The sequence below is a fragment of the Haemorhous mexicanus genome, chromosome 3, assembly GCF_027477595.1.
Source record: "Haemorhous mexicanus isolate bHaeMex1 chromosome 3, bHaeMex1.pri, whole genome shotgun sequence".
Lineage (NCBI taxonomy): Eukaryota > Metazoa > Chordata > Aves > Passeriformes > Fringillidae > Haemorhous > Haemorhous mexicanus.
In genome coordinates, this window is record NC_082343.1 from 55346380 (window position 1) to 55490558 (window position 144179).

General features: G+C 41.0%; 5 protein-coding genes and 1 long non-coding RNA gene across 10 annotated transcripts in view; 3 read left to right on the plus strand and 3 right to left on the minus strand.

Annotated features, from left to right (window-relative positions):
* LOC132325708 (uncharacterized) overlaps positions 1-583 on the plus strand; it is a 5439-nt gene extending 4856 nt beyond the window's left edge. The window contains exons 4-5 of the mRNA XM_059843291.1: positions 1-88; positions 531-583. The exon at positions 1-88 is cut by the window's left edge and continues 30 nt beyond it. Of these exons, the coding sequence (XP_059699274.1) occupies positions 1-88; positions 531-583 (141 nt within the window). The remainder of the gene's footprint in view (positions 89-530) is intronic.
* Positions 584-6940: 6357 nt separating this feature from the next.
* LOC132325057 (uncharacterized) lies at positions 6941-8882 on the minus strand. Its single transcript, XR_009485825.1, has 2 exons — positions 7923-8882; positions 6941-7591 (listed from the first exon to the last, which is right to left on the minus strand). It is a non-coding gene; the product is annotated as an uncharacterized LOC132325057 (long non-coding RNA).
* A 16861-nt stretch (positions 8883-25743) lies between these two features.
* Positions 25744-62675, plus strand: EZR (ezrin). Of its 2 annotated transcripts, XM_059841891.1 has the most exons (13): positions 25744-25904; positions 43310-43393; positions 47988-48083; positions 48865-49139; positions 49919-50002; positions 50639-50785; positions 54149-54245; positions 57237-57400; positions 58319-58449; positions 59133-59293; positions 59567-59659; positions 60572-60823; positions 61158-62675. In XM_059841891.1, exons 1-13 carry the CDS (start codon positions 25893-25895, stop codon positions 61320-61322), a joined length of 1761 nt encoding a protein of 586 aa, XP_059697874.1. In that variant the 5' UTR covers positions 25744-25892; the 3' UTR covers positions 61323-62675. The 2 variants fall into 2 exon arrangements, with proteins under 2 accessions (XP_059697874.1, XP_059697875.1); XM_059841892.1 differs by lacking the exons at positions 25744-25904; positions 47988-48083; positions 48865-49139 and having other exon boundaries at positions 43335-43393.
* A 900-nt stretch (positions 62676-63575) lies between these two features.
* Positions 63576-96382, minus strand: SYTL3 (synaptotagmin like 3). Its single transcript, XM_059841890.1, has 16 exons — positions 96060-96382; positions 92242-92775; positions 90564-90779; positions 87300-87364; positions 84660-84711; positions 83185-83257; positions 82244-82316; positions 78771-78895; positions 75161-75304; positions 72256-72434; positions 70010-70112; positions 67755-67922; positions 67441-67537; positions 66068-66176; positions 65053-65258; positions 63576-63843 (listed from the first exon to the last, which is right to left on the minus strand). The coding sequence occupies exons 2-16, from the start codon at positions 92349-92351 to the stop codon at positions 63713-63715; spliced, it is 1851 nt and encodes a 616-aa protein (XP_059697873.1). The 5' UTR covers positions 92352-92775; positions 96060-96382; the 3' UTR covers positions 63576-63712.
* Positions 96383-98691: 2309 nt separating this feature from the next.
* DYNLT1 (dynein light chain Tctex-type 1) lies at positions 98692-103811 on the plus strand. The gene is made up of 5 exons (XM_059841897.1): positions 98692-98800; positions 101480-101521; positions 102679-102802; positions 103024-103101; positions 103398-103811. The coding sequence occupies exons 1-5, from the start codon at positions 98774-98776 to the stop codon at positions 103466-103468; spliced, it is 342 nt and encodes a 113-aa protein (XP_059697880.1). The 5' UTR covers positions 98692-98773; the 3' UTR covers positions 103469-103811.
* A 2878-nt stretch (positions 103812-106689) lies between these two features.
* TMEM181 (transmembrane protein 181) lies at positions 106690-140530 on the minus strand. 4 transcript variants are annotated; one of them, XM_059841893.1, is made up of 18 exons: positions 140385-140530; positions 128682-128785; positions 124729-124784; positions 123394-123484; positions 122733-122851; positions 121548-121667; positions 119533-119613; positions 118464-118563; positions 117594-117724; positions 116918-117009; positions 115804-115861; positions 115058-115160; positions 114910-114961; positions 114237-114319; positions 113107-113196; positions 111442-111508; positions 111228-111254; positions 106690-110547 (listed from the first exon to the last, which is right to left on the minus strand). In XM_059841893.1, exons 1-18 carry the CDS (start codon positions 140513-140515, stop codon positions 110469-110471), a joined length of 1584 nt encoding a protein of 527 aa, XP_059697876.1. In that variant the 5' UTR covers positions 140516-140530; the 3' UTR covers positions 106690-110468. The 4 variants fall into 4 exon arrangements, with proteins under 4 accessions (XP_059697876.1, XP_059697878.1, XP_059697877.1 ...); XM_059841895.1 differs by lacking the exon at positions 140385-140530 and adding an exon at positions 133471-133564; XM_059841894.1 differs by lacking the exon at positions 111228-111254.
* Positions 140531-144179: the final 3649 nt, after the last annotated feature.

Genomic DNA, 144179 nt, shown 5'->3' on the forward strand with positions numbered 1-144179 from the left:
AACTGCTTGGAAATATTTGAGGGGGACATTGCCTTCCCTGCCTGTGCCTTGGCTGAGGAGTCACCAGAGCACACAGACACCTCCACAGGTATGAGAAGGGACTGGAGATGTCACCAACTGGGGCTGCTGGGCCACATTATTGAATTTGATATCTGAATATATCTGTGGAAACACACAGCGTTGCTGACAGTTCAATATGTTAATGAAGTGTTTTTCTACAGGAATGCCTTCCAGAAGTTCAAAATTACAACACTCACAAACCAGACTTAAATCCCAATGTTAAACATCTGATTCAAGAACTTTTTTTTACAGATGTGCTGAGATTTCAAGAACCTTTCCAGCAGGCTTGAAAGAGAGGATCATTCTCCCAACCTAACAGATCTAGAGGTCTTTACTTTGTCACTGCTTCTCAGGAGGAACAGTCTATGAAAAGATAGACACATTTTCAGTATAGCTGATATCCTATCTTTGTCCTTTTTTGCACTTGCCTTATCAAAGTTAACTGCTTCAAGAACTGTTTGTTCTTCAAGGTGAGATGAAACTTGAAAGTTTCAATGGCTGGCTTCAGAAATCTGTGGTGTGAAGTGTCCTCTCAAGAACCATTTTCAGAAGAGCAGAACACATTACAGAGAATGTGACATTACAACATGCACAGATGTCTCATCTATGATTTTAGTTGTGTTTTGAGTTTTGGGTTTTGTTTCATTTCACTGTTCATTTATTGGATAATGCTTACCTTACTGAATTGTCAAGTTTAAAAATCACAGCAAAGTCCTGCAGTTTTTCTTTTTAGAGCTGGATTCAGGAGAGCAGCAAGTGAGGTGCACACAGGGAGTGAGAAGGTACTTTTCTGGAGAGACAACCCTCTCCATTTTTCACCCAAGAAGAAAGAGGAGTACATGTGGCCATGCAAATAGGAAAAGGAGAGGTGCAGCTCCCCAGCCACTGTCAAAACAAGTCTCCTGTATGAACAAAGCTTCTGATGCAAAACTGGGCCAAAATCAGAAAGGAACTTCCCCTCACAGAAGGTATTGAAACAAAAAGTCTTCAATTTACACCAAGAGATTAAGTGCAAAATTAAGGAAGATGTGTCTCCATGTGCACTGGTTCTGCTGCTTTCAGCTCAGAACCACATCACTGAGAAATGCTGTCCTCAACAAAAGGTGTCCAGCCCAAGAAGGGACTGGGAACACAGAAATATGGTCTAGGCAAGTGCTTAGCTTCTCCCTGGCAGTCCCCTTAGGGGCTGTGGGAGGCTGTGTGGTGTCTCAGGCCAGCCCACTCACCACTTAACCCGCAGCAGCACTCATGATTCTCCCTGCCTTAGCTGACACGGATCCCCCACCCACAGCTGCTGAATTGCTGCCATGTTCATTGATTCAGAAGGGCTGTGAGATCTGGAACACTTACACGGCTCTATGTAGCTATCAGTAACAAAGAACAGGTATTTATCAACTGCTTTTCAGGCACACTAAATATTTTGGTGGCTTCCTTGGTTCCAGTGTTTCCCACCATCAAAAGATCCCATGCTATATACAGATCTGCTTCGTGTTTGCTCCTGGCATGGAGCATGGTCACCATGTGGTTTTGTCAGAAAGAAATACGCTTTGGGAAATACATCTTTGTCAAAAATATTTCGTTTGGGATGAGCCATTCAAACTCCTACACAACCTTTAAAAAGTTTTGAAATTACTTTACTGTCTGTCGCCACCAGATGTCACTGATAACACTAAGCAAAGCACCTTTACCTGTGATTAGAGCCTTCCCTCAAAGGCAGGCTTGCACTCCCACATATTTATTGCCCACAGTCTGCACCATGGCCGTGGGTGGTTGACATTGCAGACATTACTTTAGCATTTGTCATGCAGAGGTTATTCAGTGTAAAGCTCTTTCTGGCATCCATCCTGCTTATCACACACTTTGGGTTGTATAATATTTCTCTCCAGATCTCTCAAGGCTTAGGGAGAGATGTTCCCTAAATCTACAGCTGTGGCAGTGACCAGGAGACCAGTGTCAGGCTTACTGATGCAACCTGGCAAGGTACCAAAAACAAGCTTTCCATAGTTTAAGGTAAAAATCAAAAACCTGAAAACTGAAACGGTAATAAAATTCTACTGTTGGGCTTGGACCAAAATGTTTCAAATGGGCAACAGAGGATTAGGATAATCTTTAGAGAGACAATCTCTAAAGCTATCATCACATCTGCCTCTTCAGCCCTGGCAGAGTCTCACACAGGCACCCCAGCAGGCAATGGAGCAAAGGCTACTGTTCCTAAAGGTCTTCAGAGTGTTGTCTGCCACATGTGCTGACCTAACAGGGTAGATCCCAGTCTGAGAGTGGAGTATCAGGAATGACACCATTCAAGGACTTGATCCACGCCCATACCCTCAAAAGGGTCCACTGGACCTCACTGGACCTCCTAGATATGTGACCTCAAAGGCAGGCCCTGCATTCTACCCATCCTGGGCTAGAACTATTCAGTGATAATCAGGGCAGCTCTTGCTTAGATGGAAAAGCTCCCATGGAATGTGTCACCCTCTCTGTGGGTGGCTAAAAATCAGAAGTAACCACCAAATGAGATGTAACCACCAACAAATCCACTTGGCAGTTTGAGGATCAACAGGTTTGAGTGGAATGTGTTAAACTGAGTGTCTATAGTCAGATGGTGTGAGGTCAAAACAGGCTTGCATGTTCTAAAGGTGAAATGTTCCTCTGTAAACTCTGGGGTTTATGTCACAGTAATTCAACATACTGTGCTCTATGTTTCATTTATCATTAATTCCTAAAAGTATCCAAATAGATGTCACCTCTCTGAAACTAGAACCTTCCATGCTCACCCCACCTGCTTGCTAGTATTTGAGAACAATTGCTCTGTTTCTTCTGGTGACACACAAGATGGGAGTCAAAGGCTGGCAGTGAAAATTTGGTTTAGATGTTGAAGTCAGTGGGACCAGGGCTTTACGATGGTTTTGTTTTCATGAGAATGGAGACTCTTATCATGACTTCACATAAATCAGTCTTATTATGGCTTATTTTATCTGGTTTAAAATAAATTAAAAGGACATTAAGGTGTGGCATGTGAGAACTAGCTTCCTTAGTGGAATATTAAATATCAGTTTTAGGGATTATTCATTACTGGATGTCCTCTCGTACCTTTACAAGAGACTTAGCATCACTAGGAGGATTGCTGTGGATATTTGCAAAAAGATTCAAGCCACTTTTAATATTTATTTTAGGAATTATCCAAGGGACAATTGTCAACTAGAAGATTTTAATTTCTGCCATTTCTACCTTGTGTTTTATTGTCTGGAAAATTTAATTAAGGGTGATGAGTTGTAGTATTTAGATTATCTGTGATGTTATTTTTATTCTTAAATTGTTGTAAGAAAAATTAATTATTTATACCAATTGCAATAATTCAGTAATATTGGTTCATGAAAGGTCAAGAGCACTGAAGAGAAATTCCAAAGTTTCTACTACACTGCTAATCTTCACATAACATTAAAAATGTTGTTCAAAGAATCCCTATCCTCACCTACCTGAAGTGATATGAACAACTCACAAGTAGAGAAAAGAAAGCAAAGTTTGGTTATATCTAGAAAGACAGGCTCCTTACTTCATATCACTTTCCTTTTTTTTAAGTAGAATTTTTGGATTTTTATGTTGTGGAAATTGTCAAGAGATTACAAGGTCAGCCTCAGGTGTTTCAGCTAATGTTGCTTGGGATTTCACCCCCCACCTGCTGTAGTATGGGTGGAGGGCACATGTGGAAAGTTTTGTGAAAATTTACATGTAGATATTTTTCCTCTAGCATCATTCACATGACTGCCATTTTTACATCATTAGAATTTACAAATACATCCAAGCCTGTAAATAATACCCACACTTCAAAATCTGTACTTAAGAAAAAGTGGCATGAAAATATTACTACACTGTAAAAACTACCTTGCAATAAATTTGCAGAATATATTAGAATAGGAGAGCCAATTCTCTTAACCCTAAAATATGGTGCAATCTGTGTTCTTTTGTCAACAGCTAATGGTTGTGTTTGATAAAAAACCTCATAAATCTGTTTCCATACCCCCTAAATGAAATATTTACTTAATGATAACAGCAGCATGGGCACCAGGAATGCTTATTTGATGAAAAGTATTTCTTCACATGGATAAGGTGTACCCAAGTTTAAAAGAAAAATATTATAATGGCCATTCCCAAGACACCTTTTGCAAGTGACTCTTGGTGAAAGGACACGACTGCGCTCTGCAGTCAGCCTGGCAGTCACATTCCTTCGGCTGAGTGGGAATTATTTAAGTTTGCTCTAACTTAAAGATAGCAGTGGCAACAGAATTTACTTAGGAGCCAGACAGGCTCCTATGCCAATAAAATTGCACTGCACTGACCCAGAGAGGGCATCTTGCTAGTAGACAGATCAGTGGTTGGGCAGGTTCTGCTGCATTTCCTTCCACTTGCCCCAAAACATTTGCACAGAGCAGCGTTAGACTCGTGCAGCAGGGACAAGCTGACAAACGGGCAGGGAGCTGGGGGGCACTGAAGGGTACAAGAGTTGTGCCTGACAGGTGACAGCTGGCCCCGGGCTCTCTGCTGGGCAGCACAGGCAAGTGAATGTCCTGAGGCTGGAGAAGTGAGGTTTCTCCAGAGTGACCAACCTTGCAAGCTGCCTGCCAAAACCCTCATATGGCCAAAGGTTAAGGAAGAAGAGAAAGCTCCAGCATGGATTTACCTGATCCCCAGGGGCCCATGCTCTCCATGGGGCTGGGGAGCCACCTCTGCCAACATTCTTCTTCTTACAACACAGTGCTTGTGCCTGAGGTCTCCTGGCAGATTTGACACACCAAATGAAGAGGAAAAATATAATTTACTAAAATGTAAAAATTAAAAATTACGAATCCAAATTCATGTATTTTCATGTATATAACTGCCCAAATGATAGGCACTCTCTCGTTCTGGTTAGTAGAAACACAGACTGAATGAAAATGTTATATATGTGCCTGTAAATCAGCACTGTCTGGAGACATACCAGTGAATAAAGATAAGCCTTTCTCCGGGAAAATTAAAGAAAAAAAAAAATCTTTTTCTTTCCTTATGCCTGTGTGGTACTACCTCTGTACCTTTAGGCAATTTGACTTCCTCTTCCAAAGAGTCTCAGCTACTGCCTCACTTCAAGAAAACACTGCTGCCCTCCAAATGCTATTGAGACACAAGATCTCCTGCCATCTCAGTCACAGGTGACTTGCAGTCCCTACAGAAGTGCTGATGAACTGCTCTGAGGGAACACACCTACACCCCATGCCTCGGCAGAAGGAGCTGCCCAGCCTTGCAGACAGTACAGGGCTGTATCAGTGTCTGTGGGAATGGACTGGATGAACTGAAGGAAAACTAAAAGGGAATCTAAGTCAGGAGCTGAAACTCACAGGAATCAGGAGAGCTCTTCCCATCAACCACAGGGATGCAGTGCCAATGCCCCTGACCTCTCCATTCTTCCTGTGTGACTTCAGACTTGGGAATTTGGACACCTACTAGCAGTCTGAGGTTCATTAAGAAGTTACTGGGAAGTACAGACGGTTGCTATGGAAGTGCAGACAATGTGGTATAAATGTATGTTGAGTGTGGGGCGGGTGGAATAATTGTTCTGAAGCCCTTTTTTTGGGCTGAAGCCCAATACCTGTTGCTGGTTCTGTGGAACTGAGCTCCTTATTCCATCCCTTACAGGCCCGTGTCCTCCAACTAAAGAATAAATTTAGCTTTACTGTCTTTATTTACAGTATATGCTAACTCACTTCTGGAGAAAAGCGCTATACAAAGCCCAAGGTAGTTTCATGTTTAAGCAGCTTTTGAGGAACACCTCATCCTCATGAAACAGCTGTCTCTGAGGGGCTGCTAAAGCCACAATCTGCATGGTTATCAGCAACAGAGATGGCAGTCATGTAAAAGAAACATGACTTCTCAGCAGGATGGGCTTGCATGGTCACTCTCTGTGAGCAGCTGCCGTCTCCCATTCCATATGCCGCCCCTTGCTGATCCACCATCAATCAGCAGAGCAATGAGAACACAGGTGAGACAAACAGGAAGAACAACAGCTCTACCGCTTGGCTTTTGCCCACATCCATCCTGAGCTGGATCCTTGTACATGTGGAAGTTGTGCCTCCAACCCAAGAGCCATACACTGCTATAAAATCCAATCCATATGGCAAGGATACTCCTCAGCAGAAACGGGACCTCTATTCATTTCTCCTTAGGGAAACAGCCTTCCCTCAGATAATTCCTCCCTGCCTTATGACAGACACACTGGATTTCCACTATGTTTACAAAAGCACATGAGAGTCTATAGAGGTTCTCCAGCCTTGACAGGAAAGGAATCTTTTTCAGGAGGCCCATGCCTGAATATTGTTCAATACCATGGGATGATCATGCTCCTTTTCTCCATGTGGTCTGAGGGCACTTCCACTCCTGGGCACTAAAATTTGTCTTGTTTTTGGGAAAAAAACCCTGCAAGCATTCATATGCCCAAACTGACTCCTCAACAGCAAGTGTAGGCAGCAATCCACCTCCTTCCAGCAGCGAGGCTGGAAGAGGAGCTCCCCGTGGGCCCTGAGCCAGGCTTGGACAGCTCAGGGCAGAGGTGGGGGGCTGGCATCATACAGCCCCCCACACCACTGGCACCTCATCCTTGCTCTCACCCTTCAGTGTCAGCAGGCTCTCAAAGCCTGCTCCCGTGCCCTAGGTAATAAATACAAGCCCTTGCAGATGTGGAGTGTGGAATTTGTAACTGTTTAGGCAGGCATTGCTGGTATTTTAATCACTTTCTCAAATGGCCCATCTGTCTCATTCTGCCAGCACACAAGGACTGGAGCTCCACAGTTTCTTACTTCAAGTGTTTAAACAAGCAGCAAGCCTTTTGGCTTGTGGCCACCTTCAGAAATACAGATTATTATTATTTATTTATATCAAATAATTAACTAGGAAATACAGGCACGGAGCAGTGCTCAGCTTGATAATGTGGTGTTATACAAACACACAGCGAAGCAACCTTCCATCCCTCAATCGAAGTAACCGGCAGGAAACAACAAGAGAGGTACAGAACATAAAGAAAGAGCATTTTTGTGTCACAAAGATTTATTGCAAGAATTGCTGTCTATGACTTACTAAAGATTGTGGAAAAAACCCCCATGTTGAATGAAACGACAGTTAAATGTAGGGATGACTGTGCTGGGTCAGAACAGCAGCGTTTCAAGTCCAGTCCAGGACTATCTCCAGAGCAGCCAACAGGAATTGCCTAATGACAGCATGAGCACAGGGGAGGCTGCTCTCCAAAATGCTTCTGCAGGATGAGGATTTGCACCTCAAAGAGTTCCTGGATCAGAGGTGTTTGTGCTGAACATCCCTGCGCAGATTTTCCTTCCGTGATCATGCTCAATTGCTCTTTAAGCTGCTTCCTGACTCCTGTAGCAGTAACTTCCAAGATGTTTTGTGTGAAGAGGTACCTTCTTCTGAACCTGCCACCTCATAATTTCATGTGATGATCACTCTTCTTCCCCAGCTGTTATGCTAAGCATTTCAGTAAATACCTCTCCTTGAATCCAGGGACAAGAAGAAAAAGAGAACTTCTAGTTAGAGAATTCAGCTGTATGAAATCATATGTATATATATATGTGTGTGTGTATGTGTGTGTGTGCATAAAAATTATGTAAGATACTCTACCCCAACAGAAAATGCATATTCTTTATTATTTTACCAAGGTCTCACAAAAAAAAAGGCAAAAAAACCACAAAAAAACTACCCAAAAACAAACAAGCAAAAAACCACAAAACCAAACAAACACACAACAAAAATTAAAAAAAAAAAAAAAAAACCAAAACAAAAAAAAAAAACAAATCTGAACCCAGTGATCCTACAGCAGATACCTTATCTGAGAGTAGCAAAGGACTATGTCCAAGCAGTAGGGTGAGAGCAGGTGCAATTGCACAGTGCAGACCGAGAACACGTGTTGGGAGCATGTCCACAAAACCAGCACAGCTCAAGCAAGTAGGGACACATCTTTGAAGGGGTCCGCTGAACTTACAGCCCTTGCAGTCTTAAGTATAGTCAGGAACTTGGTATATTTTTAACATTTTCCTTATCATGTGTTTTTTAAAAAGGCACACATCTTCAACTAGGAGACTGCTTGCTTTCATTCTGAGTCATTTCAGTTTTCACAGTTCTGCTCTCCTTACCTCCTGGTGATGCATCCCCATATTTCCCAGCTGGAAAGGGGATAAAAAGAAAACCCCACCTTAGGTTTTTCCATGGGTGGGTTTGGGTTTATGCATTCATGGTGCGTGTTTGTATCAGCTGGGGAGCCCGAGCTGTGAGCTGCCGGCAGAGCAGGCCTGTGTCCTCCCCGCAGCATCCTGCCCAGAAGGGGCCTGGCGCTGTGCTATCTCTGCAGCCTTCTCCCGTGGCACCAGGGCTCAGACTAATGCAGGAGAGATGGAACAGCACGGGCCAAGGCGATAAGCTTTATCAGCCCGCTTCCTTCACTGGGAACAGGCAGTCTCAGGTCTCAAACAGATGCTGTTTTAAAAGCACACACAGGTCACGGCTGCCAGGACAGGTTTGGGGTTTTCAGGATGGCGTGGCATCGGCTCCCCTCGGTTTCTGCAGAGGCAGGTGAAGCGCACGCTTTGAAGGGAGGAAGGAACCAAGACCTGCAGGAAGAGTCAGCGAGTCCTTGAGGGAGGACAAAGTGACTAAGCCAGGCACCAAGGGCCCCGAGGGCGTCACACCCTGCCCCGGGGCTTCTCCCGCGGGCCGGGACCGCGCCCAGCCGGCCGCTCGGGGCGTGGGTGAGCCGCGACCAGGGGAGGGCCGGGCGGTGGCGGCGGGGCCGGGGCGGCGGCCCCCGCGCTCGGGCAGCGCCACACCTGGGCCGGGCGGCCGGGAGGGCGCCGCCATTTATAGCGCGCTATTTCGGGCGCGCGGGGCCATTGGGCGCCGCCGCGTGACGGCACCGCCGCGCCCGGGGCAAAGTCCCGCCGCTCCCGCCGACGGGGGGGGCACGGGCGGCGCCCCGCGGGCTCTGCGCGCATGCCCGGGCAGCGGCAGCGGGAGCGGGAGCGGGAGCGGGCCCGGGGCTGCTCCGAGCAGCCCCGAGCGGTCCCCTGCCGCCTCCTGCCCCGCTGGAGCCGGGAACACGAGGCCCGTCCCTGGCCGAGCCCCTCTGCCGCCTCCGGGCGCTGGCGCTGCCCGCTCGGGATGGCGCGGCTGGGGGAGCTCCCGGCCGCTGCTGCTGGGGAGGGGAGCAGCGCCCGAGGGTGGGATTGGCAGGGTGCCAGAGGCGCACTTCAGGCTGTGCATCCCTAGCCGGACCTGCAGAGCGGGAGAACGTCGGCAGTCGCATGTCCATGTGTCGGGCAGCGCAGCGCTGAAAGGCTGGCAGGGGCAGCTGGGCTCAGGTGTGAGAGTGATGGGAGCTGGGTGCGAGGGAGCAGTGACACCAGGCACAGCTGTCTTTTGTGTTGGTCCAACTGTGAAAGTGTGCTATGGCACCTGGGTACCCCTGACACCAGCAAAAGGAACGGGTAGGGAGCGGCCAGGCTGCGTCCATCTCTAGGTGTACAGGCTACCTTCACAGAATCAACTAAGCTGGAAAGGACCTCTGAGGTCATTGAGCACAGCCTATGACCGAACACCACCTTGTCAACTAGACCATGGCACTAAGTGCCACATCCAGTCTTTCCTTGAAACGCCTCCAGGGATGGTGACTCCACCAACCTCCCTGGGCAGACTATTCCAGTGTCTAATCACCCCTTCTGTGAAGAAATTCCTGCTAATGTTCGTCCTAAACCTCCTCTGGCACAGTTTAAGACTATGTCCTCTTGTCCTGTCACTAGGGTCTGGGAGAAGAGACCAACCCTCATCTAGCTACAACCTCCTTCCAGGGAATCACAGGCTTCCTCTGAGCCTCATCTTCTCCTGGCTAAACAACCCCACCTCCCTCAGCCATTCCTCATAGGACTTTTGATGCAGACCCTTCACCAGCTTCATTGCCCTTTTCTGGACCTTAAAATACCTTAATTCAGTTTTGCTGATTTGGAGCTCTAGGTAGGAGCATCCTCACATCCCCAGTCCTCCATGACAGGATGACACAGAGTCTAATGACTCAGGTCACTGCAGAATTTTTTTTTTTTTTTTTTTTTTTTTTTTTTTTTTTTTTTTTACTTATAGCATGAGTGCTTTGTAAACATTTAACAAATGGGCTGAATGTTACCAGGACTCAGTGCCATTCAAAAATAGCCTCCAGAACACCTCACCCATAAAAGCCATGTGTGACTTTCATGCTCCATTTATATAGACAGTGTGTGATGATATCTTGTATATACGATTTTTGGCAGCTGCAGTCCCTCAGGTCTCCAGGCCTGGTGGATACATCAGTGAACACGTGAGAGGAGGGTCAGAAAACTCCATGGGGAAAGGTGAAAGAGCAGACTGCCATTTCATGTGGTTGAAGAGCTGCACAGTAAGTAGTGTCAAGATCCAACTGCCCAGTATTGCTACACGAATGCGGAAGTTTCTCCAGTCCACCAAACTGTTCAGCTAAGACAGCGCTTCAGGGAAGGTGCAATTATTGGCTTGGCAAATGTAGTATGGGATGGAACAAGCTGTGCAAATTACCTTCCTTAAGTCTTACAGGACCGAAGTCTTCATCATCCCTGAAGTTCTTGGATGTGACTCTCAGGAGAATATAGAAATCAAATCCCCAGTTTTCTACAGCCAGTAGAAAAAAATGCTCCTAGCATCTTCTCAGAGCAATACAGGTTGGAAAAGCAGCAACATATTGGCATAGCCCTGAAATAGTCATTTGTGTAAGCCCTTCATCGCCCACGGGATTTTGTCTGCGCAGGCAAGATGTGTGTTAATCTGGAGCCTGAGCCAAAAGTCTCCTGGGCAGTTTCTGCCAGACCATAGGTCTATCACATGCTGAGCACACAGACCGAGAATGACATTTTACATTCCTTGTCTGCTAGCAGCTATAGTAAATAATCAATTAGTTGCACTTTGAACAATTTGGTTCACACCTTTTCCTGACTTAGACTACATTTCTGGCAAGTAGAGGGCAATACATAAACTTTGCAGAAACCGTTTCTGTTTGTCCATGTCCTGTTGAAGGGTTTCAGAACCCATTTATGTTATGGCTTTAAAGTTATTTCCAGGTGTACTGAATTGTTTAAACTAAAGATTATGCTACTGTTTGCCTGGCAGTGCTTTGTAATGCCTAAAGAACAATCTTGGCTATGTCTTTTGTCCATATATTTAGAAGTGTATCATTCTTGTACAGGCACAAATTATGTGTGTTTGTTCTACATATGAAGCACTGTTGAAAGAAAGAGAAATGCATTCCTCCCAATAGCTGCTGTTCATTAATTCATTAAAAGAAAATCTACTTCTAAAAAGCTGTTCATTCAGGAATTAACATGTAGTATTCTAGAAGTGTTCCCAAGCTGCCACTTCAGGACCACTATCGAGCCATATACAACAGCGTACTATGAAATTACACATTTCACAAAGTTGGGCACTTCACTACTGTTACTATATCTAGAAATTGAAATTGGGGAATTTCTTCATGCTCACATTCAGAGCTTGATTACAAGTCCATTGTAGTCTATGAGAGTCTTTCCAGGAATTTCACAGTGCTTGAGGACCTGCCCTCAGCACATAAAAGTCCATGGAATCTTTTATAGAGCCCACTGCTAAGTTGTCTTTACTGGGGAAAAAGCTTAGAGGGAGCAGAAAGTTAAGTTTGCAGGTTTAGTAGAGATCTACTTCATATCTGGTTATCTCTGCCCTTGTCCATGTCGTCAGTTGTTTTATCCAAACAAAAATAAAACTAGATTCCAGTTTTATAATAGTCTTTTAATGACACTTTACAATGATTGGAAGGTCAAAGTTCACAGGCATCACAATTTCAGTATTGTTCCTCAAAGAGCCATTTTGGAAAGATTCACACTTCCCAAATGCTTCAATTTGACAAAGTTTAAGAAGAAATTCAAGATTGTATTATCAACGTATAAATCCCTCTGCCAACTAAGATCTAACAAAAGCTTATGTTTGGATGCAAAGATTTTATTGCCTTTGAGCTAACAGTATCAATTGCCTGATAAGCAGAGCATTTCTGCTAATATTTGGAGAATAAACCTTGACTGCAGGGCTTATTTCCTATCACTGAAGCAAAGAGAAGGATTCTTGAAGCTCCCATTAACTTAACTGGGAATTAAATCAGAACCTGTGCCAAAAGTAAAATGCGAGTAGTTCTGCAACATTAAAATAGTGAAGCTGCATTGTTGGTGGAGATGTTGATTTGTGTGAGTTTTATCACTTAAATGTAGTAATTGTAGGTTACTGTGACAAGCAGTTTTGCCACCACCACAAATCAAAGGTATCATCAGGGAATGTCAATGAGGTTTTGTGCTCACTGTGGGGGGAAAAGGCTGAGTAGTGCTTAATGATTAGATGGATCCAGTTTCTGCCTTGCCAGTGCCTTGGTCAGCAGTGTAGTGCACAGCACACAGTTTTCTGAGACTCCAAAATGACAAAGAATGAACTGTAACAAATAAGGTACAGCATGTGATGGAGGGAAGTTTGGAAATGATGTTATAGTCATGAAAGGAGCTAATTTTATATTACAGTTGTTAACACAATGTCATGATCAATTGCACAAAGTCAGATTCTACCTGCCTCATTAATAAAAAATTTATAAAGCACAGGGAAGGGCAGACTGAGGAGTAGTATGTGCCTTTGCATTCAGAAGGCTCTTTTAAAAGACTAATGTAAAGGGGTGTTTCAATAAAATTAATTTGCCATATGCAAAAGATTTCTTACCAGGCTGATCAAATTCTTGTCAGCCTAATGAGAGGCCAAAAATATGTTTGCAAAGCCTGTCTTGTTGCAAATCTTGCTGCACACAGAAAAATAATTGCAACTTTTTTGGTGAAAACGTGAGCTCCAGCATTCGGGGAAACAGTGCACCATTTTGCAGAATGGAACACGAGGTCATTTTGGGTGCATGCTCATTAAGGAAAGGAATTGCATTGGAATGTAGGAGGGTTGAGAGTAAGAATTCAAAGCTCCTATGTCTGCAAGAAAACAGGGCAGTATGTATGCCACGGTGACTTCTGATGTACAGACACCATACTGAAATTCTAAAAATGTTAAGGATGTAAATTAGCTGTACTGAAGATCACAGTCACTGTAAGTTGTCCATCAGCTCTCCCTGAACTCATTAGTCAGCTATTATCCTTGAGCATGTACAGGAATGCCTGCTGGGCCTGGGCTTTACTCAGGCTCCAGTTCTGCAAGACTTTTAAAGGACATGCACAGGGTCAAACAAGTCATTTCACTGAATCCTGGAGAATGCCAGCAAGGCTGAAGTCAGTAGCCTCACAGTGAGGCACAAGATGCCTTGCCACTGGGTCCCAGAGACAGCTGAGATATGCACGTTAAGGCATGGAATGCTGCAAATCCGAGGAGGATCCTGTAGATCCTCCGTGTGAGTCAGTTCCATTCGCTGTTCAGCACTGAAGCTGCACTGTGAGAAACAGCATTACATCTGTCAAGAAAGAAACAATTGGATAATGACGTTTGAAACCTGAACTGTGATTTGAGGGATCAAGAACTGAGCAATCTAGATCGCCTTCTCATACAGAGGTAGTTGTAACAGAACAATACTGGGCTTGTATTATTTATTTATTAATACTTGTAACTTTGAAGAGTATTTTAAGGCATTTGTAAGAAACCACCCTGATGATGGGAAGTAATGATTTTTTTTTTTGGACTTCCTTCCTCACCTCGCCTGTTCAAGTACCCATCCTGGACCTGACCCTGACTGAATGAAATCCATGAGTGTTTGGGATAAAACCAGGGTCTCTCTAATGCTGTATTCAAGCTGCACCGAGCAAAAGTGCTGTGGAACTAAGACAAACGTTGAATTTTAAAGAGCTGGGGTAATTTTCACTTCCGCAGTCTTTTTAATTAGTAACATTGATTTATTTTTACACTGTTGCAGGCTGGTAGCAGTGTAGTCTGGGGCAGGACTGACAGTGCTTGATTTTCTCTAAAGCGTTGTGTTTGCTCACCCGAATGTGCCACTACTCCCACAGAAATGCAGTACTCTGCATCTCAAGTGTTTACACAACACTGTTGTAAAGCAGACAGTAAATTACTTCCTTTATGGATAGAACTCTGGGTACATTCTGCTCACTGCTGTATTAACTGAATATTAATGGGAAAAAAAGACATGAAGAATAGTTAAACCAACTTGTTATACTTTTAGGAAAATTTGAAGTTTACTGACTGCTGTAGCACACCTTTTTGCATCCTACATGTACTGCCCTGCACACATACTCTAGTGAAGGCCCTGGCACAACCTACAGCAGCTTGTTTCCAGCCCAGAGCACCTGGAGTCAGCCTGAGAATCTATTATTTTAAAGACTTTCTCTTCTGTCCCTGTCTGGGACAAAAAACAGGCATAGACATTTCGTTTGAGTTGAAGACAAACAACTGTACTGACCAGGGCCATTTCAATTTTCCCTGATTACCTCAGATTTTTATAATTGCTGAACAACTAATTTGTTCCGTTCATGTCATGTCAAGTTTTCTAAGAGACATAGAACTCACCTCTTCCACCTCTACATGTTTAAATAAGATTGCATAAGAAATCAGGTAATAACACCATGGCTAAAAGTAGCCGAATCAGACTGGTAACAGATGACTGGCACAGACATGGAGTCTTAATCTGGTGTTTGATAAAGCCCATAAACAGCTGGATTGCTGTGATCCTGTGATTGGGTTGACAGAATCAGCCTGATTCTGTCCTCACACAAGCAAAATAATTTCTGACTTTGTCCCTGTGCACTTCATGCAGGTCTTTGGATTATACTTAAACCATGAACACAGTTCAATGTTATCATTTCACATTAACAAGGGTTGGCTGAGAGGCTAATCTAAAGTAACCAATTAAGAATTACCGTGGAAGCCTATCAAAGTGAAGTCATGGAATTTTCTCCACCAAACCTCCTGGTTACAGGCCTAGTCCCACTGGCTTGACTGAAGGGCTCTGGCAGGACTGCAATCTTGAGTCCTGTGGGAAGGGGCTCACTTACAGGCATCACTAGCTTGCATTGCAACAACCTCCAGCTTTCAATCTCTTCTCCATGAGCAGGGTTTCACTGCAGCGGAGTTTACCATAAAAGGGTTACACAGAATTAATTACTGTGTCTAAAATTATTCAATTATCTTTTTCCTAATATTTTTCCTGATATTCTGCGATAGCTTACAGGATGTAAGTTTGAATCCATCAGGGTACTGGATGCATTTCTTCTCAATTATTTCTTTGGTAAGCAAGTTACCAAAAGAACAAGAAAATAACTTAAATCCACATTTAAATCTTGCATGTACTTCTCAGTGGATGTTTTACTGCTTGGATTTTTTTAAGGATAGTCATTACAAAATAAATATTTTAACCCCGTGCAGTTTCTGCAGTCATTTTCCCATGCAATAGCAATTTAAACAAAATTGTTTTGACTAAAGTTAAAAAACTCAATCTCAGAAATTTACAGCCACAATAAGAATCAGTGGTTAGAGATTTTAGAGGCAGCAGAGATTATTTTGATTACCTGCCTTGTCTAACATGAAACTCCGGTTGTCAGGAATTCCAGTAACTTTTGTTTAGGACTTTTTGTTTGAGTTAGATTGTCCTGCTGAAATTTAACACCTGCAAAAGCAAACAAACCTTTTTTTTAGTTCTTATTTAAGCCATTATTTACTCACCATTGATGTGTGGTGGCATTTGAAACACAATACTTAATTGCTACTTGAAGCACAGAAAAAGACATCATTTCAAACACTACACATTGGAAACCTTGGGGAAAATGGTGGCCACAACCATACTTGAAACAACACCACTATTTCGAATGTCCTTAGCACTGCAGTAACTATTTTGCACACTGCATTTTAAGGCAATTTGTGTAAAGAGGGGTTGGTTTTTTTGCTTTGACATTCCTTTTTTTTTTTTTAACTAAGGGTGCAGACTGAACTCTGAGACAAGAAAGAACATTGTGCAATACTCTGTGCTGTTATCTAAAGAATATTGTTTCTTATCTCTCTGGATTTGTACAGCACAGCATGGCTAAACTTTAGTGATGAGTGAGCAGTTATTTCAGGCGACAGGGGTGGAGGGCATTGGGAGGAATGCAGGGAAGGAGTACATTTAGATATCTGGAAAGATAATACATTAGAAGATTATTCCTTGCTATTAGATTTCTTGCTTGTGGGATCAGGAGAGTTCCCATAACTTCAAACACAAAGGGAAAAAATTGTGTGTTGTTAGAGGTGATTGCACTTGGAGAGAAATAAAGTGTGTGAAGTGCTTTCGTTAGTCCTGTGACTACATTAGTCCAGGTGACTTTCTGGGAGCACCTTAGGTGCAGTTCTCCAGGAGGTCCCTGAACCCTCCCAGGTACATCTTCTCTACGGAGAGTCTCCACCTGTGAGACCAGTGTCTTGCTTTGCCAGTGTGTCCAGCTGTTACTCCACCCTGTGAATCAGCTGTACATGCACACCCTGTTTTGCTGTCATCTCTAAGGCCCTTTTGGTGTTTTCCTGCCTCACCATGTCAAACAGGTAAAGGGAAACCAGGCCAGTGGCCAGAACTCTCGGCTTTCCCATTCTGTGCTGCTGTCCTGCCTGGCAGAGCAGCCGTGCAGGACAGGGCAGGGAAAACACTGAACCACTGCCATGTAGACATGGAGACAGCTGAGCCCTTCTTGCAGGCTTTCACAAACAGGGCTCAAAGACCACATTCCCTATGGGTGGCAGGCAAGAAGCCACTTGCATCCCTCGATCCAGAGCGCTCGGACACTCTGAAGCGAGTCTGTCCTGGGCACTTCAACATGCTGGGTCAGAAAGAGGCCTTGATACCTGGCACGGCCCTTACTGTGACAGCAGCCCCAGTGCTCTCAGCGATGGCCCTACATCGGAACGCTGCCAAAGGAGGCCACAGCTTGATGCTGTACTTCCCCCTCCCTCTACATCTGCCAGGCAGGCAGAACACAGCCACGGAGAACGACAAAGGACAGCCCACTTTCTCACAGGAAAATGTCGCACGTAACAGCGTAGCGTGCCTCAGGGACAATATGGCTCATCCAGGACTACAAGGTGTTCCCAGCTTGTGTGCTCCTGGTCTCACTCGGGAACAAACTGGGCCTGGCTTTGGAGATGATCCAAGGTACGACTATGAAGATTTCTAATGGATATATGTTTGTACTAAATTGCCCAAAGCATAGTCCATAAGGCCAAAAAGCAAGGTCTGTAAGGCCAAATAGCATGGGTAGGAAAACCAGCCAGCCTTCTTGGATACAGAAACTCTACTTCATTTCTGATTGCTGCAACAACGTTTTTACCGTTCCAAGATAATTAAACACACTGAACAATTAGCTCATGAAGCACCAGCTCTGGAGTCGCCTAATCCTCACGCTCAACTGATACCAGGTGGAGGGACACAACACCCTACTTCTGGAGTCCAGCAGCACCTCACCCTTCTCCTCCCACACTGGAAGCACTTGAAGGTAGAAACAGCTCCAAAAGGCTCCAAAGGTGCTGCTGGTGAATGCTGAGACATCACAAAAATTAAACCATAGCATAGAAAGTGTTCATAAGGTTACATATGACAGATTTTCCCCTCTCATCTTGACATTTCTCTTTTATTAATAGAGACCAAAGAATTCATCATGCCACCCGTACAAGATAACCAGCTTATTAAATAAATGAACTGCTGAGCTGTGTTCTTCCTAGGAACAAATCAAGTCTGTTTGACATCCTGGTTACATCCCAGGCAGCATGTCAGCTTTATTTTGAAGGCTTGAGTGCTACTCAGTAAATACCCAGGACCTGCTGTAAACAGGTGCAGTTTACCAGCAGTTATCTGCTGTAAACAGGTGAAATTCACCCAGTATTTTAAAGGAGGCACGCTGATATTTTCCAGAGTGTTTTGGTGAGTTGCTAGCCAACATGCTACAAGACTTGTTGTTTATCTTTTGTGTCATGCGTCAGAGGTAATTACTTCACAGGGTAGGTGTGTCACTGGGAAGCACTGAAAACTCCCTTTGTTTCAGGTTACCTGCATGCCTCAGTGTGGCAGGTGAGCAGTAATCAACCTGATCCCCTTCTCCTCCAGCAAGGCCTCACAGAAGTTATTTGGTTTGGTAGCCTCTTTGTTTCTGAGTTACTGCCTTTAAGGCAGCTGGGGCTGATTAGATAAGGTGACTGTGTATCTGCAGTCTTGACATAAAATGGATTTAGTTTGCCCTCACTGTTTAGCAGGGTGGTTGAAAACCAATTAAGGATATATGTAGCCATTTGTGAATTGTATATGAGCTGTTTGCTATGAAACACAAATATTTTTTTCTCACGAATGAATATTTAATTGAGGTACAGTTCCAGGTAAGCCCTTGCAAACTATCAGAGTCAAAATTCAGGTCTGGTGAAAGTAGGCAGTGTTCTACTTTGTTTAGAAATGTCACCCTGCTTGTACCTCCCTTGTACTTGGTCTTACGTCTTCATCAGTGCCCACCTGTTTTCAGCATTATTGTTATCACAGAGCAAACAGAGGATTTCCCAAGAGACAGGTGGATACTTGTACTTCAGACTCCAGCTTGGTGTCTTACTCATGATACACTGAGGTCAAAACTACTCTCCTTTATCTGTGTGAAGAATCTCCATTAGTATATTCTCTCCTTACTCAGTGCTGAGAGCTCCCTGTGCAGCCTGCACTGCTGTTGGGAAGCTGCGGTCCGAGGAGAGGACAAACAACTTCATCTCCTAATGGCACTTGGAAATGTTCATGTCTGCAGCAGACACAAGTGATGCGGAGCGGGAGAGATCATGTATGGACCAGTGATAAACTGCATCCCCAATATTACATATTTTCTGTTTCTCTCACTGTTAGATGCAGTCTTTCACCAGTCTTACACTACAAAAGGTTCACTAGTCTTATACCACAAAATAAACCTGATCTCTAATGTTCAAAGGGAGACAGCTCAGTTGCATAGAGCACCTAAATCAGACTAGGCAAAATATGAGAAGATATCTCATCTAGAGAGCTAGTCCTGAATGGCAAAATAGGCTAGAGTGATATTTGGGACTTCTGAACTTTACCTAGTAACCTCTGCATAAAAATTTTTTTCTGTTTCAATTAGAGAAAAATATGAGAAAATGGTCTGGCACCAAATTGCACCGTAATGCCCAGCTTATATTACTGACTTAACCAAGGCAAGATCCATGCCAGATGTTTTCTTTTTGCTGAGTATTTAACTGTGAATTGCCTTATAGATAATGCAGCTTCTGAAATTGAATGAGAAATACAAGTACCAGTCAATGCAAACAACTTTCAAAGCTTACACTGAAAGAGCACTTGGCTCTGGAGAGAACTGAACAGGAGGTAGAATCACTGCCATTCAGTCTTGAGACTGGGGTTTAAGGCCTTTCTAATGTTACACACTGGATTTGAGAATCACTAGGTGAAACTCAAGAGCTTAGTTTATGCTGAAAGTCAAACAATGTGACTTTAAAACTGATCTTAAAAGGTATGAGTCAGTATCATATCGCAGGAAAAGAAAAGGTACCCTGTCTATAAATTGTACATTGAACTTTGCACTCTTAGCCCTGAAATTCTGAGTTTGGGCACTCTTAGTTAATTTGAAATAGGTTATTACTTGTGGTTTTGAACTCTTACATCGTCATTCCCACAGTCAGAGCAATACAAATGTCAGCAATATATGTAATTATAAAACAACTTGTAGTAAAAATAACAACTGTACATAGACTATGAACTATTCTTCCTTCTATCAACCAATGGGCATTTGTTTTGCCTCCACCTTCCTTACCACTCTCACCTGCTCTAAACACGGATCTGTGCTCTGTCTATGAAGGACATGAACCAAGTTAGTTAATGTTATTTGACATGCAGTTTTTGTCAGCACCATATCTCTACTTTTATGTTAAAAAGCAAAACCAACCAAACGAAAAAAATGTGACAAAACCAACCACCAGGGAAAAAAAAAAAAAACACTAAAAGAGTTGGTCTCACAGAAAGTGCTTGGATGTGCAGGGGGTATTTGCAGTATATGGCACTCAGCTCTGCTTTTAATCGGATTTCAAATAGAAAGCACAAAGGAAGATATCAAGGTGAAATAGAGATTACTTAACCAGGGGAACTCCCTTCCTCTTTCCTTTCTTATCATAAGCATTAAGATCATAATTTCATTTTAAGACGTAAAAGCTGTGTTGGCCCTAGTTTCCATTTGCTTTGAGCCTTGGACAAACATGGCTGGATTTACACATGTGGTGTAATCTCTGCAAATTCAGTATGTCATGAACTTCATTCGTCATTTCACACATTTTTAAACAATGGTTTGTGACATGATTGTTCTCATTCAATAGATTCAGAAAACTCTCAGTGCTTTTTTCTATTTGTTTATTTGTTGGTAAATCAGTAATTCATTGTGGATTTCAGTTACAAAGATGATTACTATAGACTTTCCTTCCCTGGTCACTTTCATGTTTAAACCTGCCTTTACTTTGAGTAATATTTTATCTGTATTTTGCCTACCACTAAGTCTTGCCTTCCTCGTCCATTGTTAATAATTTCTCAGTCTCAGTGTACACAAAATGTAAATGCCAAATTATATTTTTTTCAGTTGAAAAGAAGATTTTATTGTGTACTTTGCATCACTACCTGTGAAAGTTTCCTGTGGAAGAAGAATGTGTTACTAGAGAGGTTACTAAGACTACTCTCATGGGAACTGAAAGCAAACTGTTTGGGACTTCTTAAAACTTATTGAGAAGAAACATAATCTCCCTTTAAGCTTTTCTCCCCTTTTATGAGGGGTAATAACCAACCAGATAAAAGCCTGAAGTCTTGTCTGATTATTTTTCCTTCTTACATTTTAAAATAATCCTTCATAAATTTCATCATATATACTTTTCTCCTTGTAGGGCTCCATGATAGTCAATCAAAGAGTCAAATAATCCCAAGGACTACTTGGGGGTGCTGCTGGAAGAAAAATTGATGATTAGGATCATCAATTAGGAAGGCAAAAATAAGGGTCTCCCTACATGTAACCTCTGGATCATTGAATGAGGTTTATTTCCAGGCCTGAATGCTCCTAACTTCTCGTTAGTGCAAGAAAAAAAAAAAAAAACAGCCTATGCTTACTGAAAAAAAAATAGCAAAACAACCAACAATTGAACCTGGCAACAGCAGCTTTTCATGTAGGAACAACAAGCAACTGAACTTGGCAGCAGCTTCTCGTAGGAACAAGCAAAAATGAGCCACAAGCCTTGCACTCTTTTACACCATTTATCCCCTATAAGAAACCCAGAGAATGTCTCAAGAGGCTTTGCCAATAGATGCTGGTCCACTGTGACCTCATTCTGTCAGGTTTTCAGTAAGCTCAGTGTGGGTAGTGGGGAAGTAGCTCTCAGTGCAGAACTACAACTCACCATGTCCTTGGTCACTCTTCCTGAAGTCTGACGTTTCAGGCATTATAATGCCAAAATTTCAGAATGTGCAATGGGTAATAAGCTGCTTATTCAGTTATGCACAATGAAAAAGAAACCATTGTCAGTAATCCCATGTGGTTCTTTTTTCTTTTACAGCTCTTCCAGTTCACAAAGAAAATCAAAGACTCTTGACTGTCCTACATGACAGCAAATCTCCTTAAATCTATATATGTCTCAGAATGTGGCATCCTTTCCATTAACTACTCTGATGAACGTCCTTTCTTCTAGCTGCTATACTAAATGCATAGTCTATGAGTTGTCAAGAGGACAGAGTTAGCTACTATAGGTTTTTGTTAGTAAAGAATCTGCAAACAAACCAGCAAAGAATCTGCAAAACTCTTCCGGCTATGCCTTGCCTAACCTGGATGAAGCTTTATATTCAGAGAAACAGGGAGTTTAGGTCTGTCTGTTCTTGAGACTATTGATTCTGCATGAGCAACAAAGAAGGATGGATTTAGGGCATAAGATTCCATGTTTCCCAGTTCCAGGATGATTTGACTTAGGAAGTTTTATGTTGACTAAAAATTGGCTTGCATGAAACCTGTTAAGCAAATGCCACATTAGAGCGATAGGGACTTGCTTGAGAAACCCAGGCAAGTACTTGGAATTCATAAATGATCCACATCAAGTTTAAATGTTATTACAGCTTAAAGTATAACAGGAAAATCAAATTGGTCTTCTCTCTAAAACAGGGAAGGCAGACTTGATGAGGATGACACAGTCTGGTTAGGGGTCAATAAGTCACAGGAACTGTTACAGGGAAGAAGACAGAAACTGGGTTCTGCTACTGACCTGCTGAGCAATCGGGATTCTTTCGTCACCTCCTCTGCCTTATTAATTCCTGTAAATGGTTGGTAATGCTATCCTCTTAATAAAGCAGGTTAAGAGTAAGTGGTGGATCAGAGCAGATCTTAATCCTGTGACTTAAAGGCTTCATTTTGATTTGGGTCTTATGCTTAATTGTGAGGTCTGACCGAAGATGATGTGGTTAGGGTGGCCGTAAAAGCTCTCTCTTGCTTAGCTAATGCTTAAATCTAGAAGTAACCAAGTTCCATAGAGTTTTAAGGTGGAATTTTCCCCAGATTGCATATTTGTATCTGTTTTTTTCTATATTTGTACTTCTGCCCCACGATGTCTCAATGTGGGTTGATTGTTTTGTGCCCATTTCATGCCTTCTCCAGTATTCCATCATACACACTCCAAAGGGGATCCAGTCTCTAAGCATTCTTAGACAATGCTTATCAGTATTATACACGATGTCCATACTCTCAAAATCAATATACTGATTTTCAGGGCACTCACAGGAAATCCAGAGAACTGTGGGCTTTTCCCCCCACTCTGGAGTAGAGGGAAACTGGTATGTGTCTGGAAAGGATGAGAAGGCTTCTGTATAAAAGGGAAGAAGGGGCTTGCATTATATACGTTCCCATACTTCTAGGGGAGGAGGTGGGGAGAGAAATAAAAAGGAAGGAGCTGAGTGACCCAGCTGCAGAAGAGTTTCGTACTGTCACAAAGACACCTACCTAGCCAAGTCTTCAATAAGGTATGGAGCTCTGCAGGCAAGAGGGTTTGAAAACACACCTAGCACGAGGCAAAAGCCCGGGAAGGAAGCAAAGGCTGTCTAAAAAACACTCCAAGCTGGCAATTGTTCTGGTTCCTTATACTGAAGACAATTCTTCCTGTGCAAGCTCAGTATGTTCACAGTGGCTGGTTTTGGGTGGAGCGGTATTGGGCAAGCTGGTAGTTATGGATGCCATTGAGGTATCTACCTTTCCCCATGTATTGCAGGTGACTGTGGGAGAATGGCACAAGTTTATGTGCTGTGGCAAACAGGAACCTAGAGATTGTACGTTGCCACACTTAATTATTAGTCACCTAAATTCCTTTTGCCCCTAGGTTTGTGTGTTTAGGAAGCAATGATAAGTGTTAGGAAAAAACAAACCAAAACAACAAAAACCCAACAAAAACAGGGGTTTAAGCTTGGATATGTAACTAACATATGGAAACAAATACTTACCTGAATAAATATGATGTATTAAATGACACATCTCTCTGACATGGAGTTTCTTCAACATGAAACCCCAGGGTGATGGTCTCTGAACTCATGTTGAGCTATGGACAGGAAAGGATTTTGGGAATGAAAATCACCCAGAATGGAAATGAGTTTCCCATTAAATCCATGCAATGCTTTGTTTCAAGGGGATGCAGACACACACACACACTTGTTTTGACTTTTCTGTTTCCAGTCACAGCCAAAATCTGGATTTTAAAACTATGGCATGAAAATATCTCATCTCTATCCTTTTCCCCCCAAAAATAGTCGTGTCCCCCCCCCAAAATATCTAAGAACGTCACTTAGGGTTCTGAGTGAGAGCTGCAGAAGCTGGGTTCTTACAGCACTTCCTACTTGGAACAGTTATTCCTTGTGCTTGGCAACCTACCCAAAACACTGTGATAATTTGGTCTGGTTCATTTCCAGTGTCATCCTGCTGAATAAAGCATGAATCCCACCATAAACTTATTGCTTAACAGAAGAGCGTAGAAAGTGTCTTCATAAATCATACATTTGTTAAATTAACCCATTCCAACTGAGTGTCAGCTTATTTTGTTAAATTAACCTGACCCAAGTAAATCTCAGTGGAATTGTTTCAACTGAAAAAGGAGGCCATATCTGTTTCCCAAGGACGTTTGATCCCATGGCCCTTTTCTTGGAAGCTGTTCAGCTTAGACTATTTCTTCTCACCTGCTGTTGCAAGCTGCCACCCCCATGGCTCTGTTTTGATGCTAAAGCCGCCTCTAATCTCCAAGGATCATGCAACAGGAAAGGAATATTACCATAAATTCTCTCAGTCTCCATCAGGGTTCCCCCTCCCCTTTCTTTCACAGACCTGACACAGTAATGATTCTTTTATTTTAATGTGGCACAACCAAGTGCTGCTTGGTGGACTCTGTGGGGGAAGACACCATTTGGAACTCTGCCAAAGCAAGACTTGTATTGTTTGGGCTACCCTTTTTGTCACCATCCCTTGATATTTCCCAGGCTCTCTCCTGCCCTATATATTTTCCATGTAGTGGGTGTTATTCTCCTTGTTCTGAGCCTCCCTGTTCCCATCCTATGTCCTATGCCAAATAGAGAGACAGTGGTTGAAGCGGGGTGTTGCAGACGGCAGCTTGGGGACAGGCTGCACAATTTCCTCAATCTCACAGCTCAACTACGTGCCATTGCTGGCACAGTGGAAGAGCTGTGTCCTACAGGCCGGTCGTTGCCTATGACTATGTAAATCAATGTGCTCTTGTGACCAGCCAAGCAAGGAGATGCAGTGGGAGGCCAGCAGCTCCTGGCAGACACTATCCGCAGAAGTGCATTACACTCATGGGTGAGGAGGGAGAAGGAAGAAGGGGCAGAGACACAAACTTTGTTATCTGTGCATGTTTACTAATTGTTACGTTACTTGCATGAACTTTTTTGGGCTTTACGAAAAGTCAGAACCATCTGAAGTATACTCTATAGTTTCTGAGCTTAGATGGATTATCAAAGTATTCTCTTTTGCTGACATTGCTGAAAATATGCTTTACTACACAAAGCAAGCCTGTGTTTTGTTAAGTAATCATATTTTCTGACCTCACACTTCAAGAAACAGCAACTATTACAGGCCATCCCTAAGGCATCACCTCTGTGCCGGACGCACGCTTTACCCGTGCCATCCACCGGCTTGGGAAGCGCCGACCCCGGCGCGGCCCCGGCAGGTGCATGGCGGTGCAGGGCAGGGCAGGGCAGGGCTGCGGGGCCGGGGGTCTCCCGCGGGGCCGGGGCCGTGCGCGGAGGGGCCGCACAGGCCCCGCAGGGCCCGGCCGTGCCCGGGGGTCGGGGCGGCGCCGCCCCCGCGCGCCCGCACCTGTCTCCCTCCCGCCCGCCCCTCACGGCGAGGGGCTCGGGGGCTGCCGGAGGCTGCGGGCCGCGGTGCCCCCTGCGCGCCGGGGACGTCGAAGCGAAGCCGGCGGGGGTGCCCCGCGGTTGGGCGAGGCCGGTGCCGCGCTCGGCAGGCGCCGGGGGGAGCGGCGGGCAATGGCCGGCGGCGGTGAGTCACCGCCGGGCCCCACCTGCCGTACTTAACCCGCCGCCGGGCGGCCGGCGCCGCACTCGCGGGCTGCGCTGCCGCCGTGGCCGGGAGCGGCTCCTTCCTCCTCCACCTCCTCCGCACGGGGCGCTCGGCAGAGGCGAGGCAGGCGCTGCATGAACGTTTGTGTCGGGAGCAGCAGAAGCACCAGCAGCCCTCAAAATGCCGAAGCCGGTGAGCGGGGCGCGGTGGGAGGGAGGCGCTCCGCGGGGCCGCACCGGGGCCCGCCCGCCCGGCGCTGGGCGTCGGGGGCTCGCCCGAGCCCGGGCGCTCGGCGGGGCGGTCACCTCCGGGTGTCGCGGCGCGGGCTTTTGCCGGGCTGGAAGGGCTGAGTCCCGGTCCCTGCTCCCCGCGACTGGACGGGGCGTTTTGACTCCAGCGCCCGGGGAAGTTCTGCGCGGCGCCGGGAGGGAGCGGCGGGCACCCCGCTCGGGAGCCACATCAGCGGCTGCTTGGAGCGGGAGGGATCGCTAGGGCGGCTGCCGGCGGGCGCAGGGCCGCGGGCAGGACGGAGGCGCCTCGGGTAGGCTAGAGGATCTCCTGGCCGTCCCGCCGCCGGGAAGGGGAGCACGGAGCCCCGGATCTCCGTGCTCCAGAGATCAGGCGGTGCACTGCTCCGTCTTGCAGCGCTTCCGTGCTAGACATGCACAGAGCTCCCGAGTAACTCTCGAAAGAAGAGCTTTCATCATGCTCCCGCTTAACGAGAAATGATTCAACTGCGCCGGCTGCCATTTAGTATGCTTGTGGCCTATGCATTTATCTACAGGAAGCATGTATGCATCTGTAAACATAGGAAAAAATACTTGTTCCCTCCTTGTTTTACGATCTAAAAACGAGGGACTCTTAATAAAAGTTCTCCATACTGGTCTTTACCAGTCATTATCGAAGACCTGTTTCCTTTTTTGGTTGAATTTTTTTTTTTTTTCAGTTGAACGGTCTTTTTTATCCCTCCTTTCTCTTGACACCACCACCTCCTCACCGCCTCCTCCTCCGACCTTCTAGTGGGTCTGTTTGTTTTATTTTAAAGTCTGCTGCTACTGTGCCGGTTAGAGACGGTAATTCCCTTGGGGAGCCAACTGCCTAATGCGGAGCTTTGAGCAGTCGTTGGAGCAGACGCACTTTTGAACTTTGAAGAGCATAATCAGAACAGATTGTTGTTACTATCTATTTTCAATAGAGGCGATATTTCTTAAATTGCAATGCAGTGAGGGACTTATGTGAGTATTAGCTCACTTAAATGAAATGTGAAATAAGAGCAAACAAGCTTATCTTGGTGGTAATAAGTAATTGATGTTTTATCACCATAACGTTAAAGTTAGTTGAACTTTTTTTTTTTAAAGCATTTAGGTTAACTTACATAACAGTTTCTATAAACCTACCAAAAAAAAATAAAAAAAAAGCCAACCCAACAAAAGACAAAAACACTCCAAAACCAAACTGTTCTCAGTCCTAAGAACTGATAAATCTTCAGTCTCTCTAGTTGTATTTCATCAGTAGGAGGTGATATATTGTTGCATATAATAACATCTAACTGAGAGGGCCCTTCTGTAACTGGGGAAGCAAATATATAATTTATAAAGTATGGATATAAAAGGTTGTGTGTGAATAATCTCTTTCTGCCTTGTTAGCTGTTTGCTAATTACAGAGTGCTTTCTTGAAATATCCTGGTTAGAATAATCTCAAATCCTGGTTTAGGACTAAGTTGCACTGGAGCCATGGATAGGTGTACAAAAACTCTTTAATCTCTTAAAAAAATACAGCTGTGTTTATCCTTTTTCTTGGCAGTGCTAGGTTTGTATTCCCTCAGAGATGGTGATTTTTCTTTGTTTCTTAGCTGAGTAGCCAGTGAATAACAAAGGTGGATGGGGAAGGACAGTAGTACTGTAAAGACTTCTGAGATGTGATCTACTGGCTGGGATTTATGGACAAGACTCTGTGTCAATACTTTGTAAATATAAGCTTTTTTTCTTATTTAATCTGCTGTTCAGTGGGGCTAACTGCCACCTTATTGTAAATGGAAGAGAGGAATTTTGCAGAGGCTATTTTAGTAAAACACACTGTTCACTCTGTCTGCTTTAGACTGAGACTGGATTTGGATGCTTCCCAACTCAGCTCATTATTCTTAATACAGCTAAATAGGATTCGTGTCAGTTTGCATGGAGAGAGGATGTAAAGCTGTCACTCCAGAGGCAGAACTGTGCTCAGGACGAATGTGACAACAGCCTTTGGCATGTGTGAGGAATGATAGCACGACCTCTTGGGATCACAGGGAAGCAGTATGTTTCTGCTGGGTATTTAGCATGGATGCTAAATATTTATTACCTGTGCTTGTTTGCATGTGTCTTGTCTACATGGCATAAGTAAATACGGTATTGCTTGGCAGACTTCATGCTGCTGTGTGAAGTCTCACACACTGGTCATCAGTTATTTACAAGTAAATAACTGATGACCAGTGTGTGACAGAAAGCAAAATTTTGGCAACACCTTCCCCTTTGGCCACTCCACCTACAACCCAATTAGCTAAACCTTTATATGAAACTGTTGTTTTAACAAAAATTATAAATGTGCCCACAAAACTTACGGATCATGTTTGTAATTTATTATTTCACAGTAAACAATTAACAGTAGGACATTAACAGCAGGACATTAGTAATTAACAGTAGGACATTAGTAATTTTGTATCTTCATTGAGTACCAAAGTGAAGTGCTAAAAAGCTGCCTTCCCGAGTCTGTGGTAACATTTGGTCACAATTAGTTGTATCTGAGGCATATTTACCATGCTCAAAATAAATGTTAGTAAAAGTCCAGAAAATAATACTGAAATAAGTATATTTGTTAATATAGATACGTGTTAATATGTAATTTAACACAGCCATTCTGCCATGTGTAACAGTTACAAAGTAATGAGATCTCTCCAAGGTAAGCTATAAATATATAACCTATACCCAGTTCATGAGGTTTATGGCTGGGAATTCATCAACAGTTCAGATGCATGATTTCTATCCAGTCTGTACAGAGGTTCATTAGGCTTTACAGGTACTGAATTTTTTTGCAAGGGAATGCAAAAGGTGTCATTTTGTCCAAATCTTGCTGTGTTATCTGGAAATGAGTGAAATGGTAAATAAACATACTTACTCAGCCTTGCTTCATTTCATTACTGGAGTGTCTGTGTGCTCTGTGCATTTTCCCTGGATTCATGGTTCTAGTTTATTTCTGATGGTCTTTTCGGTGGATTATATCCTCTTGCAAAACAAACCAATCTAATAAATTGTGGCTAGAACAGCATGGCTGCGGGCTAATGAACAGTGCTTACCGAAGGAGAAGGAAATGTGATCTTGGGTCTATAGAGTTGTTAATTTGATCTGATCTACCAGCATTCGTGGTTACTTTATTGAGGGTGGATTTTTTTTTTTGTTTGGTTGGTTTGGGTTTGGGGTTTTTTGTTTCCTCTTGGGGGGAAAAAAACAAAATGTAAAGCTTCACAAGAAAATAACTTAGTTTTGCAGCATCGCATTTGGTTGATGTGGTGTCACACAAGAACTTCTAATACTTGTCTGAATGTGTCTAAAACTGTGTAAAGAGAGTACAGCAGTAAATGCAGTCTAGCAGATTTTGGTCCTAGAGAGAAAATAGAAGTGAATAATATCCAGAGGCACCTTTTTTAATGCCTTTATTAAGGGCCTGTGGTCAGAAAGCTGAGCGTAGTAATGAAATCTGTTCATGTCATGCTGCTTGGGGGGAAGTATTATTGATGCAGAGGGCGAACATATAAAGGGGATTGAAGGACTGGGGTTATAAGCTCCCTTTGCATATAGTTAAACTTGGAGGGGTGGGGAAAGAAGGTCCCTCACTAAATAGGTTAGAAGGAGATGGATTAATCAGTGGTAGTATAACTGTCCTGTTGTGCATGTCATCTGCAATGCATGGGGCTTCTCTAACAGAAGGCATTAATAGAAGGTTCTAGTGAGAGCTTTCCTTTATTGTAGGTACTTACCTGTGCCCAGGACAGACAAATTCAAAGCAAAACCTAGAGAGTGGGTTTGGGATGACCACAGACAAAATTCCGCCTTAAGAGGGTGCTTGGCTATTTCAGCCTGGTAGAATTCAAGGAGTTATCTCTTCCTTTACCTGTGTAGTAAAATGTAAGGAATTTAAATGACAAAGAGGAGAAAGAATTGCTTTAAGCACAAATTGTGGTTTGAAAGACTTTTAACTTTTAGAACAATAAAGCATGTATGGGGGGTGGGGGAGGGGGTTGTGAGTGGGTAGGATTTTTTTTCCCTTCCTTGTTGATCTTATTAGAAGACTGTTCCAAGACCTACCATCCTTAAGATAAAATTTGACAGTACAAATTTAATGCTGCTGCCTGTAGGAGTGGGGAGCTGGGACTGATGTCTCAAAAGGGTTTTCCCAGCCCTGTGTTGTTAATAATGGGCTGGTGTGTGCTAGGCATTAAGTGGTTAGACAAGTCCTCCATACCTGTTTGATGTTGAATATACATGCATGCTGTCTTCAAGTTGTTTTTTCAGAATACAAGTCTTCTGCCAAACCTTTATCTGTCCGTGAGCAGACTATGGCATTAAAATTTAACAAGTTTTCGATAAGCTGGCCAAAAAAAAAAAAGCAATTGCAGTGACAGGAATTAATTTCTAAATATAAACAATTAATATTATTAATTGTTCCAAGATCTTCTCAATTTATTCTTGACTATGCGTCTTCTAACTACATAGAGTGGTTTTATCTCAGAGCTCTTTACAGCAGATTCCTGTAAGTGGACTGAAATAAAAATACTTTTTCATATCTTTAAGTGTTCACAATCAATTAAAATACTCTTAGCTTATGGAAGGCTATAGATTTAGTCAAGAATAAAATATTACCCTTGTAAGCACCAATTGCACTCCATCAGGTGATACAGTGTATGGTATATTTGACACCAGGAGATGTATACTCACTCTGGGGCAAAATGGAAACCCAAGGAAGCTTCCATTTGCCAAATGCCATAACGCCCTTACATTTGCCAAATGCGTCACTCACTGCTGCAAAAGAAAGGTGGAGGATTCTATGAGTACTAAATTTAAGGAGGTGAATAAAGTTATAGGAGAATGAGTTCACAGTTTGCCAAAACCCTTATTTACTGTGTGAGCTGAGTAAGCATTTCCGAGGGCAGGTTTTTGTGGGATGTTAGCTGCTACAGAGAAACCAAGGGTGTTAACTGTTATGTTAGTCACTAATTAAAGAATTTCTTAACCTTCTTAAAGGTCAAAAGGAGGGAGATAAGCCTTCCTGTTCTGTTCTCTTCCTCCACCCACATGAACATCTTCCTTTGTCCATGAAAAAAAAGCTGTGATATGTCAGGACTTTTTGAGAATAAGACTTCTTGATGACCACTGAAGATTCCCACATCGGTGTCATTCTTGTTTGGCACCCTGTGCCCAGAGAGCCTTACATGCACTGTAAATCCCATAATCACTCGATTGACCTTGGTGGAAGGCAGCGCTGCAGGATCACTGAACCACGCTGCACACTGTTAAGTAATGTGCTTTAGCTGTGTTGTGTGCTTGCTTTGAAGCCTGGTTTCTGCAACAGATAACATTTACCCTGTGAGCTGAGAAGTACGGAAAACAGCAGTGTATGCACCTAGGAGAGCGGAAAACTGTTCCTGTATGAGGCTGGAAACAAGGCATAGCTCAGTGTAACATCTAACCATGCTGCCTTCATATTGCACGTCTGTTCAGATCCAGATTTTATTTCTCTTTCTAGTTCCTACTTCATAGTGGGGAAATTCACTTGCCTTCTCTGCATCTGCTCTCATCTTTCAGGTGCTCAGCTGAGGCTGATGGACACCTCATAGTAACAGCTGTCCATTAAGGAAAAATCCTGACTCTAAGAATTAACATGCAGGACTCTGCTTTCTAATTGAGTAAATAATAAAAACTCTTGCTGTTAACCATGGACTTGTATTTGGCTGCCTACTGCATAGGCTCAGTGGAAGAGGTACTAACTCGCCTACACATGGCCTGTAGACTTTTGCTTTCTTTGAGAGGGGAGTGTGTGATTGCCCTGTTTGGTTTGTGTGCATTTACTTCTCCCTCTCACTTTCACAAGCAAGTGCTGTAGCTATTGTGTAAAACTGAGGTGTTACTATCACCATCTCTTCTTTTCTTGTTTTTGCTTGAAGAAGTCCATGCTTGCTGTAGTTGTTCTAACCTCAGTGTGAAATGAGTGTGAGAGAACTCTCTGGGGATGAGTGGATGGATGTCCTGTTGCTGAATCTTGAGCAGGCTTACAAAACTCTAGAATGGCTCAGTTCTGCCAAGAGACCACTGCTGCGTAGATGCAGAGAGCAGGTCTGTGAGCTGTCTGCTACCTGAAGAAGCAGAGACTAAAAAAATCTCACTTTTGAACCCAGGCACCTCAATTTAGCCTGTGTAGCCCAGTAGATGACTTCAAGCCTGTACTGTAAGTTCTGGTCTTCAGAGTTATTTGTGGGAGCTAAAGTTGTTCTTCAACACCTAGCTGAGTACACTTAGGTGGCTTAACTTTTTGTTTCTGTAGAGATAAGTGATTGTACAGAGTTCCTGCTGCACAAACTGTGGTGTGTGGTGGGGTGATTTGCATAATTGATACTCAGTGATCTCAGTGTGGGGGCGGATAGATCTTCCTCCATAACAACTGTCACAGCTGTGCAGACAAACTCTTGAAAGGTACTTTATCTGCTGTCACTGTGCTCAAAGTACACTTTGGGGACCACTGGAGCATATTTGTTTGCCATCACACATCAATAGTGAGGGGAGTGGAAAGAGTTTCATCTCAGAAGCCCTTAAGCTGTTTTACAGGTTACGAAGGGGTACTTTGCCAGTTCTTGCAATCACTTTTCCTTTATGATTTGTAACTGCTCAAGAGCAATACCTTTGTGCTTAGGTGACATTCCAGGACTTGCCATGACCTACCTTTATCTGGGAGCAAATAGTACCTGTTGCATGCTGTTTGAAGTACCTGCTTGAGAAGTGGAAGCATTGTAGTGTATTGCTCATAGATCAGATTATCAAGCTGTCAGAGGTGATCACATCACAGAACCCCACTAAGAAATTTCACAAATGCCATGAAGTGTGTTCCACTGAAGTCTGTGAGTAAAATGAAGGAGGCTGATATGGAACAGGTAAAACAGAAGGGTGGAATATCAAATAAAAATCTCTCTGACAAAAGGATTTGTATCTAGAATGCAGAATGAACAAACATCATTACTGGGCCTTGTGTGACTTGTTGCACTGCTATTTCTCCCTAAGTAAATGGAGTTCATTTTCCTTCTGCACTTTGATGTCTATATGAACATGGCTGGCCTTGTAGGTCAGGCAGATGCCCTTGTAGCCTAATAATACACCTCTGATGTTGGCCAAAAGCTGATGCCTGAGGAAGAGTATTTCAAAGATACGCACTGTTGCTTTCCTCTGAGGTATTGGAGGTTGAAAAGTCCTATATAATGAGTTACTAAATGGATTTCTGTGAACTTGTCCAGTCTTGCTTCAAAACCCTGTGAACTCCAGCATCCATAGTGTACTTTAACAAAGGCTGTCCTAGATAACCTTCACATTGTTTGGAAAGTTATCTACAAACCTCCTTGCTACAGTGCTACATGAACTTGTCTAGTTCATGTTCCTTGTCTAGTTTGTTCATGTAGCTCAAGAGTTTATATGCTCTTATGTCTTTGCCTCAGTTAATTTTCTTCCAAACAGAGAAGTCCTAGCTAGCTTAGTTGATCCTTGCGTGCTAATTATTTGAGCATCCTTGATCTTCTTCCAGTTCATATCTGATGAAAATACGGCTTTGCATCCTGTAACGTCTCTATCTGGGAAGAGTACAGTTACTGAGAACATTTCTCCAGTAGTTGTTTCTTGGATGCCTTAAACTCTCAGGTCACAGTCCTGTGAGATAGTAAGTCACAGGTAATCCTTGTGTTCTCTCAGCCCACCCTGTTCCATTGTAATGGGCTGCTCTTCCACCCCAGAGGAACAACCACCACAGGGTCTACTGAAAGTGTTGAGAGCTGTGTACTGTCAGGCTGTGTTGCTGCTGTCAGACTTCTGATTCTGTAATGGCACTGGGTTTTCCATGCACATTGCCCTCTAGAGAATAGATCTCTGCATAAGAATTGGAATAAAAGGCACCAATATTGGTGCTCAGGTTCAGGGGAAGCTCTAAGGCTATTGTGGCTTTTATTTAGATTATTCACAGCTTCAGATCCTGCCCTTGTTGTTGTGAGTTTGTACTGAGGAGTTTACCTTTTGTAGAAATCGTTGTGTGTTTGTTGCTTCCAAGTGAAAAAGCCAAGCAGAGGCATAAAATTATGTTTGTGTTCCAGATCAAGACTGTAAGATACTAATTTATTTTTTTCTTTTCTCTCAAGGGGATTGCAGAAGGATGATATTGCTTTATGTAGTGTAAATACTGGAGATGTTAAATTATTTAGAAGATTCTGAAATTATGATGAAACTTGATAAACTATTATTGCACTTGTCTTATGTTTTTGATAAAAGACAGCAGAAGATCTGATCCATTCTGGATTCTGAGCAACTTCTTTTGATAAAGCTTATTTGAGGATTGTTTGTGGGACTTGCTGTAAACTTCATGTGTAAAGCCTTAGTCTCACAACTTCATTATGTTTAATTAGATGCAACAGCTGTCATGATAAAACAGTCTGTGTATGCAGGAGTTTGATCCAGTGGCCTCTAGCTTTCCTCTGTATTTATTCTTTATGTACAAAGGAGCCATTGTTGCTGCACTCTGTGTTCCTAAATCCATCCTAGCATCCATTGAGGGCAAGTGACACATCCAGGCAGTGGTGCTATGTTGAGCCTGTTGTCACTGGCTGTGTGTTTCTCCTGTAAAGAGCAGACTGCTGCTTGTACACAGATATTCTAAAAATGCTAATGGAGTATTATACAGCATCAGAGAGACTTTAAAGTGAACATTAATGTATTTCAATGAAACACCATAAACCCTCCTGCTTCTTCATAATATTGTGTTCAAAGTAAATCATTCTTACATCCCTCACATAGAGTGAGGGCAAGTGTTTTGCATGAAAAACACCTGGGCTCCTTGACTGTACAGGGCTTTGTTCAAGGGCAGTATCCTGAGGCCTTTCAGACTTACTCTGCATTGCTTTATGTCTTGCCAGAACATAGAGCTGTGCCTAGATAATTTCACATTAAAAAAAAAAAAAAATTTAAAGTTTTAGATAGGCCTCTCTCTCTGTTTTTGAACTTGTTCCTGGCTTGAGACAGAATGATGCTGTTTGCTTGTCAGGAAAGAGCTGGGGGGGGGATCTTCAGTGACCGGAGAAGGATTCTTAATTTTTTTTTTTTTTTTCTGGGAAGAATGTTTGCTTGGTTTCACTGTTTCACTGAGCAGTTATTGTTAACTGTACCGAGCTGACCAGAGGTGGAGAATGCTGGAAGTCTGTCTGGGGCCTAGGCATTTGGGAGCCTGGGCTATCAACTATGTACTGTCACTTGCACTTGCCACACCTGCCTGAAATCTTCATGATCTTTTGGCATGCAAAGTGTCACTGCTTGACCTAAGATAAAGAACTGAATTGCAGCCATGGCTGCTTCTTGATTTTTCACACAGATGCCTACTATGCAGTTATTACATGCTGACAGAAGAGATAGCAGGCCTTCATTAAGGGAACTGAGATAGGCATGTAATTTAGTTCGGCAACTTCTGCACATCTAAACATAAAAAAGTTTGAATTTGCATTCTAGGATTATGTTCATGTATAATTATAAGGACAGTTTCATGCTATATTACAAAGAAGAGTTAAGTGGCATGGCTGCAATATTGAACTCCGTGTATTTGCTGTCTTGTGACCTGTTTGTGTGTGTAGGCAGGGAGGGGGAAGGTCATTCTGAAAATTCTACCCACTTTGTTAAAACTGGAATTTCTGGATGACTCCCCACATCTGGGTATCGAAGGTTTTCCTGCTCACGTGAACCCCCCTCCCTCCACTTCATCCAGAAGTCTAGCTTTCAGATTTCACTCCAAAATTTTTCTTGGCCTTCCCTCAAAGTACTTTATTTCTCTTCCGAAAAACTGCCTCAAAAGAAGTTGTGTTTTTCACCGTACATGAGAGCAAATACCTGGGCTCCTATTGCCTTGACTAAACTTAAAAAATTTCAGTTAAGTATAACTGATATAGCTATTGCTCCTTAAATACTGAGGACTAGTACCCCCAAAAATATGATTCTGCAAGCTGTTGCATTAAAGCTGACTGGTAGTTAAGGCTAACAGTAGTACCGGGCAGTTTTAGACTACTAGATTATAGATTATTATATACAACTCAATTTAACCTCGGTGGTATTTCTCCCTCTCCTGGGAAGGTAAGCAAGGTTTTGAGGAACAAAGACCAGCCTACTCGGCTCTAATTTTACCTGTTGCGAATGCAGCAATACCTAACTGCTTCATAGACTCTGAGGAATTCCATTGGAACGTGACTTAATGTTCCCATTTATTTGCAATGAGGAAGCAATGTTTAACACAATGAGATCTGAAATGGAACACGTCCTTCAGTTCACAGAGGGGTATTTTGATTTAGCATGGTATGCTGGGAAACTGGGTCGGTCAAATGGGTGCAACCAGCTTGCCTTGTCAGCCAAGGGGATGCCAGTGAGGCCGTCTCCAATTCACATTTTGTGAGCCGCTGAGACTCTTTTCTTCCTTGTCAGCAAACTGCTGCCCGGTGTGCAAGGGAAGGCTCATGGCTGCTGTGCTGTGCTGCCGCTGCCCTCTCTGAAATGCTCTGTGTTAGGCGGGCAGTGCATGAAATGTTCTGCCATGGGAGTGGGGGAGAAGCATGTGAAAGGCTTTCTTCATTGCTGGGCTGTGCAGTTCTTTCCCATTCTCGTAGGAATCAGATTCTCCTTCCCCCAGAAGAGAAATGGTGGGTCTGTCATTTGCCTTCTCATTTCAGATTCTTGGACATCCTTTAAATCATAAAAATGTAGCACTGGGAAGGACTTGGACCTGTGTTTTTCTGAAGGGTGTGTGGAAGTGGCTATATAATATCATAATATCTTACCACTCCAGCAATTATTGTTGCTTGTCATGTTACCCAGCCTGCAATTAGAGGGCTTTTTGCTGGTTTCCTCCATGTGGGTTTAGAAGTTTTTATAGTCTTCTATATAAAACATGTCATGTTTCAGACAACTCCCATTTGGAAAGGGGTCACTGACGTGTTTCAAAATAAAATCTAGTTCAAAACAAACAGAAAACCCCCACAAACAAATAAAAAGCCCCAAACATACACAGATTTTAAAAACCCCAACTGGCAACCAACCCAGAAACACTTGACCTGTACATCAGTGTAGACTTTCCTTGATTAACCTGCCCCCTTGCAAAAGAAGCATTCAGATTTGGGTGACAGCATTCCATCTAGCAAGTCATTGAGGCAGGCAGAACAGAATAGTCACCTGCTGTAATGCTTCCGGTGACAAATATGCTCAAGAATGTAATTTTCCCCTCTGTAATAGCATCACACCAGGAAATACGGTGTTTTTCTGAGGATTATAATAAACCACATCCTCGTCTACAGTTCTGCTGTAGCCCATTGTTTGCAAGCCTGTAATTTGTTCATCTTTGCCTCTTATCCATTCTCACCTCTCCAAGTGTAACACTTGTAGCTATTTTTCAGACCTATCAACATCCTTGAATTCTAGCACTGTCCTCCCAAAAGTTTTATTTGTTCTTGACTAGGTGCTGTTCATGATCTTGTAAGTGCACTCCATCTTCCAGGGATTGTGAGAAAACTTTGTTTTCTTATTCCCTCAATCGCACCACACTCACATCCCATTTTCAAGACCTTGACTTGACAGGAAAAGGTCAGAGTATGTGTCCTTGCTGTAGTTCCAGCAAGACAAAGGTGCTGAGCCCAGCTGAGGGGGAAGCTGTGTTTTGGCAATCCTGCAGCAGTGAATGGACTTGATAATTTGCTTGATATTCATGACATTTGTCTCCTACTCTGAAAGAAGCTATGGAAAATGTAGGTACACAGCTTGTCATTTGGTTGTAATTTCACATGGCTCAGATTTGTTGTACACCTAGTCTGTGTTGTATGGCACCACATCAAATATGTTATTAGATTTTATTTGATCCATCAGGCAGGTTATTCTGTTGGAGAAGAAACAGAATTGTCTCCAGGTGTTGTGTTCTTGATACGCTGGTGTTCATAAAGTACATTCTTAAGAAGTATACCATAAATTAAACTAATATTTCTGCAGTTGCTTCTGTGTTATGTGTGCTACTTACCTTCTCAGAGTTGTCTTCCCTGCACAGTCTCTGAACCATTACCTGTTGATTTAAGTAACTTGTGGAGGACAGAGGAATGCAGATACTGAAGTGTTAGCAGATTAGCTCTGAGCTCTGAAGCTGCTAGGATTTTTTTCCCTCCTCAAAGTTGAAAATTTTCCCATAAGAGTTTCCAGGAGCTGGGACAACGGTTACTCCATCAGTTAGGACAATATCTTTCTTTGTTTCTGGACCTGGAACCAGTGAACACTGCTGAATGGAATGTAGAAGAATAGAGAGCAGTTTCATTGCTCTTCTGATGCTGCTGCATGAAGTTGTTTTTCCTATTACCAGATACTTAATCACTCCACGCGTCTGTGAACAGCTCTGGTTGCTAAGGTCAAAATGAGATTACTTTGTCCTTGCAGATGCATTGCAGCCCAGGCCAAGAAGCTTGCCTGTTGCTTATTCCATTAGTAGTTGCTGCTTGCCTGGTGAAAGAGTAGACCTGCAGAAGTGAGGATTAATGCTACTACTTTCTCAATACTATTATTAATGCCACTGCATCCTCCTTGTTAATACTTCTGTATTCCTTCAGCACAAGCAAGTCCATATCCATACGGTCAGTGTGTGTGCAAAAAGGCTTAATAGCTCTGCACGCTGTTTTTCATAGAATGTGCTGTGCTGGGCAGTACAGCAGTTCAAAATGTGGCTGATTTGCTTAAAGGTACCAGTGACTCCTGGGATTTCCAGACGTCCAGTGAGTGAAGAAACAAGACATGTCTGTCTAGATTTCTCCACTGCCAATTGCCACCACTTGGAAAGATACTGCACTTGGAAACCTGCTCTTTAGGAGACTCAGGTCTTTCTTCCTCCTTGGAAAGGGGAAGGAAACATTCCTGAGCATTGTCTAAGGCATTTAGACTGCCTAATGACAATGATAAGTGACACAGTTAAGTACCGGTTTGTCCTGTGTTAATGGGTAAAAGTTGGTATTTAGTGCCCTTTATCATATGTATTTACTAAAATTAAATTGTATGGTCTTATTTAAATGACTTGCACAACTTCGTGGTTTCACTAAACTATTTTATTATGCAAGTGAACTATTCGATTACATGTATCAGGGTGCAAAATATCCACAATAGCATAGTGTATCTGAGAGCTGTGGGCTTTTTATCCTGTTCTCCCTGCCCTTTCCCCTTTAGTGTGGGATGTTTTTCAGTGGAGCTGCAATATCTGCAGAGGGATGGTTAACTTCAAAGATACAGTGTTGCCTGCAATCAGACACTGGTTCTGCGCCGAGGTGCTGAAGAATCCAATGTTAGAAAAACTACAGCTGTGTGTTCAGTGTCCAACGCTAAAAACTGTGAGAGGATGAGGTTGAAGAAGCAATGTCTTCTTGGGCTCCTATCAAGGTCTTGGTTCTTCCACAGACATGGTGCCACTCAGCTGCTTGGCAGTGTGTTGCCTTCTTAAGAGAGTGTTCTCTGAATGTTTTTCAAATGGCACTTTAATTTTTCTAGTTATTCTACTGATATGCATGGACTCTGAAAGGTTGCACCTGCCCCACAGATTGATCTACTGACTTAGCATTAGAAAAGATGCTGTTTTATTGGCAACAAAAGAAACAAATGCATGACTTAAGGGCATTGCTAAAGCACAGAAGATTCCATTCTAACTACCATTGCTTTCCATCGTGTTACAATCCTTTAAACTGTACTCTGAAGTTCTCTCTTGCTCTGGCCTTCATCTTCTGTTCTCTTGTTGGAGCTGGTAAGGTAGCTAACGTGTTACAGTCCAGTATGAAGTCATGGAACTGGTGTTCAGTCTTTCAGTGTACTAAATTCTTCAGCTTCATGGAGAGTTTTTCCTTTTAATGTAAATGGCATTGCCTTTTCAACAGCGTGCTTTTTCCCTTCTGGATCAAATTTGTTAGAAATTTTATGCATCCTAAGACAGGGGAAGAAGAAAAACTTTTGTTCTGTAATGCTTTTGTATGCACAAGCAAACCTTAAAGGCCCTATTTATCATTTTGGGTGTGTTAGCCTCAGACATAAAAGTAGAATTATTGATTAGTTAAGGTTGGAAAGGACCTTGAATATAATCTATTTCCAGCCCTAGAATAATAAAGTGTTATGACATTGGCCTATCATGAAAGAAGTTACATCTTACTGTCCAGGATTTTTAGTGTGTTTTGTGCATAAAAGCACATATTTTTTAATATAGCCCTTATTTCATGTATAACAGCCATGTGCTGTTCTCTCCACACCCTTATGCTCTTAAATGAAAACAGCTTTTCATTTTTTGGTTATGGCTTCAATGTTGTCCTGGATTGCTGCCAGGATTTGGTAGAATCTTGTAAAGGACATGCCTTGCCTAGACAGGGTGAGCAGAACTTCACTTGTGAAAGTTGTCCTAACTGTGTCTTCCTCTTTTTGTTGCTCATGGAAATTAGTTTGAGTTCTTGGTTGTTTTCCTCCCCAATGATACCTGAATTGGTTAGCACATCAGGTGTTGATTTAATCATCTTGGCGCCGTGCAGAGTTCCATCTGGTCTGAGCTGAGTGCCAAACTGATCGACTCTCAGTGTGGCAGACATCGAGGTTTCTTCAGGCTGTCTAAACCAGAGTTTCATGTGGGTTAAGCTCTGTTTGCTGCTTTACTAAGAGCTTCTCTGTGGCTAAAACTTGTATGGAGTGGTTGTAGGACACCCATTTAGAAACACTGTTAAAATCATTATGCTCCTGAAGTCAAGGCTAAGGTTTGGAGATGAGAACTGAGAGGGCTTAATAGGGCAGGAAGGAGACTCAGGCAGTCATCAACTCATTGAAGGGACAGAAGGTCTCTTCTTGCTCTGTCATGTGGCTGGCAGTTTGTCTGAGGGCACCAGGGAAATTCCTCTTTGTCCTGATGGTTATGCAGCCATTAAAGAACACAGAAATTAACCTTTACTGCAGGCCACAAGTGTCCTTGGAAGCTTTTTGGATAACCAAGTAGTCATGTTCCTGCATGCTTCTAACTTTAAATGATTGAAGTGGAAAAGCAGATGACTACTGCTTTTTTGGTCTTAATACTAAAATAATTCATGAAATATGTAGCAGCTAAATGCACTAAATAGCTCACTCTCTAGCTGATCCTACAGTCTTTGAGGATTGTAGTAAAACAAGACTAGGGGGTTTAACTTTCTTTACTAGCAGATAACTACTAAGGAGAGATGGAGGAAAATACGTACTGGTATGAGCTGGAATTTTGTACTCAGCCAGCATTCTGCAGGTTTTCTGGTAAGGAGTAAGAAGCACCTCCTTTTAAGTTCTTTAGCTTGTAAAGTGATACTTATTTTACACTTCTATGGTGTTTCAGGCAGAAGTACAAATAACTTGCTCAGCACAAAACTAAGACGATGAGCATATGTTTTCTTGAAGTGGGTAGAAAGGGATTAGAATATGATTAGGGATTTATTGTTGAGAGGGATTAAGCAACAGGTGTTTTTTAAGGTCACATCTTTGAATTGCAGACTTGCTGTTCCAGAGAATTTGATATCTGAACTTCCCCTCCCCTCCTACACTGGAGACATTTCTTGGGAAACCTTTGGTTCTTTGCTTGGGAAACCTTTGATTCTTAAGATGCGGGAAGAAAACCTTAAGCATAATCCCGTGTTCTGTTATGATCTCAAATGCTACTGTTAGGTTTTCCAAGAACTCCTTTTACCTTCTTGCTTGTTCTTCCATCTTGCATTTAAAGAAATTTTTTAAAGTCCTAATTTAAAGGACAGTGCTTTAAAAATACAGCTTGAAAGTGGTGTCACTGAGTCATCTTCTCTGGTTCAGTTCTGGGGTCCTGTGACTTGGAAAGTGCCTTCAGTCGTCTTTCTTTGGGAAGATACTCTATCATGTGGGAGCCGAAGAAAAGAAACAACTCTATAAAGATACTTGATGCCTTCAGAGAATCATTTAGTTTGGAAAATATCTCTAACATCAAGTTCAGCCACTAACCTAACATTGCCAGGTCCACTATTAAACTGAGGAAGGCTGGTTCAACATTCAGTGACTCACTGAAAAAGGAGTGCAAAGCTTTGTAATATATTTTACTAAAACTAGCTGAAGCAACTTGTTGTATTTACGATTCTGTGTTAATTGTAACGTTGTTACACCTGACATTTATCCTGGAGTTTAAGCATACATAATTAAGTTGCTAGGAACTGCTGAAGGCCAGAGCTTTGTAGTGAGTGATTCTATTCCTCTCCTACCTCTTTTACCTCTCATTTCTTCAGATGTGGGCCAGGCTCTGCTGGCCTCTTAGCCTTGGCTTTCTGTAATGTGGCATTTACAAATTGTTGGGAAATTGTCATGAAATCTCATCTGCCTGTACCTTACATATTGTCTGGCCTTGTAGCATAACTAAACTACACAATCATACATGTTTGGGATTTTTAGATTTGTTTTGGGACTGTTGGGTTTTTTGAGAAGTAGTATAATATTACAAGCTGTATTCAGAACAGTTGGAGATAATAATTTCCCGATTTGCCATTTTACTGGTCCTTATGTCATTCCCTCCAAGATTAGTTGCTGCTTTTGCATCCTGATTAACTGCTAATAGACTTTTTCTAGTCATTAAACGCTCTTGCCTTCTGCATTTAGTAGTAACCTCTCTCTTGCAGTCTAGTGCCATTGCAGTAAATCTAGTTATGTTGTTTCTTCACTGACAGCAAGAGCTTATTGAACTCCTGCCCTGTAGAATCATTCAGTACCTGTTACTGCTGTTTTTATGTGCTGAATAGATTTTTATGAGGGAAAGAATGAACATTTATCAGGTTAATGCTGATTGCTTTATAAGAATAATCTGCAGCCTTTTGCCTTTAAAACCTCAGATTAATTCCAGCTCTAATATAAATGGAAGTTAAATTATAAGTCTTAAATTTAATTTAGTCATTAGGGCCTTTCGTAATCCAAGGGATGGCCAGCAGGCAGCTATAATATGTACCCACAGTAGCTCTTAGTCTAAGAGTGTTTAGGCCTGGAAAGGGTCAGGTCTAAAATACCCTCCTGTTCAACCAGAAGATCTGTCCAATCCTGTGTTGAGTAAGAAAACCTGTGGAACAATTTGGTTAAAACAGCAGAATGAGTGCTCCAATTAAGTTTGCTGGTGTGATAACACGATTCTAATTGAGGCTTAAGTGTGTTTATTATAGAGGTTACAGGAGTGCGTCAAAGCGTGGAGACTCTTGTACACAAAGGACTGTGTTAACACCTAGAAGTAACTTTCAGTGCATCTTAAACAATGCTTTTTGTTTTTTTCCTTAGATCAACGTTCGAGTTGTTACTATGGATGCAGAGCTGGAGTTTGCCATCCAGCCAAACACTACAGGCAAACAGCTGTTTGACCAGGTCAGTGAAGGGTTTGTGTGGGCTCTTGTTGTTTAATTTTGGCGTATGTTTTGGACTATAGTGTTTTCTAAAGACTGGATTCCAAGTCTGTCTTTCTTCTCTCTACCTCCTAATCAAATGGCCCCAGTCTGAACTAAGATCTCTAAATTCCATCACAGTAAAAAAAAAAAGCAAAAACTCCTGCAGGTATGTTATGTTCCAGTGAAACCTGTCTTCCTAGCATGTTGGATGATGAACTGTCACAAGGGATCTAAAATATTTAGACAGCATAGCTAACATGTAAAAATTGCTTTGAAATACTGCTTAGCTCTTACATAGTTCTTAACTTCTAAGGTTGAAATATTGCTCTTGTGCATAAAACTGTTCCGAATCAGGTCTTCAGGTGGCTGATGAGGGCGTTGGCATGGCTGCATTCATTCAAATGCTGGGTTTGAGTTAGCACAGGTGTTTGAGTTTGTCAAAATACTGGAAAATCAGGAGAGTGTGTGATCTCTGTGCAGCATTTGTAGACAGCATGCCTTGTAAGAAGCCCCTGTGCAGCAGGATGGAGCAGAGATTAGTGCAGCCTGCCTTCAGGGATTCCCAGGGAAGTGGAGAGCTTGAGTGGCCAAGACTGTCCTCCTGTACTATTATTCTTCCTGTTACTGCTTTAACAATATTCAGGTCTATTTGGAGATGGTCCTGCAAAGATCAGATAAAGACAACTAAAACAAACTGAGTGCTATTTGTGAAACTTTGTTATTATTGACTTAAGTAGCTTGCTGTTATAAAACTGAAGCAAGGCCTAGATTTTAGCAGAAAAAAATTTACTTACTGCTCTGCAACTCAAAGGAAAAAAAAAAAGAAAATAATTGCTTCTAGCCATTTCTGCTGTAGACCTGAAAAATATGAATTGGTCTATGCAGACTTCAGTCACTCGTTTTAACATGTTCACAAACTGTTATTTGTACTTCTTCACTTGTACCCACTAACCTTGACTGCTAAGGGTTGTTGTACTTCTATTCAAGTAGGCAGTATTGGCTGAACAATGCCCATTCCTTCTGGGGTATTGTTGGTACAATTCTTGTTTCAGTGAGTTAACTAGAACTTGCTAGGCCTTATGGCAATTGTGCATTGAGAAGTACTTAAAAAGAAAGCCCAGAAAAAATCCCCCAAACAAACAACCCACAAATCAGTTAAAAAATAAACAAAACTCCAAACCCCCAGCAAACAAACAGGGAAAAACTTTTAGTGAATTCTTAAAAGGAATGAAAGAAGGAAATCATAATCATATACTAATAATCACTGCAGAACTTCACAGTACAAAACTGAGTAGTCTAGCTTGTGTTTAGCGTTAAATCTAACTTTAATTCCTTTTGATTACTACTGATGTGGGATAAACATTAAGTATTCATTGAACACACAGGCCAAGGGTTCAATCCCCATATGGTTCATTCATTTTAGAGTTGAGCTTGATGATCCTTGTTGGTCTCTTCCCTCAGAATATTCTATGATTCTGTAACTGGAGATTTGCTGAAGTGCATTTGAAACCTGCATTTTTATGGAAACAGTACCTGCTGCTTGATCTTCCAGAGGAGAGTCACCAAGTTGATTAGGGAGATGGATCACCTCTCCTATGAGGAAAGGCTGAGAATTGGGATTATTTAGCCTGGAGAAGATAAGGCTTTGGGGTGACCTAACTGCAGCCTTCCAGTACCTGAAAGGAACCCCAAAAAAAAGTTGGAGAGAGACTATTTACAAGGGCATGTAGTGACAGGGCAGGGGGGAGTGGATTCAAACTGAAAGAAGCATCTTTAGGTTAGATATAAGGAAGAAATTCTTTACTGTGATGGTGGTGAAGCACTGGAATAGGTTGTCCAGAGTAGCTGTGGATGCCCTAATCCTGGAAGTGTTTAAGGCCTGCTTGGATGGAACTCTGAGCAGTCTGGTCTAGTGGAAGGTGTCCCTGTGCATGGCAGGGGGGTGGAACTAGATGATCTTTAAGGTCCCTTCCAACCCAGGCCATTCTATGATTCTATGATTCCACTCATGCTGATCACCATGACATCAGAGTAACTTCTTCCCCCGGCCCTTTCATGTTGATCCAAAACAGAGAAATTGGATTTTATCTCCATTAGTATGAAAATCCAAATTACTGAAAGCCAGGCTTTTAAAAGCAATGCTTTTAGATTAGACTGTGTGTCCTTATGACAAGCTTTCAACGAGTACTTCCCTCCTCCATGTATATTAACTGATGCTTACATCTATTCAGAGTCAGGGTCTCCTCTCTGGCAGAAGGGAAACTACTTTCTCTGCTTTCAGCTGAGATGTTCAAAATCCTGAGAACATGGAAAAGGCAGGATGTTTCAGATTAAAGATACTTCTATTTTAGCTTGCTGTCTGGATACTTAGGGATTTCTGAAGAATGCTTAATGCAGCGCTTAGTACACGATTGGGATAGACCTACTCCTCATGGAGATTTGCTCCTTACATCCAGTGGCATGGGTTTAAAACCTGTGATTGGAAATTCTTATCCGTATTTCATACTTCTGCATATCAAGGGAAGGCTGGCATAGAATTGAGCAGCACAAAACCAGGAAAGGTGAAGACCATACATTCTCTCTTCAGTTCTGTTGAGCAAGCCTTTCACTAGGCCTTTATCTCGGGTGGAGTTTACACTCAGATAAAGCCTGTGGAGACAACAGGTTTTCACAGGTATGGGGAGTGGCCCAACTGGAATTGCAGAACCACTATGGGGGTTTTGAAGAAGCAAGCTATTTTTAAAAACTACAAGGTGATTTCTTGGCCTGGTTGTCAGAAACCAGAGCTAGGCTTTGCTAGCATGTCTGTGTCATGCATGTAAGGTGTTCTATAGCTCCTTTTACAGGAGAGGGAAAATAAGGAAACCTGTGAATACTAAGTTCCACTCCACTCAAGCCAGTCCTGTGCAGAGTTTATGCTGCAGTGAGGTCTGAGGCATCCCAAGAACCAACCCAGTGGGCTCTGCAGCTGGCTGGAGTATCTCCCCGGTAGTCATGTGCCCTCCTGACCATGCCTAAAAGAAATTCAAATGGAGGAGTGTGTCACTGGGATTCTCTGGAAGTGAATGCATAACTGCATGGAATGGGAAGACTCAAGATTTGTGGCTTCATGCATTTGAGGAAGCAGAGGCCGTGTCTCTCATCTTGTATATAATGCCTCGTTTCTTATTTCTTCCTTGTTTTGCCGTGGAGGAAGTTTATAGAGCATTTCTATAGCTGTCAGAAAGCTTGTCTCTTCCATGATGAAACATGGAAGAGCCACAGAGGTAGGAGGGAAAAGGAATTTTAGTCAAGTAAAAGCTGAATTATTTACAGAGCCCAGCTCTTCTTTTAAAAAGACATGGGGTTTGGGTTTTTTGTTTGTTTGGATTGGTGTGTTTTATTGTCTTTTTGATAAACTCTAGTTAGTCTTAGCTAATGTGACATTGTTTCTTTCAAGTCTGCTCTCCAGCCAGAGTGTCTCCAGCAATACCATAAATGTGGAGGTGAAACAAATCCTTGGTTGAGGTCTTAGACTTGTTAAAGCACATGTAACTACACATTCCCAAGTCTGTCACACTTCCCTAACTCACTAAGTGGTTTTAAATTCTTCTTGTCTTCCACTCAGTTGAGCTCCCTGTAGTGATGCCTACATCACTTTTTGAGGGGCTACTCTGCAAATAACAGAAAGGAAGTGATCCAGCTATGTATGTAGTTGATCTTTGCAGATTTTGGCTGTGTCTAGAGCACAGCTTTCCAGGTAGATGAGCTGGCAGCCAAACACTTGGCTATAAGAACAAGCTGTCAAGAGTAGGTGAAGGTCAGAGACTTGTTGGCTCCGTCCTCCACTGAGGAAGTGTAACACTTCCAAACAGGACTGCTTCTCTAGTAAGTGGTGGTGGTGTTTCTGTGTCTTTCAGCTGGTTAGTATTCACAATGTATGAAATGAAACTTCTCCTAGTGTGGGGGCATCAACGTAATTTTGTCCTTCATAAACTCAGCCTTTTGGGGAATTTAAAAAATAATAACCTTGACTGAGAATACTTGCATCTTATTTTAACTCTCAGAGCCTCACAGCAGGGGTATGAAGCACCTCTCAATTGCTTCTTCTAGAAGGAATAGTCTCTGGTGACTTGCAGACAAGGTCACTTGAGCCATTAGTACTGCTAACTAGTTGTAGTTAGTACTAATACCATTAGAGGCCATCCCACCAAAAAACTTTGGTGACATAACTCATCTGCTTCACTAAGTACAATTTTAAGATGGGTCAGTAGATAAAAAGCAAGCAGAAGCCCCACCTGCTGCCAGTGTGTCAGTCTAGCAGTTGGTGGCTTGTCACTTGCTGTTTGTCTCACCTGCCTTCCCCAAGATCATCATCTTCTAGAAACTGGGTGGGACAAGTGTCTTAACCTATGCTGTCATCATCATCTACAATGGCAGCTGTATATCCTTGTCTGCAAGGTGAAATAAGGAGATGAATAGGTTTAGACTCTTGCCTGCACCCGTCACAGGTGATGTGGGACTCAAAAGGATACCTGGACCTCAAGTGAAGTTTTTCCTGCAATAGCTTTTTCTTTTTTACCTTTCTGTTGCAGGTGGTTAAAACCATAGGTTTGCGAGAAGTGTGGTACTTTGGTCTTCAGTATGTGGACAACAAAGGATTCCAAACTTGGCTGAAGCTTGATAAAAAGGTAACAGACTTTGGGCTAATTGCTGGCCAAAGGTTAAAGCTTGTATGTTTCCTGATGTGTTACTGGCTGCAACTTTATACACCTTGTGCCTGCTTTTGATTGATTGTGCCCTACTTTTCATAATTCCAGGATTGTTTTTAGAGATAACATTGTGATCTCCATTTGTGAGGTTTGACACAGTAGAAGCCCTTTAACTCTCTGAGTTGCAGGAAACATGTGCCACATGCACAGCAGCACCTGGATACTTTGTTGGAAGAAAGCAACTGCATTTTCTGTGGCTGGAGGAGCACCTTGGCTGACGATGGACTTAGGCCCTGCCTGTGCAGTATCAGTTGTGTCCTAATTAGGCACTTCCAAGCTGGACTGCCAAGTGCTGATGCCTCTGATGTGCTCCTGTTTTTGTGTTCCCAGCTCTTATGAGGGCATGAACTGCTTTTCTTGGTGGGGCAGTCAGTGACACACCTGTTTAATGTCAGGGGGCTGTTCTCCATCAAACACACACAGTACTCTGGGTGGGTTTGCCATCTGATACAGCACAGTAAATCATTCTCCAGTGACCAGTGTTTGCTGTACAAACAGGATTTAACTGGCTTAGCTGGAAAACATAATGCGTCTCCTCCATGTTCTCTCCTATCAGTAAGCAGCCAGAATTAAGGAAGAGTTGCCAGTCACTCACCTCTTATGGCAAATGCCCCAAATTCTTTTTTCTGTCTTAAAGCAATCTATTCTATTGTTTGCAAAAAAAACACCTGCTTAGTTGTGGTGTCGCCTCTGTCCTCAGGTTTCTGCTCAAGAAATCAGAAAGGAGAATCCCCTCCAGTTCAGATTCCGTGCCAAGTTCTTCCCAGAGGATGTGTCCGAAGAGCTGATTCAGGACATCACGCAGAAGCTGTTCTTCCTGCAGGTGAAGGAAGGGATCCTCAGTGATGAGATCTACTGTCCTCCTGAAACAGCAGTACTTCTTGGTTCCTATGCTGTGCAGGCCAAATTTGGAGATTACAACAAAGAGGTGCACAAGCCTGGATACCTCAATTCAGAGCGTCTGATCCCCCAAAGGTGAAGGAATTGGCTGATGCAGTCTCTTTTTTTTTATTATTTTTTAATGCAAAGAGTTTCATTTAAAAGCATCTTTGGTTTTTGGTTTTTTAAATTGAATTGCATATAATTGGGGTTCTCCCTTATTTTATTATTTATCTGTCGTGTTTGAGTATATTTTTGCTTCTCCTTGGGTTGGTTAGAGAGGAAATATAGTTTTGTATTCAGACTTTATTTCTTAAACACTGCAGCCATGCTGGTAACTGTGGCAGTGTGAATGTTTCCTCTCGAAGAAGAAAAGCGCGGCATTAAGTCAAGAATATGTCATTCTTGAAGAAGGTTGGGTTGTGTGTCCTTAATCCTAATGTACAGTCCTAAAAAGCTTGTATGTGGAAAGCATGTCTTGTGGCTTCACAGTCCATCCCCACACAGGATCAGTGGATGTTATCAGACCAATGGCTTCTGTTTACCCTTCCTGATGACACTGCAGCAATGTCTGTTTCCAGGGATTGTACCAGCTTTTGCTTTGCTGTAATCCCCTGGTGTCTACAGTATGTGTGTGATTTGTTTTCAGAGTTTTGGGTACACAAGTGTCTGGTCAGTGACCAGAAAGGCTTTGCAGATGGTTATTGCTCATTCTGAATTGCTCTTCTCCACCGAGAACATCTTTGGGCTGAGCAGGGTTTTCCTTTTGGCTACAGTAAGGCTTCCACCAGGGTGAGAGTAAGACTATAGCAAAGATCACCATCAGTGGATATTGCAAAACCTCTAATCTTGCTGATGTCTGTTTCCTCGTGTAGGGTGATGGACCAGCATAAACTCTCCAGAGAGCAGTGGGAAGAACGGATCCAGGTGTGGCATGCTGAGCACAGTGGCATGCTCAAGTGAGTGTTTTGTGTTGGTCCTTGGGCTGATCACCTTGCTGCTTGTTTGATTACCTTAAGTTTACATTTCTACAACATGGTTTTGTTAGTCTGCGGTTTAGACTCTGAGTTGCCTGTGTCAGCCGACTCCTGGTGTATATTTTTTAGTTCAGTATTGAATCACATGGTAAAGCACAGTAGTATATTTTGTGCTGTGCTGGAACAGTGTGGCTTCCTGAAGATCTTGGACCTGTGCACGTTGTATTAGTGATAGCTTTGAGTGGGGAGAAAGAGTAAAGGTGCTGTCAAACCTTACAGTCATTGAAGCATTTGCATTGACAGATGAGGAAAGCTCAGATCCTATACCTTTCCTACTCACTGTACCCTGAGACAAGGATGAGTGCTGAGAGAGGTGAATGTTGCTGATTTTCTGCCTGGAAGTACTAGGGATTGGTATATGGAAATATTCTCTGTGTGTGCTCGTAGACGTGATATCATAACTTCTAAAGTAAATCCTAAATGGTGAATGTTCAGTTTTAACTTCTATGTTTGAATTGAGGTTTAGGAAAATTTTTTTTCTTCTGATGTGTTTGTGTTTTCTGAGATAGAGCTGATGTTGGTTTCTCATTTATCTGATTTTTTTATTGTCTCAATCAGAGAGAATGCCATGCTTGAATACCTGAAGATTGCCCAAGACCTGGAGATGTATGGAATCAACTACTTTGAAATCAAGAATAAGAAAGGAACTGATCTTTGGTTGGGAGTCGATGCCTTGGGGCTCAACATCTATGAAAAGGACGATAAGTAAGGCTCTTGTTTTTGCCTGTGATCTTCCAAGAGAGGGTTGGTATGGGACATTTCTCATTTACAGGAGTGTTTGTGTTCCAATTTCAGATCAGTAGGTGAAGGTAGGAAATGGGCTTTCACATCCCCTGTGCTTTTATGTCTTTCCTGAGCTGCTAACACTACCTGCTGTATAAAGAGAGATGTCAGTTGTACGATGCCATCTTCATAATCGTGCACAGTGGTGGAGCTGAATCCTGAACTGATGAGTTTACCAGGCTTTTCCTTGAGTCAGGTCCCCAGGTTTGCCATCAATGGCCACAATGAGAACCTGGCTAGGCTAAGGCATCTGCAGACACCTAAGGAAACTCCTGTCCTGAAGTTAATGATGGATGTGTGTGCAGCTGCCCGGTTCTGAAAAAGGCAGATTATGGGGTGGACACAAAAGCAAAGTTGGGTGACACCCAGAACCCAGGGAGAGGCTAACCTATATAGTTACTGTGAACAAGGAATGAAATGAGGGCTTACTGAGGTACACACTGTTTTAATCAGCCCTTCTGGTAAAGGCAGAGCCATTATTAATTGGATAGTAGGTGGGAAATGATAGACTACATCTATAAATAAACATAATAAGAAGGTGAGAACAGCTGTGTCTAAGCCTGCTAGTCTCTTCTAATACTCTGCAACTGAAGGATTGAAGGGAGTTAAAATAGATATTTTTTAGATGGAGCATTGCTGTCTAGATTGCTTTCTTTTCCTCTCCCAGATGTTTCAAATCTTTGTTTCATGTCACTAATCTGTAACAGACTATCATTGAAATACAGAATGGATTTCACCTGTTCTACATCTTTGCCTCCAAAAAGGTTTGAATTCAACCCAAATATTAATTGGAACTCTCTGCATCTTCTGTTGATAAGGCAAAGAGAAAGGCAGTCTTTTCTACAATGCTAATATGTGCTGTCACCCAGAAAACAAGGAGTGTCACTTGAAAGAAAAGTAGTTTCGCTCATGTAATACTTCAGTCTTGAATGACTGGTCTTGCTATGTAACCATGGTCACACAAACAGGTTTTTCGAGCTGCAGAAATCAGAGTGTAGCCATTGACTGTGAAGACCTATCGAGAGCGTTTGCAAAACAAATACAGTGCTGGAATAAACTGCTTATTTCTGCTGGAACTCTTGCCACTATATAATTAAGTCTTTCCAACAGATGTGGGGACTAGAAAAATAGTAATGTGTGTGGCACCTCTGGTTTGTAGGTGCAGAGTTTGGGAACTGAGGGCAAAGAGGAAGAAGCAGAGATTTCATTGTTGGAGTGTAACACAAGGAAAAAGAGGCTGTGCTGTAGGTGTGTGAGCCTCTGTACTGCAGTGCATGTCAACGTCCTGTTTCTGGGTATATTCAAGCTTTTTTTTCCCTGCATTAAAGGGAAGAATCTGCAGTAGAACTTACTAATGAGTGAATTATTTTAGTTGTCCGTCATACTGTATTATCTAGGGTTTAAGCGCTTGTACTAATGTGATGGAGGCTGGAGTAATTAGTTAATCTTAGTCTAATCAAATCATTTTCTTTACAGTTCTTAATGTTACACACACACACACACACATACACACACACACTGTTGCATAATCTTGCAGTTGAGTTAGAGGTTAGAGAGTGGATAGTTCTGAAGAGGGTGAATTTTATTCTTGATGTCTGAATTGAAATGAAGCAAGGGTTTTTTTGTGCTTGGACTCAGCAAAATCTTTTGATGTAGTAGCTTTCCATCTCTTTGACAATGACAGAAATCCTTCCCAAAATTGCTCTTTTTTTCTTTAATCAATATGCTCCATAGAATTCTTACAGAATTTGAGTGGTCCACTGTGATAATAAACATTTCTGTAAGTGTTAAACATTAAATACTTGTGTCTTCAAATAATTTGCAAGAATAATTGTGACAGAGACACATATGTTGGAGGGGTTAGAGAATAACAAGAAGATTGGTTATTGTCATTATTTTTTATGTAAGACACAATTATTACAATTATTACAATTCTTAATCATCAACAGCTATTTCTAGAGAATATACCCTCCCTTACTAAGAGAATAAAAGAATAATAATATGATATTAAATATAAACATAAAATATTTGGTTAGGCTAATGAAAGGACTTTATTATAGTCAAATGCACAAGGCCTTGCGATATTAGAACTTGCTGCAGAGCTGATTAGGTGTGAGAAGGTGAAGCATTGGAATGGCTTAGAAACATTTGATCTCATGACAAACTGGATGTTTTGTATATGCAAAACTGGAGAAATTAAGGCAGAGGAAAATATCCAGTGTTCAGTGACTCATATAGAAAAATTTCAAACAAATCAATAGACCTGGACTCCTCAGCAGCAAGGAAGAGTTGGGAGTCTGAATCTTGCCCTTTGCTTTTCACTAGTGGGGAGCCACGTGGCACAGCTCATTGCATGACCAGCGAGTAAAGTTCCCCTTGGTGACTCATGGGATGGGCTCAAAGAGCAGTTTGTATGGAAGGAAAGAACAGGGCCTTTGTTACTAACCTTGCCTGTAATCTAGGGGAGGAGATATCTGAAGGGAGGGTGTCAAGAGGATGGAGCCAGGCTCTTCTCAGTGCTGCTGAGCAATGGGGCAAGAAGCCGGCACTGATACACAGGAAGTTCCACCTGAATGTGAGGAAGAACTTCTTTACTGTTCAGGTGACCATGCCCTGGAACACATTGCCCAGAGAGGCTGTAGAGTCTCCCTGACTGGAGGTATTCAGGATGCATTCCAGCGCCATGTGCTCTGGGATGACCCTGCTAGAGCAGGGAGGTTGGGCCAAATGATCCACTGTGGTTCCTTCCAACATGTCCCATTCTGGGAAACAACAGAAAATAAATCTTCTCCTACTAATGGTGCCTGTCCAGCACTTCAGAGTGAAGGCAGCATGGAGGTGATTGGGCTAGCTGTAACACAGCAGGGTAGGTTTGCCTGTGGGTGCTATAAGGTCTGGGGAGCAGCTCAGTTACTTTGGGTTATGCCTCCCATGGTTTGTGAGAGGCCTGTACAGGGAACCACTGCACATAAAGTCTGCATGCTGTGGATTTTGGGACCAGAGTTAAAAGAAATAAGCTTAAAAGCAGCTGAGCATGTGGCTTCAGTAGAGTCCAGTCCTATTTACACAGCCAGAGGTCAGTAGGGTGGCTGATGAAAATGAGAAGTAAGAGAGGTTACTGGGCTTCTTTTCCTACTCCCTGTGGTATTCTGGTTCAATTACTGTCTTCTCTCTTTTGGGAAAGCTTGTGAAGCATTGCATTTCACCAAGTCTGTGTGTTGGAAGCAATATGGGTGAAAAATGTTTATTGCATCATCCCTTAAAACAAGTTTTTCTTCTTTCCAGATTAACCCCAAAGATTGGGTTCCCCTGGAGCGAAATCAGAAACATCTCTTTCAATGACAAGAAGTTTGTTATTAAGCCTATTGACAAGAAGGCACCAGTAAGTATATCTAGAAGGGACTCCTGGATACTGCATATGAGCAAATGATACTGTTTCAGCTCAAAATAAAGTAGTCTTGGGAGAGGAAAAAGCCGCAGATATTCTAGATGCAAAATAAGCATTTGTATTTAGAGTGTATTTAGAGCTCCTGTTTTTTCTATGCACCATAAATGAAGGGCTGATAGTGATAGCTAATGTGGAAAAAGATAAGGATTTTACAACTGCAGAGTCCTTTTTTGTAGCAAACTGGGTAACTTCATGCTCAAATTTGAGATTCTTTTCTAATTTGCTAGTTCTGTGAGTCCTCTCTGCATATCTTTCAGTGCATGCAAGGTGATAGGTTATTTTTTTTTTTTTCATTTAAAAATACCCAAACATTAAAAAATTACAGAAGTAGTTCAAATACTACTGCAAAACCACATGGATACATGTGGCTTCCCATCCATCACTGCCCACTCCCACACTACTGACAGAGGAAAATGTGGTGTTCATTGACTTTCTCGAACACCAAGGTAAATTTCAGGGATATGACTTTGGTGGAGAACTGAAATATAGCTACCTGTGAATATTGCTTTTCAATACTTAAAAGTATGTTTTCAGAGTTATTTTAGTGAGGAAATAGAAACTTACTTTGACCTGTTGAGAATGTAAGGTGGAATAACTGGTATAGGTGGATGTCATTCGGTCAGTCTTGTGAAATTATTGGAGCAGTTGAGAAAGATCTCCTCTGCTCTTCCCCCACCCCAGTACTTGGCCTTGGTGGGTAAGTGCAGCCCAGAGAAATAATAAGCAGCCTGGCTTTGGCAAAGGATGATGGGTTATAAATATCTCTAACAGCAAAAGATCCTCCCAGTAATTTAAAGGATACTAATGCACTGTGTGCTGCAGGGATTTCTTCCTTCCTCCAGATAAGAACCTGGGGGAGAGGAGCTTTTTTTCTGTAATGCTGTTAGTGAAAAACAACAGAACTCCCCAGAGACAGAAAGCTGGTCTGTCAGGCATGCTTTTCTCAATAGAAGAGCCTCTTGCATGTGTTGTCCATAATTACAAAACACACATCACAGCTTTCCACCCACTCCCCAAAGAGTAAATCTGAATTTGAAATGGAAGGCTTGCAAAAGGCTAGTACAGAAAGGTGTTAGCATTGAAAACCTCTGTTATACCTCCTTCCCTGTCAGTTATTATTTTCCCTGGCTGATGGTATGTTTAAAGCTATGCCAGAAATAAGAATTTACCCGGGCACTAATTTTGAGTATTCAGGAAGTTGTCTGGGTCTTTTTGTGTGCTTGTGCCTCCTTTTAAAAAGGCAGGCATCATAACTACAGCAAAATACTCAGTCCACTCCAGTTGTAGGTTGGAAGGTCTCTTTTAATTTGGAGGATTCTGTATGCCTGTGTTTAAATTTACAGTAATGTAAAGGGCAGAGTCCTGTGGCACCTTGCCCAGGATAAGCTTTTTAATTTTTGGCCTTTGTCTGCCCATATACTCCAAGATCTTCAGCACATTATCTTTAAAATATCAAGGTGCAATTCTCCCAGTTGTGTGAGATCTGGGGTAGGCTGGGGATGAGGAAAGAAAGGATTTTTTTTTTATATTTGTATTTGAATGTTGTGTCCCTTGATTACGGCCTTAAATGACAAACACAAGCACTGTCCATACCCTCAGTATTTACTTCCATTGAAGTGAGCTTTGCCTCAGCACAGAACCTGTTCATCACAATGTGCACAAACTGTTTTTACAATTACCTGTCAGAAGTAGGAGGGTGGATGAGCAGCTTACAGCCACAATTATCAGGATCAGACCTGTGAGCCTCGGAATGGCTCCAGCAGGATTTAGTGGGAGAGCACAGCACACTGCCCTGACTGCCTCTTCTGCAGCCAGTGTGCATTAGGAAAATGCATTGGAGAAAATCAGTCTTTGTCAGCATATTCATCTTAATGCCACTTAGGGAGTTTTTAATTGCTTTGTGTGACTTGTAGTTTTCCCAGAGATAGCCACAGTTGTGATCCTGAGCTCAGGCAATTAAAAACATGATCACTGCTTCCATACCTGGTTCCATCTCTTGCTAACATGAGGCAATCCATAGGAGAGTAATTCCAAGGAATGGGCACTGGCTTATGGGGGTAATGTGGCAGCTTGCCCACTATCCATGTAGTACACAGAAAAAGCACAAGGATGTTTAGACTGTGGTAGATGTGGGTGGTTGTGGACTCAGAAAAATTATCAGGGAGGTAGTGAACTTGGGCCCTCTGTACCCGTTCCGTAGCTGGTTTTCTTCTAGTCTAATTTATGATTTCTGTAAAAGTCTGATTATAGGACCGGTAATAAGAAATTTGGGAATGTCCTTTCAACTGAACCAGAAATTTTAGAATATCATTTGTTTTGTCACTGCCGGCAACCTGATATTTCAAATAACCCATGTGGTTGGTGGTTAAAAAATTAGTTTTCATTTGACACTCTTCTAACAGCCTAGGTTAGCTTAACTAGGAAATGCCATGGAATGGACAAGAATTCTATTGAAAGGCATTTTTCTGTGAAAAAACATGTGGGGCCTTGAATGTTGATTCAGACAGATTGAGAAATTCTGCAAATTTGTAGTTTGTGCTTTGTCTTTCAGTCACAAAACTGCAAACTGAAAAACTACTCAACATTAGAGGTCTGTGTGTTGCCCAGATATTTACCTGCCAACCCAGAACCTTCTGCAACATCTAACAATCTCCATTTAAATGAGACTTCATCTATCTGGGATTTTCTCTAAAAGATGCTTTATCTAGAAGAGTAACTTGCACATCCTATGTAGACTTTAAATGAAGAGTATAAATCACAATAGTTTTGGCTTCAGATGATATTTGCAGTCCCTGCTGCTGTGTTTAAATAGTCTTGCATTTATGTCTGGATTAGAATTAAATTAGCAACAAGATGTTCTGTCTGCAGTTAGCTGGGAGGAGAATGAGTGTTTGGAAAAAACTGACTGTGGAGTCTCTCTCCTAGGACTTTGTGTTTTATGCTCCTCGTCTGAGAATTAACAAGAGGATCCTGCAGCTCTGCATGGGCAACCATGAGCTGTACATGCGGCGCAGGAAGCCCGACACCATTGAGGTGCAGCAGATGAAAGCCCAGGCCCGGGAGGAGAAGCACCAGAAACAACTGGAAAGGTGGGCTTGGATACAGGCAGCTGATGTGGCATGGCAGAAGTAAATGACACCCAAGTGCCAGGGTTCAGCAAGCAGCTGTATCCCTGGGCAGGGGTCAGTAGCGTGGGCGAGGCTCTGAGCCATCCCAGGATCAGGAGGAGCACGTGTGGCCCTGGAGTATGGGCAGGGACGTGGGGTGTCCTGCAGTGGGACTGGTTTACCCTTCCTGCTTGGCCCTGTGCCCACACAGTCAGCTGTCCTGGCTGCAGCCTCAGGAGCTGCAAGAAAATGTGCAAGTAAACGCACAGCAGGCTCTGGTGTGGTGGTGTGCACCTAGAGAAGGGTTTTCCTGACTCTGGAATGTTGGCATCTGATTTATGTGCTGGGCCACAGGATGTTTGGGAGTAAGGAGAAGCCTTCACAGGGAGCACATATGTGTACACTGTAAAGACAGAAGGAACTGGGAGATCTCTTACAGGCAAGGAAAAAGGAATAGCAATTATACCACTGGCTGCAGGTTGCTTATGGTTCAAGAAATCATGCTGCTTTTCTCCTGAACTTGTGGATTGTTTGTCTCTGTTCCCTCAGTGCTTTTGTTTTCACACTTCCTTAACTTTCCATATGGCAGAAGTAACAAAGTTACACCTCTTCTGCCTTGCAGTACAAGTCCTCTTTTTCCTCTCTGAGTCTAGCAGCTACTTGGTATTTCAATTTCTGTGGCAACCAACAAAAATACAAATGTTTTTATGAAATGGGGTATCTTAAACAGAGCAAAAATTCTAAAGAGATGAAGGAACAGCCTATTTCTGTCTTCTGGCTCCTGTTTCGTGGCAGCCACTTTCCCATTGAGCTGCCTGGAGAGATTCCCAGCCAGCTTTCTTGTCTGGCAGTAGCTTGGGTCTGAAAGTGAGCTTCCAGCATGAAATGTGTTTCTAACAGGAAACAACTAGAAGATGAAAAGAAGAGGAGAGAGACGATTGAGAGGGAGAAAGAACAAATGCTGAGGGAGAAGGAGGAGCTGCTGGTGAGGCTACAAGAGTATGAAGTGAAGACTCAGAAAGCAGAGAAAGGTAAAGTATTTGTCCTGGCTGAGCAGACCTCCTATTGTGCTCCTCAGAGGGGTTGTGTGGGTTGTTGCCCATGCCCTTCCTAAATCTGGTGACCCTGGGATTGCTTGGCAAGACTTACTAATGTCTGTCTGCTGATACAGCTAAATGTACAAATGTGCATCCAAAGGATGAAAGGAGCATAAAATCTGCAGATTTTATTTGGAAACTAAAGGGCAGGAACTCTGTTTTCCCCTGTTGCCAGGAGGATTTAAGTAGCACAGCCTCTTCCAGCAGTGAGCAAGAGTTCAGCCCTCAAGGACTCTTTACTCACTCCTAACAGAAAAAGTACTTTGGGAACAAATTTTCCAGTGAAACAGAAGCTTCTGTTTCAATGCACAGAAGAACACATTGGAGGCAACAACTGCTCCACACAGCAAACTGTCAATTAACAGCAGCAGTCATGTCAGTGTTGCAGACTTCAATGCAAACATCTCACAGAAGATTTGATTACAATGTGCATCTGACTACTTCTGAATCCAGTTACTTGGTGTATTATGCAAATAATTACTTTGAGGAGCACAGTGAAGGGAGTATTGCAAGCTGGAATAAAGTCCTGTCATCACTTCTGCAGTTACCTAAGAGACTGAAGTTCCTTAGCTTTGACCAGACTTGTGGACTAACCACATTGATCTGTCTCTTTGCAGAGCTGTCAGATCAGATCCAAAGAGCCATTCAGCTGGAAGAGGAGAGGAAACGGGCCCAGGAGGAGGCAGAACGCCTGGAAGCAGAACGTTTGGCAGCTCTGCAGGCCAAGGAAGAGCTGGAGAGACAAACTATGGACCAGATAAAGAGCCAGGAACAGCTGGTAAGACTCAGTTATTTTGAGAACAAGATACACAGGCATATTACTGTGGCCTTGAGTAAGGCAAAGCCATCATGTCCAGGGAAAAACATAGTGCAGTGAGGTACTGGGCCGTCATTGTGGCCCTGGTTTCTATCATAAGCAATCTAATTTTTAGTTCTTTGTTTCCCTATTCAGTCTCTATGAGAGTTAACAATATCTTTTATTGTGTTTGGTTTTTTGGTTGGGTTGGTGTTTTTTCTGAGTCCCTGTAATTCCCATTTTATTATTCAACAGGCTACAGAGCTTGCAGAGTATACAGCCAAGATAGCACTTCTTGAAGAGGCAAGGAAGCGTAAAGAGAGTGAGGTTGAAGAATGGCAAATCAGAGTGAGTATCTGCTTTACCAGTTGCTCTAAAATTCTGTGTTTAAGCAGAGCATACTGAGGTCCTCAGCCTGGAGTGACTTCTCAAATATGTGGAAGCAAACATCCGTACAGCAGTGAAAAAGACCAAACGTGTCATGAATGTGTAATATGTCTGCAAAAACACCTTTCTTCCAACAGCCCTTCAGTCAAAAGTCAGAATGAAAACCTGTATAAAACCTAAAAATGTGATCATTGTTTTGGAGCCTTGGAGAGAGACGGGCACATGAATAAATGATGAATGTAACCCATGATAAAATTACATTAACATTACATCAGTCAAGAGGACATGCTGCAAATGCAGCCACACTGCAGGTGCCTGTTTTGAGGGGCATGTGCTGTTGGCGGTGGCTTCCTGGTACCTGGATCAGGAGAGTTTAATAGACTGCTGCACTAAAACCACACAAGGCTCAGAGTGCTGGTGCTCCCAGTGCACTGCAAGACACATGGGAGGGCAGAACCACTGCAGCAGCAGGGAAGAAGGTGACTGCCTGGTGTGTAATTGCACTAAAAATGCCAAATTAGATTCCCAAATTCTTGCTCTGTGGAACTGGTGTGTCTCCAGCCTGCAGCTCTTCAAATGGAGAACAGAATGATGATAAATGTAGCTTTCCATAGAACTTTTTCCTGGGTTGTTTTATTGGAAGAACATTGTTCAGATTCCCTGCACCTTAGACAGTGGCTGATGATGATAGCATCCCTAGCAAAAAAAAAAAAAAGTTTTCTAATAATGGGAGTACCATCAGCTGCAGACATTTCATTCTCTCTTGCTTTTCACAGTAGATAGAAAAAACTAGGAAGATAAGCATTTAAGTATTCATTAAGCTGATTTAAATCAAGAAATGCATTTAAAATATTTTCCACTCTTTTCCCAAAGGCCAGGGAAGCACAGGAGGATCTGGTAAAGACCAAGGAGGAGTTACACCTGGTAATGACAGCTCCACCTCCACCCCCACCCCCTGTCTACGAGCCAGTGAATTACCACGTCCATGACAACCTGCACGATGAGGGCTCTGAGTACTCTGCCTACAGCGCCGAGTTCTCCAGCGAGGGCATCAGGAACGACCGCAACGAGGAGAAGCGCATCACCGAGGCAGAGAAGAACGCACGCGTGCAGAGCCAGCTGAGGGTAAGGCACTGCTGGGAGGAGGCAGAGGAATTGAAACTGTCCTGGACAACGGGTCATTTAACCACTTGGTTAAACACACAAAGCACTACAGTTTCTCTTTGTTTACAGTTCCTATAGGAAGTTTGAAATAAAGGCAAGGTATATAAAAATTACTCTCAGTGCTCAGGCTTTGAGATTGCTTAAATCATCCATAATGGTTTTGGAAAGGCCGGGTCGTGTTCACATCACTTCTCTGTCCAAGCATTAACAATTATCAGCTCTCCCCAGAGAACACGACTGACAGGAGCTAAGAGCTTCTCACAATAACCTGTATTTATTGTTCTGCGCACTGCAGGCGCTGACAGATGAGCTGGCCCAGGCTCGGCACGAGGACAAGAGGACCCAAAATGACATCATCCACTCGGAGAACATGCGCCAGGGACGGGACAAGTACAAGACGCTGCGGCAGATCCGGCAGGGCAACACCAAGCAGAGGATCGATGAGTTTGAGGCAATGTAAAGATGCTTATACATCTTTAAGAAGACAGGACTGTGGGAAAGGCAGATCTTAGTGCTGTGTTCTTGTTTTGGGGTTTTTGTTGTATTGGTTTTTTGGTTTGTTTTTTTTTTTTTCTCTGAGGAGGGGTCACTGTATGACACTTAAGCAATATTCTCTAAACCCAGAGGTGTTAGAATCTCCCCTTTATTCTGAACCTTCTGTGAAATTTGGTATAGTTTAAAACTTATTGTACCACAGATCCGGGTAACTTGCTCATGCCTTTACTTAGTGCCAAAAGGCCTTATGTCACATCTCTCTTTAAGCAAGACGAATTTTCACAGGCCGTGCTTCTATTTAAAGATGTGTGTCCTGTGCAGGTGCTGGATTCAGCCTGGTCTAAAAGATAAGCATCTGTGGGTGAATTTTGTGCCATATGTCTTTGTATTATTAGCTACAGTGTAAAGTGTAACAGATGAGAAGACAGGTTGTGGAACTCAGGATTTTCAAGCACCTGTATGTGTGTCGTACATGCACGCACAGGTGCTTGTAGATCCTGTTAGTTCCTTGGTCTCGATGCCCATGTTCCCCCTTCCCTGCCCCCCCACACAAAAGAACTGACAACACCTCAGAACTTCTTTGTGTAGAAATTAGATATTTTCTAGTTGCTGTTCTCAACTGGAGAAATGGTGCAGTGATGGCTCAGAAGTGGCATAGGGACACTGGTACCCTCTTCATGTAACAAGTAGCAAATACTCCTGGAATCTACAACACCACTGTGTTTGCATTCCAGCTTTATTACTGATCAGTTGTAGTGTAGTATTTATAAATATATATATAAAACATGCAATATGTGAATTGCAGTACTAGCTAAAGGGAAATAGTTTTGCTCTGTATATTTTGTTACTTTTCAGATTTAATAAGACTTGCATCTGTAAAAATGCCTAAGCAAGACTGTAGTCTGATACAGTGCAGCTGATTATTTACTATAAAGCATTATTTGTAAAGATCTTTTTTTTACTTAATGAAAACTGTTATATGTACACATGATCCAATATATACAATTTTACTGCACCTATTTTTCTAACAAATTTTCTAATTTTTTTAAATGTTTGATTTAAAGTTTCAGACTCCAAAGATGAAGGGACTGCTTGTTTATATCACAGTTGTATTCTCTCTAGTAGAGAGCATTTCTGTGACCATCCTTCCCCCACTCTCCCCTTTTTTCCTTGAAAATCTGTTAGAAAGTGAGATACAGTATGTTGTCACCTCTTCATTTACAATATCTATGCTGCGTTATACTTGAGTTGAATCTTGTGTGGGGTTTTTTTATTTGCAGCAGCAACCATCTAAATAAAAGATCTGCAAAGTAACAAAGGCGATGGAGTGAAGTGTTTCTTGTGTGGGCTGTATTTTGAATAAGTTGTGCTTCTGCTCTTTTAGTTCCTGAGCTTAGCTTACAAGGCCCTGTGGTTTTAAATCTCAAATCCTTAAAAGCCACACTGACCAAGAAAGGAAGGGGGAATACTTAAAGTAAGGACTAAAAGTATAACACAGCAGCACGAGTTACAGCTGTACACAAGAAGTTTCTACTGACTGTAAAGCTACATCCAAGGCAAGGCAAACTGACACAGGAGCTTGGCCCTAAGCTGTCCACATGAAGAAATGATAAACTTAGCTAAACTTTTGTCATGTGCTGTACACCCTACCGATCACAGTTGTTAATTCTGTCTTACAGTGGCAGCTGATAAGAAGGGACTTATTACACCCACCCTTATTCCATTGGCTGTAGTCCCACCCTGCTACTGACAGGGAATTTATACATTTAACTTTCTAAGCGCCAGGCTGTAGCACACATTTGAGAGGCCACAGGCCAAAGCTTTTTAGGATCACATGAAATAAAGCAGCAGTGTAGTTAATGCTGAAGCACAGAGGCATTTGCATCACCCATTTGCAGCAAGCAGACAAAGATAAGCCGGTTTTGCATTCTGTGGCTAAACCAGCAATGTAAGAGTGAAACAATGTAACTTTTTTGTTGTAACATTTATTTTCTCAGAAGTAGTCCTAGTTGTGATTTAAATAAAATAGTAACAGTTCTGCTAGGCCTGGAAATGGAAAGCTGCACATTGCCCGGCTCCTGTTGCTTTGACAGCAGAATGCATCTCAAACTGAGGCTGTCACTCTTGAAGAAATAATATTATCCTTACACTCCAGCTAGAGACACAGGCTAAAGCCTTAACTTCTGAAGGAATAAAACATCCAGAATGTCAGACACGCTCAAACACATAATTGTATTTCCAAAAAAACTGGAATAGGTGCTATTGCAGTGTACCTTTTCTAGAACTGAAGCGTATGTACCACTTCAGTTTAAAACATCAGACATGGGAAAGGAAAGATTGTTGTGTGATAAGCTCTCATGATTTAAAGTTTTCCTTATTTGAATGCAGTACAAGTGTGAAGTCCATCCATGTGTTTGGGTTGTGGAGCACTTCCTGCCATTGGAGCACTCCCTGAGAAGCAAGGTCCATAGAGCCAAAGAATTCCTCTGCAAAAAAGCAAAAGGAAAAATCTGAGTTACCTTTCACTTGGCCTTAGCCACTTCTTGCCAACCCTTTCACCCACTTCAGTAATTTCAGCTGTTCTGTAGTTCCTGAGGCACTAATTGCAAGAAGTGGGCTTTATACTTTTGAACTATTATTTACATCCTGTTCAACTGGGAGCACTTTCTGAAGAGTGAAACCTGCAGCAAAGAAAGTTTTTGGCAGTATGACTAAAAGCAGAAGAGTAAGTGTGCATGCTCATAATAGCAGAAGGGCACTAAGCCTCCTGCTTCAGTTGATTCCATGTTTAGGACTTGGATCACTTACAAGCAGATAGTCCCTGCTCTAGCACAAAGGCAAATGCTGGCTACGATAAGCAAAACAACTTCATGAGGAAGCCTGCATGACATTGGGCTACCACTAGTGATAACACTCCTGTAAACTGCATGCTGGTACCAAAACAACACTTGACCCTCTCCTCTCAAATACTGAAACCCAGGGCACTTAACTCACTGGGAGAACAATTTTGAGCAGCCTTCAAGGGACAACGCTTGCCTGCTCAACTACCAGTGAAACAGGGCCTATTTAGTGAGCAGAGGGTTTCTCAGACATTGCTCAGTCCTGAGAAGGAAAGCTCACTCTTAGGTTAGAGCAGAGCCCAAATCTTCAAACATCCAATAGCCCCTTTGGAGAAAGTGTCACACCCCCCCCCCCCCACCCCATATTTCATTGATTGGATTGATTTGTGGATATAAAGTAATAAGCACAGACATGAGCAAGGTTGGAGTCTATGAGATGATTCGTTCTCCTGCTACCTTTTGATAAGAAGTTACTTAAAATAAGCCAATTCATAGAAAACAACTAAAGGAATAAGTCTTTAAAAATGTATAGAGCTCTGTGTGAGTTAGAGCACACAATTTCTGTGCTTGTCTTAGCATGGCTCTGACCCATAAAAATCACCATGCTAACAAACGGCTGTCCTGAAAATTTCCACTGACAACCTTGATCTTCTGCACAGACCTGAACAGAAGCACCTGTATCAATTCTTGCATGAGCCCAAGACTGAAAGTTGCTTAGGACAGAGGCTGGGACTGCATGTGTAGGCACATGAAAGCAGGTAATAAATAGCACAGTATAATTTATTATTGATTGGGATGTAAACTAAATGCACTTTTCCCCAAGTTACATTCAACTTTCGGTGATAGAGAACTTACTTGCACCAAGCTTGGCTCCTCCTAAGAACTGATCACTTGAGCTGAAAATTGACTTGTGCCAGACAGTCAGGTGTAGACATGATTGCTGTAGCTGAGCTGGGGTCACATCATCAAAGACAAACAAGTGTTTCCACTGTGGACAGGCTTCTTTCTTCAGGACAGGAGACTTTTGCTTTACCTCTGCTTGGTTTGGAAGGACAAGACAACTTCCCCCCCCCAAAAAAAAAAAAAAGAGTTCAGCAAGGTTACTGGTTTCTCAACCAGAAACCAGAACATTGTGATAACCAAATAGAGGTTAGAGGGCTTAACTAGGGCCCGTTGGTTTGCCCTAAATAGCAAAAAAGTTCAGCCTTAGTGAAAGGCAGAACATGGTGCTCTAGTGTTGATTTTGGGACCTGCCCCTTTTCCTGCCAGCCTTTAGTGCAGATGCAAATAGGCTCTTGAAGTCTGCTTTGACTCTGCTGTCACTGACTGCTGAAGGAGTCTTTGCCCCACGTGCTGCTACCCAATAGTGCCTCAAACCCAACTTTTGGGAGATGAAATGCCCACCCATTTCACCAAAAGCAGGGGCCACAAAAGGTGAAATGGCCTTATGAGATGTAAGTTTACCCCTGTATCATCCTTCCAGTGGCATCTGATGCCTGACATCAGGGAAATAAAACAATCCCACATACAAGGTACCCAACACACTAAAGAAAAATTCAGTTCCTTTGCTTTGGAAATGCCAAGAAGAGATAAAAGTTTTCAATGTATCCAGAGCAATACTTAATTCTGCAAAGGCACAGCTGAAACTGTGACAACAGCCTCTTTATTTGCACCTTTTTTTCCCATTACTACCCTGCAAACTGCTGCTGCTCTGCAGACACCCAAGTGTCACCATTTCTAGGAATTCTGATTAAGAGTGTGGGCAATGCCACTTTCCCATGCCAGTCTCCTGCTGCAAACAAGTTAATATGTACATTTGCATGGAACACGTGTGACAGTCTCTATTTGAAGTGCTAGGTCTCAGACATACCCTTTAACAAAGGAGTTCAGCATTCCAGCAGATCTCAGCATGGGCAAGTTCTTGGCCCCAAATATCATAACCTGAAGCTGGCAGTTGAGAACTCCTTGGTCTTTGTTTCCTGAAAAAGGAGCACTTATCCCATGAAATGCCCAGTTAGCTCAGCTCATAGCTTAAGATGCTGCTACAAGTAAGCAGGGGAATGCCTAAGTGGCACTACTGAGATAAGGAGTCATGAGGCTGGACCAGGAACATTTCAAAAATTTGAATGTTTGTACAGTGAATGATTCACACACAAAGCAAACCAAGCAGTGAGTAGCAAGCTGCTTTGTGACCCCTGTTCCAAAGACAAAGCTTTCTGTTGTGTTTGTGAAAAGCAAATACAGGGCAGTACACACAGAAGCATTTCTCTGAACAGTCAGAAGCAGAGGAGAGAGCCAAAGGCATGGTGTGGTACTGCTTCACTCACAGCTCAAGGCACAGAGCAGACCCAAAACAGAGGCCTGCACCGGGAGGAAAACCAGAAGATGCAAAGTTGGTAACTTTGGGGTAATTTGGAAAGAAAAGGGAACAAAAATAACAAAACAGTTAATTAGAGATTCCCATTGGTCTCTCCCTGTTGCTGTGGTCCTGACACAGAGCACTACTGGAGCTCTGAATGTCTGTACACCTCACTAAGGTCTAGGGAGGTAAGGAAAAGGAGGTTTTCCTATCCCTCCCTCCCTCCCAAAGAATTTATTTCACTCCAGCAGCAAGTGCTTGCTCGGACACACTACAGCAATACTTAGTGTACCTTAAAAGTTTTCATTACTAGAAACTGAACCCTGACTATACATTTTGAACCTAACACCTTTCAAGTGAAACAATCTCCCTAAGATGAGACCACTGGAGGAACCAAGGGTGCTGGTCTGGTATCCTTGCAGATACTTCCCTTCCAAACTTCCCCCAAATTGGCAGTCTCTGCCTTGTACAGCAGAACTGCTGTTTCACCTCCAGAATAACCTCTACTGGTAACATCATGAGAGGTACAAGTTTTGAAAACAGCTGGTTGCAACATACTGATGCCATTATAATGTACAACTTTTGTTGGCATTAAAAAGAACAAATATACAAAGCTTGAAAATGTTTTGATTTTAAATAATCTAAGCACCACAAAGCACCAATTGCTGTAGCTGTTAAAAACCCATACAGGATCATCACATGGACACTTTGCCAGTCCTTCATTAATGTCAATTCTTTTCTAGCCAAGGAATTCACACAATCATTTATGTTGGAATAGAACTCTAAGATCATTAGAGGATCTGTTAATTAGGATCTTGAGCAACTAAATCATTAGGATCATAGAGCAACTGTTAAGCAGTCATGCATGCCAAAATATTTTATACCTTCAGACTGGAGGTTTTGATACTGGGCTGGTACCGACAGCCTTGCAGACACGAGGAGTTCAGCGCTGTACTGGATAAGATCTTCAGGCTTCTCAAGCTGAAGAAAGGGACATACAGAAACCTGCATTACTGCAATCATGCTCACAGCTTATTCTCACATCCTTCTCACAGCTTATTTGTGCTTCCAACACATCTTGCTAATGGGCTGGACTGACAGCACCTTCCCCTCAATGATCTCGTAAGAGTGATCTTTCTCACAGCTTTCACCACATCTTGCTCTTAAGGTACAATTAAGCACAAAAACTTAGAATCACCTTGGGTTTGAGTGGGTACCAGTCAAACTGCATCGAGTCCTCCTCAAAATTCCATGCTGCCAGGGGAATCACCACTTCCCCCAAAAACACCCTGTATTTGAGAGCTCCTGCATGCCACACAGACATCTGAAGCTGCCGACTTCTCAGCTGGGAGTGCTCAATCTTGTACTAGAAAGACAAACAGCATTTACAGAGCAATGCACAGCATGAATGCAGGCCCACACTCATGACCTGCTCCCAGGAAGCCCAGCCACAGCATGACTGAAGGCCTCTGGATGCAGACAGAACCATGTTGTCTGACCGTGCTTTGCAATCTGAAAAAAACCCAACTACCCATATATTATACATGCTGAATGGTGCTCATTCAAATAGGAAACAACATTCCAGGAAGACCTTGACCTGCCTTGCTAAAGTTTTTGATTATAAATTCAGAACTTTAAATAATTCTTGACCATTTTTGCTGGGGCTTTGGGTTTTTTTTTTTTGGTTTAGGAGGGTCTGGGTGGGGTGGGCTTTGGGTTTGTTTGGGTTTGGTTGTGGTTTTTTTTTTGTTGGTTTTTTGGGGTTTTTTTGTGTGTTTCATTTATACACATATATATGTTTATATATACATATATTTCTGTTTACACTCCCAGCAGAATGTGCCTCCTCTGGAAGCCAGTTCAAGAAGAGGACACCTAATGATGGTTCTTAAATTCCCATTCTGGTCAGTGGACATCTACTTAATGCAGCCAGCAGGGGCAAGGAAGTAATTCAGCTGATGACTAATGAAAGCCTTGATCCACTCTCCAAACATAGTTAGAGCCCTTTGAGACATTGCTGGGTATCTAATACACCCCCTGAGACTGCCAAACCCAGCCCACAGGTGACCTGCATGGAAAGCTGAGGGCAATGGCACAAGCAAGGAAATCAGTACCCATATTTAGACTGCTGAATCACAAGCTGGGTGTGGACTCTGTGGCTCATCAACCTGAGTCACCCTGGGCTCCAGTGACTCCCAAGAGCACTCACACAGCCCTCACACATGCAGCTACCTCCAAATGCAGGTGCCTTAACCTGCAGCTGAATCCCACCCAGCTGGATGTCAGCATCATGATGGAGCTCACCTGCAGTAGTGCCATGCACTTTTGACCGTTTCTGCTACTTTGGATAAACTAATAATTAAACTATTTTAAAATATTTCTAATTGAAAAACAACTATAAAATTAGGACCAGTGATTTTCTGGCCATTTTTTCTGCCAGTTTAAACCCTACAGACAGGCTTTGGGCTGTATAAAAATCACACACATTACAAAAATCCTTTATTATCAAACTTTGACTATTGTCTTTACAAACATTTTGCTTATTTTGCTCACTATTGATTCTTGATGTTCACACACACCAAGAGCTGGGGATAACACTGAAACTTTTGCGTAGTTCAAGAAGCAACCCAAGTTTGCCTCTCCACTAACTTTGTGTCATATCTCTTCCAAGACAACATATTACTGAAGAACTCATCATCTTATGTCCTACTGCAGCTTGCCAAAGCACACTCACAAAAAAATGGTTTACAGTGATCTGAGTACAGAACTGGAGCTGGGAAAGCTGAAAACAACCAAACTAAGGCTGGCTCTCCTGGCTGACAGTACTCAGCTTCATATTTAATGAAGTGTCTGGGAAGTAAGAATAATGATTCCTGCTTCCTATGCACAATTCTAACAAGGATGCAAGAAGCAATACTGAAGGGCATTGAGGAGTTGAAATCATAACTACTCTTCTCTGCTGGGATTATTAATGTGCGAAATTAGACACCACAAAGAAACAGCCTGGCATCAGTTGCAGAGGGAAAAGGAAGGAGAAAATGTTTTGGAGATGGTGGATTTCAGCTGGCACACACTTAACTGTAGAGAGACACTTCCAAGGGCACTGACCAAAGGGTGTCACTTGAAAGGGATATTTGTTCTCAAATGCACCCAGTTTCTGAATGTACAAGAAAAAGCATCTATGGAAGACACTTTGCTTTTGAGACATGGTAAATCAGACCAATACTGGTATTCACTAAAAGTACTTTCTTGGACAGAGATAGACTTCTCTAATGGTTTGCAATTTACTGTTGCAGCTCCAAAAGCAAATCTCTCTTATTTAGACTGAAAACCCCTAATTTTTAAGCTTATTATTTTCAGTGATTCCTAAATTTGCCCCATCAGGTCAGTTCAGAACCTGCAGGATTGTACCATGGAAGTGCACACTTAGCAGCATGGGATTGCAAACCATACCTTCAAAGTCTCATCAAACTCTGGATCCACTGTGCTCTTTTTGACAGCTGTCTTCCTCTTACTCCAAGGAGATTTATCAGGAAGTAAATAAACCTTCACATACCTTGGAGATAAAGATACATAGAAAGTGATCAGAAGGAGCAGGGAGGATCAATGAGACGTTTCTTCATTCTTAAACAACTTTATTGACTTTCTAAGTTCCCAAGCAATAAAATGGCAAAATATTATTTATATATTTTCTCAATATCCTTGTGGATATTCAGCTATCTTTGTGTACCATTCAGATAATGAGTTTCAATTCCATTGTAGTTGGGAGGGATTAAGATCTGAATAGGAATCCTGTTGTCATACTCTTGGCCTCTGATAAAACAGCCCCCTAAAGAAGTCACCTTGTCAGTTGTAGTGACAGCTTTATGATAAAAATAAACAGCAAATTATGTGCTCAAAGAAAAAAAAAATACATAAACTCAATCAACTTCAGAATCACAGCTACTTGTCCCCCAACATTCATGAAGAAAATCTCATCTTCACAACATCAGGTAAATAATACAGAATAACTCGGAGGTCTTGTCTTACAAATGCTAATTATTCTGACAGCCACTAGAACAAAAATGGGAGATTGCCTCAAGGGTTCAAAATTGCCCTAACGTTGATTCAAGAAAAACCAGCCAAAAAAATTTCTGGAAGCTGAGTTGGGCCAATATCAAGCACCAATGATTCATACCCAAGGTTTCTCAAGTGTAGGTCAAGTGAACACTAAGACTCAAATATTTCCTTAATATCAGTTCACTGGGCTGTACTTGTGTTATGGCTTCAAAACTAAAGAACTTCAGCAACAGAGAGTGCTTCTAGCCTGTCAGGGAGAGGAGCAGCTGATTACACAATACAAAGCATTTTTAAACTGTACTTAAACATATTTCAGACATTATGTTTTAAATTAATTTTAAAAGAGCCTCTTGATTAACTTACTGGGCAAATAAAATCAGCTGTATCTCATATCATCAATGCAGAACTTACACACATTCCCTATTTTTTCCAAATTGATCCATAGGTAAACCCAGTTTTTAAAATACACAAGTACTAGAAGATTTAGCCTCTTGTTCTATGAGCCCAAATAATTTTAATTAAAACATAGCCAGCCAGACTTCAAAACGGCAAGTAAGCTAAATAATTAATCAGGTTTTAAACATCAGTTAAAAGCCTGCTTTTCAGCAAGCATGTCAAATAAGTGTGCTGTACTTTTTCATCTGGCTTGGAAACTAACAGAAGTATATAAATATATATCCATAGAGAATATAATGTTTACTACACAGCACTTCCCACATTGCCTTTCAGGCTTCCTGCAACTGCTTGCCAGGCTTAATTACCAGGGGACTTTGAGAACCTTGACCCACTTCTGAAGTGCTCCAAACAGCCCTTCTCCACAGGCTGCTCTTCCAGCGAGGCACTGCTCACCACCAAGCTTGTCTTTATGAATATTCTCTGCAAGACCTGCAAAAAACCCATCATCCTTCTAGGTGAAGGTGACTGCAAGTCCATGATTACAATGTGGGCCCTCAAATGCTCAAACACAGTGAGACAGCAGGGGCAAGAGCAGGTAGTCAGGGATCCTACCTGGTGATTTTCTGTCAGTGGTGACTGCATGGTCAGAGAGCACTCTTTAGTGATAAACAGAGAAATCACCAAGGCTTAATTACCCAACCAAGATTTTATATGGCATGTTTTATGCACAGAAATATTTACTTCTTCCTCTTACAATGGTGCATAATTATTAAACAGCTTTTGATTTTAAAATATGTTGTAGCAGCTGAAATGTTTACAGAAGATGGAAGAAATGTTATCAGAGAAGATGGAAGCGCCCTAGTAGTGTAGCACCCACGCAGAGACCCACAATGGGTCAGCAGATGAATTAGAAACAGGACATCTCATGTTTCAGCCACAACTTAAGAATTAAACACTGAACAGCTATTCCTGAGGCTCAAAGGTACTCACCAGCAATACACATCCCCAGCTGCCTGCTCACAGGCAGGGAAAGAACTCCTAGCATAATGGAATAAGAACTGGTACAAAATCCGTTTGTCTTGCAGTGTGTATCTGTACAAAGGGTTGGTGTGTATGTTGGATGTTCTGAAGGTGCCAGTATTGCATACAAACATATATCAACCCATTTCACTCAGAACATGTACAAGTATTGTAAAAACCAGAATGTTTTCCTTATGTTCCTTCTTCTCTACAGATATACTTACGGGTTACACTTTTTCTTCTTCTCCTCTCCATAAGCCAGGTTCTTGCATCCCTTGATGCAGATTTCCAAGATGCAAGCTCTGAAGTCGTACTTTAGGGCAAACTCTATTTCTCCTGTGATGTTAGCCTTGCCAAAATTGCCAGACTCAGTGCAAGTGCTGCTAAGACTATACAAGCTCCCCTAAAAAAAGACAAATGTTTGGTAAAAGCAGCTTCAGACCAAACAGGACAAAACATCTATTTCCCTCAGTAATCATTATTTTTACAGATATCACTGTAAAGCTACTGCAAATCATGAAATTTAGGGTAATCTGTATAAAATATTCCATTGCTTCCATAACATTCCCAAAAAATCACAACTGCAATTGCAATTCTACTGCTTTGCCCTCTTCTCTTCAGTAAACTTCGTAGGCTGAGAAAACTCTTTAAGTCACTTCTGGATCTAGAAACTGTTTCCGAATAAAGCTGCTGTGTTTCCCATGAGAAAAATGAGCTAAGTATCTGAAAGAGAATAAAAAACCCTCTGAAATCTAAAAACACAAAAAACCACATTGAATTAGACTGTTTTTAATACATAGCTCATAGTAGGGTACACTACCAAGACATTTGGTTCTACCACGTATTAGAGGAAATACCAAAGTGCCCTTTACAAGATGTCCCAATTCCATATAAAAATTATGCATTCTGTATTGCAGGCCATTCAGGAGAGATTAAAACATGAATACTTCCAGCTGTTGTATGTAGGTGCATAAAGATGTTCCCTAGCTGAGCTCAGCCACTTTGTTCTCCTTTCATTCACTTCCACCTTTGGGTCAAAGGTTTGGATGCTTTATATGTGTGGATGGACCAAATATAAAGAGCACTTGTGTCTCTAGCATTGACAGAAGGCAGGACACTGCAAAGCAGGAAGAGATCAATCCTTTGGGTGGCCCAGACCAGACACATAAATCTAGGGTGCTATCTTGCCTTCACTGTAACAAATTATCAACTCAGAACAGTTTGATCTCCATTCATTTATAATGATATTCTTTAAGGTGAGCCCTAGAAACTTTTCACACAGCATTTGTCACAAAGGCACCACTGTTGTGATCAGTCTCTCAGCAACACCGCCCTAGATTGCTAAGATATCTGTGTTAGATCACTCCTCCCCCCGAAAATAAACACCAACCCACACAGGACTGGTTGTCCAAGGAGCTCTGCATTGCACAACCCAGCAGCTACAAGTGCAAAGCAGTGTTTGCAAGATCATATCTCTCCTCTGTGGAGATGCTTTTCTTCCTTTGTACAGCATGCCAAATACTCATTTCACACCAAGGGATTTATTAGATTAAAGAGGCTACCTGCTCTCTCTTTTCAGCTCTAAGCAACACACACACACGTGTCAAAAGAAGGGTCACAGTGCTTACTGAGGAAGTCAAAAGAAAGGTAAGGGCTGTTTTGACCTGATGTTTGCAGATAATCTTGCTCCCTTCACAAGAAGTGTAACAGTGTAATCAGTCTAACTTGCAGCTTTGTTCAGCTCTGCACTTTCAGTCACTAACATATTTTTATTCACCAGACCAGAAAGTGTTTATTTTCCACCAAAATCTATTATGGAAATGGAATGCAAACAGAGTTTTGTCCTAAGCTCATATGTACCAAAACAAAATTCTGTGAAAGTACCTCATATGTATTCCATAGAACACCCTATTTATTTAGGAAGGCTGGATAGGTGTTATGATTAATGATGTTTGGACTGAATATCACTACATATGTCTCCCACCTGATCAGGCATCCCATACATTTTATGTGTAAGTCACCACTTTTGGTTCAGTGAGCAGGGATTTCGCAATGACTTAACATATTGTACTTCTGCTGATGCCATCTGATGTTCTGGAAGATACATTTTTTTTATGGAGTGGCCTTCAACATTCAACAATTATCCATAAAGAGAAGTTTAATGGATTTTGACCTCCACCTTTATGGAATAGCAGAAAATATTTCCGCTTTAAAACTGAGCTTTCTGTAGTCGAGCTCAAATGGTTGTCATGGGAATCACAAATGTAACACAAAACTGTTTTCCATTTGTCAGCTTAACACCTCAGACTCCCCAGTGCAATGAACTACAAGAGAGTACCTAGGTCCCTGTGTGTGTTTCTGCTTCTCTGTCAAGTGAGCAGCCTGATTTAATTTTGAGTCCCCAAGTCATTTGAGTTCCCTTCTTTACAAGATCAGTCAGGAATTCTTTGGATACTTCACCTTGCTTAACCTCATCACTAATAGATAGAAATTAGCTTCCACAGTTAATCACAGAAGCTTTAAAGCACTGTGCTGAATTCATTTATAACCAGCTTCCTTCTCTCTCATTTGCAGCATTCAAAATGCCATCCAACAGAGGATGATTCAATGTCATCCCCTAAGCCTACGAACTGCTCCCCTGGCTTCCACCACTGTCAGTTTCCTCTTCATTCACTGGCATTCTGACATTTGAATTTCCACTGACATTTCCAATACCACAGTTCTTGCAGACTGACAAAACCTTTCTGGTAAATGAAGCTTGAAGAGAAAAAGCCAGATACCGGGTGAGAAAGTAACACATTCATAATCCCAATCCTAATAATCAAATGGGAAGAATGTTAGCTGCATTTGCAAAATTCAGAAGAAGTTATTCATCAATTATTCATTATCAGTGGATGATATATCCATCAATTATCCATTATTAATTTGCCTTATGCTTCAAAAGGTTCACAGTGTTACTATGAGGACTGTACCAAAAGTATCAGTCTTTCATCAGATACAAACTCAAGTGCAATTGAGTTTGTATCTGATGATTTTGTAACATAATCCAAAATACACCAATATTCTGCAAAAGCTTTTATAACAGTTCCCTTTAAGCACGTCTTCTGTTGTGTTTCACCTTTAACTTACATGCTTTTTGCCATCACAGAAAACTGTATCACTAGTGGGACTTGTTGTTATGTCTTCTTCTTCCTTGCAACTACTTTTGCCCTGAGTTTCACTGTCATTTTGGGCCCCAGTGATGAGCTGTTGCAGACTGGGTGTATTTTTCATCTGTAAGAAATTCAGAAAGTATTTTTAAAAAAAAAATTAAGAAAAATATCCTGATTCAAGAATATTATCAAGAAAACTCAATAAATATTTACAACTGACTCTGATTAAGGTCATGAAGATGGCACACCTTCAAAGATAATGTAGCAACTTAATTTAAATGTTGATTTATAACTCCCTCAACCCAGTTAGTGGTACACTCATTATATTAATAATTTTTTAAAATCAACATACCACCAGCTAATCTAAGGGTCACAACCACAGCAATTACTAACAGCAGTCTACTAATAACACACCAAAAGTAGCAATATATTAATAAAAGTCCTTATTAGACCTTAACAAAACAGTAATTTTGGAAGAAAATATAATCTTGCCTCCAGGAAATTAAAAACTGTATTTTGCAATATGCATGACACATGCCCATATTTACCTATGCAAGAATGAACATAAGTTGAAAGAGATTTGAAAATTGAAACACACTGACAAGTTCCCTTCTCTTTGTTTGTAGAAAAAGTTTAAAATTCCAAGGTGTTCTTGACTTTGCTTTGACTAAGTCCATTCACCTCTCCAATTTTCCCATGAAAACCCTGATAATTTCTGATATATATCTAAATCAAAACTCCTTGAGATTTATCTTCAGCCACCTCTGTTACCAAGAACAGCAGCTAATAGATTGAGGTGCTGAAATACAAATACATAGGGCTGGAAACATGCTCAAAATATTGGTGTTTGTGGTACACCACTTCCTGGGGATAATATAATCTATGAAAAGTATGTTGACACCTCAATGGATAGGAAAAAAAGCAAGGTAAGAAATTTTACAGAGTTAGGATCTAAGAAAATAACTTATTTTTAAAAAATTGTGCAACAGATTCCCTGAAATACTAAAAAGAATATAGTGTGACTGAATCAATAGCAAGGATTAGGACTTATTTGCACAAAGGAAACGTGAAAGAATCCCTCCTGCACAGCAGCAGACAGCACTAGAGAATGAGGACAAGAGGTGAGATAATACAGGTTGTGCAAAATCTTAACCAGTCAGCTGTTATTCTAAAACACAGAAATTGTGGTGTCTATTAAGTGCCCTGCCTTAAGAACAGATGCAACAATTAAGTTACCTTGTGAGAGGGAAACAGACAGAAAATGCATGCAGAATTCAGTCTCAAAAAATCCCCAAGTAAACCCAAAATAGTATTTCCTAGCAGGGAAACTGTCTTCTGCTTTATAAAATCTGAAACACAAGCAATTTTCACTTGCTAACCAAAACAAGCTGAATACACTGAATTTTGGCTTCTACTTATCAGAAAGACTTTGCTATTGTGCAGTACAGAACATAAGTGGCTGACAAGGCAACAAAGCTTCCAGTGCTAAACTCAGCAGCAGATCACACAAGCCCAGCCCAGCTCTACTGTCTGCTGCTGTTACCACAGGAGAGGTATCCCACAGCTACCAACACACCACAAACAGCTCCCAAATGTGGCACATGCCTTCTTGTTCCCCCAGTGAGGCAGGGATAACTGCACTTCCCTTAGTAAACTTAGGGATTCTAAAGATAAGAGGCCCTCAAAATCCAGATTTTACACTGGCTGGTACTTCTTGCCATTGGATTTGGTTTTTTTCACTAATACTGAGTTTAAGTACAATCTCTTTCAAATTTAATCCAAAGGAATCAAGCTCTGCACACATCACAAATTTAGAAAACAAACTTAAGAAACAGACAGTGTCCTTGAGGCTTAAATAGTGCCCCAGTCTTCAACACTGCACATTCAAACTTGTGGTTACAGTTACTACTTCACAGTCATTCCTTAGAGAAAAATACAATTTCTAGAGGGAAAAGCCACTCTTCTGATTCATGCTCTGAAAACAAAAGTTCTTCTGGGGTGGAAATCATAACAAGTAAGATTTCAACATGATATTTTCTTATAAATATAATTAGTTGTTTGGCCAGTGTAATTTAAAACAGGTTCTGTCCCATAACTTAAGCCATAGTTCCAGTAAGGATGTGAACAGCTACCCTTTCTAAAGGAAAACAAAGCTGAAGGACATTCACAATAAAAAAAAAAAAAGTTACTTCTCACAAAACTAAAATTTTAGCTTAAATATAGTCCAGAGATCAAATGACTCAGAGAAATAGCACTCTGGCACAGAAACATTGAAACATATTTTTCAAAACTTGCAGTGCAAAGTGTGGACCGAAGTTCTAAATTTTTCAACGGGCAATTAAAAACCCACACAAATAATTTGGATTCTCCTACTAATTAATTTCTTAAGCCAAAGAATCCATATCCATCTTTTAAATGTGGCAGATTGATTGTGATCAGCATGCAGTGAAGCATAGTCTGAACTCACATTACCCCCAGCTGTGATGTTTTTCAATGCACTAAGGGGCAGTTCTCCACCTGTGGAATAAAGCTAATACTAAAGTGTGGCTTGCCACACAGCAGCACACCACAATGAAAGCAGCACTCAGGTAACCAATAACTGTTGCCAATTCTATTGATAATTTAATTGCATATACAAATAACAGAACTAATTTCACAGAGTTCTCAGATGTTGTTGGGTCAATTCAAACTGCCAAGTTCATGCAATGTGACATCCTGTCTCTTCCATTTATCAGCACCTAACACTTCTGAGGAAAACGAAAAAGTGCACAAGGGAGCTGTGAGCAATGTGTGCCACAAGATCTGGCTCAAAGCAAAGGCTTTTCTCAGCATCTAATCCAGGCACTTAGCAAACCACTCTGCCTCACTCAGACTAACAAGGCAATTCAGTAAGTAACCACAATGTGGAAAACTGAGTACAAAAAACTGGACAAAGTTCAGTCACTTGAGAGCTGAAAGTGTACAAAACAAAATCTTCAGTGTAACTCTAAAACAGAAATGTGAGATCATCTTCAGCCCTGCACAATTTATAGGAAAACATTTGACTGGATTATTCTCAAACTTCTAAAGAAAACACTGAAAATTAGAGACTGTAACCAAAGCAAAAGGGAAAGGGAGGTTGCATAGCAACTAACAGCAATGCTTTCTCCCTGACAAGTTAAAAAATGCTCAGAAAACATCAGGATGAGTCTGGGATGGTCATAGCTTGTCCTGTTCAGCAGCAAAAGGGGCAGGAAGAAGACAAGACAGAGCACCTCCCTGCAGTCTTACAATCACATATAGCAGGTATCAATTCAACCTCAAGAGAATCTGTGACCACCTGAGAGCAAAACGTCCCATCCTCACCATCCTTCCTTCTCTTGTTAAAAATCCCAGTCTAACACTTCAACTCTAGGCTGACATCAGTTGTACAGAATCTGTAAAAAACCTGTGAAGAATCAGAGTTCTGACCACAGTCAGTGAACATCAGCTATGTCCTGTTCACAAAATAAAAGGAAAATTCCACTGTGCACATGATTGCTCTCACAAATGCATTTCACTCTGAGACAGCTCATACTGTTAGAGACTGTGTATAATAATATGGATACCCTGCTTGTAATGTTGATTGCAGTGTCAGACTGGCTCCTTCTTTGCTTTCTTCTTTCCACATTCTTCCCACAATCTGTGGTTAGGACACATCTGTCAGCCATATCATTCTGGGACTTTGATATTTCTGAAGATAGAATAAAGAGAAAAGTCACTATAACAAACTTTGCAAGCAATCCTATAGATTTATAGGCTAATTCTGTAGCTTTCAAACTGTCATCCTGTACCTTTAGAATTGATCTCCTAAGAGTAAGAAACAGCTGGGAAGACAAGTGGTTGTCATATTGTATATAATTATATTTTTCCTGCCTAAATCTTTCATGCTGTTTCAACTGGAAATTATACTCCTTGCTGCCTGTCATTATAGCTGCTGCAAGGAACGGTGAGCCATCAAATACAGTTTCCTCTCAGAAGCAGCAACTACAGCTCCTATGTATAGTTTGATTGGTAAAGCAGTTTGGTTTGGTTCAGGATAAAAGCAAAATCATTACAACAGCATAAAGCAACATGACAATGAGAAGTAGAAAGAAGATCATATTGGAAAATATTTAGAAATGTATTCCAAAATATGGATGAGAGAAAGGATGTTACATACTCTGGTCCCAAACCACATATAATTTTAAGAACCTGAATAGCCCACATTGACTTCAATAACATTATTCATATGGATAAGCTCATGTCCATACTTAAGCATCTCATTGAATTAGCACTTCAGTAACATTTAGTTTATTGGCAAATAAATCTACAGAACTATTGAACATCTGATGCCCCACTTTTCACTTCTTATTCCTTAGCGTACACTCAGAATTTTGCTTAAAGGGAAGGGCAGCACTAATCCATGATTTCTGAAGTTGAATATGAGCAGGCTTAACTGCAGATACTTTGTTGTCAATCCCAGATAGACTCTCTGAAAAATTAAAAATTTATAAGTAGCACATGAAATAGCTATCATATGTTTAATTCATACAGAAGAAATAAACACTTCTCTCACAACATGAACCTCTGTGGAGGAACCTCAGACAGCAGACAATACAACATTATAGTATTCAAAAACAATGGCACTCAAGTGTGATTTTTAAAGACACTCTGGGTTAGTTTTGTTCTTAGCAGCAATCAGTCCTCAGATGTTTACTGTACTCTGTGTACACCATTAAGGCACCATGTGACCCATTCAAAGGCAGGCTCAATTAAGCCATCTCTGTAAACGAAACCAGGTTTTTAACATACACAATGAAATCAGAGATCATAAAAGAGACTGGAATTGAGAGTTCTAATGGAATAGATACAATCTGAGAAGCTTGACCAGCAGTAGAGGCAGAAACACCAGCCTTGCCTCAGACTCTCTTACAGGGAACTGGTTATAGAACAGGTTATTGTGTGAGAAAACACAAATGTTCAGTTTGCATATCTATTCCTCTTTTGGCTTCTCTACCCAAATATCATAAGACTGACACTCTCTTTAGTGCCGAGGACAATTTTTCACTGCAAATAAAACTACAACCAGTAATTCATTTTACATTCACCGAAAGGCCACCACTGGATTACAATCTCCTCTTGCTGCCAAGCCCCACTGGAGCAGGAGGTAGCAGCATAAAGGAGCAGAGTGTACAATGGCAGCTTTGTGCTGCACGCGCCGATCCCTTGTTCCTGCTGCTCTCAGACACGCACACACACTGCCTCCAGTGAGACAGTCAGAGGCACAACGAGCTTCTCCAGGTTTATTTACTGCAGCACACAAGAGCTGGGTGTATTAAATACCTCTGCAAACCAGGACACTTTTATCTAGATAAGATACAGAGTACTAACTTTAGACACTCGTGATCAAAAACATTTATCAGCACAGTACCAGGTTTCATTGAGAAGCCATACAGTCTGAAAAAGCTGCTCTCTTAAGTCAAGAAACCCAAGTCTTTCTCTCTGTAACACTTCCTACACTTTTGAATTACTGACTTCAGTGATTGCAACAGCCTGTTATTTTCTCCCAAATAAAACTGCTCCACGTTAACTGAGGATGAGAGCACCTGAGTGGGGTTTCACCTGTAGCTGAACTGAACCAATAACTTGCTTCCATCTCCCTCTGGAATGCCTGCTCTGCTCTTCTCCATCCCTGATATGGCTCCTGATCATATGGACCAGCACCCTCTGTTGTAGATGTTCCGACATATATCTTATCTTGATCCCATTTAACTCACTAAAACAGCAGAAAAGTACCTATGTGTTTTGTCTAGGTTAATTTTCTGCCCTTTAAAAGAGCTAAACCAGTTTCCAGAGGGTTCCAGATGGTAATTAAGCAGCATAATGCTCAAAACAGAGAGAAAAGATGTGAGTGGAGTAGAACCTTCCTTTTGGTAGCAGGGAAATAATAAATTAGCTTGCTGCAGTCCTGGCAGTTTTTACCAGTAACTCTGGGATACAGCCAGGCTTAAAACCAACAGAAAGCTGAATAAATTAATTTGCATCCAGTTCTGTGCTGCCACTATTACTGTTTCCAGGGTCTTACACCACTGTATACTTCTCTTTGGGAGCAGATCACCACGTCTCTGCATAGCTTTAATATGTGTTCTCACAGACACAACATTAAATTTGCATAGTTCAAGGAGAATAGGTCTTTAAGACGGGTGGAAGAAGCTAAAGGTAAGTTCAAATAAGAAATAAAACAAGACTTAGGGGGAAAGGCAGAAAGGCAGTGAAGCCAGATTTCTTCAGGTCTAATCTCGTATGTGAGGTTGTGTAAGTTGAAGCTAGTAAGAAAATACTACGGTTTGTTCAAATCCATGCAAATTTGCAAGCCCCTGTAATCTTCTTAAGGCTCAGAAGTTGTTTTCCTCTGGTCACTGATGCCTTTAATTTGTTTTTCACAAAGGCTGACTGTCCTCAGTGTAGTTAGCCTTAGAGGTGCACACACAGTCTGCATCCATAGGAACAGTAGGCAGTGTAAGAGAATGGAGGGAACCAAAAGCATCAGAAGGGAACAGGAGTTGTTAGGACTGGAAAGCACTTAGAAAGGTGCACTGAACAATTCCACACAACTAGACTGAGAAAGAGGAAGGAAGTTCTCATAAATACTGCCAGGGAATGAAAATATTAAACTCCTGTTAAATGACAGACTCTTTAACTGGGTCAGCTGGGGTTCAGCCAGATAACATGAAGATCAGAAATTAGTTATTACTCTAGCATAAATTAAATATACTGCATCTGAACACCTGGTAAATGAAAAATTATACAGTCTTTTCACATCTTTACAAGAAAGGTGTTCTGGTTTGATATAATCAGTTTTTTTAACAACTGGCAGAATACTTTAGTAGAATTAGATTTCCTGTATTATTGTTCAGGTTGGCACAGCCTTGGCATTAATAGTTTCAGCCATTACTTGATAGCCTTTTTTTATAACAACTTCTTGGCCAACATTGTGGCCAAAAAATCAAAACATTTGACTACATTATCCTGGAATGACAAGACAGTGAAAGCTACTTACTTTTTATATGTGTTGTGAGAGACAAAAACAAGTTTTCCACAGATTTATTAAACCTTTTAGACTCTCCAAGTTCCTGAAAATGAGAGATGCAAAGAGTAAGAAAACACAAAAGATTTGTAATTTTAAAGTTCCCATGATTATATATCTACAGACCACATAACAATCAGATGGTAAAGCTGCAGCCCTTTGCTCACTTCTGTAGACAAATACATCTGAGGACATACATTGATGTATGGAAAGTCATCTTTTAAGATCCATGGTCTTTCACATATAAGCAGAACTCCTCACAGAAAGATCACATCATAAGTTCATAAACAGAGCTAATTACATCACTGATTTGTGGTAAGGTATTTAATACTTTTATCTATTACAGAACAAAGAGTTTTCATCAAACTCTAGGTAAGTACATAAGAATGTTTACAGAATTGCAATGGTCTTCAAAACCAGGGCCTGAGGGTCCAGTACAAAATTAAACTAAATAGTGCAATTTCTGTGAGTTTCAAGCCTTGTTCTACTATTGTACCCACTAGAAACTGCAATGCAAAGGCAGCCATCAAATTCACTGTTTCTCACTTAGTAATGAAAGTGACACATGACTACTGAATGTCACAGGAACACGGGATTCTTCAGGTTTGAGTGGAACTCAGATCTCAGTCCAGTCCTCCTGTGATGAGGCACCAAAACCAGATGCAGCATCCTAATCTCGAGTGGTTAACCACTTCTCTCAAAAACTGAAAAATAATTGAAAGCAGCCCTCATAGCCTCTAAACTCTCTCTCCCAGTACCCATGCAGCATAAAAATAATGACAAAGTAGCAAAAGGCTGCATTTCTATTGCAGAGGGATGTTGCAGCAGACATTTACCACATTTCTGTGGTTGATCTTTTCATATAAATGACACTCTAAGGGGTGCACTAATATGTATATTTTGCAGATACATACATTACCCATCACATTGGTTCTTGCTGGTGATTCTGTGAAAGGAGGTGGAGTTGGAGGTACGACAGAAATTTTGCTAGAAATTTAAGAGATAAACAGCACAATAATTAATATATGATGCCAACAGATGAAGATATTGTGCATGGACATGGTTTATTTATTTATTACCCATGTTTCCTGCACTCTATAAAGGTCTGGGTCAACATCCTGTGTCTGTAAGAGTTGCAGTACAGGTTTATTGCCTGTTCTTTCTACCTTCTCAATCTTGGGGTGCTCCAGGTAAAATTATTAAAATAGAACTATCAGGAAGACCAAATTTAGGATAAACTCCCTAGATTTCTATATGGCTGGGAGTATCACAGTCCTTGTCCTGAATTCTAAAACACAATTGCTGTAAAACGCACCCCATGTCTTGTTCAGAGATGTTTTCATTAGGCAGTCATCTTTATTTACAATACTAAAAGGATCCTTCCTTGCCTGAGTTCAGAGCTGCTAAAGACCCTTTAAACATTCCTGCCATTCCACCTGTGGTGATAGTCCTGGTCTGCTAAAAAAAAATAAAAAATCTGCCTGATTCTGTTATCACAGCACAATCACAGATCCTAAGGTAGCTGGTGAACTTCCTTCTTCATTCTTTTTTAATTTTTACCACATCCAGGTAAAAGCAAGTCTTGGTTAGGATCATATCCAGCTGAATATAAGTTTTTCTTATGAAGCTGTGCCTTGTCAGACAATTATAAATTGAAACAATCTCTTAATATCTTATTTTACACAGGGCTTTTGGGGTTTTTTTTCATTGGTTTGTTTAACAGCAACAGTAGTTGTTGCTGTTTGGTGTTGTATTTTTTTTTTTGGTTGGTTTATTTTAAGGCAGAGGCCTCCTTAAATAACATAATGAGCAGACTTTTACTTCATAATATATCACTGGTAATAACTTAAGTATGGTCGTGTATTGCCCTCCAGTCAAAGTATTTATTCATGTAAATTAGATTTTAAATTTTTTTTTTTTAAGTTTGGGAAGTGGAAGTGTCTAACTTCTTGTCTACTATTTATTGTAAAACTATCATATCAGCAATATCTCCCATTGAACAAATAATGATGCTGTTATGACACCTAGTAAATAACTTTCCTTTATAATAATTTAAAAGTATTTTGCAAATTTAACAGATAATTGTATAAAGAGTTATGTAAAAAATATAAGCAGATAAAACAAAGAGAATGCACATCCCTCCATTTCAAGTAACATACTATTACTCCAAACATGGTTACTTTCTCTCTGTTGTATGTGAGATCTATTCTGTGGATTGCTGACAGCTAAAAGTGAAACTTTTTCTATGCTTTCATCATTTGAACTCCAAAAGTATTGATTCTTTTTCATAATAAAGGAATAAAAATTACTGGTTGGTTTATAACATAAAATATATCACCCATACAAATTTGCAGTGTCCCAGGACTGTCTGTCCTTTTATGAGTCTTACCTCAGATTCTGGTAAGATTCCAAGAGCCTTGCACCAACTGTTTCATGTCTGCCTATGAAGGAGGGAAAGAAGAGTCCAGAGATCACTTAGTAGCAACATCAGTTATGCCTTTACAACACTTTTTAAAATCAGAGCCTTTCAGGAACTGGCCTGTGTTTACAGAAGCACATGCAAGTCAGGAATGAAGTCAATTCCCAACTAATGTATCAGCACACGTGCCAAGCAACACACAAGTCTCTCCTGCACCTCACACCACACCATGATTTCATCGTCCCCTGTTGCAGGTGACACACTCAGATGAACTCCTCACAAATGCTAAGGGCAATCACACAGAGATGCCAACATGCCAATTCCTAGGTTGCTAAGGGCTGTCAGTCTCCCAGGGTCCAGGAGGCAGGCGGTGCATGGGCCCACTGTGCTGAAGCACACTTCAGCCACAAAACTCAAACACTAAAAAAAGTCTGCAAGAACAGGCACATGGTCAACTCTGGCACCTCATGGAAATTTTTTTCACTCTTCCTACTAGAGACCTGAGCAATGACGAAAATGCTTGACTAGCTCGCAAACGTGAGTGAGAGCCTTTGCTAAGAGCATCCCTGCAGGGAAACAGCAACCATGGCACATCCCTGAGCTGAGCAGCCACAGGATGTGAAGACACCAAGGAGCAAGAGCTCCATCAGGCATGAACAATGAAGACTCATAAAACCGTTGTTTATTCCTGGAGGAATTGCAAATATAACAAATGGTGAACTGAAATTATCTGGAATGACTTTAAGCACTAGTAATTCCTGATACAGAAAGCAACATGTGATCATGTTTTGCTGAAGATGCCATCAATTATAACATTACTTACATGAAATTAATAGACCTTAGCAGTGGTAGAAACAATAATCAGCTCACGGATGTTAGAATTTTCAATCGGAACTCCAGAATTCTCTCTTATTGATAAATAACATTTGCTATCTTAGACTTTAAATTGAGTGGTCATGAAAAGTAATCTAACACTTTAATGAAAACATTAATCTCATTCTTTAGGCAGAAGATACAAAAAAATTAATAAAAAGCATGACAATGTTTTGGGGTTTTATTACTACACAGCATGAGAAAACTTCACTGTAAAATATTTTTTTTCAGTTCAACTTACTTTCTAGTGATTACTTCAGTTATATTTTCAAACCAAAAGAGGGCACTGTCCCTCCAGGATTGAAGATTGCATAAAGACTGCTGTGTTTCAAAATTTGTCACTTTTTAAACTCCTTTAAATATATCAGCTGGTCTAATCAAAGGAACTAAACAAAACACATTTATCCCTGTAGGTTTATCTTCTGCATGTCCTTAGATCTTTATCATGTCAACAGCATTACCATTAGACCAACTAAGCAAAATGCTTCAAGAATCCACAAAGCCTTCATAATTCAAAGTGAGAACTAATTTATATTGCTGGGAAAAGGGACAGTCAGTACCTTGCATTATGAGATTTGATATCCAAGAACAACATTTTCCAATAATAATATATTATTAATAGATTGATAAAACTACCAGCTTCATACTTGTTGAAAAGAATGAGGGGAAATTATTATCAATGGTTATTGGATGAAATTGTGCTTTAAAAAGATCAGTCAACTAACACTTTAAAATCAGAAATTGTGTTAGCTAGAATGAACTTTAGTGAAATCTTTCAAATTTTAAATGAATTGTTTTAACAGGAAAATAAAACTTTAACAGGAAACGAAACTTCAGTTTAGTTTCTAAATATGCTGCTGCCTTTCACAAACACCTACCACCCAAAATTTGCCTGATTACACTCTTTCTTTTATAGACTTCTTCCTATTCAAGCTTCCCAATAGCGATTTAAGGCCTAGCTCTTTCCTTTTTACCGACTACTCTCAAACATAGATGCAGATACTGGAAGTGAAACTGTATCATTTAACTGCAGTTAGGCACAAAATTAAGTAGATGCCTACCTGAAGTGGCACTTCAAGGGAAAGAGGAAACAAATCTTCTCCACCTTGCTAGTTATTGTAGGTGAAAACAAACACTAACTGCTCCTTTGCTGGCAAAACACATTCTCCATAGAGCATTCCATCCACATCCTCTATAATTTCTTTTAGAACTTTGTACTTTTAATGGCACTGAAAAGACCCAGTATAAGGCAATGGCACAGCCAGCTGGCTGAAGGTAACGAAACAGTGCTTAACTCTCTGCTGATTTATAACTACACATGGGGGTTTTTATTCTAGTCTATCATTTCTTTAGGCTTTAGAACCTCCTCAATGAAAGCACCTGAAGTTTAAACTTTGACAAATGATGAATGCAAGATCATTATCTTCCTGTACATATAACATTTCTATATTAATTTCACATCATTATATTTCTTAGAAGTCTTACACGCTCATTAATTTAAATTTACATGGACAAAATATTCTTATTTTTATTACTCCGACAAAATAAGTTATACTTTTAAATGCATTCTGCTAATTTGTGTTCATGTTTTATTTACTGCACAGACAGATGGACTGTGAGACTTGTTTTCACAGACAATGGAAGAAACATTGGATACAGTGTCAGACGACATTCTGCGTTTGACTTAGATGACAACTTCTCATTACATAGCAGTTTATGATCTGTTCCAGTGATTACCTTCACCTGGATATTTCTTCGCTCGTTCCTCAAAGAACCATTCACCAGCCTTCACTTTCACATCTCTGAAAAACAATTTAAAGAGAGCTAAATCAAAATGTTTACAAGCGCATTTCTTCAAACGTCCAGTTACCATGTAACAATCCAACATCCTTTATAAATCCTACTGTAAAACTAAGATTTCATGACTACTCAATCTATTGACTGGTTTTGCTGTGGGTCTGAAAACAACATGGAGGGGAGGAATCCTTTGGGGACATTTGTTTTGGTTGGGGTGGGGGGGTGTTTTTTTGGTAGCCTGTTTTTCTTTTTGCAGTGTAGGACTGGGCATGGAAAGTGATACATGCTGCTCTGGCCATTGCTCTGAAGGCAGGAGGGTTCTGGGCAGACTTCAGTCTGCACAACCAACCTGCAAAGCAGCCCAGGCACCTGTGCTGACTGGGGAGCTGGCTCCTTACAGCTGCAGCCTCATCTGAATGCTCATGCTAAAGGACATGGTCCCAGGCAGATCTTAGGATGGCTATCAGGGAGCACTGAGCTCCACAGCCCTGGCAGCACAGGGGCTTCATGGCCTATCTCTCCATTTTCTGGAGGCTACCATCAGTTACATCAATGTCCTATAAAGGCACCAGGATCTCAGGAACAGAAAAGTAATGATTAGCAAGTACAAGATTATATCAGATTAAACAGTTCTGTCATGATCAGATTTTCAACAAATCTTACTCTTCATGAAGCCTGCAATTTAAACTCACCCATTATTAAACAAACAAAAAAAAAAATTAACTGAGGATAGGATTCTCTGGATCCTTCAGGTTCCATATTCTCATCCAAATGTCTTACTAATTTTAAGGGCATACATAATATCTCCCTTCCTTGTCAATTTTGTGGTGCTTACTATAAGATGAAGTCTCACTGCAAAGATTTCCTTAGCGCAGGCACTGCTAAACTTTTTCTCTACCCAGTTGTTGATTTTCCTTCTATAAAATTAATCTCTTTATTACCATCTCCTCTGCCAAAATTGCTTGAAACTGGCAACAGCATACAAACAGTAAATTCATGTAGGGCTTATCTTCCTAAGAAAGCAAAATCTCTAAATACAAGAGCTAAAGTGATATCCACAAATGGGCAAGGCAACAAAACCTGTGGGTCTGCCATTTCACCTCATCTTATTCTACATCAAACAAACTATAGGTAGGATACTTTTGGTTCTGTCACTTGATTTTAAAGCCTTTCAGGCATTTTAATGACATTTTTTTAAGCAACAATGCAGACTCTTAAAAAAAATCAGCACCCACATAGACTGCACATTTTCTACCCAACCGTAGACCCTTGTGCATAACTGAACAGATGACTATGCTATACCTACTCCATTCTCATAAAAGATGCCTCTTCCAGGTGAAAGATACAAACTTTTTCTGTTCACAAGGTTTTCAGAATTTCTTATTTTGTAAGAAATACAAAATTTGCCTATCCCTACATGCTCTTTCACTAAGGTGTTTAAGCACATTCCTTACAAACATGACCCCAGTGTCTAGGGCAGAACCTCCATAGTGCTGCTGCTGTTTGGTTCAAGAAAAAATTATTCTAGTGATAAGCAAGACCCAAAATTACAGTTACTTGGGACTTGGAAATTAGCTCTTACTATTTTTAGCCATCCTATTTTCTCCTCACCAGGATGAACAAAAGGGGCTGAGTACCATTTACCACATTGCTGCACTCCCAACCCTTCTAGAGATTTGCAGCTTTGATGTAAAGCTCACTGAAGGCAATGGAAGAAGTCTGACTGAATTTAATTGATTTTACATCATGACTAAAGACCAAATGTACTCTCTTCACATAAAGAGAAATTCAATGACAGCTGGCATACCCATCTGTATTAGCAAGATTAAAAAAAAAGGTAATTTCCTGAAGGAAAAGTAAAAAGGTCTTTTAATTAATCTAAATAACGTTTTCTTGGTTTTACCATTAAATAGCTGGACCAGCTAATTAAATAATTAAGAGTGTGCAGCACTACACAAAGCAGCTTAACAACCAAGGACTCTCTATAGAGGGTTTCCACAGTGGCCACCAAATAACTGGAAACTAATTTAAAACAAGAGGAAGTGGGGAGGGTTATCTAGACAAGGATAAGGAAAGTTAACTTTTGAATTTTCAGTTTAGTGCATAAAGCTTGAAACACAGCAAAACACACAAACCAAAATCTAGTAACTATTTTGTATCAAGTATAAATATAGCTGAACTACCTATTTTGCATTTTAGTTGCTAACTAAACTGAAGACTCAGAGAATATCTTGTTTGCAATGGTTTACAACTCTCTTCCAAACTATAAAAAATTACTTCAAACTAGTACAAATTTGTTTAACTCGAGACCAATACTTTGCCTTGTATTTCCCTCTGTTTTAATCTCATTTTGGCACCTACAGAGGGAGTGGAGTGGTGAATTCATCTTAGCACCTGCAGAGGGAGTGGAGTGGTGAATTCATCTTGTGTTGGCATAAACTAAATTTTCACCCAAATCCTCACCCTTTCTGCAGGGATATTTATCCAGCAGAGCTTTTGAATAATTTCCCAAACTATAATTCTTCACCTACATATTATTTTTCATCAAATGTAGAAATATATCTAAAGCATTTCGCTTAGAAAGATTGCAATGAATAGAATGGACTATGAAGGAATATTTTGATATTAAAAAAAGTGTCAATACATTAAAAGAAAGATTGTTTCCTGCATCCTGACATACAAAAATGTGATGTAGTAAAAGAAAAAAAATCAACTAACTCAAAGTAAACAAATTTGTGTTTCTGACCATTCTTGAACAAATCCTAGTAATGTTATTAATTGCTTTTGCCCTTTAAAATTTTATAAAGCATGACTTCAAATTATTTGTCAATCAGATTTCTTTCTTTCTCCAGTGGTTAGAGGCAGAAAATAATGATGAGGAAATATTAAAGAAATTTGCTATACTACATCAAAGCACGGCACCTTCAGCAGGTTGTGAGGATGCACTGGTTCAATACTGAGTAGGAGAAGGAGCTCTCTCTGTGGCTCAGAAACTCACGACTGTTTCTATGATTTGCTATTATCATCTTTGTCACACTCGCAGAACCTTTGGCCTACCCTGAGGCTCCATTTTGCTAAACACAGGAAAGGAAATATCAGCTATGTGAAGAACAACACAAAGTTTCCATCCATTTCATCACTACCAGGACCTCGGCCAACATTCTCACTACACCAGTGGCTTTAGAGCAAGGCAAAGTTCCTTACCCATGAGCATAACAAATGGTGCATTTCCAAAGGCAGGGGTTCAGGCAGACGCGGCATTCCGAGCACACCCGGTGGCTGCAGCCATTGCACACGGCGCCTCTGTTCACCAGCAGCCCCAGTGACTTCTGACAGCGAGCGCAAGACCTCTCCTGGTACTCACGCCTTGCATCTTTTGCCCCCTTCCACCGAAGTTGCTGCAGCTGCAGTTTCATTTTCCTAATTCCACAGGTAAAAAGGAAAAAAAGAAAAAAATATTACAGTGGACAAAATCCTCATTTAAAGCACAAATTAATAATACCATGGTTGTGTAATACCATTTCTAGTGGAAGATATGCCCTCCAGTGTGACCTCTCTGTTGAGCACTGTTTAAAAAGGTGCATACACAGCATTTCTGCAGTGCAACCAGAACTGTGCATAGTAACAGAGAAATAGTTTAACATAAATGGGGTTTTGTTCATTTCAGGCCTGCTTTCCACACTGAAATCATTGTATGCAATTGATTATGCATTCACCTCCAAAAACTGAGACTAGACAGTGCTCCCTTCCATTTATTTTTTTAAACCATATTTATCCAAGAACTAAATATTCTACTGAGAAAAAAAAAAAATCATAACAAATGCATCACCTGAAAGCTAAAAAACCAAACCAAAACAGCACACAGCTCAAAATATCAAAACCTTTCTTTGTCATTAACTTTGCTTCCATTGCATGTACCAATAATCAAGATCTATGTTTTTAATTGATAGTAACATCATCAGCAGTTGAAAAGGATTTTCTAACAAATTCAGACTTTCTATATAGCCCTTCACATAATTACTATTGTTTTAATATTGTTTTATGTTTAATATGTCCCATAATACTTACATAAATGTTTGGTGTAAACAAAGTTTAAATTTCCACATTTAAGGGACTAAAAATTTATATCTTACCCACACCAATACCCACCTAGTTTTACAGGGGGATGCAATATCACAAAGCAGGATACAAGGGATAATTCTCCAGCACTTTATTTCCTTTATGTCTTGGCTATTAGGGAAATCCTGGTCCTAGCCAAGACATTATGCAAATAAAGTGCTGAAGAATTATCCTTTATCCTCGCCAGGTGAGATACTGGCCGAGTGTGAAATCAGTAAATAAAATCCTTTCCTAACCAATGACACCTATTGACACAAGTAACAACCTCCAAGGCAGAGTGCTGTGCTTGCTGCCTGTTGTGTGTGAGGAGGAGCAGTGATGGATTCTGCACAATGAGCAGGTATCCAATGATTCTAAACTCCAGTCTTGGCACAATGTAAGCTAAACAAGCCAGCCAAAGATCTGAACATGCTCCATGTTACCAAGACTACACATATGCATACATAGGAACATGATGAAAATGCCACAAAGCCTTCAAAGAAAAAGTGCAGCCAGGAACTGAACTTTCTATGAAAGCTGGAAGTAAAATTCACTAAGTACATTATTCAGTGAACAGGATTTGCTGATCTTTAATGTAGAGTCAATAGAATGGCAAAAATAAGAGGCTCTGGATAATCTTAGATTTCCCAGAGAATACAAAGGCATTAGCTAAGAAGAAGTTATAAGAGGAGTGCATTTAGGACAACAAGTGGAAGAACAGTAATTTAGAAGGAAAAAAAAATCTAAAAAAGAACAGAAAACAGGAATAGGGGAACAGCATTACCTTATTCTTTCCTCCTCTGTTTTTCTCACCATCTGGTCCCGGTATAGGACTTCCAGAACAGCCTCTCTTTCTAATTCCTTAAGGAAGTTCAGATTAAATTCACACGCCATTTTTGCCAAAGTTCACTATTTCACTTGTTTTGTAGATGCCTGTTCTATGGTTTCCACTACATCCAGAGCGCTGGTCTGGGTGTTTACTAAATGCCTGTACTCCTACTTGATGAGTTTCACTGTCTCATACCCTTGAAAAGAAAAATAACTTTGTCTGTCTTTACACAGATCATCATTTAAGTGTCTCTTCTATACAGGGAATATGAACAGATATCAAGGTCACAGCAGTCTTGACTTTTTCATAAGTCCTTTAACTTCCTTTCTTTTCTTTTTTCCACTGAAAGCAGCTCCAAAAAAAGATGAGATCTTGCAGCAATGTTCCAGATACAGCTTGAACTGGCACCAGATGGAAAGACAATTTGTCAAGAGATGGTGTAAAGGAGTGGCAGAAATGGTTTGGGTTTCTTTATTTGCTTTTCTGGGCCTAAGGAAAAAAAAAACACCAAACATTATCTCTTCTCACCTCTTCAAGACTCTTCAAATAATGTGAAGGACACATTTTGTCACACTCAAACCTTTCGTGCAGTAATTCAGACACAGGAGAAGTTTTAAGACAGTCCTGTTCTTCAGAGAAGCTCACCATATGGTCCATAGCACCCAGGCACATACCTTCACATTTTTTGTACAGTAAACATAAAACAACCAATAAAAAAGCTTAAGTTAGTTTTGAATTCAGGCCTACAGGCCCCATGACTGCCATACTGCTCAAGACAAAATTTTTGAGAAAAAAATGTCCCTTTATAATCTCATTTTGTTGAAAAGATATCACAAGACTAAGAGTAAAAAAGAAAAGACCTCTAAGTCACTTCCATCAATCACCTGTGTCTGTTAAGTCCAGATAAACAGTTTGATACCAAATAATGCTATTATCTTTGCTAATAGATAAGAGACACTAAAAAGTTAAGATATATACTACTTCCAGCTCAGTGCACTAATGATTCTGGTCCCAAACTGATAAAGTTAACATATAAATATATGCAAGCATTAAGTCGAAACAGAATCACAACTGTAGTTTGTGTATATTCTGTGACCTTCACTTTTGCAAAACTCCACTGAAATATAAAAAAAATGTATTATACTTTGCAGCAAAGTTGAGAACGAACATGATTATTCAACCTAAACCAGCTTATCTATCACATTAATTTTTGATATTACAGTCTAACATTTAGTGCATATTAATAGAAATGTAAAGCAAGTTCACTTATGGTACACCAATATTAAAGATGTGTATATAAAAACTGGTTTAAGTGTTTCAGACTTAATCTGAAGTGGATACACAAGGTCAGGTTCTAGGCAGGTGTAGACACTGGGATAGAAGGGCAAAGCTTTCCCAAAGCAGTTACTGATGCTTCACTGATGGACCTCGGCTAAGAATCTGACCAACTATCTGCATTGCTGGATCATTATTTTCCAATACTAAGTTTTAAATTTAAAACAAACAGCTAAACTACCAAAAGAACCCACTAAAACTTCAGATATATAGTGAGAATGCATTTCTGTCAGTGCAGGAAATTACTTTACATGCAGTTTGCCCCAATTAAGTTACTTAATTTTCTACCAGAAAAAGCAGAGGGTGATAATATGTATACATAAACAGGTTGCATTCCATTTGCCTATGGGGATTTTTTCACGAAACCTTTCAACAGACACCAAAAGGACAAAGCATTTCACAGAAGCTTGTGTTCAAGGAAAAAAAAAGAAGATTGGTTTCCTGTGGAAACAAAAGAGACAGAGATAGGCATAATCATGTTTTATTTCCTTACCAACTGCAATTTCACAGGAAATTACTCATTTGAAACATAAAAAGCCTGAGCAATTTTTTTTTTTTTTAACACAATATAGGTCATTTTCAAAGGCCCCTGCATCCTTCACTTGCTTTCATCTTTTACCTTATGAATACCTCCTGGGATTGATGAGCATGTTTAAAACCATCAACTCAGTTTAAGTCAACATAATCTAAAGAAGAGTCAGTAAAACTCTGGTGTCTCTGCCCTACACAGGGCACCAAAACATCCATTTCAGGGTAAGCTACATTTGCCATAAAGATTGTAAGATTTTGGGTGTATCCAGAACACCACCAGAAAATCCCAGTAAAGCAGCAATTGACTGCATGGCAGACAATACTAAGTGGATCCAATAAAACTGCTCTGGTGATCTTACAGAAAATATATTAATGTCTTATAGAGCTATTAATAATGTGCCACAGTAAAACAGTTACAAAGAGCAACACCTGCAGTTAAGCAAGCACAGAAAGAGTTGCTATCTGACATCTCCTTCAAATTCTTTAAAAAAATCTAGCTGAATGATGAGGTAGCTTTAAGAATAAATAAAGTATTATGAAAGTATTAAAAGTATTACAACCCCCAAAATGAGAGATAATCCTTAGCCCCACAACAAACTGGAATTTATAATTATTTCACAGAGGTGTTCAAATTGGACTGAAAAGTTGTCTACCACTGTGAAATAAGACGGTTTCTCTTACACCAAAGCTGCACTAGAGTAGTTTTTTGGCAGCAATAAAGAAGTGTTTTCAGTAATGACCCTCTTTGACAGGGAAAACCTCATAAACCTTCAGAAATGCCCTCCTTTCATGTTCACCCATCGAATCCAGCTAGCTACCTGCTTTACACAGTCAGCTAACCTCAAAGTTGAACATCTTCCACATAAAACCAAAAGTAGCAGCAATCTCTTTAGTAAATACCACAACACTTCTTCCTTTTCAGCTCAATGTCCACAAAAAGATTCTGTTCAAGTACTTCTTAAATTATTTATTTATCAATATTTATTATTACATTTTGCATTTAAATTAATGCAGGGTCAGGCACCTTACACATGGATCAGTAACTTCTTGAAAATATCATAAGAAATCACAAAGCCATTGTAAGGGAGAAGGGATAACAAATGTGCCTACACTTTTCAAGAGAAATTCATGCATGCACAGAGTACAACCTCAAAAAAACATGTTTTTTTCCTATCAGGATAAAATAGTATGTAGTTCTGTTACTGAAAATCAAGGAAAAACCTACCTTACACTAGATTATGTTCGCAAATCCAGCTTCTTTCCTAAGCTTTTAAGCTTAAAAATTACTGGCTTGGCAAGCTTTTCCTCAAAGCAATTTTACAAGTTGTGTATTACTTGATCTCCTTTCAGATCCTTAAGCATCAGCAAAACAATGGCAATTAAATAACTATAAATTAACATATCTTCCAAAGTCACAGTCTTCATTTACTTGAGATAATTGGAGTATTTTACCTATTAACCCAGAAATGGTGGTGACACATCAGTAGTGAGGAACAGATTAAGAAGGTTTAGAGTAAAACTAATCTCAAAAGCTACTGCAATTTGTTGCTATTTTCTATTGTGCTGACACCAATCACTTAAATTCATTCTTAGTTAAGTAAATTGCAAGTGTTATTTTGTACTACCTGGCTGCAACAGTTTAGCTTTCACATTCCTACACACGCACGTGAAAATTATTAAGTTCTTTGATAGTGCTTTACCAAAATTAAGCCTGTGATATTAATAACATCCCACCCCAGAATTCAGAGTAAAAATAAAACCAAATAACTAAACCCAACACAAACAATTAAGTTGCAGTTGTGGTTTTTCCATTAAACCTGTTCCAATTTGAAAAAAAACATGCCAGCAAATAAAAATGCAAGCCCCTGTGCTATGTCATACAGAACAGAGTAAAATGATGTCCTTACCACTTCAGCAGCCATCAAAGAGAGACAGCAGGAAGTAAACTGCTTATAAAAGATGAGAAGTAGTCTTACTATTTAATTATCTCTCCTTAAAGAAAACTGGGGGCTGTTCTCCACCCCCTTTCCTTCCTTTGTGCACTGAAACCACTGATGGATGTTCAGAAGAGCACCCCAAAACAGCTGAAAGCAACTGCACTCCACAAAGAGTTCCAGTGTTACAACAGCTTTTGCCAGTTCTCTGGTTTTGTTTGCAACAAGCAAAGATATTTGTTTTTCTAACATTGAAAGGAGACTCAGCACAAGAGACTAAAAGAGCTGACTGATACACCAAAATATGCTCAGTGTTCAAGCCACACACAGGAAGAGAAGTGGCTTTGAGTTATACGTATCTCTTTTTCTGACACCGTAAATGTGAAAATGCTTCTAACCTCAGTGTCTCCAGGACTTGCACAGAAAGCTTGGTTTGTATCATAAACAGTTCTTTCCTGGAAACAAACCAGTTTTCTACTTAGGTCTATGAGATAAAGCAATTAGCATAGATAAAAATTCAAGAGAATTTAGTTTTTATGCATCTGCAATAAGAAGAAAATTATTTTACCTCACAACTGGAAATCTGATCTCAGGTAACAATTTAAAGTTAAAACATTATTGAGATTGGACAGCTTAAGTCAAGTCTATCACAGAATTAAGTGCGGGCAAAGAAGTTCAAAATTACAACCCAATTATTTCTAATTCTGGAGAAAAAAAAGAGGTTATTCTTACAGCTTAAGCTCCTTTCTTGTTCCTGGCTCTACCAAACTGTGTGTATGACACAGAAGCCCTTCTTAACTGCTTCAGGTGTTTTAAGAATCATGACTTCTAGTTAAAATGAAACAAAGCACAACAATTCTACTCGCATGGCAAAGTTGAAGAGCCTGCCTTTTTATAACCTCTTCAAGCTAAATAGGTTCAAACATTTCCACCTGTGTATGTCAAGTTTAATTACCTTCTTCTACTGCATCATGGAAGAGAAAGCAGCTGTTAGTGGGGCATAGAGCTATGCATGTACGTACCATATTTGGATAATTTGGGCCTTAATTTTAGGCAAAACTTGAACTGAATGAGATGCCAAAAGTAACCTGAGGATTCTAACTACCCACAGTGACAGATTAATTGTATCCCAAATCCAAGCTGTGGAACATGAGCCCTACTACCAACTTCCCCCTAATATTTAATCAAAGCCTTAATTGCCACATATTTAACTCATTGTATTTTTGCCTCTCATTCCTGGACCTGGAAAACTGCTGCAGTATTTTATACGTGCTAAGAATATAACCAAATATACAGCCATTTATGCTTTTGTTCAAACAAGCACCACTTGCTCACTCTTCCCATAGTCCTCACTTTTTGTCTCTGTTTTTTGGAAGCAGCAAGCACAAGACTTGGAATGGGGCTGAGGATGTGCTCAGCACCCAGCCGCAGTCCCACTGTATCCCTCCGGAGCAAGCGGAGCTGGTGCTGCCCACAGGAGGACCACAAAGCCCCAAAGTCAGGTGGCTGGTCAGGATCTCCTTTTTCAGGAAAAACAGGAGGCAGAGCCTGACAAAGGACTGGAGACAGAACCAAAACTGCTCAGTCAGCATGCTCAGGAGCTGTAGCTTCCTCAACCTTCTTGAAATGCAACGCCTAAAATTGGACATGGTATTCCTTGTGCAGCCTTACTGCAGAGAGGGCAAACTGCTTCCAGGCTCTAGGTCCTCTTTTAAATTTTTTCACATATTTTTTAAAACAGCACCATATGAAAAACTGAGGTAAATTGTATCTAAACACCTCCCTATTCCACATGTGGAACAGCTACTGAGTGAGCTGGTTCTGCACTTGTAGAGCTGGTTATTCCTGCCTCCATACAGTCCTTTGCACTTGTCCCGAGCATGTTGTTTCTTCCTCCATGCAGACTCTTTCTGAAGTTCATCCAGGCCCCTCTGAGCCTGACCAGCATCTCCCACTGCCTGGAGCAGCTCTCAGGGGCTGGGAGCAACCTGTAAACACCACACACCCACAACATCCAGGAACTGTGATAACGGTGCCCTTTAATCTCATTCTCCTGGTTCTTGCTGTGTCTGCTAAAAATCATATGATCTGCTCAGAACTCTAACAATTCAGATATTCTTCTCTGGTGGGCTGACCCTGTCTGGATGTCAGATGCCCACCAAAGCCGCCCTGTCATTTCCCTCCGGCTGGGCGGGGAAATGGAATATAATGGAATATAATGAAAAGACAGAGGGAGTTTTTCTACTTTTTAGTTTTTTCAGTTTGTGACCTAGGCCTTCTTTTTAAGCTGTTTCCAGAAACAAGAAGCAGATCCTCCTTCCCTCCTTGGGGAGCAGATGAGGATCACTCAGGGAAGGACATCCCAGGGCAGGACCCCTTGGATGGCTGAACACGAATGCCAAGCTATCGGTACGAAAAGCACAGCCGTGACAAGCGGCCCCCCTGCCCCTCTCAGCCACAGGCTTTGGGACGTGTGACAGCACCACACCCGCCCGCCGAGCGCCATCTCCCGCCTGACTCCCGGCCGCTGTCGCTGTGGCAACGGCGCCATCTTGGAGGGCGCCGGGCCGAGCCCAGCCGCGGCGGGCGCTGGCGCGCAGGCGCAGTGCGGGCGGCGGCCGGCGAGGGGCGCAGCGGCGCGGGGGCGGTGCCGGGTCGGTGGCGGCGTGAGGGGCTCCGCCGGGAAGATGGAGGAGTTCCAGGCGGCAGAGGAGGTAACGGGATGGGGAACAGGCGGAGCACAGCCTCCTCCTTGGCGTCTCCTTTCAGGGCCAGCGGAGGGTCTCAGGCGGTGCCCGTCCGCCCCGGATCCCACCCGACCCCTCGGCATCCCCTGCCGCCATCCCTGTCGCCCTCCCCCAGGGTGGAGCCGCGTGTCCCGGCACCGGCGGCAGACGGGCCCAGCCTTTGTTCTGCCGCCCCCGGGAGCCGGCCCCTGTCCGGGTGTTCACTGGGCTCCTCGACTCTGGCTTCTTCCCCTGCCTCTGCAGTCCCTCGGGGAAAAGGCGTGAGGCGTGTGGTGGCCTCGGGCTGGCCCCGCAGGAGCAGCCGAGTGCCGCGGTGGGAGGGTGGCCGGTGCTGTTTGGGCCAGGGCAAAACTCGGCCAAGCTGTTTCTGTGCGGAAAGAGGAACCCAGGCCATTCGTCTGCGTCTTACAGGCACAGTGGTGGGGCGTCACACCCCATTGACAAGATACTGAGTGGGATAAATTAAGGGTCTCAATCTGTTATCGTGCCAAATGAGCCCCTGATGTCCCCCCGCTAAGGAGGAGGAAGCAGCCAGTGCTGCTTTTGCAGAGGGACGGTGTCACTGAGCTGTGACACTATTAAAAAGCCGCGATGTGACACAATAGCGAAGCAGCGAGGGGGGCGAAGGTGTGTCAGGTTTGTCCTGTTCTAAAAGCCTCGTCCAGGGCCTGGCCTGTGTTAAAGTCACAGACTGTTTGGGGTTTTTTTAAATATATATAATTAACATACTTGAACATAATTCTTGCAGCTGTTTTCAAAAACGTCTTCAGAATTATTAAAGCTATAGTACTGCTCTGCAGTTTGCATGTGTTGCTTGGGAGCACCCTTTTTTAAACAAAGTGTTGGAAACATTGCCTGCTTGCTTTGTGCCAGAGAGATAGGGCCGGGAAACTGCAAAGTAGCCGATTCTTTCCTCCTTTATTTTTTAATACAAAAAAGTTTTTGTGTCATCTTATTAAAAGATGACATAATGATTAAACGGGTAGTGTTGTGTTATTTCATAGTCCAGTTATAGCACATATATCCCAAATCTGGGTATCAGAAATTTATATTCATTTGTGTCATTTTAAAAAAGGAAGATGGTTGAAAAGTAGCATCAGCCCTAGAAATGAATTCTCAGATCTCTCTATTGTTTCAGTACAAATTAGATTTCAAAATACATTTGAGAACTTGGGTTGGATTTAAGTCATTTTACTTTGATGTGAACCATGTTTGTACTCACTCAGGCATTTCTGAGCAGATTTTGTGAAGAAGAAAACTGTATGTGGTTTACCATCTTGCTTGACAGCAGTCTTCACATCTGCCAGCATAGCATGTCTGCCATGCATATAAAGCTCTGTGGGAGAGAGTGTTTTTTGATAATTGTAGCTCTTACTTGGTTAAATACACTGGTGTACCTTAAAATGCAGTACTGTGAAAATAAATGAGGCGTGTTAAAATTAAATGCAAGTCAAGATGCTGAAAATAAAAAGCAATTTGCTACAGCACATAAAAGCTTTTAAAAATGTCGAATTGTACCTCTAGATAGATAGAGAAAAGGAACTGCCCAGCTTGTCTCCTGGGATGTGCTGTTCCTTCTGTCATGGGGAATGATCAACTTCTCTCATCTTTCTGAATGTCACATGTCATTGAAGCTGGCTAGACTGGTGTAGCTGTGTCCTGCCTGTACACCTCAGTTACGCTGTTGTTCATTTCTGTCAGCTGGGGAAGCTTACTGACCTCCCAGTGAAAATCCAGTCAACACCTGGTTATGTTCATCTTCACATTCTTTCTCGGTCTTTTGGAATCAATCAGTTTGTCTTTACGTGCTCTTCTTTTGTCCTGGTTTGTGAGGTGAGACACTGCTGTGAGACACCAGCAGTGACAGGGTGGGGTGTGAGTCGCTGCTGCAGCGCGGGATCCCCCCAGTCAGTGCTCCCTGGCCCTGAGAGTGGCTGCCCCAGCAGAGCGGGCAGCTTGTTCTACCCCCCTGACATGGGAGGCAGCTGGAGCAGAGAGAGTAAAACAAGAAAACATAAACTACTAACCATACATGTAAATGGGTGGTAGTTTTAAGATCAGTAAAATGCTGGGGCCTTCACTCTCTGATTCCACGGGCTTAATCTCTGCTCTCTGAAGGTCCAGTGAGCTACATTTCCCCTTTGGTTTCCAAGGGGCAGCTTTCCTATCCTAAGCTGAGACTGTCAGGACAGTTTTTCCTTCAGCTCTGAACTGATATCTTCTCCACATCAGTGCCCTGGAGATGTCGGTTCCGTTTAACTGCCAGCTGAGGTTATCTCCATGAGCCCACTGTGATGTGCCACATTGGTGCTTGTTGGGAAAGGGGAATATATGTGAACACAAGTGCTATACTTGTTATTTTAAAATGCTTCCAAATTAAAATTTGGAAGCTTTCTTGACTCAAAAGGCCAGCTAGTATTAGTTCATCTCTTACTTTTCATTATTTTTCTAAGAAGGTTAACTTGACTGGGCTGAAGGAGCTAGAGTACATATATATGCAAATAAAGGCAGACTTGGTATCTTTTGAATTGCCAGAAATCTGACAAGGATAAATTCAATATAGTGCATGTTCTTAACTGAATTCGAATATCATGAACAGAAGAATGTGTCCCCTCATTATTTAAAATTCTTCTTTTGCTTTTGTAGGCTTCCTTTCTTGTTGATGAAGTCAGCAGCATCATTAAAGAGGTAATTTAAACATTTTCACTTTGTTGGTGTGACAATTTAATATGTCGTATGATGTGTACTAAAAGGCATTCAGTAAAATGTGAAAACTGATATGTAATAGATTCCTAGATAGGTTGCTGCCAAAGTACAGGTAACTGTGGGTTTAACCACTGTATGGGCTTCAGTGGAAATGGTACCAAGCTTTAGCTGTGATATATATTACAAATTCAAGTAATTTCATACACTCCTCTGGTAGAAGTGCATCCCTGTTAGAATTTCTAGGGGGATGTTTTGTGTTAAACACTGTAGAAATAGATTTTATGTTTTAGTAAAACACAGGAGTTTTTTGTAGACTGTCTGCATATGCGTGTTACTGTGTTCTTTCAAGATGCTTTTCTCCAAAGTGAATTCTTGTTTGTTTGGAATGATTGAACATTCTTGTTGCTAAGAAACATGAATTTTCTCTCTGGAAAATGTCTAGCAGGATTTGAAATTCCTCTTGTAGACTAGTGCAGTCTTTTTGTTGTTGCAAAATAACTGTTTTGGTCAAACTATGTAAATTGAATACACATGCTTCAATACATACTCCTGTCTCTTCTGAATTCAATTTTATGGTTATTTTAAAAATAATTTCTGTGATGAAAAAATGTGCCAAGGAAAAATGTGTAGGTATAGTGTACTTTCATTTATATCTTAAAAGGGAAACTATCCTCATAAGTAAAGTGGATTATTTGGCTGGAGGCTTATGCTCTGTTAGTAATCAGCAACTACATGGGTCTTCTGTTTTAGTCTGGGGGTTTGTTTCCCAAAAATGATTCTGCTCTAAAACTGGAATTTAATTTCCATAGAAGAATATGTGTGAATGAGTTGTTGTACTACTGTGCCTTTTTAAATTCTCTTCAGGACTGTTTAAATGTAGGGCTATTTTCATAACTATGGCTGTGGGACTTTACAAATAATCTTAAATATCACAAAATGAACAGAGGGTGGGTTCTATGATGATTTCTCCTATGCCTGGCTAGGACTCTGACCTGCAATTTTTAATCATTGCAAACACTTCCAACAGCCAGTGTGGACCAGCAGTATTGGGGATTTTTCTGTGGGTATGGGGTCCATGTTGGAAAGTGTGCCTTGCAGTTGACAGCAGTGCAGCTGCTTCACCTGTTTGTCCCCCGCAGGCCATAGAGGGTGCTATCGGTGGCAATGCCTACCAGCACAGCAAAGTGAACCAGTGGACAACAAGCGTGGTGGAACAAACCCTGAGCCAGCTCACAAAGCTGGGGAAGCCCTTCAAGTACATCGGTGAGCTCGGCTTCCCCTTTTCTCTGAAAGCTGCCACAGTCACGTGCACCAGTAGGCAGGGGATGGGGGAAGATCTTAGGAAGAGCCTTGTCTGTAAACTGCTCACAAGCATGCATGTTTGCTTATGTATGTGTATGGGTGTGCTAAGCTGAGCAGAAATGGAGCTAAATATTCATTAATGTTTGTGAGAAATTAATCAAAGCTTCTCTACTGACTAACAGTGACCTGTGTGATTATGCAAAAGAATGGTGCTGGGCTACATACAGCAAGCTCTTGCTTCTGGGACAACTCCAGTGATGGTAAGGAAAACAACTCTTGGATTTCCCAACTAGCAGCCTAATGCCAGTCTCTTTAAGACTAGGCAGCATACTTTCCCCCCACCCCAAGTCTGTAGTTTTGGGGTAATAGCATACTGTTAGGCATTTTTTCCATTTGCCTGTGATGCTAACTGGGCTGTATATGAAATGCTTGCCTATTGTGAAAGCTTCATTATTAAGATTCTTAAAGGAAACAAGCATAAAAATGCATATAGGGGCATGCATGTAACCACTTTAACTTCCTTCTGTTTCTGAAACCCTTATTTTTGTATTTGCAGGAACCTGCACTGTGAGATGGGAGAATAAGACCATGTACTGTATTGTCAGTGCCTTTGGACTTGCATTATAATTGCCTTGGTCATTCTTCTCTTTTCTATTCCAGCACTTGATTCCATCTCCACTCAAACTGTGAATACCTGAACTTGTTTTTAATGCATTTTTTTAGTAACTCTTCTTGAAAGGTAGAAATTTGAAAACATGCTGTTTTCACCTGTTTTATGTTTGTACCTAGTACCATACCAGTGTTTTCTATACTTTTTTATCACTTAAATACTTGTCTTCAAGGTGCTAATACTGAAATCTGCTGCAGTGTAAACACTTTATCTAGATTTCTTTTCTTAGACCAATATAAATGAGACACTGACTTTCACACTTTGTACTTTTGGTTAGCATTAAATTATTGAAATTCATAACCATTGGTGTGATTCATTTAAACTTAAATCTTTTGTTATTGGGGGGGAAGTTTCAGTTTTTTTTCAATTCTATTCAAGATAGTCAAGGTAAATACCACAGTGCAAAGCACTTTCATAATTTTGCCAAAGTCCCTACAAAGTTGCAAGAAAATTAGATTATGTTTATCAAAAAGTAACTTGGTATTTTGGGACCTGTTTAATCTTTTTGTATGGTATTTGGAGCATGGAACAATAACTACCCTCAATGAACAAAGACAGGTAAGAATTTTTTCACATTCTGGAAGTGCTCAGCAAGCTATACCTGGGTAATCATTCACTTCTGCAGTCAGTTACATGTGTTAAGTAGGTCTTGAACTGACTTGCTACAGGCCATGGTAATTTTGCTGATAGTGAGGGTGATGAGTTCTGGTAGCTGATGAAACGTGATCCTTTCTGAAAGGGGAAAAACCTGCCTTGAGGCAGTGTGACTAAATAACATCGAGTAAGTCTCCTGCCTTCTAAAGTTGCAGAAGAATAACAAGTAAATAAGTTTTCAGCATAGCCTTGTTTTGTCAGCTAATTAAAGAAATGGGAGCATACTATGAACTTCAGAAAACCTCTACCAACAGCTGTGCTGCTTCTGCAAGCAGTAGCTCACTGCTAATGAAGCTGGAAGAGTTACAGAGCCATGTGGGAGAGCATCCCTGGGCTGGAGTTAGTTTGAGCAATCTGTGATTTGCTTCTTTGTAGGAAGCCCTGTCTAATGTGTTCAGAATCTGTCTCTCAGCTAGAGCTGTTTAAGAGAGAGAGATGATTGCTAATACAACAGTATGATTCCACAATCTGGAGAGATGTAATAGTACAAATTCAAATAGCAGGAGAGGATTTGTTTGCCATAGTCTTATGTGCTCTATGCTAAATCTGCTCAGTGTAGTCAGACTGTGGAAAGCCCTGTGCTAGGCAACGTTTTGACCCTCTTCCTCCCAATCCATATCTGCTGTCAGAAGAGCAAAACAGGTGTATGTATCAGCAGCTTTGGGCTTGGTGCATTTGAGACTTCTAATAGAGCTGTAAGGCTTCCGTATTTCTGCTGACATTCCATTCTGCTGACAGTTCTGTAAATGCATCTCCTTCATGACAAGCCACTTCATTCTTTTCACATATGTCCTAGTGAGTGTTACAGGCTATACACAGTGTGTATATGCCTTAGCCTGAGGAGCACATCCCTCGCGTGGCTGTAAGAGAGCTTTAGTACAGATCCAGTCTTCAGTCAGAAATGATAAAACACCTGTAAAAAGAAAATATAAAAAGCAGATTGAATAACGTGCCTAAAACAGTCATCAGGGTCAGAGAGAAACTTGTCATGAAAAGATGAATCTTTTCTCTCTTGAGTTGCTAAGGAAGTTTTTCATCTGGCTGCTTAGATACTTTTTCTCCTTTCCATCATGCCAGAATGATGCTGGCAGTGTAGTACCTACTGAACTATTTCTTTCCACTTAAACAGTTTTGTGCACTTTGAGTCTTTATTTGCTTCAAGCCATCCAGACATACGTTGTCCTTTGTTCATGTTAATAATAGCAAATCCCTTGATCTTTTGGTGTTTTTTGGTTCATGCATATGCTGAGCTGCAAAAAAAACTCCAACAAATGTTTGAGATGCTTGTCAGTGTAAAGGCTGCATGGGAGGAGAAACCCCTGTTGCATTAAAACAGGAGTTGCATTACAGAAAGGCAGACTGTTTTATAGATGGTTTTAAATGTGAGCAATAACCAGTACTTCCAATGCAAGTTCTAGGACTACTGAAAGGGGTTTAGAGGCTGTGGATTTTTTGTAGGTTTCTCACTCCCATGATTCAAAGTGCTCTTCTTTAAAATTGCATAGCATTTACTGTTTTAGTGTTCTACAGTAACTGATTTTTAAATTTTCATCACCTTAGTTTTAAGCACTTTTTCCAGCCAAAGTAAAGCATTTAGATGATGAGCTGGCAGAGTCCTGGCTCTAGGTAATTAATTTGCCTTAAAAAAAATAAACCCAAACTGTGGATGGAGCATTCAAGGTAATTATACAGTCTGTCTCTGCTATCTCTTGCTCATTGCTGTGGCTCTTCATATGATTACAGCTACAGAAATGGGGTGCATGGCAGCACCAGTCTGCGGGGGAGGAGGAGGAGGAAGGGGGAAGCCTTTTACTGTCGCTGCCACAGAGGAGTCTGACCTGCATTAACTAAAACCTAAGGAAATGGCTCCAGGATTAACTGCTGCTGCTAAAAGAGCACCACCCTATCTGATACTACAGCCAGGAGTAAACTGCATATCCGCATGTACAGGAAAGTTTGTGGCCATTTTGTTCAGCACAGATTTCAGCCTCCCATCGAGTTGATATAAGAAATGGCATCAGCCCAAACAGCACGTGATGTGCTGATCGCTTTTGCAGTCTACCAGCTATGAGCAGACTTTTGGAAGATAGAGTTGTAAGAAGTTGATTGTGATGAATGACATCAGCATCTTCACTCTCTCTAAACCTGTTTTTTATTACTGGTATTAACATTCACCAGGAGAATTCTCACTGCCAACATGGCCAGAGCAGACTTTGCAAAGCTACTGTGAAGCCATTTGAAAATGCTAGATCCCTTATGTAAACTTGGTGGCGTATTTAAAAATCTTAGCAACCGGTCCTTCCACCTTCAAGTCTGGGCAAGGTAATAACCCCCCCCCCCAGAAAAAAAACCAATACAAAACATCTGCGATGACACAGCTTCTTGGATCCCATCCTTAGGCAATTAACCAAGCTTAAATATGCATTAAAATGTATGTAAACTGAAAATATGTGTAAGTCATGAAAACAGTTTATGAGAAGGAAACTAAAATTCAGTAGAAGGAAAATAAACCTAGGATACAATATAAAGATATAAAACTTTATTATGAACATATTTAACAATGATTATGCAAATAAAGTCTTCCAAGAAACTTCCTTGAAGTAAAATACTCAGTTTTCCTTCATATTCCACATTAGCATGAAGTTTTACAACATAAATGGATAATCTGCTGTTATTAGCACAACTTACAGATACACAGAATATTTAACACGTCCTCATGCACACCTTCTCAAAGCAGCATTAAATTACAGCTTCTCATTAAACAGAGCATTTATCTTACACATTTCTATACCATTTTGGTATACAATTTTTCCATATTTTCATTTTACATATTTACAAACTCCTAAAAAAAGTTTTACAGTAATGCAAAAGTTATTACTGGCATAAGCAAAAGGAAATGGGTGGGGAAATTAGGTATGGATGAAATGTTTGGCTCAGATAAAGACTACAGATCGAAGTCTTTCCTAACTAGAACTGTTCTCCCCAATATTGGTACCACAGATCCAGTGCACAAGCTGTTTCTCACTGGTGTTAAGCCTTAGGCTGCCTCTTTGCCAGTCCTAGGAAAGTTTCCACCAATTTCAACACCAACTGTATTTGTAAAGCAAATATACAGAGAGTAGTTGGTATGACTGGCTTGCACTCAATTATTGATTTCTTAGAAGTCCCTTGTAATCACTGTGTATGTGGAAGTCTTGCAGTTATTAATGGATGGTGTCTCCTTTAGAGCCAGGATCACTGTGTGCTGTGGGGCCTTCCTGTGTACATTTCTTGTTTTGTACAGCTGCAGTAGTGATGCAAGGAACTACTTTAGCAGTAATAAAAGGAAAGCCAGGCTAGCTTCTTAAAAAGATTTCTTCTGTTTGACCCTTAGATTTCAATACTTTACTCAGAGGTGAATTTATGCCACCTACTCTCAAGCTGTTTACAACCCATATTGGAATATTCTTCAAATACTGTCTCTGCTCTGCAATCATGGAAATAAGAGGAGTCTTGCTAGCAAAACTAGTTCCTCATCTGCTTCACTGCTTTTGGCATCTTACTGTGTATTGAATTTGATGCAACAGTGATTCAACCATAGCTACCATAACACTGTAGCACTTCCAAAATAGAAAGCTATTTTGCATGGCAAACATTGCTTAAATATAATCTCTAAAAATGACCACAGAAATTATTTTCTCACTATTTTCATAGTGAGATACTTCAAGTACACATTTCCCATTCTTTGCTTTTCTATTTCAACTTTGAATGTAGTGATGTAGTGAAGTTTATTCAAACAAAACAGCAAGAGAAACGGGTTGAAAACAGCTTAGAAAAAATAATCTCCAAGTTAGATTAAAATATGCTTTTAGTTCATGAAATCTCAAGCCATGACACTATTTGAGAGTTAACTGTAACAACCAGTTCAGACTGTGATAAGAAACACTGGTGTACTTTGCACACTGGTCAAATTTTATCTTTCATAACAATTTAGGAGAAACTTAAACAATATCAGAGGAAAAATATTTGAGTATGTAAGAATCATGTAAATATCAGGTTTTGAAAACCTACTTCCTGTACCCACTGTTACTCCAACAGAACCTGAAAGGATTTGGCTTACGTAAACAATGCCAAATTGGTTGCCAAGTCTGATTCTGCACATTCAAATAGGGAGAGTTATCTCAGAAATAGTAAAAATGAGAATGGACTCTGCAATTTTAGGATACAGAGCATCTCCCATACCCTTTCAAAATAGTCTAAGAAGAAGTGCTAAAGGTACATTTTACTTTCTGGAAAGAAAACCAGCACTAACTTGAATTACTTCTTTAGTGTTTTCCTATATGTTCTTCTAAAGTAATACCGACTAAGAAGTTAAAGGGAAAAACCTGCTCTTCCTCCCCAGCAATTTCCTTGCTTTAGCCATACAACAGTGCTTTGGCTTCTAACAAAAAAATGATCCCTGGCACAAAAAGGTTTTAATTTCAGGTACTCTCCAAAAATTTCACAGCTCCATATAATTTTATAAAGTTTTCCCTCTCTCTCTCTCTCACACACACACAATGTCTCATGACACATCTTTAGCAGAGCACTGATTTAATCTGAACTATTCTATGACAGCAAGGGCGCAACCACATGAAGCTGGAGTTCCTTTGGTCCTCTCTAAGCGAGTTGCTGCCATGTGCAGCCTCCCCTTCATGATCTTGAACAGCCACCAGAAGGTCACTGCAATGGGCACAGTCTAGAACAGCTGTTGTATTAAAGCAGAACAAATCTCCTTTTTCCCTGCTATGACTCAGCAAGTCTAGCAGGACTTCATTGCACTATTCTGCTTAAACTACCTAAACGATGAACACAATTCCCTAGTGCAACCCAGCACCATTATGTAGTAGATTAACAGTGCTTTTGGGAACCTTCTAAAGCAGCAGGGCAGAGAAATTTTACAAGAGTAAATCTCTGTTGTAAGTACATGAAAAAAGGAGATACTTTTAGACAGGTCAAGTATCTGAAAACAAAAGTAGTTACAAACAAACATCTTAAATAAAGAACTGAACAGAGGCATAGGAGAAAACTAACTTCTAAATAGAGAAGCAGCAGCATTGTACAAGGAATACTTAATTCCCATATAACTTTGTTCCAGCACAGACTGGAATACAGATAATCACAACATGTGCTAGTAAAAGTTCCCATCATACAGGTGGCGACTGGTATGACAAAGAAGCTGAACTGTGCACAGAACATGCTCACAAGCTGACTCTCAGGCACGCTCAATACATGAGCAACTGTTCCTAGCATGTAGAGTAACTATCTATCAATACAACTTAAGGGAAACTTGATGTAGGAAAAAAAGCTCTAAAAATGAAATGTTAGGAAATTTGGAACTGTAATTCCTTAGAAAACTTTCATACTCTATTCTCTACAAGTAACAATCTCCTCCAGCATACAGGAAGACCAGTAAAAAGGCAGTACTGGCTTCTTTCTGAGATTTGCTGTGGCTGAAATAATTCAATTTGAAAGAGCTGTTTAAAAAAACCAACACAGACACTTCTGCTGTGGCAGTAAAGCATGTCATGAAACACATAATTATACAAATAATTTTGCACCACTGAGATTATTTTGGCTCATTACAACTGGCCTATTTGCCCATATCTTGCACTTATAAATCTGGTAAACTTACTGAAATGCATTTTAAAAATAGCCATAAGTCTATATCACTTATCTGAAGGAAGAATAGAAAGCTTGTGTCTTCTTGCACTGATTAAAAAAAAACCACTTAATTCACTGCCTCCAGCTCAAAAGGCTAAGGTAGAAAATTGAAAGGGAAATGAGGCACTTCATACCACGGTGGACAGTATACAAAACAGCTAATGCAAAATGCAACAGATGAATGGCAGTAGGCTGTACATCATCCTAAAGAGAAAAAACCAAAAACAGACAAACAAACAAACAAAAAACACAACAACAAAAAAACCCAAAAACAAATAAACCAAAGCCGAGCAGCAAGGAAGCAATTTGAAACTCAGCATACAATCTGTGAGACTTTAAAACAGAAATAGGTGAAGATTTTAGTCCACAGACATCTTGCTATTAGGTATTTTATAAGACATGTAAAAATTTTGGTTTCTTCAGTTTTCACCACAACCATTTCCATCATTTGTGTTCTCAGTTTTATCCTTGTAAACAGAAACAGAAGCAGGATGTCCTTCCTGGGAGTTGGTGTTCAGATGACAGCAGACTGTAGGAACCGAAAGAAGTTGTCCAACTAGGAAAACTTCAGAACTGGCTGAACTCCAGATACACAAGTCTGTCTGCACTGAAACCAGTCAATCAATCACTGTCCGACTCTTCTTTATACTTGGCTCTAATAGCTTGGCCATTCTGAAGAGGCATCTCTTCATAGTCGCTCCTGTGAAACAGACACGTGTTGTAACTTCTCAACATGGTGTTCAGATAGGAGGTTGAAAATAAAGAGAAAAGTTCTAAACTACATTGAGGCATCAAATTGTTACTTGGGTAAGAAGCGGGTATCTGTTTTTCTTCCTTGTGGGAGCTATGAACAGCACATGATTTTCCTCCAGAGGATGATGCATAATAAAAGTTATTCCAGTGAAAGCCATTTTTCACACAGAATAGCAAGAAGCAAGCTGGCACTACCACTACTCATCTAACTAACCAAAGGCAAGCTATCCCAGCATGAACTTGTTCAGGTTACTGCAGTGATGGTCCCATCCTCACTGTTCCAGCCACTTCAGCATCTTTGATAAGAGGTGAAAATATCAGAGGTGTATTTCAGTGTCCAGCACAGAGACATGTGATTGGGATGGGGTCTCAAGTGCTACTGCAATTCTCATATTACATAAATTCATCCAAGTCAAGGAAGTTTTGCTAGACTTGATTATTCTTCGTTCAGTAAGTGCTGGAGACTTAAAATGGGCCACTCTCCTTGCCTGAAGCATTTACATATGAGATGGTTCTTTCTAATTCCATCTGACTCCTGCAGTCCTTCCCAATGTAAAAAGGAAGCCCTTCCCCTTCACAGCTCTTACTGCCTTCACTCCATGAGCTACCAGGATCATAATACTTTACCTGTTTGTTTCAGTGCCATGGCAATCCCTTTTAGAAACCAAAAAAAAAAAGAAAAAAAACATGCATTCTCATTGTATTTCTGTTTCAGAAAAGGCTATACTTCTATTCTTTAGGCACAAAACTTTCACTAACAAACCCTTCACTTAATATGTAAAAGAATATTACAAAAATAACACACCAGAAGTAATTCTTCATAGGTATTTTTTAATCTTACCCATAAATCACATCGTCATCTGAATCATTCAGCATAGAAAAAGCAGGATTGTCTTTCAACTGTGATTCTAAAAAACACAAATAAGGGTTAATTTAGTGTGTTAAATAGATGTGACTGTAGTGATAACTCAACATTGTAGCAACAGACACAACAACTTCCAAGGCAGTCACAGCCACAGTTCAACAAAACTATAGCTAAACAGGAATTCTCTCCTTTAAATTCACTACCCTTCAGCCACATAATTATAATGTTCTTAAGAGTTAAGGAGACAACATAATTATCTCATTTTTAGACAAATATTCTCCATGTTGTCTGAGTTCATTTCCTCTGTGTAATTTCCTGTGTTGTATTTCAACCTGCACATAAATTGATTATTCTTAATCAAAATTTCATATGTATTTAAAAAGCACAGACTTCTTGATTATTTCTAAGCTAAAAATACAGTAGACCGAAGTTGGAATCCCTTGACTGTGATTATCCAGTTATTCTCTGTCCTTGAAAGAGATGAAGGAACAACTTGTACCTTTATGGTGAGATGAAAAGAAATACATACTTTCCAATTGCTATTTATGACAAGTCTCTCTAGCTTGTTTTAAGGGCTTAATTTCTTGCATAATCTGTGCTGCTTAGCTGCAAGTTCATAGTTATATGCAAGTAAAATTCAATCTAGCAATTTGCCATAGCAACTTTTTCCTGGCAGCATTTTACCTTCTGCTGTCTACAAACAAATACTTCCACAACCCAGCAGAAGCCTTCCAACTTTATCTGCATCCAGCCAGTTCTTTTTTCATTCTGGATGGAAAAACAGCATTTTTCTGGAACAGTTTTGTCCATCTCAACTCTAAATTAGAGAAAGAATGAGCTCCACTATTTAGTGCCTTCCTCCTGCATGCTCTCAGCATACACAATATGACTGGACAGGTTGCTAGATAATCTCAATTAGGCCTCCTCTCCCATGAAAGGTTGGGCCACATCATCTTTCCAGGTCTCTTCCAACCTGGGCTCTTCTATGGTTCTGTACCTTGAACAGAATGCTTAAAGCAGAGAATTTACTCAGTAAAAATATTTATTTTCATGATCTTTATCTTTTAGTGAGGGAAATGCTTTATAATCATCATGTAAGTCAGACTGTATCCTTTATATCACAATGCAAAACCAGAATTGCCACTGACTCAATCCTTTGTCCCTCCTTACATGGGCCCTGTGCAGCCCTCCCCATAGCAAGTTCTCCAAAATTTCTCCCATATTAGAGATCAGTTTCACTCCTATTTTTCCAACAGCACTTGAATTTCAGAGTCCAGTTTGCCAGCATGCTGATGTATTAACTTTTGTCAGAACCAAGTACAAATGAAGTGATGTTGTTTCTTAAGAGCTGTCTGTGAGTCACTTCAAAGGTTGGTGCATTACATGCAAACATCATACTGACTGTAAATGTGGTCTAAGCACACAAGAATTCAAGCCCAGCTAATCAGCTAATAACATTTTATGTGTTCCTTCATATTTCCAACACTAATTTGCTCAGGAGCAGTGAGTGCAGCTTCTGCTTATGTTAACTCAAAGCAAACCAGAACAGTAATGAGACAACCAGAACACAAAGACATTGCACAGCACTGCTAATATGGCAGCTCCTGTCATGCACGTTGCCAGACAACGGCTCACACTCACCATACAGCGCATTCTTCGAGGGGGAATACACAAAGGCTAATGTGTAGAGATAAAAGTTCAATAACCCATAGAATGATAAGAATTCTGCTGGTACTAAGTGTTAAGGATATTGCTCAATATAGTTCCACACATATTAACTTAGGAAACAAGACCCAACCCATACACAGGCTGTTTCAATGGAAAGAATGTTTACCTTACTCAAGTTTGTGAGCATGAGTGGCTAAACAAAACTGCATGTTTTAAATTCAATGACAACTAATGTACTCAACCTATTTCAAGGTAAAGCTCCCACTGGAAACAGAGCTTTAAGACAAGTAACATTTGCTGAGGCACAGTCTGCTCTTGAGCAGTGGAGTGTATGGTCAATCAAATAGTTCTGCCTTGAATGCTGAAAGAAAGCAGAGAAAGTCAGATGTTCTATTTTTTAAAAACTTCTTCCTTGGCACAGTGCTGAAGAAGGAAGGAGAAAGGCCTACATGTGGAGAGAACTCTGAAGATAGTTTCTTGCCATTTTTTTAGGTGAATACTAAAGGTTTTACATACTGTTTTCTCCTACCTCCCAACTCATATCTAAGCTAATCAGCAACCCGAGCAGCTGCAGTCACACAGAGCAAGGAGTACAGGTCACAGTCCTGCTGGCAACAGACATCAGAAATAGACTCTCCCAAGCCACTTGAATTCTCTGTTGTGACCTGTATCACATGTAGACTTGGACGAATACATAAATGCATTTTCACTGACATTAAAACTATTAATTTCTCATATTTTAATACGCCCCATGACAACTGGTAAGTATAGAGCAAACAACTGAAGCAGCAAATACAGCCAATTTTGCCATAACATCTCATTAAAATTAGTTAGATATGCATAAGGTATGCATAAGGTATTCATTCCTCTTGGAGAGTATCACAAGCAGTTGTGATGCCTGTGATGTGGACACACTAGACTGAGACAACTTTTACAAAGAGCCATGGCAAAATGCTAACAGGAAATCCCAAACAAAACAGACTCAACTACAAGAGTCCACCAAGAAGTCAAAGGTCTCAGTCTTAGGTACCTCATTTTAAAGCACCTTCTGCATGAAAAGAGATTAACATTCCTACTTCAGCCCTGTCACAACACAAGGATATAGTTCTGATAATGAGTTGACAGCTCAGCAACAAAGTTGTCCTGTAGAACTTGTGCTCCAAAGCGTAGGTAGAGTATAACAATGCTGTGGGGAAAAAAATAAAGCATTTAGGTGTACTGTGTCCTTAGGCTGCAAAATTGCAATAGTAGGTTGATAGAAGAGTATATGAGAGGGTAATTATGTTAACATGCAGACCATTTATTTTAAGATACATTTGCTTAGCTAGTTTTAAATTAAGAATGATTCTTTTGTGATTAAAAGTTAGCACTCAGCTGAGAAAAGCAGAAATCCTCAGATTTCATCCACTACAGACAATCCAATAGTCAACAGCTATTTGAAATAACAGCTTGGTGTAGGGAAACAGATATTAATAGTAATATAAGAAATTAACAGTAAACTTCTGCTTTGACTAAGTGAAGCCTACAAAGCTCCAGAAGAGCTCTGCCAAGTGGACTTCTAAATCTTGTGAACTGCCAGGTAATTGAAACAATATAAAGTTAGCTCAAAAAGTCTCAAGAAGGGTTAAAAAATGAAGAAATGCTTGCCATCACAATAATATTAAAAGGCATTCTTCAGTTTCATTGACTAACTTACTACAACAAAATGTACTCAAAGCCCTGAAAAAAAGGTTAGAAAAGTTGGAGTAGTGACAAATGTACTTTGAAAAGCCTTACCTAATGACAAGCACTACAAAGGTTAATGCAGTCAAGAATTTTAACCTGAGATCTGAAAAAGATTAAGAAAAGTTGTTATCAGTGAATTTACAGCTACATCTAGGAGAAGCAAGCCTGTTTGGGAAGAATCAAAAGAAGTATTCCTTACCAACATAAGGCATGTTTCGAAGTTCTGAGCATGCCCTCACTATCAGGAACAAAAGGTAGAGAATGTATGTGGTTGCCACCACAAGGAAGAAGATTTTCATTCCCTATAAGGAGAGTGTTAGGTTTTATTATTTAATAGATTTCATTTATTCCTTCTTCTGTCAATAGAAAGAATTAGTTCCCAAAAGTACAACACAGAATGGTCCATTTATGCAGGGGAAGTAGGCTCACAAAACAAGGATGGTGATACATTCAGGGAGGTTTTTGGGGAATGTAAAGAAAGGATGCTTAATAGAAACAAGGATTTTGTTAACCGAGTTCAGAGTTGACTGAATCTCAGTAATTCTCTAAAAACACAGCTTCCAAGAACAATACAAGGACCTATGTATATCAAATCTTCCTTTACAACAAGAAAGTCTGAAATGTACTAGGGTAGGGAACCTTGGTGGGAGTTAAGATGTACAAAACTGAACAACAGACTAAAAATTTTTTCTTTCAACCCCAATAAACTTGTGCTGTTTAGTCTCCAGATATGCAAGACAATTTACTTTTCTCAATGGGACTGATATCAATATGGTCTATTCATGATCTAAAGCAAAAACAAAAGTACTCTAGTCAGAATGTCTGGCTAGCATTTTCTGTTTTCTAAACTGTATTACACATTTTTATAAAAGAACAGGCCTGTATCTCCTTATATTGCCTAACTGTACCTGACAACTGGACAGCGAGAAGTAATTTTTGACTTACCTGGAAATTACCTGTGTCAACCCTGTATTGATATGTAGGGTCATGTACTTCATTCACGCTAGAAAAGATTCAAAATTAAAAAGTGGTATTAAAAATGCACAATTCCCGACAAGGTTATAAAGACATGCTGACCAAGAAACCCACTCACAAAGAAAAGGTTTAAGATTAGTATGTACAGCTTACAACAAAAGGGTTTGGCTGTGTAATTTGGTGCAATGCCATTAATTCCAATGGAGTCATGACAATTTACCATATATAGCAAATTAAATTTGAAGAAATATGGAGGAATTAAATTGGGATCATGTCTAATCTCCCCTCTTGTTTTTTAGAAAATGTGTATCATGTAAATTCCTACAAGCCTTCAGGATTCCTACAAGTCTTCACGATTCAGTGTCTGCGTTTTATCCTTAGAAAACTGTGGCATGAGGCCTTCCCTCATAGCAATTTTACTAATAGTATGAGCATTTCCTGCAACTGCACTGCTTTCAAAAATGTACAACAGCAAGGAGAAGGTTAGAAGGTATCTTCCTTCTGAGAGATAAAATAAGGGACAAAGACTTGAGACTAAAACAGTATAAAACTACAAATGTACTAAAATGGATGAAGTTTTTTGGGTGGAGAAGAGTGACACCTTTATGTTAACACAACCAATTGGAAAAAAAGGAGAACCACTAAACCAAGCAAAATAATAGAGTTCTAAGTAAAAACAACACAGCTTGACTACACCATGTCAGTACCAGTTGTGCAGGTTTAATAGTCAAGAAAGTCTGGTCAAACTATGCCATAATTAGCCACAGAAAAACTGTTGCTTCAGCTACTAAATGCTAATTGAGCCACAGCACTAGAGTGATTCTTGTAGGGAGCCATAACATACTGACAAAGTAGAATTATTTCTAGATCACACTCAGATTTATGAAATTATTTACTACTAGGTTGTCCATGGAGAACTGGTTTCAAATCAGTCACAATTTGCAGAACAGAAAGATTAAGAATTTGAACTCCATTCCTGTATCACAATCCGAGCATTAAGAAATAGATACCACCAGGTACACACAGTATTCTCATTCTTGAACTCTCTCAGCTCATACTTGTAAATACATTTTAAATTACTTACGTTTGCCATATTCCCAGTGTAACAGAGGCCAGCCACAAGAGTCCAACAATAAAGAATTTGGGCAGATAGAAAGTCAAGCACTTCCTTTCCCCCTGTTAAGAAAACAATAGTGTGGTGAAAGAGTGAACCCACATTTGAGATTTTATTCGTTCTTGACATAATGACAGTTATCTTTTTTTCACTCAACTGAACCGGATTAAGAGACGCAGCTTTTGTATTTTTATCCTGCACAAGTGACATTATATTGTATCATCATTTGGGTTAATAAGATGAAGTGGAGTTGGAGCATCCTATTTATAAGGGCCCACATATTTCACTGATGATGTGAATACAGGCATAGGCTCCAGAATTCCTATTTCTCTTATGCAGTATTTTAAAGTAGTTTAAAAAACCAATCAACTACCACATCAAAACCCTTCAAGCAAGAATGAAGCATAATGGCATCATAATTCTGATGACTGTCCCACCTATTGCATTTAGGCTTGGTTGACTCAAAATAATCTACTTCACCATAAATCATTCTAACTCCAAAGCTTCATATGTCACATTGTACTTTATGAATAAAATAAATGTTTGTTTTGTAAGAATTTGATTTCATTTTTGCCACCTTTTGAGAGAACTGAACAAAACAAGTCCTGTCTCCTCAGTAAGTAGAAGATACTGTTGCATCTCTTACCTGTACTCTTATACCATGGTAAACACAAAGCCAGAACAACAACAATGCACACAGAAACAGTGACTGGAATAGATCATCCAGCATTCCAGGAAACCAGCTGTTCACCAGAAAAGAAAGGGGAAAAAATGGATCTGTAACAAAACAAGGAAAAAAAAAAGTTAAACAGAGAAAAAAAACCTTTCAGTATGAAAAGGAAAGCAGAATCTACCTTCAGCAGAACAAAAAAAAAAAAGCCTAGATTTTTCCAAATTACCCCAGCAAATGAAACTGGACCTTCCTTTATTTTAAATAAATTAACAAAGTAACCGGTGCCTCCAGCAGCAATCCACTCTGCTGTAGGAATAATCTTGAATGGTTGCCAACATTTCTAGAGGATTTCAGGTTTTATTGGACTTTCTACTAAACCACTGTTAATGGTGACAACCTAAAAAATTATCTTATAATGACTAAGATGCAAATATTGTTTTGGTACTGCTAGAAAGTGCTAGAATTTGCTGGGTTTCACTGGACTAAAAGTAGCCTCAATTTTTAACTAAAGTGTGACTATCTTAAAAATGAAGACAGCAGACAAACAGAAATAGAAAGGTTAGGTATGGCAGGCATCTATTCCAATCAGAGCTTTAAATAAATAGTTGACATCCATGTGACTGAGAAGAACAAAATCCACCCACTCATTATGCCCTTGAATTTGCTACACTTGGAAAGGGCTGGTTTTTTTAAAAATTTAGTTTTCTGAAGCTTTATAAACATCTGCTTATACGTTCAAGGAGAACTTATAAGCAGAAGTCCATTTGACTTCTCTTTTTGTCTTTTCTTTTCCTACTTCTATTTTTAAAAGGTGCCTTTCCAAAAATTCAAGGATACAAGTACCATTGTAAAGCAGCAAGAGAGGAAGTAGGATGGACATCCATTTCTGTTCAATACCCCAGTCTCTCATGGAGAATTTCCGCAGGGAATGTGCAAACAGGCACTATAAAACAACAACAACAATTTGTAAGGAAGGAATACAGCCTTCAGTGTTTAACCAGCCTTCTGGTTTAACCAGAGAGAGCACAGCACACTGCCAAGGCTACTTCACGAGACCTTTGCCACTGAGGACACTGTAAAATGGGCACCAGATCTCCTAGTTTCTATTTCAAGTTTGCTTGCTAACCCCAATGCAAATTACTTAATTTCTCAAGCAAACTGGGAAGTAAACCAGCCAGTACCTGAAAATCAACAACGTGTGAAAAAAACAATGTTGTCTCGTTACTGGTCACACACTATCAATTACTTCCACTTGAACTCACTTCTTTAAAAAACAGATTGCATTTTATATTCACAATTACCTGAGCAACATCATCAGCAAGAAAAATGCTATGGAAGCATGTAGTACTTTGGTGTCCTTACTCTGAAAATTCAGGATTTTAGATTTTATGTTGGCTTTTTTTCCATACACTTCTTTTCCAGGAGCCAATACAGGTGAGGGAGGAGACATCACTTAAATCATAGCATAATTTAGGTTTTAAGGGACCTCTGGAGGTCATCTGGCCCATGCTCATATGCAAGGCAGTGATATCTTTAATGTTAGATCAAGGTCAAACAGCCCACACTTTGGCCATCCTATTCCCGAGCCTACCTACATTGCAAAATAATACTTTTCTTTAGCATCTCTTCACAATTTCCTTTGTCTAAGCAATTTTTTTCTGTTTAATCAATCCAAACCCAGAGTTTAGAAAAACAAGTTTTCCCATTGATCCTATTTTCTTAATGTCCCTTCAATAAGACTTGTTAAAACATAAAAGCAGCAACTACGTAAGTATTTCAGAAACATTTCTACACGCATTCAGTGACATGTCAACTTTGGTGCCTGGGGTTAAATTCCTAAACACAGCATTACAGAGCAGTGTTATCAGCTGCCTACATAATAAACTCCAGAAAAGCTGCAAAAAAATCTTACCGTGACCATAAAAGTGAGAACTACAAAGACAAATCGGAACCATATCTCCACTTGTGAAAAGGTTGGATTATAGGTCTTCCACTACAAGAAAACAGGAGAGCCCAATGAGTAATATTTTGACAATCTACATATGACATCAATAATTAGCACTTTACTGCAGATACTGAAAAGTTCTGTGGCTTTTCAAAATTTAAAGGTATAACCAAATTCCACTGTGTTACCATGGAAAACTAAAGACAAATTTGAAATCACCGGACTATCTGAAAAAAAGATAAAAGCAGCCTAATAGCCTTGCTTCTTTTATCCTGCCTCTTCCTAACATACTGCTGTCATATGTTAAAGCACTCTCAGGACAAACAGGATAGCCTTCATTGCTCTCAACTGCACTTTCAATCAAAGTTTGAATGCCAATAAATGAGTAAATCCAGTGTGTTGTTCTGTACCACCAGGATCAGATGCATAAATTGATTATGAAGAAGTCAGAAAGGTACAGGGGTACTTCCTGTCAGGAGTCTACTTTCTTTTCTTAAAGCTTACTCACTTGTCTCAGAAGTTAAAAAAGAGAAAATCATGTAAAGGAGGGATAGGTAGCTTACCAGAAACAGAAATCTTTACATAGATTAAGGGGGAAAGCCTCCTTCTTCTACTCTAATTATTAGAAGGCATAAATATTAATTATAACATGTCAATTTACATAAACTCTGCTCTGTTGACAATTTATCTCATACCTGGCATGCTTCTGAAGCCATTTTTGAAATGTAAGCTCCCTGGCACAACACATGCTCTGCTCATCTGAACAAGCTTTACCTTTCAATGTATTAAATCTGTCAACCTCTCTCTTGTCTTTTTAAACTGTAAATGTAGAATGAAAATTATATGTAGAGAAACCCATTATACAAAAGGCAATCCATTGATTTCAACTGAGATCACCATAAACAATTGTAATAATGAAATAAATGTGACAATTTTAGATGCTGCAGGAAAGTTTGGGTTGAAGTTGTTTTGGGATTGCATACAGGTCTGCCTTAAAGGCAGCCTGCAAAGGAAGATAAAAAACTGTACAACTATAAATGCCCCAATACTATGTTCTGATTAAAATCTGGAACTAAATAAAGGGCTTGCAAGCCTAGAGGTTTTTGCTCCTTGGAGCTTATTTTTAATTATATGCTTTATGCACTGAAATATTAAAAATATTAATATTTAGAAAGTTAATTTGGTATATTAAATATATTTTTAATTTACAGTAAGATTTTTGGTTGCTACCTGCTCTGACACAGTGAATGCTTTATACAGGTAAATATACCAGAGTAACCTGTATTATAAACTTGGTTTAGTTCCCTTTTCTCCCAATGCAAATGTTTCTAAATTTCTTTCTGGAGTCAATCAATACACATTATATAAGTGCTTTATAAGCAATCTTTAGCACTATTAACTGAGATAGTTATTCTACTGGAGATCATTTCAGTGAATTATTGTAGTAACCTGCTTGTGTTAGCCAAAAAAAACTAATTCTCTTCCTCATAAGCACAGTGCCCCTCAAAAAACATCTCTTCATTTTCCTTTCAGTTAGTTAAACCTTTCCAGTTCACACTTTTATGAAGTCTGGAAAATTTTGCTAATTCAAATACACCTCCTGGAGAGGCTGAAAAAAAAATACCATTCTGCAGACAGGCAGCATCTCTATAAGCAAATGCAGAAAACTGGATGTTCTAATCTAGCTTGCCTATTGTAAAAAATACCTCCCAGCACTCAGACTAAATTTATCTATTACAGAATACAGCAGCAGTAGTTCTAAGAGATTTTTTTTTTCCTTTTAGAGTTAAAAAAAATTAGTCTTGACCCTTATCAACAGTAAATGCTATAATAGCTCTGACATCAGTAGTGACAGACAAAATAATTATGATGCATTTTTTCATTTATCTTCAAAAATCTGATACTTTTTTTGTTACAGTTAAAGCACACTTTAATACAGCATTAAAGAGACTTCTTTTAAGAGACTAAACCTTTATACTTACTGTGAAAGTAATATTCTGGATGGTGTATGTTAACTTGTTCAGATCTTCAAAGCCAACAAATATGTTGTACTGAGTGTAGTTCAGGTAGCCCAGGTGAGCAACAATGATTTCACTGCATTTCTGTGAACACACACAGAGAACAGAACATAGAAGTCTTCAAATTATTCCAGAATATGCACTGCTAGTATAGGTTGGATAATTTGCTCCTAAATGGTCCAATATTGATTATATTTATAATATATCTCACCAATCTCAGTCAGTCTAATCAAGATTTTCTTGAAAGGTACCAGAGAGAACAGAAGAAACTGATAAAGTCAGTCAGGTGTATCAGTGACTGAACAATAAACAGTGCCAGCTTTTCACTTAAGCCAGTGACAGCAACTGCTTGCAGCACCAGGATGGAACCAAATAACTGTGTCACTAACTCAAGCTGGTGAGATAGGGTTACCTTATACTAACTCATTTAAAAAGTTAACAGGAGAAAAGAGAAAAGCCAAATATATTGCTCTCTTCTCTCTTGGCTGTGTAATTAAATCTAATGGAGCAGTATTAATTAATTTCTGCAAATTTCATAGATATGTCCATATATCTATATAAAAAGAAAACACTTGATTTATTATATATGCTTATCATAAAAACTTCAGCTATGTCCTTCCTAAAGGATTTGCATCTGGAGAAGCTGTTTTGAATGTCTTCAAGCTTAAAATTTTCAGTGAAAATTACATTAGAATCTCCAAACATTTCTTCACACTGGAAAAAAATGTGGCTTTTTCAGAACAGTTGCCAGCTGATTTCAAGCAGATTCTGCAAGGTGTTGGAGAAAAATTTTTCTCTCCTTTGGAACCCTATATAAAATCTTCTGCTACAATATCCCTTACTTCAGTACTGCTAAACCTGTTTAGGTGACTGAACAGGACCCACAGCTTTCCTGACAAAGAGCAACTCTAACAAGAGGGGTCTTTAACAGGCAAGAGACACAAGTCACAGAACTAAGCAGAAAAATGATGGACAGGAAGGTATCTTGTCAGCATTACTGCCGACATTGCCATTATAAATAAAACTATCCTGTACAGTCTTTCCTGAGACATGTTTAACAGGTACATTCTTATTTGCAATGTAAAGTAGCATGCACACGGATTTAAAGAAAATGCACTACATCAGAGTTTTGTTTAAGCAAGTGCATACTTGTGCACAACTGAGTAGCCTCGTCCGATTGTGAACTTGATTGTTAACATATGGTGTGCTTCCATCCTTCACCACTCCCAGCACTTTGACCGTCATAGTCACATTCTTCTTGAGGGATACTGGAATTAAAACAGAAAGCGTTAATGTATTGCTACATGCAGAAATTAAATCTCAAATAGACTTCCAAAATAATTTAAAACACATATGCTATCCAAATACTACTCAGACTTACCCAGGTATACATTACTGGAGTAGGGTACAGTATTTTTATACATAGGCAGTAAGTCACAAGCCCTGTACTGAATCTTGACAGATTAACAATTACTAATATAGTATTTCTCACATATACAGGGAAGCTGTATTGATTAATCAATATCATTACAATCTACACATCTAATTCCCCCCAAAATGAAGAAGGAAATACACAGATTATCTAGATACTATTGTTTTCACAAAATAACAAACAACTTGTCCCCTACTCCTGTTGCCTACAATTCAATCAGTGTCTTTACCAAGGGAGGGGGGAGAGGTGGAAAAAAAGCTCATCAGAGGAAAAACCCACGGCCAGAAAGCAACAGGATCATGTGTGTGACAGATGGAACTAAAGGTACAATAGACAGGTTGCTATAGCAGTTTCCTGAGAATTAGGTCAGATTCTCACCATCGTGCTGATCCAACTCAACCACACAGGTCAGCCACAGCTGCTGGTTGTAAGTTGACAGTGGTGGCGAACTTAAATTAAATGGCTTCAGCTGTAAAAAACCCCACAAGGTTAACACCAGCCTTTACACTGTTACATGACATATCTGTAGTTACAACGATGAAAGGCGTGATAATTATGTTTGGGACAATGTTTTTGAGAAGAGATTTGTATGTGCTACTCTGTGGACAGCAGCTCACAGAAGTAGCCTAAACAGCACATGCGTTTTGCAAAGCACTGAAGTAAGGAAAGGTAAAATTACCTAAACCTTATAAAAGCACCAGCAAAACCAAAAAAGTTCAGATGTGAAAAACAAAATCCTGAGACAAGGCGCGAATATAAGAAATAATTTTTAGCACTTTACATCAAAAGTCATATTTGTAGGCCTTTGTCTGCTAAACAGTTTAAAACTTGTTAAACTATAATTACAAAAAAAGCCCTATTTTCCACTAGGTTTTCTAAAAATTCCACATTCAGTTCAAAAGAATGAAAGGTATCATTAACAGATAAAACCTACATGCAGGAAAGACTTCTCTAATTTGAAATCAAGATGTGCTTGAAAAACAATAAAACCCACCCACAGTATTCTTTACAATCCAAACATATATAGGTGACTGGTAGGTAAAAAAAACCCCAAAAACGTGTCCCAGTGTATTTAAAGGAAATGCACTTTAAGAAAAAACCCACAACAAAACCTTTTTAGCCCTTTCACAAAAAATACTTTGGATATTAGGTTGACAATGAAGAGCTAGACAAACAAAAATGCAAGAATCGAGAACCGAAATATGAAAGCACTTGAGAATATGTGAATGTTCCTCTTAGGAAGCCAGATCCCATGTCTTGGTCACAGGACAGTGAACAATTAACAAGAAATATTTCTTTAGAGAGGATAGAAAGGGAAATCACAAGAGGGATAGCATTAGCTGCCACTGAGAGCATTGTTTTTCAATGCATGTTCTCAACTTCTATTTCTGAACCCCCTACAAGAATCTCTAACATTAATTCACCAGGGAAAAACTCAAGTGCTTCTTTATCAGAAACTGCTGTGCAGAAACACCCTAGAAATCTCTACCTGACCTACTCACAACAGTAAGAGACCAGAAATTGCTGCTGGCTATTCATGAAGTAACACAGTGGTAGTACAATACTGCATGTTCAGCTTGGAAAGCACCACTAAGACATTCTGCAGTAAAAGTTTAACTATTTAAAATAACTGGGGGAAGGAGAGAAATGTTTAACATTACTAATATCAAACAAAACCATTCATATAATCCAACAACATTTATTAACTCCTACCTTTAGGCTGTTATTTAAGTCAGTTCTTGCTACAGAAGTTTCAATTACATTAGGACCTACACAATAAATAAGAAGGAAGAAAGAAAATAATATTGAAGTATACATATAAGTGATGATGCAAATATAGGTTTTCAAAAGATTGTAAAAAATACCCTGTGCAAAGCAGGTAAATAGTATTCCATTTTTCAGATGTTTCATATAAAGGATAAAGCACTTGGATATCTCAATATAATTTACAAATTTGACCTGCATGTTCCTTTAAGCATCTCTGCCATGGTATTGCTACGCATCATTAAATAAAGTAAATTATAAATCAAGAACTCCACGTCAAAAGCCCTGAATGTGTACTCTAAACTACTACAATTTTAGTAGTAGTTTTTTATTCATCTATATGTCTATCTTTACCTACCTATATATGTATATATATCTCCCAGGATTTTATGGGAATGCAGTCATGAAAGCACTTGGCTACAGAACCCCCTTGTTTAATTAGATGAGTCTGCTGAGGGCCATGTCCAGTTAAGTCTAACATCTTTAAGGACAGAGATTCCCACAACCTGTCTGGGAAACTTGTTCCAGTATTTAACCACCATTACAGTATGAAAAATTTCCTAATATCTAACAGGAATTTCTTCTGCTTGTGTTGCACCTCTGAGAAAAGCCCCATCTTCTGCATAACCCTTGATAAGGTGGTTCCAGACAGTGGTACAATTTCCCTTCAGACATGCAAGAGCACAGGGTACTGAGGACAAGAGGAATGCACATGTGTTTGTGTTTTTATGCACACGAAACACAAAAGGACTAAACCAGGAAAGTGACAGGGAAGAGTAGGAAAACATCTGTGTCTACACAGCAGGTTGTGAACACACACAGAGAAGACGTATAGCAGGTAGGGATATGAGCAAGACATAGACATCTGTATTTGGGCCAGGAAGATCCCTCTGTCCAAATGGTCTCTCCCTGTATACATTTGATCTGGCAGTTTAATGGATTTTTTTAACCCTCAAAATATGCTCTTTCAATCACAAACACAGTACTATAAAAATTATGCAAGAAAAGCAGTTTCTCACGCAGACCAAACATTCCAAAGTTACTACAAAGGAAGAATGGAGAAGAAGTTTATAAATGGGCAGCAAGGGATCACTCTGTCCAAGACAGGTTAGCTGTCATGACAGCTCTAAACATGCAGCACTGCTTGGGCTCCTACACCTACCCTACCCATCCCACCCATACTTAAAAGGAAAAATTAAGAATTTCAGCCATCACAGCCAGAATTTCATATAAGAATTGCACTGCAACATCACTAACAGCCACCCACTATAAAGTCAGTTCTGCATCACTGAACTTTTCAGCTCTCAAGTACATATAAACCAGATTTTTGAAAGGCATTTTTTGTTTTAAAAAGCAAAATTGAGTTTCAGTAGGTGTTCACAAGTCATCATATATCAGTAATTAAGTCTTGACAAAACAAATAGAATTAGCCTTTTTAAAGGGTTTTTATTTTTTAATTGGAAGATATGAACCAATATTGGGACAGAGAAATCCCAGTCAAAGTTTTTAAGAACAGCAATCAAACAAATAACGAAGCTCTAGTGCTATAACTGCTTGTTCTCTAGCAAGTGATATATAAAAGCTTTTGAAAAAAAATGATGCTGTGGATGCATTACTAACAAATGGAGACTAATTTAAATAGTTATTGTTTTTCTTTTAGTCTTGCTCACTTAACATAATAACAGATAAAGGCAAAGAACTACCCTGAACTGATGAACTGCACAGCTACTGAAAATGAGTTCTGCACCTTGGATTTTCTTTGAACTTGTCTCATCCCAAAGATAACAGACCCATTGTGAAAAGAGAAAGAAAGTGAGTGCAACTTGGAAAAACATCCAAACAAGTCCGTGTGTTTTGCGTTACAGGAACTGTAAGAGCAGCATCCATATCTGATCAAACTGTATTGATTTCTCAGATGAAAATCAAGAGTTCTGCCAGGCTTCCCAAACTGCAGGTATAGATGTTGAGTGTGGGCAATAGTACATTTAAGTAGCACAGAAAATATGGATGTATCTCCCACACTTTCATTTACTTAGTGGGTTTGGTGAGCTTTTCTCAGACTGCACCCTTTAACGAGAGAGCATTCTGTTGTTAGGGCCCCTCCTTCTATTCACAGGAAGCAAGCAGCTGTCAACAAAAGTGAGGAATATCACAGTAATTGCTCAGTGGATCTCCTCCCAAGGTAAACAGCATTCTTTTAAAAACATTTAAGTTATAATAATGAACACTCAGCCAAACTATCCAGCAAACTAGTCTTACAAGGACAAGAATCCCACAGCCATGCCAGTTCCTGAAGGGGATCACAGGCATGGCCTGGGACCACAGCATGGTACAGATGACCAAGTGCTGCTTACAGCAGCCAAGTCCCCTGGGCCAAAGGTAACCACACCACCAAATTACTCTGCATGCAGACACAATGTACCACCACAGCTCCCTCTCAGGTTCTGATGCTGATTAGAAACAATACACTCAGTTTTCTCTTCCAGGAGCTTTACCTAGTCTTACATAAAACAACTTTCTTTCATTTCTTGTAGCCTGGCAGTATAAGTACACAACTACAAATATAGTTCAATTTTAAAGCCAAATAGCCCAATTACACGAAATTAAATAATTCAATTTTTTCCCCCCTTTATCATAAAATGCACTTTTGTTGATGCAGTATTTTAGCGGCCAAATAATGCCCTTCAGCATCCTTCAGCAAGTCATAGGAATATCAGTGGTTAACCTTTATGAACTCAAAGCCAGTTTAGACCTTTGACTGCTATAATAAATCAAACAGCAGAAAAGAAGGTTTTATTTCACAGACAATTTTTATTATTGAAGGCTATTATGAAAAACATACTGCCTACAAGGCACAGATGGGCATAAAAAGCCCAAACAGCTGCCTCCAATTAACCCACCCTTCTTTCCAAGTCAGGCAGGACTGGATGGCTCTGAGGTCTGGGAGCCCTTCTCACTCTAAAGGAGGTGAAAGACAGGGCAGGGGTAGAGACAACCCAACATGTCAAAAAGTGTCAGAGAGGGACACAGGAGAACACACTGGACATGCTGAGTGATGTGGAAGTCAGCAGTAAAGCAGAGGAAGATGGTAACAACCTAAAGTAATTACATAGGGGATGGGTTACTTAATGAGTACCAGTCACTTTCCTTCTCCCTGTCACTTGACTTCTGTATTGATAAAGCTCTTCTGACAGCAGAGTATCAGTATATTTCACACTGCTAGGAGAGCACGCCGACTTATTTTTCAAGTATGTTTTAGCCCTGGAAAAGCCCTCTGGCATGAAATAAAGACGGGTCCCATGCTTTTCAACTCCCTAGGGACACTGCATCTTTGTTGATGAGACTACCACAAATCTCTGATCTCCAGGATGAGTACTAAGGCTTTATGTGCTTAGCCTCCCAGGTCATGTCAGGACTCTCACAAAGATCTCTGAAACCAGAGACCTAAGCTCATATGCCTTTGACAAATGAAGTTCATATTTTTACACTAAAATATTTTGTATTTATGTGGCATCTATCACCCAAACATTTAGAAGGCTTTACACACAGCTATGAGTTTCCTCACAGGAAATCAAGTATTAGCACTACCATTTTGTATATAGAAATAAAAAAAAAAAAAATTAATGTAGCAGTCTGCTGAAAAATTATGTTGCAATGAAGCTGCTTGTTTCATTTTATTGACTCTTCCTTGCGAAGCAGTTGCAAATACCAAGTCTTTGTAGGTAGTACTTCTATGAAAAAGTGAGATGGAAGAAAAACTTCCCTCTTCCTGTCAAGACAAAGGCTTCCTCAGACATCTCAGGAGCAGTAAGCTCATTAGCATCTAAATACATCTGTAAATATCAACAGGTTTAGACAAAGTATATGAGAACTGTAATCTTTTAAAAAGAGAACATCCTTACCTGCTATTCCTATGAAGACTGTCAGACCAAAACAAATAAAGAATACTACAAAGACCAGAACAAAATGCCTTTTGGACAGTGTATACAATCGCATCGGGGCCAGCCTACAGGAAGCAAAAGAAACCACAGAATTAGTGTCTGTCATATTTCTAAAGGGGCAAAAAATAAACCCCATTCATTCTTCAACAAAGAAAATTAAACCAAACCCTGAGGTAACATGTAACACTAAGGAAAAAGATATTAATGCTGCTTCATAGAGCAAAGATAACAGGAATTATTAAACACATCTATGTACACACACATTTGTGCCCCAAAATGTATGAATTTTGCCTATTTTTTAATATTAGGGTTTTCTATTGTCCTAAAACTTGTGCAACCGAAAGCATTTCTTAAAGGGAGAAAAGGTTGTTTGTGTTATTTCATACATTAATAACTTAAACATCCAAGACCCTATGTCTCCTGCAATGAGAGCTTAATCAAAAGGGACAGACATCACTAACAACTCAGTTACCTGCACAGGATCTTGATGAGTTGTCTATACACCAAAAATATATTTCAACCTAGAAGGATCATCCCTAACAAGGAGTAGGGCAGAACTCCAGATTTGCTAGATGCGCATGCTCAGGCTTTGAACTCTTGTCTGAGCTCCACCAAAGCTTGGGAAATAAAAACCTGAACTCAAGTTTGCTATTGGACACCTAAATAAAAATACACATACAAGGAAAGACAACTCCTGTACTATGCACTGGCGGTTACCATTAGGTTAAAGACAAAACGGAGGCAGCGGTGTGGGTGTGCATTGAAAATACCAACTGCATTCCCTGGAAAACAGGTAACTTCCAGTTCTGTTAGCCTAAGGGAAATATGAGCAAATAACTAATCTTCCATAAGGTGGACAAATCCACCACGTTTCAAAATACAGCAAACATTTCCTCTTGAGGTACACCAGAACTGAGCCACCGCACACCTGACTTTCTACTGCTGTTTCAGGAGGTATGATCATAGGAAGCTGTACAGTTTATATGGGAAAGCTGCAGGACTGGGGGGCTGATGGGCTGGTGGTGGTGTTTTTCAATAAATCTGTAGGAGCACCATCACAGAAAGAAATGAAACCTTAAGACTTTAATTACAGCACTCCCTTTTAGCTTGGAATAAAACTTCTTTTCACCACCTGAATGGTGCTCTCACTGGTTCACCACATTAACAAAGGATTACAGAAGAGGTGGTGAAATCCTCCCCTTAAGCCCTGCCTGAACTCTGGGACCAGGTACCATGTGCTGCATGCATGGAGCCCTTAAAGCAAGGCAAACAATTCACTTTAAACCAGTACAACGATTTAATAATAACTACCTCTATTTTCTTTGAGAATCACTGCATTTTTGCCAAATGAAGCACTACCAAAACCAATTTGAATTATTTCTTTACTGTAAAGTTTGAGAGATCCAAATCTTAATTTGTTAACGCAGAAAGGTGGTGGGGAAGGGAGGAAAACCCCACAGAAGCAATGAGAACTGCAAGCAAGTAGCTGCAAATGTTACTAGCCTGCACAAACTGGCTGTGCAGGACTCCAGACACAGCACCTGCAAAACACTTGCCATACACCTTTACACACAGCAGAAACTCTGCATCAGTCTAGAGGTCAGAACAGCTGACTGCACAGCCAAAAAAGGCAGGCCTTACACGAAATGACCAAGTAATTACCATATAAGCAATATCAGACCATCACACAGAAGCCTCACAGAAAAATAGGGTTTTAAGCTGACTTTTAAAATGCCAATTAATAGAAGCATTTCAAACCAGGACTTGTCTGCTCAACTTTTGCAGGGATGTAACTGCAGTTTTTTCTTGTATCAATGTCTTAAAACCTCAGCATTCATGCACTTAAACCATGTTAAAGCTATTAAATCCGTACTAGTTCTAAAACAACTAACTTAGGTGCATTTTTCCATCAACTCCAGAAATGACCTGGTATTCCCTGTCTACCTGAGTACACCAAGTATGGGATATTATCCTGAGATACCAAAGTAATAATCATAACAAGAAAATCCCTGACATACAAAAACAGTACATAAAATGTGGACATGCCTAAATTAACTGTAAGAGTTCAAGTGGATACCAAATGCTTCATGGCAGAGCACATAGTGAGGATGTCTCAACACAGGAAAGTCCATGGCTTGAGCAAAGCTGACAACTGGAAGGGTGTCATGCTTGCAGTAAAGCATAACATATACTTGTGCTGTCTGAGCAGCTCACATCTGGGCACCCACTTCACAGCTACAGGCTTATGCAGGATAATTCTGACTTGCTGTGCATGTTCTTGGTTCTTCTGAAAAGTTTCCTAATTTCAGAGTTTTTGCAAACATTGCAAAATACATGATGTGGACATGAAAAGCAGCTCCCTCCCCACACTCCTTACAGGAAAGCCACCAGTTCCCCACCCAGCCAAGAATGTTACAACCACTGGCAATTAGCACCTTGGTTTACACATAAGCCAGAGTAGATGTGCTTGTGAGCTTTTGAAGAACACATTACAGACATTGGCTCATTCTTTATTCCAGCTGCTCTCCAGATGGTGCAACACCTAGTAGCTGGAATGGGTAGGTGTACACCTACCTACCAACAGGGATGCTGTACCCATCCAAGAGTGGAGACACAGAGAGCAGGGACAAACTTCGTGTTTTCCTTTCATTCACACCTGTACTCCTCAACTCTCATGTAAGCCACTGACTGAACGTGCTGCTTTAGAGGTCAGTAAGGCAACATGGACACCTTTACTCACAGCAAATGAAAGAACTCAGCCAAATCTTAACTGCATTTCTCATGAGGGCAAACCACAATTTACAGCATTCCTATCAGGTGATGCACGCTCCACTGCCCCTCGCCACAGCTGCAGGACTTCCTTGTGTAGATTTAAGTGTCTCGTTGCACCTACCACCAGCTGACATACAAAGCAGGTAAAATCACCTTCCCCTGAGTTCATTGTTTAACACCTGCCTTTTGGAAAGAGATTACATAAAGTTTATGAATATACATAAGTGCAAGTTGGTGATGCCCCACTGACAGCCTCTATCTTACATTTGAAAGGCCCAAGAAAGAATGAAATGTTGGAAGCACATTTATAGGAAAATCAAAAAATATTACTCCCTCTGGATGCACCTGTTCAAACAAGTCAAGAACTGTGCTTTCCTCTACCAAACAAAGTGGAAGATACTTTTATCAGCCCAACCACAGCAGTCCAAAGCTCAAGACTAGGCATCCAACTGTCTGCAGGTCCTTCAGGCAGCTTTTACCATCTACCCTCAGCTTTACCCTAATTCAGAGTGGTTTATAATTAACTTATGTCTGAAACTGACAGCAGAGGAGAAAATCCTGAGATACAAACAGAGAAATAGTATACCTACACGTCTCAAATAGCAGTCAGTAAAACTAAATTGCTCTAGTGCAGCCTGTGACAGAGTTAACTTTGGAAACACACACTCAACTACTGCAATTTTTCAGTAGCCATTCATACGTGAGATGTAAAGGCGGGTTACATTTTGCTTTTGGAGTAAAATTTTGTCTCCAAAGGGTCAGCAAAATGTTCCTCAGGATATTCCTCATCTTCAAATCACTTCTCATGACTGCACAACAAAGTCTTTAACGAAGACCATCACGAAAAACAGAGCCTATTATATAGCAGTTTTCACTAAAGACTGACTTTAAAGAAGGGAAAGCTCTGGTGAAACTGAGATTAAGCAGTATGTAGGCACAGAGTCGATACTAAAATCAGAAATAGCTCACTTTTATGCACAGCAGCTTTTCTGAAATCCTAGCCTCAACATCTCTGCCTCCAACTGCTCTTCTCTATTTTAGGCTCACTCCCAAATAGAACCATCAAACCCACTTTGATTTGAATAATTATATATTCTACCGATGCTGACAGTACTGGGGCTATCCATGCACCCTGCACTTGCTCATGGTTTAAATACATTGTGTGCTTCATGTCCCTCAGAAGACCTTGAATTTCTTCTTGCAAATGTGTTCCACAAGGATTAAAAGCTAATGAGGCAGCACATGACTACATAAAAAAAGGCACAAAGCTAACATTGTCAGTACTATATAGAACTTCTACATGACAACTGACAGATAAACATGGCTATGCTTTGCCTTTGCAAAGTGTACACGGGGTGGGCTTGGCTTTTTTGGTTTTTTAGTTGTTGTTCGTTGTATTCGTTTAAGTCTGAATAATTAAACACGACTATGACTCTGTCCATGCCAAGAAACATCCGGGAAAACAAGTTTTATTTTTTCCTTTAATAAACCATCTGAGAGTAAAGATACCGGGGGTGGGGGGAGGTTTTATTGGCCATATAAAAGGCAAACTCACAGCGTTCACCTAAATAAAAGGACAGTCACCCTCGGGGCTCTGAGTGGCAAACCACAACCTCAGAAACACTCATTTAACCCTCGGCGAGCTGATTTCCTTAACAAGGATAACACGTACAAACCGAATTAGACTCAGAGATTAGACCCAAAGAGATTGAGGGGTCTCCCTCCCCGGAGATACTCCAGACCCGTCAGGACACAATCCTGTGCAACGTGCTCTAGGACTGATCCTGCCGGAGCACGCAGCCTGGACCAGACGCCCAGTGACCGCGGTCCCTTCATCGCTTGCCCGTTCTGTGATTCTGTCAATGACAACACTCAGCTCCTCCCTCACAAAGAGGAGTTTGCTCTCCCGGACCCGGACCCGAGCGAACCGGCCGCCCCTCAGGCTCGCGAGCCCCGCGCGCCCCCCGCCCCCACTCACGGCTCCATCGCGGCGCCGCGCGCGCGTTGCCGGCACCTCCTCCGCGCGCCGCCGCCGTGGCACAGCCGGCGCCGGGCGGCGCCTTCCGCGTGCGTCACCGCGCGGCCGCCACGCGGCCCCACACACGTCACGGGCCCCGCCGCGCCCCGGCCGCGGGGGAGCTGCGAGGGGGGGCGGCGGAGCTACGGCGAGCCCGAGGGGACATGCGCCAGCGGTCCGCCGGGGCTGTGGGAGGCAGAGCGGGAGAGACCCCTCGGGAGGGCGTGCGATAGAGCTTTTCTTTGGTGAGCCGGCTTGCAGTGCCAGCACACGGCTGGTCCTGGCCTGCCGAGCGCTGCGGGTTCAAAATCCCAGCAACACAGAATCAGGGAACAAGCTGAAAAGATCCCAAAGATCACCGAGTCCAACCTATGAGCTAACACCACCGTGTCTGCTTACGCCATGGCACGGAGTGCCACGTCAGTCTTTCCTTAAACACCTTTAAAGATGGTGACTTCACCACCTCCCTGGACAGCCCGTTCCAATGCCTAATCACCCTTTCTGTGAAAATATTCCTCCTAATGTCCAACCTGAACCTCTGGTGCAGCGTGAAGCCTTTCCTCTTGTCCTGTGTCTGGTTTCTTGGGAGAAGAGACCAGCCCCCATTGGCTCCAGCCTGCTTTCTGGTGGCTGTAGAGAGCTATGTGGTCTCCCCGAGCCTCCTTTTCTCCAGACTAAACACCCCCAGCTCCCTCAGCTGCTCCTCCCAGGACTTGTGCTCCAGACCCTTCCCCAGCTCTATTGCCTTCTCTGGACACGCTCCAGCCCCTCAGTGTCCTCCCTGCAGTGAGGGGCCCAGAACTGATCACAGCACTCGAGGTGTGGCCTCACCAGTGCTGAGAGCAGGGGGACAATCCCTGCCCTGCTCTGGCCACACCATTGCTGATCCAGGCCAGGATGCCATTGGCCTTCTTGGCCACCTGGGCACAGCTGGGTCATGTTCAGCTCCTGACCAGCACCCCCAGGTCCTTTTCTGCCAGGCCACTTTCCAGCTACCCTTCCCCAGCCTGTAGCACTGCCTGGGGTTGTGACCAAAGTGTAGAGCCCAGCGTTTGGTCTAGTTGAACCTCATACAATGTAGTATAAGTACCTGTACATTGTATGAGTACCTCATACAATGTACAAGTACATGAGGCCAGATGTGTTATTGTGCCAGGATAACAGCAGTATTTTCCACATTTCTAGTGTGTTTTATCAGCTTGTGCTGTAGTAGTAGCAACCACAGGTAGCAGAGGGAAATTTAATGGTATAAACAGAAAATACTTAGGACAGAAAAGTGGTTCTTTTCTGTCAAACCCGTCTATTTTAGGCAAAAGGCCCGGTGTGATGTATCCATGCTGAACACGCACATGTTTAGTGCCACCTGGGTGGTAAACGATTTGTTTACCAGCTCTTTCAGTGGAATTAAAATGCTGTCACTGCAGTCATCTGCACAAAGCTTTGTGGTATTCAAGGGATGTGATTGATGTACAATGTTTGCAGAGAATTCAGTCAGCTCACAAGCAACAGAAATTAAATCCTAGGAGTAAGCGACTACTTTAAACACACTATGTAATAAAAATGTCTAGTTCACACCCAACAGTGTTCTGTTCTTGCACAATGTTAAGGTAAAGTTAGGTTTCTGTTCTGAATTTCTGTTAAATGTCCGAACACCGGGCAACAAAGATTGTCAACCTGGGTAGTGATGGTAAAGAGTAGGAAGGTATAAGGGTTAGCCAAACTATGTTTTGTACTCATTTTTGATAGCTCTAACATCTGCTCATAGAAAGTCAGCACTGCAGTTACTAAAACGTGGGAATACCTGATGTGTAATCTTGAATGAAATTCAGAGTAACTGGCTGGCTTTGGTGTTTGTCATATACAGAAGGCAGAGCCACTTTGGGATGACCCCCAAAGAAATGCTTAGATAGATCAGTCAACAAATAATTTAAAAATTATCTCTTCAACAGTTAAATAATTTCATTAAGAGCTTACTTCAATGATACAATGGTCTTATTGCATTTCCTTTTTAAAAGTACTTAGGATTAATAATATTATTCATTTTATTCTATTACTCTGGGGGCAGTTATGTCATTACTTGAGACCTGTGGGACCCAGTATACCACTCTTTTGTAACACCACTGAACCTAAAAAAATGCTGGGAATTAATTTAGTCATTGATACTGGTATTTATCCCATCAGTGATTTACAGCACTGATGATCACTTGGTAATCTCATAAAAATAGCTGCCTTGAGAAATACATAGTAGCAATTGATGAAGAAAAGGTGTCCACACATTTTAAATCAATGAGAGTTTAAACTGTAGACAAGAACCAACTGGGGGAAAGAAAATAAAGCTTTGAGTAATCAGGACAACTTAACAAAGTGTATCTGCTCAGAACAAGTTATCATCACTGCCAAGCCACAATTGGCCATTAGGTCATGGATGACTATGACATGCATTGTGTTGCTTCCAGCACACTTCTGGCTTCTCCAAGTTCTCCCTGGCCAGAAAATGGTGGAAGGGTGTTTACAGCATCTGTGACCATTCCCAGTGTTCTGGGAAGTGTGGTTGTGTAGTTATAACTCTCTGTATTTATGTGCACACAATTGAGCTGTTCCAAGGACTGCTCCAATCCCCCTGGCACTCAGGTGTCTCACTAATGTGAATTTATTATCCTCAAACCAAAACTGTGTTCTTCTCATTGAGTAGGTAGGAAACTTGAAGCACAGAGAGACTGAGCCTTGCCAAAAGTCACTTGGAGAACTGTGTTGGTGGCAGAGCTTGAAATACAGCTCACTTCAATTAACCATGGGACCACATTTCTCTTTGCCATCTAGCTTACAAAGGGTTGTGAAAACACTGTAAACATGTACATTTTGTGCTCTTTTTTGTGAAAATTTTGGCACTGAGTTCACAACTAAACACTTGGAGGGAAGACACTCTGAAACTCCTCTCTCTTCACAGAGTCAGTCAGTCTCACTCTGCTTCTTCCAAGAAGATGCTACTGAGTGCCTTGTCTGACCTGCTCTGGGATGAAATAGTGCAAGAAGCTGCTGTCTGCCTCATCAGTTATAGGAGCTGGACAGTGTGTGATGAATGAGGCTTGCAAGAGAAGGCAAACTGAGCTATCAATAGGAGGCCAAATGCTCACTCAGCTGGGATTCTACTTAAACTGAACACCTTAGCACTAAAGCTGTACTTTCATGGCCAGTTTACACTTTCATGGCTCACAGCTACAAAGTCACAGCTTCAGTGACAACAGGTGAAATCCAGCCTCTCTCTAGCTGGAGCTCTTCCAATTTTGCCAGCACCCATGTTAGTGCAGTGGACTGGTGAATGGAATAATGGAAATCATCTGAGTTAAAGGTCACTTAGGAACTAGTTGCTCAGTCAGTGTGCACAAAAAGGATTAATTGTGGGCAGATGAGGAAAGAGCAGAAATGTGTGACCAGGGAAATGAGAGCTGGGATGTTTTTTTCCAGCCACAGAGCCAGCTTATGGCAGCTTAAAGCAATCACAAAGCTACAGTATTAGTCTCATCCTCCTCTCTCTGTTTCAAGCCTTCTGGCCCTAGCTATATACTTCCCATTGGGGGCATTCAGGTTCTTCTAATTGCCAGGACCCTGAAAGAACAAGAGAAGGGTACCAGCTGTGATCAAAGCAGCCTGAAGATCCTGCCTGGGTCAAGGCTGAAGGCAGCATGAACCTTCCAGGAATTTGACTGCAGATGTCCAACAAGGTCTTGTTGACCTCATGGCTTCTCACAGACTTGCACTTTAGCGTGGGTAGAAGATGCATATTGGTGTGAAGAAATGTATATTTTATCATAACAGCCTTCTCTGGTAACTTCAGGTTTCTCCTCAGAAGCACACAGGTACCAGTTCTCTAAGGAAAAACGAACATCCTCTCTTTATTGCTGAGTCAAATGATGTAGTATTCTCAGGTCTTTTTGCCAGAGGAGCAGAACCACGGTCAATGAAATTTTCCCACATGGTTTGAAGATTGTCTATGTAACATCCAACATTAATTAAAGCTGCAGGTTAATTTTTTTTTTTTTTTTTTGTGATGTCCTATATACAGTCTTTTCCTTTTGATGTACAAAATGTCATATTATTACATGATAGGAGTTTAAAGTTTATTCCTTGTGGAAAGCAGGGCAGATTGAAGGACATTTATCTCATTCTCTGGGTATTATTACTAAATTCAGCATCAACACTGTGCTTCCCTGTATAAGCTGATTGGCCAGTGGGACATGTTCATTAACCTAGAAATTGATTTTTCAGGAATGCCATGTTGCAGTTATGCAACTCTGATGTCAGACCACAATTTGCTCTCTCCTGTCTATCAGATAGACACTTCAATTCCTATCAAAATGTTTCCAGCAAGCTGAACTCTTCAACACCAGCTAGGCGATAGAGTTATGAAATTCCCACTGAAAAATACCTGTCAGCTGATTGGGAAGCCTGGTGTCTTCTGGTAAGCTTTGGTATCTCACTGCTAGCATGTCAAACAGATAAAAATATGTTTTAGTAAAATTGGTACTAAGCTCTTTTCATACCAATAGTGTACTCAAAATGGCTTAGAGAAGCAGGGAGTTGTTATCTGCTGTCAGAGCAGTAGTCTCTACATTACATCCCTGAGTGTGCTCATTTATAACCTGGCCAAACATCCTGAGTAAAACAAAGAGGGACAAGAGGATCAAAAATCGAATTCTCCTTCCCGTAAGTGAGAGTTGCCTGTAAGAAGAATCCACAGTAGCATCAAGGAACCCACCTCCACAACAGGAATCTAAAAAGCAAGGTGTCATTGCTACATCCACCCACGGTGCTGAAGGGAAGCACTCGCCAGAACAGCAGGAATGCAGTGGCAGTAACAGAAACTCACTTTACACCAGGTCACTTAGGTTAAGATCTTGGGAATGCAGAGAATTATGAGCATGACTTGTAAGTCAGGAAGTATTATTTCCATGTTAAGAGTCCAGTATTACTCCATTTCATTCTAGATGACCGGCAGCTGATACCTCTTGGGGGTATTGTCACTGAAGAAAGGGCAATCTAGCACTAACTCTGCAAGCTCATTTGATTCACTGAGGTAGCAACTTTTCTTTTCAATGCAGAAAGTCCCTCCATACACTCTTAAGATCATAAAAATGAATTAATAATAGTTTATCTTGGAGAGCTCAGGATTCTTCTAGAAATAAAGCTGAACAAATGCCTCTCCCAAGACCTCTTATTTGTTAATTCAACAAGTTAATGCCTCCTGTCTTTCTCCATTCTAGTGCCAATATACCTCACTGTGCTGCCAGATGCCCACAGGTACATCACCATCACTCTTTATCACCTCCTGTGGCTTCTCACACCATGCTCAAGTGTAAGGAGCCATTGTTTTGCCAGGAAAGACCATGGATTTATTAGACTCTGCCAAGCTGTCAGTGTTTCCAAGCTCTGTGACTCTGTAGTCTTTGATGATGTGAATAATTAGACAAACTCAATCTAATGGACCGCCTGCCCCTTCACTGGGAAAAACCACATTCTGAAGTCAAATGACTTAAGCAGAACAGCTGGGGTACTGTGCAGACTGCCCAGATGCACAGTAAAATAGAGGTGAAAGAGACCTCATCTTTCTCTCTGTTTTAGGACAGCATCTGCCAGATCTAAGACTTTCGTGGGATGTGTTTGTCAAAAGTTTTTAAAACCCTCCAATGATGGAGATGCTGGAGTCTCTCTGGATAATCCTTTCTTGTAGTGTTTTGCAATCCTCCCCATTCAATTTTTTTTCTTGATGTCTAACAAGAACTTTTATTGCTTCAGTTAATATTACTCTGTACTGTTTTGTCCAAGATGAACATGAAGTTTCTCTTTACAGAAATTCCTATTCCTCCAACTTCAATGTTTGTTCTTTTGGGGGAGTAATCTCAAATTTTCCTCAAAGCTATGCTTTCAAGACTTTTGATTATTAAGATCCCTGTCTTATCCTCTCTTCCACTGACAGGCCCTTGAAGTGTGGTGTTCAGAATTGGACACAGGCTGCACTAGGGTCTGGAGTGTTGACTAAAGTAGGTGGTGTAACTCTCACATCTTATGCTTCTGCTGTACATTTACCTTCCTCATGTGTATAAGACAATGTCATTGTTGAAAGCGACTATTTTATAAAAGATTACAATTTCTATACCCTTTTAAGACAAAAATGTCATATAACTGTTCCCCAACTTGTATTTGTGTAGATGAACAGCATCCATTCTCTGCATAGTTAATGGCACCTGTTTCTCCTAATGTTCATTCTACTTTTTGGAAACTTCCTCCAATTCAAAAATTCATTTCATTTATAACCAAGGCGTCCAACCCTTGGAGCCCTTCCTAGCCTTGTGTAATCTCAAACCACCCATACTCTCCAGCCATCACTGGTCTGTCACGAAAACAGCAGACAAGGCAAGGCTCCGAAGAAATGTCGGTGTAGCCCACGCAGTGTACCTGTCCCTTCTGACTTCAACCTTTGCCAACCACTCTCATTTTCCTAATCTGTTCTTACCCCGTTCCAGGATTGTTTCGCGGCTGCCTCTACAACACATCCATGCTTGCTACGACAGTGGAAAAGTCGTAGCACGGAGGGACGCAGATGGAAATTGCCTGTGTATGGCTGTGAACAGGTGAGGGTAGGAAGAGAGGCGTGGGGCTGTCAGATCGGGGGGCGCTGCCAGAGCACATCTCCCGGGCGGAGCAGCGGCCCCTCCGCTGCCGGGCTGCGGGATCCGGGCGCTCGCCTGGAGCAGCCCCGGGGCCGGGCGGCCGCTCCGGGGAGCTCAGCCGGGGACTCCTCGTGTGATGCCCGGCACCCAACCCCCCGCTAGCCCCCGCTCGGCCCCGATGCCGGCCGGAGCCGCGCCCGGCAGTACCGGTAGTAGCGATCATCCTTGTAGGGCGTGAGGTCCTCCTGGATCTCCCGGTACGTCTCCCGCACCCGCCGGCAGAAGCGCTTGACCTCGCCGCACAGCGGGCTCCCGAAGGCGGCGAAATCCGCCTCCATGCCGCTCACGCCGCCGCCTCAGGCCCCGCGCTCCGCCATGGAGCCCCGCCGGAGCCCGCCCGGCGCTGCGCGGCCGCGGGGCGGGGGCGGCGCAGGAGCCGCAGCGGCGGCGGCGGATGCGGGGGGGAGCGGATGCAGGAGCGGGGGATGCAGGGAAGGGGGATGCAGGGAAGGGGGATGCAGGGAAGGGGCCGAATGCAGGAGCTACCGATGCAGGGGCGGGAGATGCAGGGACGAAGGATGCAGGAATGGGGGATTCAGCAGCAGCAAGGGATGCAGGGGCGAAGGACGCAGGGCGGGCCCTCCGCGCACGGCCCGCACCCCCGGGGGCGGCGGGAGCCGCTTCAGCACCACGGAGAGAGGCGGCCGGTGCCGGGAAGTAAGCAACGAGCTCGCATTACCTCTGCTAAAAATATCTCTTTTCTTTTTTCTTTTTTTTTTTTTAAATAAAACTGTTTTTTTCCTTAAAAACATACCAGCTCTATGTAAAATAAATGCCCTGATTTTTATTGCTTCTTTTCCCCAACGTAGCGGGTATGTAAAAGAAACCCTATGCTAAATCTACTTTTCATGGTCATGACACTATAAATGGTCCAAAACTAAGAATGATGCTATTTACATTGTCTAAATCTAGAACCTCTGACTGAAACTCTAGTCAGTTTACAGAGCACCATGTTAGCATAATTCATATTAAACTTTCCTTCATAAAAAAATTCACATTTAAACTTGTATAAGTTACTCAATCACTTGAAGCCTTAATTTCTGCTAATGGCATTGATGATATCCATATTAAAAGCAAAAATTCTGTTACTCTTGATATGCAATCATTGTGTCTAGAAGGTATAAATATCAAAGTCTTTTGTCCTGCTCCTCTCATGTAAATATCTTCCCTGTTGACATTCAGGAAGCTGGGCTGGGTTATTTCCCAGCCTTGCCCTTAGTCTGTATTTTATCACATACTAAGACTGAAACATGCTTTTTTGCTTAAAGTGATCTCTCACAAATGTGTGCTGGGAAGAGGTTAATCCTGGTGGTGCAGTAGGAGAGGGACAGACAACTCATTTTCCCCAGCAGGTGGGGGAGAAAGGAAGGTTCATCTCTGACCAAGAATTTCTATTTCCTCCCTATGAATATTTCTAAGCTTGAGAAGACATAGCAGCAGATAAAAGCCACATGCACATTTAAGTCAAAGGGGTTTTTTGGTTGGTTTGTTCATTTTTTGAGAGCCCAGAGCAGCATCATTCCAGACACACAATGTTCTTTGTTGTGCTGAACATTATCCAGACTGGCTTCAAATGGTGTTTGTCTCTCTACACCTCAAATGCCATGGGAGAGTTCCACACCTTTTATGGAAGGTTGGCAGGTTATTCACAGAGAAGGTGTTAGCATTGACTGCATATTAACCCACCAGCTTCTGCTATCAAAAAAACCAGACAGTGTTTCAACCAACAAATACCAGATATTATAGGATTAAAATTAGGCTTGTGAATAGCAAAATTTGTGGGAAGACACAAGCAACTGTATATTCACATTGTGGTCCATATTAAAACACTCAAAAGACTCTAAGGAGGTCAAGAATGCATTTTGAATTCCCACGACACTTCAAAAAAGCAGTAATCAGGATTGTATGTAATTCCTAAGTAACATTTTTAAGGTAAAAAAAGAATTAGCTTGCATCCAAACCTTTTCATCAAAGAAGTTTCCGGTTTCCTTATTTTAGTAAACAAGAGAAGCATTAAAACATATTTTTAATATTGAACAGACACTTCTATTAAAACTGCCAATCTATTTTCTTTTATGAAGGTCTGATAGCTGATGAATGGAACATTTCAGCTTGCTGCTCACTTACCCCAGCCTTGCAGACCTAACAGATCATTCTTCTCCCATGACTGGCTGTCCATCTTTCCTGCCCAGTGCTGTCACAGCGCAGACTGAGCTGGCGTAGAAACGCGTTTGGTTCTGTAGGAAGCACAACTTAAGTAAAAGCAAAGGGAGGCCAAGGTTTCATAGACAGCTTTGCAAATAAGGTGCAAGAGTCACCAGCAGATAACCAGCACTGGGGCATGACTTATCCCACTCATTTCGGGGTACCCCAACTCATGTATCCAAGCACAGCACCTCCGGTCTGATTTTGCTGATTTTCATAGCACATGATAAAAGAGAGGTAGCATCAAACCACATCTAAGAACAAACTGATCTAAAGTACTGCTGAGAGTCTGACAATCTCAATTAGAATTTAAGTATTTGGAACTCAATTGATCCTCTGAGTGCTTCTGGACTTCATGAGGGAGAGAAAAGCCCCAAGAGTCTAAGATATAATCAATATCTGCACTGCATCATATCACATAACATGGAAAGAGTTTATTTTTGAGGGTGGAGCTTATCAGAAGTCTCCTTTCTCATTTTTCTTCCTGGTTCTCCCGTGTGTATAGTGAGCCTTTTGCAGCATTAGCCACAAGTGTTATATTGGGATAGTGGTTAAATACAAAGCTTAGCAATCCATGGAAAAGCACCAGGGTTATTACTCTGGACTCTTTCAAAAGCAATAGCAGCTGGAGCTGAGAAGTTAAGGAAATAAATGCTGCCAACTTAAGTCCCCTTCTTTCCCCTTGTTTTATTCCAATAAAGGAACAAACCCCTCAAACAAACAGAAATCCTCCTGCTTAACAAACACTTTCTCCCTCAAAACTGTTTTGAGACAGACAGAGAGAGGCAGTAGTGGCAGCTGCTGGCTGAAAGGAGCAACTGCCTTTTTCCTTCCACGTGGAATTAAGGATGGGTACATCAGATGACACAGAAACAAGCACACATCTGCACTGACTGCCAAGATAAGAGAACCTGTGCTGCTGTTATACAGCTTCATTTATGCCCCTGAGTCTCACCACATACAGGCGTTGCCACTGAGTATCCCCAAACCACAGAGTAGAAACCATACTGAGCCCCACAGAAAACTTGGGACTTTGGTCCACCTGCCCTGTTGTTCACTTCTGCCTTAACTCTGGAAAAGAATAACCCTTGCCTTGCCCCAGGCCATCATGGGTTGACTGCCTTCTCCTGCCAGAAGACTGCTTTGTCACAGCTAACCAGCGATGTGAGGATGTCGTGACTCAACTGCTGTCATGCAGCCCTTGCTGTGCACGAAGAGGATCGCAGCAGCCTGCTGGGGACAGAAAGGTGACGTTGCTCGGCAGGAGGCCGGTGTTTGCTGTGATGCAAAGCTTCTCGTTTATTTGAAGAGGTGGCACAGAAGCACAGCTGGGACAGCCCGTGACAGATCACCCATAACAAATCATCTCTGAGCTGACAGCGGCTTTGGAGCCGCAGCTGCTCTTGTCATCGCTGGGAGGAACAAAGCTCTACACAGTTGGCTGCAGCTGGCAGTCCTGACCCTCATAGCAGCAGCAAGAAACACTCATCACTCTCTCCCTGTCTCTTAGGAGATGAATCTTCCCTGCATCTATCCTGCTTTGAAGAGATATGAGGACAAGAAAATAAAATAAGATTTAAAATCTCTTTTGATCAAAATTGAAGAGGAATCTCTTGTGAGGTGATTTCAAGGAAGACAAAGAGGAACGCTGATCACACCTGCTCATGCTCTGTGGCCCTCTTGGTATGGCTGGGCTGCTTTTCTCTCCACTGTCACGTTGAGAGCAATGGGAAGATT

What these genes read in the sequence shown, in the direction of transcription:
- SYTL3 (XM_059841890.1), bottom strand. Translation starts at nt 92,351, where the DNA reads ATGGCGTGTGAATTTAATCTGAACTTCCTTAAGGAATTAGAAAGAGAG. An exon ending in AGTTTGATGAGACTTTGAAG is followed by an intron (nt 67,923 to 70,009) that starts GTATGGTTTGCA and finishes TTGTCTTTCTAG; the next exon opens with TACAAGATTGAGCACTCCCA. An exon ending in TCAAAACCTCCAGTCTGAAG is followed by an intron (nt 66,177 to 67,440) that starts GTATAAAATATT and finishes CTCCTTTTTCAG; the next exon opens with GAAACAAAGACCAAGGAGTT.
- TMEM181 (XM_059841893.1), bottom strand. Translation starts at nt 140,515, where the DNA reads ATGGAGGCGGATTTCGCCGCCTTCGGGAGCCCGCTGTGCGGCGAGGTC. An exon ending in ACCATGGTATAAGAGTACAG is followed by an intron (nt 117,010 to 117,593) that starts GTAAGAGATGCA and finishes TTTTCTTAACAG; the next exon opens with GGGGAAAGGAAGTGCTTGAC. An exon ending in CATGGCACTGAAACAAACAG is followed by an intron (nt 110,548 to 111,227) that starts GTAAAGTATTAT and finishes TCTGTTTCACAG; the next exon opens with GAGCGACTATGAAGAGATGC.
- DYNLT1 (XM_059841897.1), top strand. Translation starts at nt 98,774, where the DNA reads ATGGAGGAGTTCCAGGCGGCAGAGGAG. An exon ending in AGTTCCAGGCGGCAGAGGAG is followed by an intron (nt 98,801 to 101,479) that starts GTAACGGGATGG and finishes TTGCTTTTGTAG; the next exon opens with GCTTCCTTTCTTGTTGATGA. An exon ending in TCAGCAGCATCATTAAAGAG is followed by an intron (nt 101,522 to 102,678) that starts GTAATTTAAACA and finishes TGTCCCCCGCAG; the next exon opens with GCCATAGAGGGTGCTATCGG.
- EZR (XM_059841891.1), top strand. An exon ending in CACCAGAAACAACTGGAAAG is followed by an intron (nt 57,401 to 58,318) that starts GTGGGCTTGGAT and finishes TGTTTCTAACAG; the next exon opens with GAAACAACTAGAAGATGAAA. An exon ending in TTGAAGAATGGCAAATCAGA is followed by an intron (nt 59,660 to 60,571) that starts GTGAGTATCTGC and finishes CTTTTCCCAAAG; the next exon opens with GCCAGGGAAGCACAGGAGGA.